This window comes from Muntiacus reevesi, chromosome 15 (assembly GCF_963930625.1).
Source record: "Muntiacus reevesi chromosome 15, mMunRee1.1, whole genome shotgun sequence".
In the NCBI taxonomy this organism is placed as follows: Eukaryota; Metazoa; Chordata; class Mammalia; order Artiodactyla; family Cervidae; genus Muntiacus; species Muntiacus reevesi.
Window position 1 is genome coordinate 19656126 of NC_089263.1, and position 144179 is coordinate 19800304.

At 43.6% G+C, this 144179-nt stretch overlaps 2 protein-coding genes and 1 pseudogene across 6 annotated transcripts; 1 reads left to right on the forward strand and 2 right to left on the reverse strand.

Moving 5' to 3' along the window:
- Positions 1–22005: 22005 nt before the first annotated feature.
- Positions 22006–66575, reverse strand: AP3S2 (adaptor related protein complex 3 subunit sigma 2). The gene is made up of 6 exons (XM_065906921.1): positions 66119–66575; positions 61719–61810; positions 61198–61309; positions 55261–55332; positions 28432–28539; positions 22006–26839 (listed from the first exon to the last, which is right to left on the reverse strand). Exons 1-6 carry the CDS (start codon positions 66431–66433, stop codon positions 26711–26713), a joined length of 828 nt encoding a protein of 275 aa, XP_065762993.1. The 5' UTR covers positions 66434–66575; the 3' UTR covers positions 22006–26710.
- A 3211-nt stretch (positions 66576–69786) lies between these two features.
- Positions 69787–78240, reverse strand: ARPIN (actin related protein 2/3 complex inhibitor). Of its 5 annotated transcripts, none has more exons than XM_065906923.1 (7): positions 78025–78163; positions 76703–76778; positions 75402–75552; positions 73187–73319; positions 71983–72189; positions 71398–71561; positions 69787–70573 (listed from the first exon to the last, which is right to left on the reverse strand). In XM_065906923.1, the coding sequence occupies exons 2-7, from the start codon at positions 76771–76773 to the stop codon at positions 70565–70567; spliced, it is 735 nt and encodes a 244-aa protein (XP_065762995.1). In that variant the 5' UTR covers positions 76774–76778; positions 78025–78163; the 3' UTR covers positions 69787–70564. The 5 variants fall into 5 exon arrangements, with proteins under 5 accessions (XP_065762995.1, XP_065762996.1, XP_065762997.1 ...); XM_065906924.1 differs by lacking the exon at positions 78025–78163 and adding an exon at positions 77485–77782; XM_065906925.1 differs by lacking the exon at positions 75402–75552 and having other exon boundaries at positions 78025–78240.
- A 50640-nt stretch (positions 78241–128880) lies between these two features.
- Positions 128881–129606, forward strand: LOC136147199 (selenoprotein H-like; annotated as a pseudogene).
- Positions 129607–144179: the final 14573 nt, after the last annotated feature.

Genomic DNA, 144179 nt, shown 5'->3' on the forward strand with positions numbered 1-144179 from the left:
AGCCCCACTCATTGAAAAAACAAACCGGGCATCCCCATAGAGATGGCCGTTCCAGATAACTGAATCTCTGCAGCACACAATTTAACTTTCCTGATACCTGAGTCTCATCATTAGGAAGGAAGAGAAGTTGCAGGATCTAGCAAAAAAGAAAAAAGCCAGACCAGAGTCAGGGTATGCTGCTTCCTTAGAGGCTGAGCTCCAGGGACAAGGCACTCCTCTTCCCTGGGCATCTTTTTACTGGGCAGTATCAGATGATATTTATACTTTTGCCTTGTGGCTGTTGTAATAATTTAACACAAATTTAAAACCATGCACTTATTATTTTAGTTTTGTAAGTGAAGTCCAAAATGGATCTCATCAGGCTATGTATTTTGTATATTCAAGGGTGTCCATAGGGCTTCCTTCTGGACGTTCTACAGAACCTCTTCTGGGTACCCGCATTCCTTGGCTTGTGGCCCCCTACCATTTTCAAAGTCAGCAGTGGCCCATCCAGTCTTTCTGTCATTGTATCACTCTGACATCAGTTCTTTTTTTCCCCTCCTGCATCCACTTTAGAGGCTCTTTGTGATTACATTTTGTCCACTCCGATAATCCAAGATTTCTCCCTATTTTAAGGTTAGTTGATTACCCCCATTTTAATTTCATCTTCGGTTTTAATTCCTCTTTGCCACGTAGCAAAGCATATTCAGAGAATACAGGAATTAGGACAAGGGCGTCTTTGTGGAGGGGGCAACCACAACATTCTGCCAACCACAACGTTCAAGACACCTTCCAGAATCTCAGGTTTAGAAGCAAATTTAGAGACCACCCAATCTAATCGACTTCCTCATCCATTACCGGAATCTGTGGGACAGTTTAGCCCTGCACCACATGGCCCAAAGTGGTTGCTTTTTGACTCACTTGCACTTGCTCTTCCTTTAGAAATGGCACAGTGGGCTAGGATGCTGTAAGTAGCAGCCTTGCTTCCCCTTTCTAATTTGTTTCTGTAGTCTTAAAACCGAATCACAGGTTTATTGGAGAATAGAATTTTATGTAAAATAAGAAAAAGTCTGCTCTGAGTAAGACAAAAAAAATAGCAGCTATTTTTTTTTTTTTTTTTGGCTGTACCACACCTTGGTTGCAGCATGGGATCAGATCTTTTGTGTATATATGTATATATATAATTATATATATATTTATATATAAATACATATTTATATATATTTATTTATCTTTAGTTTTGGCTGTGCTGGGTCTTCGTTGCTGCCTGGGCTTTTCTCCTGTTGCAGCAAGCTGGGGCTACTCTATAGTTGTGTTGCTTGGGCTTCTCACTGATGTGGCTTCTCTTTGTTGCAGAGCGACGGCTCTAGGGCATGCATGCTTCAGTAGTTGCAGTGCATGGGTTCAGTAGCTGTGGCTCCCAGGCTCTAGAGCACAGGCTCAGTAGTTGTGGTTACACGGGCTTAGTTGCTCCAAGGCTTGTGGGTTCTTCCTGGGCCAGGGATTGAACCCATGTCTCGCAGGCGGAATCTTTACCATTGAGCCATAGGGAAGCCAGAGAGATCAGATCTTTATAGTTGCAGCATGTGGGATCTAATTACCTGACCAGGGATGGAACTCTGGGCCCCGTACATTGGAAGCGTGGCGTCTTAGCCCCTGGATCACCAGGGAAGTCCTTCTTGCCCCTACTTTGGGATTTCCTCCCCTCCCTCCAGTCTATGCTGCCTGAGCTCCTCCTCTAGCATATTTGACATAATCTTCTCTATGGCTGACAAGCCAAAGAAAGGCTCACTGAGGCCATTTGGAGCACATCTTCCATCCTGGGTCCTTGCCTCTCTGACTGAAGGCTCTGAGAGCATTTTGAGAGTGGTACACAAGCCACGGTGGCAGAAGGGTAGCCTGACTTTTTGGAGGGCAGTTTGGGGATGGGAATGAAGGTCACTTTCAGGGATTTAGCCTAGTGTAATAGAATGTTTATGGAAAAGTATTTTACTGCAGTTTTATTTATAGTTCAGAAAAAATCAGAAATAGCCCAAATATTCAGCTATCGGTGATTGGTTGAGTAAATTATGGTCTTCCCATATAATGAAATACTATCCCATCATGAAAAATAAATCATATTTTATAACTACTGAATGAAACCATGGGAGAATTTTTTTTTTTAATCCCGGAGTAGGGAAGTCCTTTATATTATACAAAACCTGAAACCTCAAAAAAAAAGATTGATAAATTTGACTACCAAAAAAATTTTTTTTCTGCAAAAAACCACCACGAGCAAAGTCCAAGGAAAACTTTAAACCTGAGGGGAAAACTACAACTCATAACATAGGCAAAGGGCAGATTTCTCTAATATGTGAAGAGCCCCCACAAATAATTTTTTTAATGGTTAAAAAAATTTATTTAATGAATTTATCTGGCTGTGCTGGATCTTATGTGACATGTGGGATCTCTTAGTTGCTACATGCAAGATCTAATTCCCTGACCAGGGATGGAACCCGAGTCCCCTGCATTTGGAGCAAGGAGTCTTAGCCCCTGGACCACCACAAACCCACAAATCTTTTTTAAATGTACCACTAATGACTCAAATGGAGGAAAATAGGCAAAGAATATGAAGAAACAATTAATGGTAATGGAAAGGGGGAAATTTCAATGGGCCCTTAAAGATGTAAAGAGATGCTCAATAACTCATTAAAAAGAGTATCTCCAGGAGAATTCCCTGGTGGTCCAGTGGTTAGGGCTCCAGGGCTTCCACTGCAGGGAGCAAGGGTTCGATCCCTGGTCAGGGAACTAAGATCCCACATGCCTTGTGGCATGGTTAAAAAAAATAAATAACTAAATACAAAGTAAAGACTGTCTCCAAAGATACTATTCTTCACTTATCAGACCGGCAGGGATAAAGCTTGGAAACACCAGATATTGGCAAGAGTGGGACGAGAACAAGCACCCACACACATACACAGCCACGTCTCTGCACTGCCAGCTGGTGTGTAAACTGACTCAACTTGATAGAGGCAATTTGGTAATATTTATTCAACATCTAAACACAGGTCCCCTTTGACTCAGCACTTCCACTCCTGGAAACGAATCCTACGGATATACTCACACACAAGCAACATGGGGGCTGGATAAGGCTTTTCACTGCAACAGTGACTGTAGCTGGGAAGGACCTCAACTCCACCAGTAGAGACGGGCTAATTGAATTCTTCTTGTATGTCCATGCAATGGAATGTACTATTTAGCTATATGTAACGGAATGTAATACCTACCTATAAGACAGAACCAGGATGCTATCTACAGAACCAAATTCAAGGCATGTTGTTCAGAGCAACAGAAGTTTACTGTATAGCACAGGGAACTGTAGTCAATATCTTGTAATCACCTATAATGGAAAATAATCTCAAAAATAGTATACGTAAAAAAAAAAAAAATAGTATACGTGTGTGTATATAACTGAACTACCTTGCCCTGTACCTGAAACATTGTAAGTCAGCTATGAGTGTGTGAGTATTAGTGCTGAATCGTGTGCGGCTCTTTGTGACCCCATTAACTGTAGCCTGCTGGGCTCCTCTGTCCATGGAATTCTCTAGGCAAGAATACTAGAGCGTGTTGCCATTACTTTCTCCAGGGGATCTTCCTGACCCAGGGATTGAACCTGAGTCTCCTTCAAGGCAGGCAGCTTTTTTACTGTCTGAGCCATCAGGGAAGCAACTCAATAAAATATGCATATATATATATATATATATATATAAAGAAAAATAAATAAATGGGAAGGAGGGAAGAAATATGCTATATAATTGATTTTAAGAGTCTAGATTGTAAGACACATAATTATTTTATGTAACATTATTTTATGTCTCTCTTTTATGAAAGTAACAATGCTACCAATTAAATATGACATGCCATCTCTAAAAAGAAAACAAAAAGACATGTTGTTAACTAATAGAAGCTGGGTGCAAACTATTGTTCAAGTAGTTTATCAATTGTATCTTAAAAGGGGAAAAGCACATAATTCACTTTTACATAACGTATATAATGGCTCTTTAGATACATAAGAAACTGCAAACTGATTTTTTTGTAGGTGGGCACTGAGCACCTAGAGAACAGGGTGGGAAACAAATTTTGCAATATATCCTTTTGTCCTTTTCAATTTGAACCATATGAATAAGCTGACTACTCAAAATATAAATAAAATTAGAAGTATAAGACAGGAAGATCAGAGGATTAATAGATTTTATGATATAAAAATGTTTCAACTTTTATGTTTATGAATGAAATGATTTGATGTTTGGGGTTCGCTTTGAAATAATCCAGGTGAGGTGAGGCAAGTCAGGGCTGGTAGCTCAGTATAACATGATTTAAAACAGGGGTGGGACTTCCCTAGTGGTCTAGTGATTAAGAATCCACCTTCCAATGCAGGGTACTCTGGTTCCATCCCTGGTCTGGGAACTAGATTCCACATGCCTTGGGGCAGCTAAGCCTTCATGCCACAACTTGAGAGCCTGTGCGCAGCAACTTAAGACCTGAGGCAGCCAAAAATAAGCAAGTACAAATATTTTTTTTTAAATAGGGGCGGACCTCCCTGGCGGTCCAGTGGTTAAAACTGCACACTTCCACCACAGGGGGCGCAGGTTTAATTCTGGCCTGGGAAAGATTCCCCACCCCACCGACCCGGGAGAGGGGAGGTCAGAAAATAAGAAGAGGGGGAAGACAGAAATAAATTAATGTGTTCAGTAATTGAGGATTGGTTAAATAAATCATGGTTCTCCATGTGAAAAAAAAATACTATGCCATCTTTTACAAAATAATAAGTCATGTCTTAGAAGGACTAGAAGAATCTGTTTTATTAATAATTGTGGAGTAGGAAGACTTTTCTAAGTATATATTATATAAAGCTTAGAAACCACAAAAGGAAAGACAGAAATTTGACTCCACAGAAGCAAAAAATTCTGCAATGCAAAAACCACCACAAGCAATGTCAACAGGAAAACTTCATACTGGGGGAAAATGTATTACCCTTATCCAAATGGCAACCCACTCCAGTACTCTTGCCTGGAGAATCCCATGGATGGAGGAGCCAGGTAGGCTACAGTCCACAGGGTGGCAAAGAGTCGGACACGACTGAGCGACTTCACTTTCACTTTCACTTAATCACTCAGTTCAGTTCGGTGGCTCAGTTGTGTCCTACTCTTTGCGACCCCATGAATCGCAGCACGCCAGGCCTCCCTCTCCATCACCAACTCCTGGAGTTTACTCAAACCCATGTCCATCGAGTTGGTGATGCCATCCAGCCATCTCACCCTCTGTTGTCCCCTTCTCCTCCTGCCCCCAATCCCTCCCAGCATCAGGGTCTTTTCCAATGATTCAACTCTTCGCATGAGGTTAAAAGTAGCTACACTGAGAGTTCATTATATCATCATTATATCTTGTAATAGAGTTAAAAATCATTCAAGTATATACAGACTTGTATGGCAAAAGACAATTGCTACGCTGTAACATATACAATTGTTACAATTGTTACTTGCAACATATACAACAACAAAGAATTCATGTCAATAATGTTCAAAAAAGTTCCTACAAGTTGATCTTTAAAAACAAAGACATCACAATTGAAAACTGGCAAAACTCACAGAAGAGAAAATTAAAAAGGCCAACCGTCACATGAAAAGATGATCTTCCTTAGTTGTATCCAGGAAAAACAATTTTAAAACAATGAGATGTCATTTTTTGCCCTTGATACTGGCAAAGGTTTAGACTATTGATAGCAGCTAGAGTTGGCCAGGGTGTGGGGAACTCACATTTTCATATGCTTCTGGAGCTCCTGGGAAATGCTCTGGCCATCTGAGAAAGCAAATTGGCAAGACCTAGTCACAATTTGACCACCTGATGCAAAGAACCAACTCATTGGAAAACACCCTGATGCTGGGGAAGATTGACAGCAAAAGGAGAAATGGGTAGTTAAAGATGCTGCTGCTGCTGCTGCTAAGTCCTTCAGTCATGTCCGACTCTGTGCGACCCCATAGACGGTAGAAGATGAGATGGTTAGATAGCATCACTGACTCAACAGACATGAATTTGAGCAACCTCTGGGAGATAGTGAAGGACAGAGGAGCCTGGTGTGCTTCAGTCCATGGGGGTGGCAAAGAATCAGACATGACTTAGGGACTGAACAGCAACAAATTAACAATTTACAGGCATGTCCCCTTTGACCCAGTGACTCTGCTTTGGCAGAATTTATCCCAAACCCAGGGGAAACATAACCAGAACTCAAAAGATGTGGAGGAGGAGGTTTATTGCAGAATTCCTTGTTATGAAAAGAAAAAAAAGGCCAGAGTGTCCATAGAGTGCCATTTAAACAAAGTATTGGGTTGGCCAAAAAGTTCCTTTGGGTTTTTCCAACTATGGATAGGTTGGAGGCTGGGGTTGGGGGAGGCTGGGTTTTGGGGGTGAGAGGGGAGGGAACCAGAGTGTAGTTTGGGCTGGGGAGAATGGTGCTGGAGTCAGCACTTTCTGGAGCTGAGAATTTTTTTTTCTTTTATTATTTCTTGTTGCTGTTGTTTGCAAGAATTCAGTTTGGGTTTTACTATAAAATTGATCAAAAACACATTTTTTAGAAAAAAAAGACAAAGAGCAGCTTTTAGAGACCGGAAGTGGGAAAGAGCCTGTTGTTGTTGTGGAGCCCAGCGGGGTCCCAGGCGTGGAAGGGACAGGATGGACTGGGAACCTGGGGGAGGACAGAGGTCCCTGAGGGGGGTAAGAGGGAGGGACAGGCCAGGGAGGGCAGGGAGGCAGGCTCCCAGCCTAGGCTCCCTCTGCACCCCTGCCCTCCACGCCCTGGTCACAGGCTGGCCCCAGAAGCCCCCAAGTGGCAGGGCAGAGTGCTCGCAAGGAGGTCAGCTCCACAGGAAGGTACATGGCTTCCAGTCGGGGTCTGACATAAGCTGGGCAACTATCTTGCGTGTTTACTTAACCCTGGCCTTTACCTTCCTTGTCTGTAAAATGGGAAAAGCCTCTCGTAGAGCTGTTGTGAGAGCTACTCAAGAAAAGCTGTGTGTGGTGTTTACTGATGTCTGGCCCGCAGGAGGCCTCAGTAATGATTCCCCCCGTGGTGATGTCTGTGCAGGGCTTGTCTTTGGCCCACTTGGCGTGGCCCATGCCTACCCTGGCCATGCCTCTCCTTTGGGCGAGTCAGCCTCCTCCTCTAGAAACGCTCAGTTCCGGGGGGGTTTCCCCTTCCACCTTCTCGGCCAGCCCGCCCGCATCTCTTCCCAGGCCCTTCCATCTCCTGAAAGTGCTCTTTTCCTGAGTTCCCTCCTGGACCCTGGCTCTCCCATCCACTCTGAGAGCGCCAGCTTCTGCCCACATCCCACCCACAGTCTTTTCCATCCGTCCCCTTCTGCAGGCCTTCCTTCTGCGCCCCCAGCCTGCACCCACCGACTTCCACCTGCCGATCTGAGAGTCTCCTTTTCCCATGCAGTGGGTGTAACTGCCCGTTTTTCACCCCCAACTGATGGTTTCCTATGGTTTCTGTAACAAATCTCCACAAACTGGGTGACTGAAAACAACAGCAATGTATTACTCACAGATTCGGAGACTGACCAGTCTGAAATCGCAGTGTCAGCAGTGCTCCCTCCGAAGGCTCGGGAAGGGTGCTTCAGTGGCTTGTCCAGCCTCTGGTGCCTCCAGGTGGTCTTTGGCCTATGGTCGCCTCACTCCAGTTTCTGCCTGGGCTCACAAGGCCCTCAACTCTGTGTATCTCCTATAAGTACACTTGTCATTGGATTTAGGGCTCATCTGAATAATCCAAGATAATCTCATGTAGATAACTAATTTAATTACGTCGTGTGTACTAAGTCGCTTCAGTCAAGTTCTCCTCTTTTTGACCCTATGGAACGTAGCCCACCAGGCTCCTCTGTCCTCGGAATTCTCCAGGCAGGAATACTGAAGTGGATTGCCGTTTCCTACTCCAGGGGATCTTCCTGACCCAGGGATTAAACCTGTACTGCAGACAGATTCTTTACCATCTGAGCCATGAGGGAAGCACATATAATTATATCACATTCCCTTTTTTCCAAATAAGGTCACATTAACAGGTTCCAGAGATTACAGCTTGGACATATCTCTTGCAGGGACATCTTTGAACCCAGTGCACTCAGCAGTGTCCTGAGGCCTTCCTCAGCCCCGCCCCCAGTCTCTTCCAGGCCAGCCCCCGTCCTCTCCCCATGTGGCTCACCCCCCTCTCACCCCCTGCACCACAGCCTCCCCTCGCCCCTCCCACACACACCCAGCACCAGAGGGAAAGTTGCAGGCTTCCTCCCCACCCACAACCTCCATGGCCCCTGGGAGACCTGCTCCAACGTGTCTGGCCACCCAGGGCTTCCTCCTCTTGCTCTGGCAGCCTGAGACCGTCTCTTGAACTTCCTTCTCTGAAGCCCCAGACCCTGGACAGTCCATCCCTCCTCAGCCCCAGGGACCTTTCCAATCCCAAGCTTTCACTTTCCTCACACATGAAGAGGAGGATCTGAGAGGCCCCTCAGGCTTCAACATTCTACAATTTATCCTCTTCAGAGTCCTCAGGAGGCTGTGGGGCCTCCGTCACAACACCCCTTCCCACCCATCCCCGCCTCGAGGCCCAAGCTGTTTCAGAAAGAAGTCAACCTGACCTTGGCCTTAGTCATGGGAAACGAGTCTGTCCTCTCCCTGGTACTTCAGTTCAGTCGGTTCAGTCGCTCAGTCGTGTCCCACTCTTTGCGACCCCATGAATCGCAGCACGCCAGGCCTCCATGTCCATCACCAACTCCCGGAGTCTACTCAACCTCATGTCCATCGAGTCGGTGATGCCATCCAGCCATCTCATCCTCTGTCGTCCCCTTCTCCTCCTGCCCCCAATCCCTCCCAGCATCAGGGTCTTTTCCAATGAGTCAACTCTTCGAATGAGTTGGCCAAAGTATTGGAGTTTCAGCTTCAGCATCAGTCCTTCCAATGAACACTCAGGCCTGATCTCTTTAGGATGGACTGGTTGGATCTCCTTGGAGTCCAAGGGACTCTCAAGAGTCTTCTCCAACACTACAGTTCAAAAGCATCAATTTTTCAGCACTCAGCTTTCTTCACAGCCCAACTCTCACATCCATACATGACCACTGGAAAAACCATAGCCTTGACTAGATGGACCTTTGTTGGCAGAGTAATGTCTCTGCTTTTTAATATGCTATCTAGGTTGGTCATCACTTTCCTTCGAAGGAGTAAGCGCCTTTAATTTCATGGCTGCAATCACCATCTGCAGTGATTTTGGAGCCCAAAAAAATAAAGTCTGACACTGTTTGCACTGTTTCCCCGTCTATTTCCCATGAAGTGATGGGACCAGATGCCATGATCTTAGTTTTCTGAATGCTGAGTTTTAAGCCAACTTTTTCACACTCCTCTTTCACTTTCATTTCTCCTGGCAATCTTGATTCCAGTTTGTGCTTCTTCCAGCCCAGCATTTCTCATGATGTACTCTGCATATAAGTTAAATAAGCAGGGTGACAATATACAGCCTTGACATACTCCTTTTCCTATTTGGAACCAGTCTGTTGTTCCATGTACAGTTCTAACTGTTGCTTCCTGACCTGCACATAGGTTTCTCAAGAGGCAGGTCAGGTGGTCTGGTATTCCCATCTCTTTCAGAATTTTCCACAGTTTATTGTGATCCACACAGTCAAAGGCTTTGGCATAGTCAATAAAGCAGAAATAGATGTTTTTCTGGAACTCTCTTGGTTTTTTTATGATCCAGCGGATGTTGGCAATTTGATCTCTGGTTCCTCCGCCTTTTCTAAATCCAGCTTGAACATCTGGAAGTTCATGGTTCACGTATTGCTAAAGCCTGGCTTGGAGAATTTTGAGCATTACTTTACTAGCATGTGAGATGAGTGCAATTGTGCGGTAGTTTGAGCATTCTTTGGCATTGCCTTTCTTTGGGATTGGAATGAAAACTGACCTTTTCCAGTCCTGTGGCCACTGCTGAGTTTTCCCAAGTTGCCGGCATATTGAGTGCAGCACTTTCACAGCATCATCTTTTAGGATTTGAAATAGCTCAACTGGAATTCCATCACCTCCACTAGCTTTGTTTGTAGTGATGCTTTCTAAGGCCCACTTGACTTCACATTCCAGGATGTCTGGCTCTAGGTGAGTGACCACACCACCGTGATTATCTGGGTCGTGAAGATCTTTTTTGTACAGTTCTTCTGTGTATTCTTGCCACCTCTTCTTAATATCTTCTGCTTCTGTTAGGTCCATTATTATTAGGACCATTTCTGTCCTTTATTGAGCCCATCTTTGCATGAAATGTTCCCTTTGTATCTCTAATTTTCTTGAAGAGATCTCTAGTCTTTCTCATCCTGTTGTTTTCCTCTATTTCTTTGCATTGATCACTGAGGAAGGCTTTCTTATCTCTCCTTGCTATTCTTTGGAACTCTGCATTCAAATGGGTTTATCTTTCCTTTCCTCCTTTACTTTTCACTTCTCTCCTTTTCACAACTATTTGTAAGTCCTCCTCAGACAACCACTTTGCCTTTTTGCATTTCTTTCCCATGGGGATGGTCTTGATCCCTGTCTCCTGTACAATGTCACAAACCTCCATCCATAGTTCATCAGACTCTCTGTCTATCAGATCTAGTCCCTTAAATCTATTTCTCACTTCCACTGTATAGTCATAAGGGATTTGATTTAGGTCATACCTGAATAGTCTAGTGGTTTTCACTACTTTCTTCAATTTAAATCTGAATTTGGCAATAAGGAGTTCATGATCTGAGCCACAGTCAGTTCCCGGTCTTGTTTTTGCTTGTAGAGCTTCTCCATCTTCGACTGCAAAGAATATAATCAATCTGATTTCAGTGTTGACCATCTGGTGATGTCCATGTGTAGAGCCTTCTCTTGTGTGGTTGGAAGAGGATGTTTGCTGTGACAAGTGCATTCTCTTGGCAAAACTCTGTTAGCCTTTGCCCTGCTTAATTCCATACTCCAAGGCCAAATTTGCCTGTTACTCCAGGTGTTTCTTGACTTCCACCTTTTGCATCCCAGTCCCCTATAATGAAAAGGACATCTTTTTTGGGTGTTAGTTCTAAAAGGTCTTGTAGGTCTTCACAGAACTGTTCAACTTCAGCTTCTTCAGCGTTACTGGCTGGGGCATAGGCTTGGATTACCATGATATTGAATGGTGTGCCTTGGAAACAAACAGAGATCATTCTGTCATTTTTGAGATTGCATCCAAGTACTGCATTTCGGACTGTTTTGTTGACCATGATGGCTACTCCATTTCTTCTATGGGATTCCTGCCCGGAGTAGTAGATATAAAGGTCATCAGAGCTAAATTCACCCATTCCAGTCCATTTTAGTTTGCTGATTGCTAGAATGTCGACATTCACTCTTGCCATCTCCTGCTTGACCACTTTCAATTTGCCTTGATTCATGGGCCTAACATTCCAGGTTCCTATGCAATATTGCTCTTTATAGTGTTAGACCTTGCTTCTATCACCAGTCACATGCACAACTAGGTATTGTTTTGCTTTGGCTCCATCCCTTCATTCTTTCTGGAGTTATTTCTCCACTGATCTCCAGTAGCATATTGAGCACCTACTGACCTGGGGAGTTCCTCTTTCAGTATACTATCATTTTGCCCTTTCATACTGTTCATGGGGTTCTCAAGGCAAGAATACTGAAGTGGTTTGCCATTCCCTTCTCCAGTGGACCACATTCTGTCAGACCTCTCCATCATGACCCGTCCGTCTTGGGTGGCCCCACACAACATGGCTTAGTTTCAAGCCTGAGGTCAGGGGCAGAGGCCGAGACCAGCTACCCCACGCCCAAGGTCAGGGGCGGTGGCCGAGAGGAGATACCCCTCGTCCAAGGTAAGGAGCAGTGGCTGTGCTTTGCTGGAGCAGCCGTGAAGAGATACCCCACATCCAAGGTAAGAGAAACCCAAGTAAGAGGGTAGGTGTTGCGAGAGGGCATCAGAGGGCAGACACTCTGAAACCATAATCACAGAAAACTAGCCAATCACAGGACCACAGCCTTGTCTAACTCGATGAAACTAAGCCATGCTGTGTGGGGCCCTGGTACTTAGACTTGCACAAAACGTGGCCCCCAAGACAGGCTATCCACAGGAGAAGTGGGGCTATGGGCCTAGAGGTCACTGGAGACTACACCAGGCTCCTGTCTGCAACCGGCTGGAGGTTTCAGGAAAGGGTCAGCCCAGACCCTGTGTCCAACACTGATACTTGCAGGGGGTGCGCTGTGTGGACAGTGGCAGCTGAGGATCAGGCTTTGTAACTGGGCTGTGACACTTATTGTTGTTCTTTCACTCAATCATTTCTGACCCTTTGCGACCCCATGGACTGCAGCACACCAGGCTTCCCTGTCCTTCACTGTCTCCCAGAGTTTGCTTAAACTCATGTCCGTTGAGTTTATGATGCCATCCAACCATCTCATCCTCTGTTGTCCCCTTCTCCTCCTGCTCTCAATCTTTCCCAGCATCAGGGTCTTTTCCAATGACTCTGCTCTTTGCATCAGGTGGCCAAAGTATTGGAGTTTCAGCTTCAGCATCAATCCTTCCAATGAATATTCAGGACTACTTTCCTTTAGGATTGACTGGTTGGATCTCCTTGCAGTCCACGGGACTCTCAAGAGTTTTCTCCAGTACCATAGTTTGAAAGCATCAATTCTTCAGCGTTCAACTCTCTTTATGGTCTAACTCTCACATCCATACATGACTACTGGAAAAACCATAGTTTTGACTAGACATGACACTTATTAGCTGGGCAAGAAACTTCTCTGCAGGTAGTAATAGCACTTTACATCTTGGGGTTTTGGTGAGGATTAAGTGAGGAAATACATGAAAGGTCAGGTGGCTGGGCTCTAGGCACAATAATCATTTTATCACTGTCCTTACAAGCAGCCTGGGGCGTCCAGTCTCTGTCTCGGCTTGCCTCTCCCTTCAACCCCAGACCTGAGCCTCCTGCCCAAGACCCTAGGGCTCAGTGATGTGATGAATGTTTAACAATCCACAGGTGAGGGGGATGTGGGGAGCTTGAGGGGTTTGTGTTGATTTAGCTTCTTCCCATCTCTACAGAGCCCATGGAATTCTCCAGGCCAGAATACTGGAGTGGGTAGCCTTTTCCTTCTCCAGGGGATCTTCCCAACCCAGGGACTGAACCCAGGTCTCACGCATTGCAGGCAGATTCTTTACCAGCTGAGCCACAAGGTAAGCCCCTTCCCATCTCTAGGGTGTAAATAATCCCTCCGATCTGAATTCAAGCTTCCAAAGGAAGAGGAGTTGGGAAGAGACAGTGTCTACCTAATAGACATGATGGTGCGCAGAACTGAAGGACCATGAATACTGGTCAGAAGTGGGAACATAACAGAGAAGTGCTGAATAGAATGTAGCAAATCACACACGTGTGTGCTAAGTTGCTTCAGTTGTGTCTGATTCTTTGCAACTGCACGGACTATAGCCCGCCAGCCTCCTCTGTCCATGGAATTCTCCAGGCAAGAATGTTGGAGTGGGTTGCCATTCCCTTCTCCCGGGGATCTTCCTCACCCAGGGATCGAACACGCGTGTCTTACATCTCCCGCGTTGGCAGGTGAGTTCTTTACCACTAGCTCTTAACACACTGACATGAAATGATCGCCAAGGTAGATTCAGTGCAGGAGAACACCTCCATGCATGGCTTGCTACAATTTTGTGCCTTAAGGGAAAAAAGATTACAGATCTGTGTTTGCCCAATTACGCAGAGTATTTCTGGAAGGATTCACGAGGAACTCCTTCCCATGGGATATACTTCGCAATTCGAGCCATGCCAACTAATATAGTTTAAAAAGTCCAAGAAAGTACAGGCTGATATCCAAGTGGGGCCTCATCGGAGAGGAATGAGGAGGATGCCATTGATGGTGTTCAGCTGATCCAAGACGCCAGGCACGCTGGGGGCTGTGAACCGGGGGCACAGGCAGGGTGAGCCACCGCATAGCTAATCACACACAAAAGAAGTGGGAACACGGGCGGCGGGGGCAGCTAACACTGGCTTCCCATCGCTGCGGCTGTCAGGTCTAGGGACTCCAACCTGGGCAAGTATTCCATCTAGTCACTCCCTCTACAGCCATTTTTATAATTTCCATCTTTACTACAGGTTTCCAAACTTTGGGGGGAAAAGAAAGAAGTGGGAACATAATTAGGAGTATTATGACCTTTGTATTTTACATATTTGAGTTAATCATAAACATATATAATTTAATTTTTTATCATGGCTTTGTTTTCCTGCTATTTGGAAATACTGACTCTAAAGGATTCCTTTGGCTGTTTGGTTGCACAAACACTTCTTTGCTTTCCTTTAATTTACTTTAACTCTGTAGCAAACTTCCAATATTCCGTCTCTCTTCAGACTGTGGGAATTCTATGGCAGAATTCACATGTTGAATGGACTGAGGACCATTAGGTCACCAAAGTATCAAGTGGTCACTGGGAGCTGACATTTCTGCTGAAGCAGCCCTAACTTACTCTGGTTGTTCCGATGATAACCAGAGGGCATCAAACTGGAAATGATACAGGTCTATCTGAAGATACTCTTCTCTACTAGCCTTTCTTCTTCTTCTTTTTTTTTTTTTTTTTTGGTCCAGTAAGTGAGTAAGTCAGAAATTACTAAAATTCAGAGTTTTAAATTTTCTCTATTTTTCAATTCAACAAATATTTATTGAATACCTCCTGGGTGATAACTTTTAGCAGGGGAAAATTAAAACTTGTTTGGGGCTAGGCGGATTGTTCTGTATGTCTGGTTTATATTCTGATTTATGAGGAAAAAATAATGGCTATGCTTAGCAACTGGTTTTTGAAATTCCTGGAATTTTAAGTCAGCTCTCCCAAGTGGGTACCAGTCGGCTCCAGAACCCCGCCGCTGCCACGTTGTATGCCCACTCTCCCAGGAGATGTGGGGCCCGGCCTCTGCCTACCTCCCCGACGAGGGGGCTCTAGGAGAACACTGTGTTTATGCAGGGGCCGCCTCTGGGGTTCCATAAGTGGGCTGTATTCGGATCCGGGGGCTCTCACTCCTGGCCCCTTGGCCTGCCACTTAGACTCCTTCGGGATTAGAAGGCACAGGTTTTGAAATCGGGCACACCTGGTTCATTCAGACTCTGGATACAGCCTTTAAGAGCTGAGTGACCCTCAGCAAGTTATTTAATCCCAAAGAAGCTCATTTTCCTCATCTGTAAAATAAGGATAAGAATTTTATTAGAATTCTAGTCTAGCAGAATTGGACTTTCCTTAAAAACTGTTTATTGAGTTATACCTGACATGCAACAAACTATATATAAAGTCTGTAAGTTCTGGACTTCCCTGATGGTCCAGTGGTTAAGAGTCCAGTCTTCCAGTGCAGAGTGTGGATTTGATCCCTGGTCAGGGAACTAAGATCCCACATGCCACATGGCCCAGTCGATAATAATAATAACAACAGAAGTCCGTAAGTTCTGACACATGTATGTTCATGTACCCATCTCCACAATTAATATAATAAACATATCTGTCACCTCAAAAGTTTTCTCATGCCCTTTCATAGTCCCTCCCCCTTGCCCCGCTCTTTCCAATCAGGTCTCCTTTTTCATTCATTCATTCTCCTCACTGAAGCCGGAGCAAAACGGGACACATACACCTCCCCCATGCCCAACACACACACACACACAAAACACCTCTCCCTCCCGGGTTTCCTGCTGTCCTCAGGATGGCCTCCAACCTATCCCTGCCTCTGAGGCCCTAGCTGTCCGCCACCTTCCAGATCTCAGCCTCCACTCCTGTCCTCAGCTACCTGCAGGCCCTTGGTGTGCCCAGTTCTCACTCTCACTGGCCTCCCAGCCTCTGCACGAAGTGGCTGATTCCTTGATGAGTGACTGGGTGGCCCTGATTCAGGAGGTCTTTCCCCACCACCTACAAACAAGTTCAAAACCCCTAAACTTGCAGCACCAGCTCTGTCTACAGATGGATTTGAGAGTTTAAAACAGAAGGGTCTCTTCTAGTCTAAGAGGATGGTGTGGTAGGTGGGAGAAAGACCAACTGGACTAGGACGATGCTAACAACAATGACCTAACATTTATTCAGCTCACACCATGGGCACTATCCTCAGTGCTTCCTGTTCCTGGGGACAAATTCTTTTTTTTTTTTAACCCGTATGTTACTCTTCTTACTAATTTTATTTTTTGGTTGTGTTGGGTCTTTGTTGCAGTGTGGATTTTTTTTTCTCTAGTTTCAGGGGTTGGGGTCTACTTTAATTTCAGTGCACTGATTTCTCATTGGGGTGGCTTCTCTTCAAACCATGGGCTCTAGGGCGCTTGAGTTCAGTAGTTTACAGACCCCAGGCTCTAGAGCACTGCCTCGGTAGTTTCACATGGGTTTAGTTGCTCTTCAGCATGTGGAATCCTCCTGCATTGGGAACCTAAGCCATGTCTCCTGCTTTGGCACGTGGACTCTACCACTGAGCCAACAGGGAAGCCCTGTATGTTTGTTTTTTTTAATAGAAGTATATCAAGCCTAGAGAAAAATACAAAAAAAAACCAAATCATAAATGAGGAACTTCAGTGAAGCTTCGCAAAAAACACACTGTGAAAGCAGCACCCAGTTGAAGAAAACAAGCATTCTCAGCACCGGGAACCCCACCCCGGCCCCTTCTTCTCTGTCTTTCTAGGCCAACACCCACTGTCCCAGCTTCTGAAACCACACATCCATTTTGCCTGTGTTTGAAGTGGCAGTAAATGAACCCATACAACCTGCATGGTTTTCAGCCTGGCTTTCTATGCCTGGCGTTGTGTTTCTTAGACATCTCCATATTGTTATATGTAATTGTAGTTCTTGTGGTTTTGTAGTATTCCAGGGTACTTATTTATTCATGTATTCCCTTTTTTAAAGTGCCTTTTTTTTTTTTTTTAATATGGACCACTTTTTAAATCTCTATTGAATTTGTTGCAATATTGCTTCATTTTTTTTATGTTTTGGTTTTTTGGCCAGGAGGCATGTGGGATCTTAGTTCCTCGACCAGGGATGGAACTTGCACTCCCTGCGTTGAAGTGTGGAGTCTTAACCACTGAACCGCCGGGAAGGGCCCATGTATTCCCTTCTTGATGGGCATCTGGCTATACCCAGTTTTGGGTGATTACGCATAGCGCTGCTGTTAACGTTTTTTGTCCCCGCCTTCCAGAGGATGTGTACACTCCTTGGCATCAGTGAGTCACAGGATAAGCGTGCACTAACCCCAGTGGACTCCAGCAGCTTCCCACCAGCTGTGTACAGGGCTCTGGATTAACTGCTAATCCCGAGGACAGCCCTCTGCATGCAATGTACTGGGCGGCTGCGCCTCTTCCCCGCTAGCTCAGTGAGCTCCCCACCGTGCGATGCTGGGCCAGCCCCTCTACTTGCTGTCCTGGTCTCTGGACCTGAGCCCCACCGATCGGAGGTGCTGCTAGGAGCCTGTCTCTTCATGGAAGGCCAGCAGGGGCTGCGGCCCCAGGCCCAGTGCTGCCAGACTCCCGAGAATAGTCTTCCTTGTGACCCGGTCAGCTGTTTTAGGCTTTCCATCCTCCTGTGGAGCCTCCCCAGTAACCCTTTAGTAGGCGTCTGGGTCAGTTCTGTCGCTTGCAATCAAGAACTTTGACTGATTCAAGGAAGCTGTTTTAATCCTGTTTTACAGATGAGGAAACTAAAGCAGAGAGAGGTTAGGTATGTTGCCCAAGGCCACAGAGCTGGCAAGTGGTGAAGCCAGGATTCAAACCCAGTTTACCTCCCATTCAGAGCTCTCTTCACATCTCTATGATAAGTGTGTTCCCATACACTATTCTTACAGCTAGGAAGAAAGTGAGTCGCTCAAGTCGTGTCCAACTCTTTGGGACCCTGAATTCTCCAGGCCAGAATCCTGGAGTGGGTAGCCTTTCCCTTCTCCAGGGGATCTTCACAACCCAGGGATTGAACCCAGGTCTCCCGCATTGCAGGTGGATTCTTTACCAGTTGAGCCACAAGGGAAGTCCAAGAATACTGGAGTGGGTAGCCTATTCCTTCTCTGGTGGATCTTCCCGACTTAGGAATTGAACCGGGGTCTCCTGCATTGCAGGCAGATTCTTTACCAACTATCAGGGAAGAAAGAGGCACTAAATGGCACACTCAGGCTCACATGGGGAATCAAGAAGCCAGGCCCCAGGACCCCCTCCCACAGAGCCCTCAAGCCTGGAGTGGGTGTGGAGCTCCATGCACGTTGAGAGAGAAACAGCAGAGGTGTCCATTCATTCACTCACGAACAATCACTTAATTGGCAGGAAAAGTGGGTCAGGCGCTGTGGTAGGCACAGCAAAAACAGCAGCAAAAAATAGTTTAAAAAAAAAAGAAGAGTTTGATGTTACAAACATGATGATGTCAGTTTGACAAGCGCCATGAGAAACAGTGAAGGGCAGGGAAGGTCTGAGAGCAACATTTGTGGATACTCTCCTGAAGTGAGGGTGTGAGGAAGGCCTTTAAGACAGGCGGAGGGGATGGCCAGGGCCAAGGCCTGGCCCGGCCTGGAATCTGAGGCCTTTCTGGGACCACAGGAACCCAGAGCAGCTCAGCGGGGTGGGGCTGGGGCTGGAGTGGGTGGCTTGACAGGAGAGGATTGTCTCCATGAGACTGTGGCTCAGGGAGGGGCCTGACAGGCAGAGTCCGCTGCCCTGGGCTGCCAACCTGTGCCAAGTCACTTGCAACACCAGGTGGTATTACCATATCACTTGCCAGTTTGGCACAGACCTTGGACCCAGGATTCCTCCTAATCTTGCAATATCATCGCGCACTTTAAACAGCAGATGGGTTGGTTGACACTTCCTAGGGTCAAGGCAGGGAGCCAGTTGGTGGAAAAGAGGCAGGGAGAGGCTGGGGAAACTCAGTCAAAAAAAAGAGGAAATTTCAGCAGAAAACACCCAGAAGTGCCCAAGCCAGCATCTGAGTGGTAGCCACTTCCCGGTGGAGCAACTGTACCTGCTGGACACACAAAAGAAGTTCCAGAAAAGCTGGCTCAGCACTCAGCAGATCAAATCCTACCTTGCTTCAATTTAGATAAGCTCTTTCCTAGTAAGAAAGGCTTACCTCCCAGGCCACACTTGTTGCCATCTATGGCATGCAGCTACCCTCTGCCTGCCAGCCAGAGTGAGATCTGTGAGGTCTATGGCCAGCTGAGGAGCCACTTGGAGGCTCGGAGAGGGGGCCCAGTGTTGAGTGCTCGGGTCTGGGTGGCGAGAGGAAACCTTCACTCCCAGGTTGCTCAGGGCCAAGGCAGTGACCTTCTGCAATGGGTGCTCTGGCTTGTGGCTATCTCTTGACCTCCAGTTTCACTGCCAGTTCATAAGGGTCAAGGGATGGGGTATGAGAAGGTTCCTTGTCCCTCCCACCTCAGGACCCAAGCAGGAAGAGGCACGCTGAGTCACCAAGCCATAACTGCAACCAACCAGGCCCCACACAGGCCAGCGGAGGATGGAGCTGCAGTAGCTCCAGGTGTGGCAGCCTCCTGGGTTCTCCTCTCTGTTGCCACAGGAGAGGCAGGAGCATCATGAACAACCAGTAGCATCGCCAAGCCCCAGTCTAGTACCTCCACTCTTCAGTGCCTGAGTCAGGTCTAGTTGGTAGATATTTTGAATATCATCTGAGCGTGGGGAGTTCATGGACCCAGTCTTTGAGAAATTTACCTGGCTCCCTTTCTCAGCTGCCACTAAGGTGCTCAGTCCCTCGGAGGAAGCTCGGGTCGCGCTGCAGTGAGGTCCCTCACTTCACCCCGTGTCCAGCAGCTTGCCCAGCAGTGCCTGCTTCACGTTTGCTTGTATCACGGCCTCCATCTGGAAGCTCGCCTGCATCTAACTCACCCTGCACAACGGGGTGACGGTCACGGAGGAGCCAGGCCCTCATTAAGTGGCTGGTGTAAACGTTGACCCTTTCTGGCCAGGACGGTTTGCCAAGACTCTGGCCAGTGTCGACACTGTGAACCTCATGTGCAGGGCAGGGGCTGGTGGGCTTGCCCAGTGCCTGGGGCTCAGCTGCAGGAGTTCCAGGTGCCCCCACCAGCTGAGAAGACAGCTGAGAAAGAGGGGCCTGAGGAGTCTGATCATGACATGGGCTTTGGACTGAACCTCTTTTGTAACACGTTCGCTAAAGAGCTGAACTCTTAAAAAATAAAAAAAGAATAAAGTACAAATTGACCAGTACCTCCTGTCTATTATGTCAGTGAAGCAGCTCAGTCGTATCCAACTCTTTGTGACCCCCATGAACTGTAGCCTACCAGGCTCCTCCATCCATGGGATTTACCAGGCAAGAATACTGGAGTGGGTTGCCATTTCCTTCTCCAGATTATGTCAGCTGTGCCTTTATTCCCTCAATCTGTCAAAGGCATATTATCACCAATACAGGAGATAACCTTCAACCTACCCTCTCAGAGGTGTGGCCGGATCCTAGGTGGCAGGAGTTCTCAGGAGGCCAGGCTGATATCAGTATTGAAAAAAAACAGTCAGGTTAGCTCCTGAGAAAGCCCAAAACTCCCATGTCTCCCGGGAAGCATGAAGTCCCTCTAAGACCCCAACTCTCGGCCAGGCCCGCGTGGCCAGAAGTTCTCATCCCAGTCCTGGCCAAGTGCCGACTCCTGCCACTGTGCCTTCGGGGCCTCTCCATGGCCCTGATTCTGGGGGTCGTGAGTTCCAGGCTGTGTTCCCCGCACTTCTGGTCCCACCAATCACACATTCGTTCTCTGGTGCCTTCAAACCCCTCATTGTAAGGGAAGCTTCACTTTCCAGATTCCACTGCTTCCCCTACCCCTACTTTATCCAGTGGTGGCCCCTAGATGTACGCTTCCTTGGTGGCACAGACGGTCAAGAATCTGTCTGCAGTGCAGGAGACCTGGGTCCAATCCCTGGGTTGGGAAGATCCCTTGGTGAAGAGAAAGGCAACCCACTCCTGTATTCTTACCCTGAGAATCTTACGGACAGAGGAGCCTGGCGGGCTGCAGTCCATGGGGTGCATTGTGAGGGCGGGGGCGGGGGGGGGGGCGGGACAGGCCAGCAGGTCCTGTCCCCAGCAGTCATCTGCGGCCCCACTTTTGAGGCCTTCTGCCAGGACTCGAGCACCATGGAATTTGGTCTCTGCATCCCACCACCACCAAATCTCTCCTAGCTAACTGCATCTACTTCAGTTTCCATTGCCTCTGCAAAAGCCCCAGTGGTGATAGCAGCCTGTTTACGGACTCTTCCGTGGTCTTCATCAATCCTCAGTTAACCCTCAAACACTGGCACCCCTTTATGGATGCAGATGCTGACCTTCCAAAGAAGGCTCTGTATATCACAGAGCTGGACTGTGACCCACACTCTCACACGACCACCTTGTGGTCTAGACCCACCTCACCACTAGGCTAACCAGCCCTTCCAAGTTCCCTCATTCACTTCCTCCCTTAGGGAACCTGGTGGAGGCAATAGCAGGACCAAGAGAGGCCATCTCTTCTCAGCCTCCACTCCTTGGCCTTTCGCAGGGGCCCTTCCCACTGAGAGTCCTCCCTTGACTTGAAGCAGCTCCTATCTCGACTCTCCTCTCCCTTCCTCTAGGCACAGGCTGAGCCCTCAACTCTCTCCTGTCCTCCCCTGGCCACATGACTTGCCCCCAAGGCTTCAACCACCCTCTCTCTGGGATGGAGGTTCATGTCCTCTCTGCCCTCTCCCCAGTCCCCAGCTGGCTGACAAACATCTGCCCCAGATACTGTCAGGGAAGTCCAGTTTCACACACCCACTCCCAGACTCTGGTCTTCCTCCCTCCCAAACCTCCTCCCCTCGGGTAATGGTCACCTGGGCTCCACTGTCATCAGCTGTCCCTTCCTCCTCTCCCTCTCGCTCCACAGGCATCACCTGGCCCCTCTCTACCAGCGGTTCCCAAGGCCATTACCCAAAAAGCTGAGTGAGCATGGGGCCCCCAGAAGCAGAAGCTACAAATGACTGCTAGAATGATTTACCATTGGGCTCAACCGCTCACTCATTCCATAGTTATTTACTGATACATACCACGCACACCGTTCATAGCAGCTGGGACACAGAACTCAGCAGGAGAGACAAGGGCCCACCTTTGAGGGGCGTACATTCTAGCAGGGGAGGTGACAATGAACTAACACACAGGACATCAGAGTCCCACGGAAAACGGGGTGGTCTGGGGGGCCCTGCCTCCCTACAGAGGATGGCTGGGTGGAGGGCTGGGGTCAACCACCAAGGTCAAAGGGAACAGAATTCAGGAACATACACTCTGTTTTGGTAATAAAACTCCAGGGGCTTTTGTTTCCTAATCTTTTAAATTGGAAACACTTGTCGCTACCAGCGATTGGGGTGGGAGGTGCTCAGTGGTTTGGGGGAACTGAGTGGGAATTTGGCTCAACAGTGCTCCCCAGGCGGCATCAACTTAACCGCGAGGTCAGCCGTTCGTTAGCCTGTGGCACCAGGCTCACAGTGACCACAGTGAGATGGACACCCTTCTGGTGGCAGGGCAGGAGACTTGGGAAGCGGAAGACCAGGATGTTTGCTAGGAGCCAACATCCTCCTACCAAAGTCTTGCCCATCCCTCAGAGGCTCGCTCCTGATCTTTATCTGAGGTCACCAATCACTGCTGCATCCTATCTGGAAACCCACAGATCACACTAAGGACGTTCCCTATGAAACACTGGTCCACAAGATAGGATTTAGCCAGCAGCCTAGTTTCAGCCTCTCTGCTTTCTTCTCTCCCTGGGCTGGCTCCATGGAGGTAGAGGTGGTCGGGACGAAAGGCTGGCTCTGTAAGTGGCAGAGGCCTGAGTAACAAGGACTTGATTAGATTCAAGATATCCTAACAATCCTCAATGTGACAAGCACAGGGCCATGACCAGGCCTAGCAGAACAGGGGATCATTAGGTACAGTGTGTGGACTCAATGCTTGGTGGTGGTGTTCAGTTGCTGAGTCATGTCTGACTCTTTGTGACTCCATGGTCTGCAGCACACCAGGCTTCCCTGTCCTTCATCTCCTGGAGTTTGCTCAAATTCATTTCCATCGAGTTGGTGATGTCATCTATCTCACTGTGTCCTCCCCCAGATTCATATGCTGACATTCAGTTCCCTGTGTGAATGTATCTGGAGATGGGGCCTTTGAGAGGTGATTAGGTTTGGGTGACATCATGAGGGGGTGCCCCGACGGTGGGCATGGTGCCCTTATACAGGGATGGAGCCCAGGGCTCTCTCTTCAGCAGGTGAGGACAGAGCAAGGATATGGCCTTCTGTGAAACGAGAAGTTGGCCTACACTGGGCAGCAAATCTGCCGGCACCCTGCCCATGACCAGCCTGTGGAACTGTGAGACAGCGTTCCTTAAGCTACCTGGTCTATGGTATTTTTGAGATAGCAGCTTGAAGACAGGCTGTTTGGAGCATGGACAGCAGGGCACAGTGGGGTCAGCTGGGGTTGGGAGATGAGTTACTGTCTGTTAAATATTCCATGTAACACAGTCACTGACTCCAGTCTCCACAAATTCAGGCTGCCAGTCAGATGTAACCTGAGCACTAGACACTCAGTAGAGACAGCTGCAGGGGGCAGAACCTCTTTTCTCTCCATCTTTGGGGGCCTAGAACTGGGCCTGGCACTCACCAGGCACTTAGAAATTGAATGATTGAAGAATATGAGCTTTGTTAGTGGCGGTGAGCACTGAAAACCCATTGTTCTGTACCACTTTAGAAAATCCTCAGTGTGAGCCACGCAGGGCCAAGGACCCCCAAATTCAAACCTAGCCCCTCTTTTCACAACCGACGTCTCTCAGCAGCAGTATGTGTCCCTCTCTGAAAAAAGGCCAATGAGGATTTCTTTATTATTAAAGTTTATGCTTTGTTGATACCAGGTCAGAAAGGTTGATTTACAGGCAACCTCAGGTAGTTAATGAACAATTACTGTGGCTCATCCAAAGAGATCAAGTGTTCCAAACCACAGATCAAGATCAAGCTCTACGTCATTTTTTAGAGGCAGTGCAAGGGATGAGGCTGGAATTTCCACTGCTGGAGTCTCCAGGCCAGTCAATGGTTTGGGGGAAATCACTGGTTTCTGGCAGGCAAGACATTCAAAGAGTATCCCAGGAAACCCAGGACATGTGGCTGTGCCATAGCAATGCAATGGGCCATAAAGCAAACAAGAAAAACAACTTCGTGAGTATACACAGAGCTGATTCACTTTACTGTACATCTGAAACTAACACAACACTGTAAATCAACTATACTCCAATAAAAATTTTAAAAAGGAGGAGACTTGGTTCTAGCTTTGTGACCCTCAACATGACACCCTGGGCTTCGGTTTCCTCATTGGTTCACTGCAGGCATGGGGAGGACCTTCCAGTTCTTACACTCTTTCATACTCTCACTGGCTACTTTAGAAAACCGAAGCTGTTTTTAATCACAGCTTCTGAGAAGCTATCTAAAAATTTTGAGGTTTCCTTATCCATAAGAAAGAAAATAAAATTGGGAGAAGCCATCTCGAGCAGCGGGGAAAAAAAAAAGAACCGTGGATTTAGGCAGTCAGTCTCAACTCTTAGCCCTGTGTGACCTAAAGCAAGTTACTTGACCTCTCTGAGTCTTATTTTCTTGACCTGCAGAATGGGAGATAATAATGTCTGTTGTAAGGACTGCAGAAGGATCTTGCTCATGCCATCTTACAGAAAGTATAAAATAAATACCACATTCCTTCTTTGTTCCTATTTCACTTTAAGCAAATTATGAAAGAGGAATGTGAATAGGCTGAAATGTCTGTTAAAAAATTTTTTTAACTTTTTAAAAGAAATTGATGCTTTTGAACTATTGTGTTGGAGAAGACTATGAGAGTCCCTGGGACTGCAAGGAGATCCAACCAGTCCATCCTTAAAGGAGATCAGTCCTGGGTGTTCATTGGAAGGACTGATGCTGAAGCTCAAACTCCAATACTTTGCCCACCTCATGTGAAGAGTTGACTCACTGGAAAAGACCCTGATGCTGGGAGGGATTGGGGGCAGGAGGAGAAGGGGATGACAGAGGATGAGATGGCTGGGTGGCATCACCGACTCGATGGGCATGAGTTTGAGTAAACTCCGGGAGTTGGTGATGGACAGGGAGGCCTGGCATGCTGCGATTCATGGGGTCGCAAAGAGTCGGACACGATTGAGAGACTGAACTGAACTGAAAAGAACATCAGAGGCTTTGACCTTGGATAGATATATTTACCTACATTTCTCTCTTCCCACATAAGAGCATCTACCTTCTGAGCAACACTGCCCATCTCTGAGGTTATTGGAGAGGTTCTAAAAGACTGAAGTTAAGAGGCTACAGGGAATAAAGGACACCCACCACAGGAAGCACTGTTCCAAGCGGGAGAAGACGTGACCCGACACATGGTCTTGTTGGGCACATCTCAGACAGGCTCTGCGACATCAGGAGGCCTGAGGAAACAGTCTGGGCCACCAGACAGCAGGCACGAGAAGTCCCCAGGCTGGGAGACTTAACAGCGTGGTACAGCGAGCTCCCTAACCTCAGGTAGCTCAACAAGGCACCTGAGCCCTGGCCCAGAGGTAGTGCAGGGGTAAGAGGCACTGCTCCCAGGAGCAGCTCCAGCTCTAAAATAACCACAGGAACAAAGACCCTCACCACATGGAAAACATTTACAGGTTTCCACTGCGAGCTCAGGAAGGGACCCTGTGAACGTGGGGAAAAGATGCTGCGCTGTCGCAGGTCTCAGCCAGCACGCTGCCTGTGTACCCAGGTCCAGAACAGGGGGCCCCAGCTCAGGCTCTCATGCTCCACAAGCTGGTGTAGACTGCAGTGGGTTTCCTGTACAGAGAATACCCATCATTCAGAACACAGCAACTGACCCATCTGCTCCTTGGGAGGAGAATGTATTTTAAACCTGGAACAGTCACAATTCTGAGATGTTCCACATGTTGTCAGCTTTGCCTTCCACAGACATGGGGCCCCAGCCCTTTGACGGGGACTGCTCTGGCTATGGGGAGTACCCTCCCTATGGGCAGAAATGTGCAGGGAGACAAGCAACAGGCTTACAATTTGGACTGTGTCCTGTACACACACACAGCTGGGCAAGCAGAGCTGGGACTGTGGCTGTGGGGAATGTAGGTGGGGGTAACAAGGCTGGACTGTGCCAAAGGATTCTGGATGTGCCAACCCTGGGAGAGCCAGCAGGCCACTCTGGATCACCTTAAACTCCTGTCCTTGTTTGCCACGCACCATGTTCCCAGATCTAGAGGGTCAATCCGTTTTCAGCTATGGCACCTCGCCATCACAGCCAATGCTGCAGGATCTCAGGGAGCCTTCAACTCAAGGTTGAAGCCTCAAGTCAGCACACATCTTCGTGGTGGGGTTCTGGGATTGGGGTGGGGAGGGGGCTCTCACTACAGTCCCCAATCCCCTGGAGTGGCTGTACACGGGAGGAAAAGGGGGCATGTGACTTGGGCACCTGACCCCCACTGAGGAAGCCAAGGCCCCTCACACCTGCAGTGGCCGTGTGTCCAAGAGATGGGCAAGGCCGCACGCGTGAGAAGGGAGCACAGGCTGGCAGTGGACACAGGACTCTTTCCTGTTCCAGGACAGCAGGGGCCAGGGCCTGAGGCTCAATTCCTTGAGGGCGCAGAGCGGGTTGTGCTGCAGGGCTGGCTCGGCTCTGCATGCTCCAAGGACTCAGTTCAGCTGTCCTCCATTCTCAGACAAACTGGGACAGGTTGGGGACCTTGATGTTGAGATCGCCAATGTTGATGTTCCGGGGCATCTCTGGCAGGTTGATGTTCTTCACAGCGGACACTGCTCGGGCAGGTGCAGCTGAAAGGCCACCCTGCAGAGATATGAAGGTGGCTGTGTGATAAACTCTGTCATCTGCTTAATGCTTCCACAACAACAACAACAAAAAAAACAAGCGAAAGAGAGAGGGAAAATGTCCAAACCCAGTACATGTAACACAAGCTTTGATTTTTCCATCCTTATGCCTCAAAGGTGGCCAACACCACTCTTTAGGTCAGTGGGTTCTGCAGTAAAGGGGCCCACACTCTGCACCCCAGAAGATGTGCTGTGTCTTGTGCAGTTTCCTGGCCCCAGCGCCCACAGTGCCTGGCACACAGGGGCTGCTCAACAGATGCCCGCCAAAATAACCAGCATGGTTTAACCAAGTTGTCTTCAGTATCGGGGTCACTTTTCAGGTCACAAAACAAAAATACAACACTTTCCTCAAGAGACTGAAGACTCTTAACAGATGAGTGCAGTCACAAGGACATTCTTTACGGAAAAAGGAATGTCACAGCTTAGGACAACTGCTTGCCAACTAATAATGTGAGATGGAGAAGAGCTGGCTTTGGAAATGTCATGTGGCCACAAGATGGGGGGAAGGGCGCAGAGGAGGTGGAGCACACACAGACACGGAAGGGCTGGAAACGGCGTGGGGAGGAAAGGTGCCTGCAGTGAGCCCCAGCCCTCCAGCTCGGCCCAGGTATGCAGAGAAGGGGAGAAGTTGACGAGGACATTCTCAAAACCGCTTCCTCCTTCTCGACCACTTTCAGGATCCTGACTCCAATCCCACCCTTGCCCAGCAAGTCTCCGTTTCCTCTAGTTTCCAATCCCCTGGCCTCTGACTCACTTACTATTCCTGGAAGCTTCCCAGCCTGCATTTCTAAGAGAACTCTAGTTGCCACAATAGCTGCGGTTTGGAAAAGCTTCTTCAGCAGGACTTCCAGTCCTCACAGAAAGAATCCCCAGTTTCGCAAGATGATACACAAAGCGGTGAAGCTCTTTAAGACGCTCAGATAACTACAGAGGTAATCTGCTGTGCTTGCTCTCCTGTTTGTGAAGGTGTGTGCCGGTAACCTCTGCTCCCTGCTAAAGCTGATGAAGGTGATGGAGAGACCTCAGGGGAACAGGGTAGAATGTACTGGGAGCATCTGTATCAGACTCAGCACTATGAGGGGGTGGACTGGGAGGAAGCTATTTTCAAACTCAGCCCAAACTCTACTGTAGCTTTTTATCAGGCTAACTGGAAACTGGCCACTTTGGGGTTTGACAGACACCATGAGAAGTGGCTGCTGGGGGACAGACTCTCAGACACACAAGCTAGGAAACCACACTGGAATCTGAGAAGGTGATTCTGGGTCCCCCAGGGAACATGTGGTTATGAAAGGAGGAATTACAACCCACATATTCCCCCAAGCCAGAAGCTGTCTGCCTTCCTGTGCCACCTGGCTTTCCATTCACACTTTTAGCCTCATTCTCACCTGTTTAATCTTCGAACCAATGAGCGTCAATGGACTCAGGGAAAAAGAGGATGGAGCAGAAAACACTCCTAAGGTTCCACAATAACCCAACTCCACACAGCAGCCATTCCCCCCTCTTCCCAGGTCTTCTCTACCCAGTCAGGGCAAAATTCCAGCAGTGTCTCACCTCGGACTTCTCCAGCCTGTTCTGGGCTTCAATCTGAGCCACGATCTCATTCATGTTTGTTTCCAGGACCATCCCACCCATCACCACCTCCTGAAGGATGTAGTGTACCTACAGGGGAAGCAGAAGTGAGAAGGGTCAGAGCCCCTTGTAGTCATGAGGCTGTGGCCCCAGAGGAAACCCCATGGGCTCTCCTGCAGCAGCAGAAAGGCCAGACACGACACTGGCACCTGATACGCAATGAACGCCTCAGACCCGTGGATCACCCACCTTTCAGGTGAGGCCACGGGGGACTCCCCCCCCCATTTCAGCATGTCAAGACACAGACCTCCCCCAGGACCAGTGGCAGGAGGGCCTGGCTACACTCAAGGCAGGGTGGTGCTGTATGAAGTCAGACTGTGTATAAATTTCAGCTCTGCTGTTTGTGAGCTGAGTGACCTTGGGCAGATGATCCTTTCAGTGCTTCAGATTCCTTCCAGGACTGTGGTGAGGGCTGAATGAGATAACCTGTATAAAGCACCTGACTGGTGCCTGGCACACACTGGGCTCTAAATAAATAATGATGGCTTTCATTACAAGTGTGATCATCATAAATACCGACTGGTATTCAACTAGCCCAGCTATGACAGAACAATTCCTGTCTACACACATTTCCATGTGAAATACATTATCCTCCAGGTTTCACAAGCTAGGTCATAACAGGCCCATCCTCTGGCACCCTCCTCGTATGTTCTAGTTAAGCGAGGAAAGCAGGTTCAGCACAAACACCTCTCTGGTCACGGGGCTCCCACGTGGGCCTTCCACCCAGCTCACAGTTCTCAGACCGAGGTGATGGCCGAGTACTGTGCTGATTCAGCAACTCTACACTATGCATGCAGGAAAGCGTTCATGGAGCCCCAGGTGGGTCAGGTCAGAAGTGCCTACTGGGGTATGTACGGGTTGGTACGTCACATTTCACATCAAGTCATGTCAACATGGCCTTCAAGACACTTTAGTCAACTTGGAAAGAGACCACCCTGTATGGTCAACCAAGTGCCAAATCAGTGGGACAGTCCTACAGCAAGTCCAAGAGGGGAGAGAGTGGTGGTCAGAGAGGCCAGAGACAGTGAGGGACCTGAAGTTGGGTCTGACACCAGAGAAGCAGGGAGGAAGATTTCAGCTGGTGTATGGTCTGAGGCGCACCTGGGTCTGGCTAGAATGTCAGGTTTACATGCGAGAGAGGCTGAGAACAGAGCTGAGGAGGCAGTTTCAGTCTAAGGCAAGGTCTCTCAACCTGTCCTTTGGGGCCGGAGAGTTCCCTGTGGTGGGGGAGCTGCTCCGTGCACTGTGGCAGGTCTAGCAGCACTCCTGGTCTCTGTCCACTAGGTTCCAGAGCACCCCTTCAGCTGAGAAAACAAAAATGTCTCCAGGTATGGTCAAATGTCTGCAGGGGCAAGAACTGTCTTCAGTTGAGACCACCCTGGTCTAGATTAGACTAGACTACGGAGGATCTGAGGCCAATATACTCCACAGTGTGGAGAGTCTTGCTATGGAGAGTCAAGAAAAAAGACATTCTGTGTGTCTGTGTACTTCTGACCTATGAAGTCTACTGGCCCATCAGTTCTCCACGTTTTGTTCACAGTAAGTGGGGAAATACACTAACAGCTGTAACTAGAGTACTTCTGACCTCAAGGGAGTATACTAAAGCATACATTCAAATACAAATATGTTTCCCTACACTAATTAAGCCTTATTAACCCACTTTTCTGTCTACACTCACAAGAGGTGTTCTTATATTTTACACAATATGAATTATTTCATTATCTCTATGCAAAGGAAATTTAATAGTGAAACTCTCATATATAGACAGTTTATAAAATGTTAAACAAGACTGGTTTTAAAATTAGTCTCCGGGGAACTACACTGTTTATACTTCCCCATCAAGAAATAGGCTTCAGAAAACAGTATGATGTTTCCTTAAAAAATTAAACATAGAATTACCTTATTACTTCTGGGATTATCCTCAAAAGATTCAAAGAGAGATTTGTACACCTATCTTCACAGCAGCATTACTCACAATAGTCAAAAGTAGAAAGCAACCCAACCAATGAGTGAGCAGATAAATAAAATGTGGCATATACATGGCAATGGAATATTATTCAGCATTACAAGAAAATCTTGCAACATGCTACAACATAGATGAGTCTTGAGGACATCATGCTAAGTGAAATAAGCCAGACATAAAAGGACAAATTCAGTATGATTCCATTTATATAAGGTACCTAGTGGTTAAAATCACAGAGGCAGAAAGTAGAATGGTGACTGCCAGGAGCTGTGGGGAGGAGGGAATGGGGATGTTCTTCAGTGGGTACGCAGTTTCAGGTTTGCAAGAGAAAGAGCTCTAGAGATGGGCTGCACAAAAATGTGAACTCATTTAACACCACTGAACAGTACATTTAAAAATGAAGATAGTAAGCTTTATGTTATGAGAATGTTAACACAATTAACAAATAGGGGTCTCTATACCAATACTCCTAGTATTTATTCTTTTTAATGAATCCCTTTTTCATGGGGGGGAGTGGTACTTGTTGAGCATCTACTATGTGCTGAACACTTTATATGTAACTTATTTTAACTTTATAACATCCACCTGAGGTAAACTGGTATGTGGAAACTAATACAAGCAAAAGTCAGTAAACTGTCCCAACCTCACATATTTAGCAGCTGAACCGACCACTGAATCTAGATCTGACTCCAGAGCTCATGTTTCCACCATACCTCCTCAAAATCCCAAACTGAGTCTTTTACCTTCTTCATCTAAACAGAGAGGAGCACTCTACATGGAGTTGTTTCATGACTTGCCTTTGGTGTGTCAAAGATAAAGCAGGAATTCTTCCATGTTTTCTTACCAAGGCCTAGAACAATGTCCAGTGTGGAGTAGGCGTGTTGAATGAATAACAGGCTTTTCATAAATCTGAACAGAATCCTCCTTGGGCTTTAGTGCTTAGAAGACGGATGACAGTGTGGTGGAGAGGCTTTATGAGGAAGGTGTAGTAAAAGGCCTAACAGAGGATACAGGGGACCAGCGGTTGGTTAATAGAAAATATTAGTCTGATTTGAACACTGCATTGTGAAGTCATAATTTTTAAATGTTATTCAAAAAGGTATTCAATTGCAAGAAGGAGAAATAAACAAAAATGCAAACTCCATTTTCAACAAACTGAAGATAATCATAATCTCAGGCTCCCAATTAAAAGGCAGAGACATCACTTTGCCCACGAAGCTCTGTTTAGTCAAAGCTATGGTTTTTCCAGTAGTCATGTATGGATGTGAGAGTTGGACCATAAAGAAGGCTGAGTGCTAAAGAACTGATGCTTTTGAATTGTGGTGCTGGGAAAGACTCTAGAGAGTCCCTTGGACAGCAAGGAGATCCAGCCAGTCAATCCTAAAGGAAATAAACTCTGAATGTTCATTGGAAGGACTGATGTTAAAGCTCCAATACTTTGACCACCTGATGTGAAGAGCTGACTCATTGGAAAAGACCCTGATGCTGGGAAAGATTGAAGGCAGGAGGAGAAGGGTATGACAGAGGATGAGATGGTTGGATGGCATCACCAGCTCAATGGACATGAGTCTGAGCCAACTCTGGGAGATAGTGAAGGACAGGGAAGCCTGGCGTGCTGTAGTCCATGGGACTGCAAAGAGTTGGACATGACTGAATGACTAACGGGCCCCCAAATGGGTATAAAAGCTGTCAAAAACAGGGAGCCCAAGCAAGGGCTCCTTTCCTTTTGAAAAGAAAGGATGCTATAGAGAGGACATGGGAGCTGGAGAGCTCAGGAAGACCTGGAAAAACAAGCTTCTTGTAGGTGAAGGACACACCCTCTGTGACCCAATAGTTTCCTGATTTTTGGAAGATAGTCACCTCCTTGGACCTGAAGTTGGGGCTAAATGAGAAATCATCCAAATGAGCTCTATTTTGCCTCACAGAGCTGGTCTCTGTGGAGCAGAGAGGGCAGCCTTTGCATGGTAGAAAAATCTCATGGCTGGGTAAAAATAAACGTAAAGAAACTCACCTGGAACATGAAATCATGAGAACAACCACAGTCAGCCTGGAACACAGACTTGGTACTTCCCCTAAACAGCATCCTGCAAATAGCTGGTCCCTGAAAAACCCACCTATTTAAAGATGAGTTATAAAAATGAAATCTGCATGGGATCTATATAAAGATACAACCAGAAAAAAATTAGGAAAGAAACAGGAAAACCAAAGGGCAGACTAAGACTACACACCAGAAAAATGCTGTCATAGAGCAGATAAAATGCAACAAAATATTTTACAGAATTGAAAAAAGGAAACTATGAAGCAAGAGCTCAAAGCCAAAGTGTAAGAGCTTATATGGGAGAAACAGGGAGACAAGAAGAGAAGACATAAATGAAAGGAAAAAAAACATAGAGAAATGAAGAATCTGGAAGGAAGAAAAGGGAGAAGAGACTGCTAAAAACACAGGAAGGAACAAAAAGGAGAGAAATTTTTAAAAAGCAAATAAAATGAAACAGACGCAAAGAAGAGTTAACAGCAATAGGGAGAAAATGAGTTACAGAAGATAGCAAAGGAGATAAAACATATGTAAAAGAAAACTGTAACATGGAACAGAAGAGGTATGTAAAGACTCAGCTCATAAAGATGATGTAAAAATGTAATTCAAGATGTTCCCGAAAACGCACATTGTATCCCAAGGAAAAACTGACCCAGAACAGTCAGTGCCAAGACCTTGAAGGTAAGGTTTCTCAATTTCCACAAGCAGGTGAAATGTCAAATCATTTAAAAGAGGGACACAAGCTTGAAAATTCCCACAGTAAAATTCAATGTTGGCAGAAAAAAGAGGAGTATTTACAAAAATTCCCAAGGAAAGAAAAGGTAACTCAAGAATTTCACACCTAGGTGACCATCAATTAACAGAATAGAAGTTTCTCTGCTTTGAAGAAAACACTTCTGCCAACCAAGAGGTGACTGGAAAAACCGTGGCAGAAAGACTGGCAGTGAGCACTGAATTTCCTTACTGGTAGGACTAAGACAAATGGAGTTAAGAGTGACAAGAGAATGTCAATGCTATATGCTTTGACAATGCAGAAAAACAGCTAGCAGAATTAGGAAGATGGGGGGAAAGAGGGAGGCAGCAGATTAGTAACACTGATTTCTCTACCCCCAATGAAGAGCATTTAAAAGCAACAACTCATGTAATAAAGATAGTTATTTTGACTATGACTGAATTTTCAAAGTCCAAGTTTCTACTACAATCATCTACTACAGACACTACTCTGAGAGCCACCAAACTTCTGGTGTAGAGCCCACAGGATCTTTTCTACTAGTTAGACATCAATGGGGGCTTCTTCCCTGCTGGCTCAGCAGTAAAGAAGCCATCGACCAAGGCAGTGAACATGGGTTCAATCGCTGGGTTGGGAAGCTCCCGCTGGAGAAGGAAACGGCAACCCACTCCAGTATTCTTGCCTGGGAAATCCCATGGACAGAGGAGCCTCGTGGGCCACAGTCCACGGGGGTCGCAAAGAGTCTGACACGACCTGGCAACTAAACAACGTCTATGCAATTTCTCTTGTATAAAATTCACTCATAATGTATCACCTACAATTTCCAGTTTCTCTAAAGGAGAGGGAGGACTCAGATTCCTGCGAAACAGGAAGTATGGAATTTTTCTAGACTTTAGAAGTCCTCCTGCTCTTGTCTCCTTTAGTTATCCTGCCCAAACCAAATTCAACTTCATTTCCTCTTTTAAGTAACTTGCCTTTCCAAAGCAAGATAAGTTTTATAGAACAAATCTCTTTTCTCACGTATGGTTTATCTGTATATTATTAATTATGATAACTGACTTAACCACAATACCAATATAACTGGCATCAACCGGTCTGGAGCTATCACAACTGACCTTTGGTAACCACAGTGACTCATGATGAATGAACCGAGGATGAGCCACAAGGGATTAGCTTACCAGCTGCCCAGGTTAACCTGACAAGTTGGTGAAGACCTCCTTTCACTGAATCTGCAGCAAACCATGGAAGGTGGGTGAGCTTTCTTTGAGTGGAGATAGAGGAGCCTTGAGAAAGTTGGAGGTTGCCAAGCATGAGTGTGGGGAGAAGGCAGTGGAGAATCAGCACCAAACTCATGTACCTAAAAAACTAGGTATAACAGATCACAAAGAATGGTTCTGATAAATGACAAGAGCTGACTGATGGACTGAACTTGAGGATGCCAGCAGCAACGTAGGTAAATGCAAGTAAAACCTCAGAGAACACTGAGAGTTAAAGGATCAAACCAACAAAGGCAGGTGGAGGAAGAAGTCCAAAACCTGAATCACGGAGGGGGCACAAGCACAGAAGAAAGCAGAGGTGAAGGTCTTCAAGAGTTTCCTCAAAACGGTCAAAAAGTAGGAATGACTAAAAGTCAAGAGGTGTATAGTTCTGAAAAGCAATCTAACATGCTATCAAGACTATTTCCCTCCCCCCACCCCACATGTGGACATCTGTCTCCCATTCTTCTTTTCCAGGAAGCTGTCACATCACCCTCCCTCCAGAGGAGGTACCTGCTTCTGTAACTGGCCCCGCCGGGCATCCAGTGTGACCCCCTCTATTCTCTTCTGTCAGCATAAGCTAACTGTTTGAGGTCTTCCCCATCTCACTCCCCAGAGGCAAGATGAAGGTCCTGACCAGAATGGAGACCTGTAAGTTTGTACCCTGGGCTCCCTCAGAAGTTTTCCGGTGACCCAGTTTACTGATAGAGAAAATAAGAAGAATAAATCTGGTGCATGCTGAGCATTCACTAGTGCTTAGGTACAGCTTTGGGACTCCTGGAAGGTGTGATTCTTCTGTTCTGAAGGATCTGAATCAGAGGTTCTGTGCCAACAAAGGCTTGGTAAGCAGTTGCACTGTGAAAATGCACAGAAAGGGGAAAACAGCCCTGGGAGGTATCGAAGGAGAGTTAAATGACTGTCTAACCTGCTGGGACTTCCTGATGGAAAGAAAGCACTTCTCTAATTGGAACAAGGGCTTATGGTGCTGCCGACTCTGCTGAGAACTGCTAATCCTAACCCTCACTACCTTCCACTATTCTTCATGCTGATCTTCTTAAGCAGTTCTGTAAAAATCAGAGATTGCAAAAGGAGCCTTCCAAGATCTGATGTGATGGAACACCCAAGACCTGGATGAAGTAAATTCAAGAAAGATAACGACCCCTCCAGGCTGAGGTAATCACCTCTTCTCAGTGATACTGCTGAGTTCAGTATGCATTTCGCCCAAGGCACTCAGCTCAGCGCACTGTCATCTTTTTCACTTGTCTGTTCTTCTCCTTGAAGCGAGTCCTTCAGTTCAGTTCAGTTGCTCAGCTGTGTCCATTCTTTGCGACCCCATGGACTGCAGCACGCCAGGCCTCCCTGTCCATCACCAACTCCCAGAGGTCACTCAAACTCAAGTCCATTGAGTCAGTGATGCCATCCAACCATCTCATCCTCTGTCATACCCTTCTCCTCCTGCCTTCAATCTTTTCCAGCATCAGGTTCTTTTCCAATGAGTCAGTGCTTCACATCAGGGGGTCGAAGTATTGGAGCTTCAGCATCAGTCTTTCCAATGAATATTCAGGGTTGATTTCCTTTAAAACTGACTGGTTTGATCTCCTTGCAGGCCAAGGGACTCTCAAGAGTCTTCTCCAACACCACAGTTCAGAAGCATCAATTCTTCAGTGCTCAGCTTTATTTATGGTCCAACTCTCACAACCATACATGACTACTGAAAAAAACCATAGCTGTGACTAGACGGACCTTTGTTGGCAAAGTAATGTCTCTGCTTTTTAATGTGCTGTCTAGGTTAGTCATAGCTTTTCTTCCAAGGAGCAAGTGTCTTTTAATTTCATGGCTGTAGTCACCATCTGCAGCGATCCTGGAGCCCAAGAAAATAGTCTGTCACTGTTTCTTCTTTCCATTGTTTCTCCATCTATTTGCCATTAAGTGATGGGACTGGATACCATGATCTTAGTTTTCTGAATGTTGAGCTTTAAGCCAGTTTTTTCACTCTCCTCTTTTACTTTCATCAAGAGGGTCTTTATTTCCTCTTTGCTTTCTGCCGTAAGTGTCACAGATATGTCATCTGCATATCTGAGGTTATTGATATTTCTCCCAACAATCTTGATTCCAGCCTGTGTTTCATCCAGTCTGGTATTTCACATTATGTACTCTGCATGTATGTTAAATAAGAAAGGTGACAATATGTAGCCTTGACGTACTCCTTTCCCAATTTGGAATCAGTCTGTTGTTCCGTGTCCAGTTCTAACTGTTTCTTCTTGACCTGCATACAGGTTTTTCAAGAGGCAGGTCAGGTGGTCTGGTATTCCCATCTGTAAGAATTTTCCACACTTTGTTGTGATCCACACAGTCAAAGGCTTTAGCAAAATCAATGAAGCAGAAGTAGATGTTTTCCTGGAACTCTTTTGCTTTTTCTATGATTCAGCAGATGTTGGCAATTTGATCTCTGATTCCTCTGCCTTTTCTAAAGTCAGCTTGAACATCTGGAAGTTCACGGTAAAGCTAGTAAAGCATTACTTTACTACCATGTGAGATGAGTGCAATTGTGTGGTAGTTTGAGCAGTCTTTGGCTTTGCCTTCCTTAGGGATTGGAATGAAAACTGACCTTTTCCAGTCCTGTGGCCACTGCTGAGTTTTCCAAATTTGCTGGCATGTTGAGTACAGCACTTTCACAGCATCATCTTTCAGGATTTGAAATAGCTCAACTGGAATTCCATCACCCCCACTAGCTTTGTTCGTAGTGATGCTTCCTAAGGCCCACTTGACTTCACATTCCAAGATGTCTGGCTCTAGGTGAGTGATCACACCACCGTGATTATCTGGGTCATGAAGATCTTTTTTGTACAGTTCTTCTGTGTATTCTTGCCACCTCTTCTTAATATCTTCTGCTTCTGTTAGGTTCATACCATTTCTGTCCTTTATATTGAGCTGATCTTTGCATGAAATGTTCCCTTGGTATCTCTAATTTTCTTGAAGAGATCTCTACTCTTTCCCATTTTATTGCTTTCCTCTATTTCTTTGCACTGATCACTGAGGAAAGCTTTCTTGTCTCTCCTTGCTATTCTTTGGAGCTCTGCATTCAGATGGATATAGCTTTCCTTTTTTCCTTTGCCTTTCACTTCTCTTCTTTTCTCAACTATTTGTAAGGCCTCCTCAGACAGCCATTTTGCCTTTTTGCGTTTCTTTTCTTGGGGATGGTTTTGATCACCGCTTCCTATACAATTTTACGAACCTCTGTCCATAGTTCTCCAGGCACTGTCTATCAGATCTAATCCCTTGAATCTATTTGTCGTTTCCACTGTATAATCATAAGGGATTTGATTTAGATCATACCTGAATGGTCTAGTGGTTTTCCCTACTTCCTTCAATTTAAGTCTGAATTTTGCAATAAAGAGTTCATGATCTTGAGGGCAGAGTCTATGTCACATTCATCTCTGGGTTCGCACTGCCAAGCGCTGTGGTGGTTACAGCAGTACTTCACAAATCTGGCTGAATGGATGAAAAAGGCTTATATGGTTCACAAGTCCTGATTTTGAGGAGATACGGGCCTTTTGAGTTGGTCTGGCTTCCTACTCTGGCAATGAGAAGCACCCCCTACTGCCTGGGCATAGGAGTTAACCTCTACAAGTAAAAGTGGGTTAAAATGAGCTTGCTTGTTTCATGTCAGGATTGATGCAATCTAAGAGGGAAAATAAAAGTGTCACTTCAAGGATAGATGTGCTCCTTGGGGACACAGCTCTGGAACTCCAGGGAATGGAGGCAAGTTACTTTCAACAACCCTATCCAAGAACAGAGGATTCTAGGATATTCAAAAGTTCATCCTTGGTTATGTTTCTCACTGAAGTAAAAAACATTCTGAATCCAATCCCAGGTGAATAGAAGCCACCAATGTCTATGGCCGTTAGCATAACTGATGCCATTGTGGGCACACACAGTTCCTACTGTCCTTCTGCTGACCCTTCCCAAGAGTGTACTATGTGGTAATCACTTCTCTGTTGTTGGGGATTTGTATGTAATAGATAGTGTTTAATAATCATTAGAACCAGGTAGCCTCTATGTTCTGTTAGTCCCCAAACAATGATGAAGACCTTTGCTCACTTATACTTAGCACCCATGAGACTAGTAACCCATTCATAAGTCTTGATTTAGGAACGCATGACTGTTTCCAAGGGTACACCCCCTCCTGTACTAGGTAAGCTATGAGACTGTCTCAGTGGCCTCTCAGCTGTATGGACTGCAGCTACAAAAGCTTCCGGAACACTGTCTGCCCAACCCCACCCTGTGAGTAAGTTACCCTATAATAATAAACTGATCTGCTGATTATACAGAGCCACCTGCCTTGTCTTTCAGTCTCAAGATACCTTCTCAGTTCAGTGGACACTTTTCCTTCCCTCGGTCCTCCGGGAATCACTAAAAGCAAAGTGATCTGGAGCCTGGTAACAAACATTACTCTTTTTCCTCCAGTAAAAATATTGTCTCCAGGGATTGTGGGTCATATTCCAAACTTTTAAGTATTAAACTTAACGATGTATTTTTCTACAGATATAATAAACAAGGCTTTCATGTCAGAAGGACACAAAGGCTGACTCAGGACATGGTACCACAGAGCAGTCATGCAGTGACAACGAAGCACCATGAGTAACACTGTTCCTACAGTAAAATGCAGTTCTATATGGGGATGGCAGGAACTCTTCTGGAGGAACTCCACAGGCAGAAGGGGGAGGTAAGATCTTCCAGGACACTAGTGGCACGTTAACACATACCACGCTACAAGTTCACTCATATCCACAGAAACCTCTCAACTAGATTAATTCTCTTCAGGTATTTCACACTGGAGGATAGAAGCCTGCTGTGCACAAAAGACAAGGGTTCACATCCCCACTGGCTATCCATACTCTCATATCTTTTTTAAAACAATGATCACCACAGAGAAGACAGTAAGACACTAATCAGACAAGAGGGCACGGTCACAGAGCCTGCGCTGGAACAGGAGGGTGCCAATCCTGCAATACTCAAGTTCTGAAAGAGAACTGTTAGTCACTAATAAAATATCTAGTCTACTATATAAATGCTAAGTGCTGATAATATTTTCTACCCCAATTCACAAAGTCTGGCTGATTTCATCAATTCCTAGCAAACGCCTCCAGAGAGTAAGGAAGGAAGAGATTCTAGGTAAGATGAAGTGTGCATGCATCATCTCCTTGCCTGTGTTAGCGGGTGTAGTGGCTCTTAACAGGTCAATGGGTAGGAGGACCCTCACTGATAGAGGAAGGGAAAATCGTCTGAGAGTCATTTTGCCCAGAGCCAGTCTCTAGTTCCCGTATTATCCATTTTAAAAATAAATAAAAAAGGGGAAGAGGGCATAAAAACACCTTCCAGAAACGTGGCATCCTCTGCTAAAGTAAAGAAAACAGGCAAACAAAGCAACCTGTTTAATAAAGTTCTGTTTTTCCCTTTTCCTTGCTCTTAGTGTCTTCTGAACCCCTTATGAACCTCCTTGGTCTTTGGACTGGACTTCTCCCACAGTTTTCTTCAGATGCCTTGTCATGAAATTCCATAAGACTCAATACTTAGCCCCTGACTTCCTGTCTTTCATTCTCTTTTACTCACATGATCACACATATTTTCAATGAAAAAAACCAAGAAAATAGTGGAGTCTCATCTTATGTAAGGTTTAAATTCTAAGTAAGTAGAATGGAAACCATACATGGCCAAAAGTCCTTAAAATCACCTAAGGTCCAACCCAGATAGTCCTTCCTCCTGATTACTTTTTCTTTTCTTTTTTTCCAGTTAAGTACTAGATGAAGTGGTTGGTTCCTTAAAGGACTACACAGATTGAAAATCTGCACTGTATCTTTAAGCATTAAAATCACTCCAAAGACCATAAGATGCTCATGGGAGGCACATGACAGGCACATGAGGCAAAGATTCAAATCTTCCATCTCACACTCACTCCAGACACAGACAAAGGGAGGAGAACTGTGGGCAGAATTATCCTGTATTTACTATTTTTATTCTTTCTTTTTGCCAAATGGTTTAGAGATGAATTTGTATAAACTAAATATCTGTGAGTCCCCTGTATACACACACACAAGATAATGTATTAGATTCAAGTAGTCACTGGTTTTCACCAAAAGAATGTGATCTGTAACAATGTCTATTTTTAAATATGCTTAACATCACAGAATGTTAAGAGCCAGAAGGAAGAAACGAAGATAAGATTTGGACCCTGTCCTCAAAGGGCTTATAGTCAAGTAGGGGAGATAAAGCATGTATAGAAATAACTATAATAAAAGGAAAGACTGTGATCAGTACTATGACCCAAGTATAAAATGCTATGGAAGTCTGAATGAGGGTGGGCCTTTACTGGTAAATGAAAGAGAAGCTATCCAGGCAGGGGGAACAGAAAGCTACCCAGTAACTCATTAACTATCTGTGTGCTCTGCTAGCGATTCTTCTTCTTTAAAAAAGGATTACTCACTTTCTGCTTTTTCCCTTGGCCATGCTGTGCAGCAAGTGCAATCCTAGTTCCCGGAATAGGGGTGGCACCCACGGCCCTGTGGTGGAAGCATGCAGCCTAAGGCATCGGACTGCCAGGGAAGTCCCTCACGTGCAGGCTTTATATTTTGTGCCCTGACATGTATACCGTTGACTAGTAAATTATACTCATTGCATGTTATTCCTTCCTTAAAAAAAAAAAATCCTATTAGGAGTCAGAGTTCTCTCTAAAGTAATTTTTAAAAATGTTCTAGCAGGACATTTTCTTTATTGCCTACTGTTTCTTCCTCCCCCACTTCCTGCCTGTTTGTAACATTGGTCTCAAATGCTCTAAGTACAACACTGGGTAAAAAAAATGGTCCAGGACTGTTCTCCACAGTTTTATCCTCTCTCTGGCTCATTATCTACTAACAAAACATGAGCTTAGGGACTTCCTGGTCCAGTGGGTAAGACTCCACGTGTGCAATGCACAGGGCCCAGATTTGATCCCTGGTTGGGGAACTACATCCCACATGCTCCAACTAAGCTGCAATGAAATCAAATAAAAATAAAAAAAAACAAAGCAAAACATGAGCTTAATATATTTCTTACCACGTTGAGGATGCTAAATCAGGAGAGGACACTATAGGTAGCATAGCTGTGAGACTACAGGCTCTGAAACCACAGTCCAGGGTCTGAATTCTGCCTCTGCCACTTACTGAGTCATCTCAGCTCTAAAACTCAGTTTCTTCAACTGTAAAATGTGGAGAACTAGAATTCTTATTTGACATACCTACTCTAAAGATAAAATAAAATGATGCAGGAAATAAGTGAGACTCTCTATTTAAAATACTTAGCTATTATGTGCCTCACACTTAAGTAAAGACTTGATGGAAACTGGTACTGATGATAATTTAAGTCATCTTTTCCAGTCTCCTTTCCAACACAGGAATTTATTCTTTGGGTCTGAGACAGAACAGAGCCTTCACTGTGATGAAGAGTTCACTGCTGTTCCTAAACTGTCCCGTCTGCTGTGAACAGCGATACCTGCTAGAAAGTTCTTAACTACACTGAGCTACAATGTGCGTGGAACCATTTCCATCCCCTGACCCTACCTGTGCCCTCTGGAGTTGCAAAGAGTAAGTCCCTGCCTTCTCCCCTGGAGTACTATCACTCTCTCTAATCTGAACAAACGGCAGGCCGTCAGGAAAAGGAAGCACAATTTATTTGACCATCAAGAAAAAGTTCCAAATGCCATGCCTGGGTCCACAAACCTGTCTCTGAGGAGATGATCCCCATCCCCACAGTTCCTGTTCCTTCTAAAGCACTCCTCCTGGAACGGCCCTGGACCTTGCCCATCTTCTCTAGCCCTTTACATGCTGAGTCAAAAATTTACAAAGCTGTAACATCCCTAAAGGCAAGTTATATAAACAGTCAGTGTTGCTGGAACACGGAGTTCAGGGAGGAAATGGCAGGAGGTGAGGCTCAAGAGGCAGGCTGAAGAAGGTCTTGGAGATCTTTGTAGATGATGTTAAAGGGCCTCAGCTCAATCGTTGTGGCAGTGGTCCCCACCTCTTTTCCTACATTCACAAAAGTTCACCTGTAGAACACACTCCTCTCTAGCACCCAGTGTCATTCAGTATTCATAAGGGTTCTGAGGAAGGTGCGAGAAGGAATGAGGCACATACTTCTCCCGTTAAGAGTCACTGCTGTGGGGGGATAGAGAGCGACTGAATAATTCAAACAAGGGAGGCAGTCAGTCAAAAATACACTTGTAATACGTCATTAGGCAGGTGTGTAAAGGACGGATTTAAGGGGGTAATTCTGAAAGCAGAGAGAACAGCAGGAAAAATGTAAAAATAAAGACAGAAGTCATCATTTATTAAGCTAAGCAACTACTCACCAACTTCAATCCTCAAAATAACCATGAATGGTAAATATTAATGTATTTAATCAAAGCAAAGAGTCTTTGATTATAAATCATACCATTATTTTATGTACCACTAAAAAGGATAAGGTTGAAACGCTATTAAACTATGAAATGCCATTGCCTGTAAGGCAAATCTGGATTTGATATGCTAAACCTGTAAATATTACCCAAAAAAGGGAGTCTAAGAGTCAAGTAAAGATGGTGTCACCTCTGTTTTACAACCAAAAAACCTGAGGTACAAGGAAGTTTCAAGAGGGTTGCCTAAGTCACACAGAGTCTGTCAGAGCCAGAATCCATGAAGCCATTTCAGGCAGAATCCCACTCAAGGAAAACAGGGCTTCTCCTGAGTCCACCACATGTTACCTCCCAAGGGAGCAAAGGCAAAGTTAAGTGATACATTGATGTATGCCCTGAAACCAGTGGGCACACACAGGTCATAACCTTGAAAGTGGAGGTCTAATTAGAATCCAGTTTTTAAAAACAAGCCTTTAGCTGTGTGAATCAGACATTATATCTGAAAAGTGCTTTGAAAATTAAAAACCACACCAAACTTGGACAATCAATCAACCGTAATAATCAACCCATCAATTATATTTGAGTGCCCTGTCCTGTTCAGATGACCAACAAAGAATCACATATTGACATTATTCCAAGACTTTAAAACCTACTGGAAAGAATTACGAATACAAACTTTAAAGCAAGAGTAAGAAGAGAAATAGGTAGGAGACAATAGTGGAGTTCAAAGACTTCATCAAATGTAAAACTTTAGTTGGGTTCTGAAATCTCAAAAGCTTGTTGGGGGGGAAGATGAGGGTATTTCAGGGTGGCGACAAGGCATGGGTAAAGGCAGAAAGGTGAGAGTGAATCAAAGTACACACGGAAAGCAGGAAGATGTGTCCGATGGGCCTGAGGGGGTCTATGTTCTAAAGCAGAGGGAGCCCGAGGGGTGAAAGAATCAACAAGCCAGAGATCCTCTGAGGCCAGAGGGAAGAATGTAGACTGAAGGGAAAATGGAGAAACTGTTTCTATGAAAGATTAGACTGAGTGAAAACAGTTGGGAGAAAGACTGGCTTAGCTGCTGTAGTTACCTAGAGCTGATCTGTTAGTTATCTGGCAAGGAAAAGAAAAGCAAAGGAAAGGCAGAGGTGGGCCTGAAGCAAACACTGAAGGAAGAACCAGTATCATTTTGTCACCACTTGGAAACAGAAAGCAAAGCAGGCATCCCTGAGATTTCATACCTTGAAGAAAGACAGTATTGATACACTGGCGGAATGAGGAAAGTTAAGAAGGGAAGACAGTGGCTTAGTGGGTAAGTGGGTGGGGGGGGCAGGAAAGGAGATGAGGCGGAGAGGAGTAAGTGAGTGGACTTGTGGGTGAACACAAAGCTGGAAGTGGTGCCAGCTCATAAAGATGGAAAGGTGCTGAACACCCATGGAAACACAGGCCTTTAGCCTGGGTCAGAATGAGAGGTGGATCTGTTCCCTATCTGCATCAAAGCAGACGCGTGCCCAAGGGCGAAGGTATGAGGAGAAAGCCAGCAGGGTGCCAGGGACACACCTGTGCAGAATGTGCCCATTTCTCTCACTTTGTAAGTAGGATAAGAAGTAGCAGTTTTAAAGCCCAAGGAGTCGGGCACAGTTAGCAAGGAACTGTCCGCTCCTTTCCTGAGGTTTCTCTAATCAACATGAACATGATTCTTCTAGGGTAAATTCAGATATATGGATCCCGAAAATCCAAAAGGATGTACTTGTGTAGCAACTGGGCAAAAAACAGCAAGTGCTCAGCTCCAGGCTATGAGAGGGTGACCTCCCTTCAGGGCTGTCTGGAGTTAAACCTCAGGCGGATGGGCCTGGGCTTCCCTCTGCCCCTAAGCTACTTAAAATGTCTCGTGGTACAGACTTGGCTAACTTCAGAAACAGAGAGAGCAACTTGTTCTCTACACAATGTGGACTTTAATTTTTGAGGTCATACGCAGATAAGGCCACAAAGATTTATCAAGGACCAAGATGTAGTGTACTGTTTTCCCCAATCGGGAGCGATCTTCCAGACTCATAACTGTGTCCTGAGGTGTACTCCGGGCCATGACCACTGCTGTGCACAATCATTGGCCCTCCCCACTCGTCCTCTGGAGTTAATCACAGCTCCTAGGCTAGGGGAAAGGGGTCATCTGTAGACAACCTATCAACTTATCTGGCTTCAAGCTCAGACTTTGTCTCAGAGCAGCAGAGAGCAATCTAAACTGTTTACTGTCCTAGGCAATAAAGCCTGAATCGAGAGAGGATTGTTCTCTTCAGTGCACTGGGCCTAAAGCCCCAGGGTGATAAGCTGGCAATAAATGCACATGGCCCAACATTTTGGAAAAGTGAGCCCCCACACATACCCAGCTGTCCTCTCCAGAGGCAGGGACTCATGTCAATCTCTTCTGTAATGATGACCTACAATGACCTACCTGCCGCTCTTTTCCGATCCCTCCCTCATCTCCGGTTACTTTCCCCCTTTCTCACTTCCACTCAGTTATATCGGCCCCAAGGTCTCTGGACTGGATCCACTGACCTGGAATTCTCCAGGGAAGAACCCATCTCTGACTTCTCTTACTTTCTTCCAGTTTTTGCTCAAATGCCACTGTATCAGTGATGCCTTCCCTAAGCACCCTGTATAAAACATCAAGCCTTACCAACCCACACCTTATTTTCTTATTTTCTCCTCTGAACTTATTACCACTCATTTACTGTCTCTCCTCTAGTAGATAAAAGGTTCATGAGAAAATGAAAGCTTGATTAACTATTTCCCTGTTAGCAGATGGACAAATGAGGTCAACAATGAATAAGCAGTATGTGTCAAGTATTGTGCTATTATCTGGAAATACATGGGTGAACAAGACAGTCTGTCCTTACCTTAACAGTATCTTGAAGTGGGGATGGGCAACAAACAAAAGAATGAAATACTTACTATGTATAGGCCTTGTTCTAAGCACTTCTTGTATATTTAATGCTCCATATAAGCTAGCTGCTATCTACCATAAAAGCCAGGGGCTATCACAAGTTCCTGTCTACATATAAGTTCCAAAGGCACAAGCCATACAGTTCTTAAGTGGCAGAGCCAGGAATCAGGTCCCAGCACACAAACGGTGTGTGCTCTCAACCAGGCAAGTAAGCAAAAACAATACACTGTGTTAAACGTCACGGCAAAAGCAGTTGAGGGTGCTGGGGAAATGGCAGCACTAGTGTAAAGAACCCATCTGCCAATGCAGGAGACATAGAGACATGGGCTTGATCCCTGGGTCGGGAAATCCCCTGGGGGAGAGCATGGCAAACCCACTCCAATATTTCTGCCTGGAGAATACCATGGACAGAGGAGCCTTGTGGGCTACGAATCACAGGGTCACAGAGTCAGACACGACTGAAGCGACTGAGCACACACACACGCACACACCTATTTCAGTCTATGGGCAGGAAGGGGACTGCCAAAAAAGGTTTCCCTAAAAACCTTTCCAGAACTGTCAGTCTGGAAATGGAAGGGGCTAGAGATTCTGTTTTGGACATAACTGAGTGTGTAGTGAGTTCAGATGGTACTTTAGGAACTATCAGCAGACAGATAACTGAAATCATGGGACTGTGTGAGATGTCCTAAGAAGTGAATGTCTAAAAGAAAAGAGATCATTTAAGAGGTAAGAAGCTCAAAGTGCCAGATGAAACAGCCGGAAAGGTAGAAAAACATCAGGTGAATGGGTACCATGGAAACTAGAAACAAAGAACACCTTAAGAATGAGGAAATATCAAAAGTGCTTGACGAGAAGGACAGTGGGGAGTGTACACTGGACTCAGAAATGCATGAGTCAAGGCCCTCCACAATCTGATCATCAACTACTTCTTCAAACTTCTCTCTGACCAACTCCATACATAAACTCCATACTCTAACTCACTGCTCTTCATCTAGGACAGCATTGTTCCCATCCCAGAGGGCATCTGGAAATATATCAGGCAGAGGCCCCACTGGCATTCAGCAGAGGGGGTCAAAGAATATCAGCAATTCAGTGAGAAATTGCACTGCATCAAAACACCACTAATGCCTCTGCTGGCAGACCCTCTGACTAGCTGGAGTTGATGCAAAGTTCCCAGTCCAGTGGCCTTCACCCCCAATGTTCCCATGCCTCCTTATCCCCTGCCATACCTTTAACCTTTGTTCCTACCATTTGGCCTCCTGAAATTCTGGTTTTGGAAACAGAAATCAACAAATTCAATAAATTTTTACATATCATATCTTATAGTATTTGCAGATATGGAAGCAATTTATTCTATTAGGGAATTTTAATTTGGTAAGTCACCTGAAATTCATTTGAGAACTATAGAAGAGACAAATACCAAGTATTTCACCAGATAAAGTGAAAAACGGCTACACTAGATGCCTTTTACTAAGAGTTAATCATGTTTCTTTCTTACAAGTGTGTTCTTCTATTTTTCTGATACTAAAAATTTCTAAGTTTTCACTTATAAAGTGATACCGAAGCAAATGTCAGATTTATTTTTCCTCTAAGAAAATATATAAAGACAACAACAAAAAACCCTGTAGTAGTCATTAGTATATTCCAGACTATTTCAGGTTGTCCCGCATCTTGGGCACACGGGTAGGACTGCACTTCCCCAGGTTTCTAAGCATGGCCGTGTGACTTGCCTTTGGCCGATGAAATGTGAATGTGATGGATATGCCACTTTAAGAGCCAACACATCAAGTGCCCAGGTGGAAGTACATGTTGATGAAGATTTCCATCAGCCTGGACCCCAGGGTAACTACAGTGGCAGAGACCCCGCAATGACCACACAGCATGAGTGAGACGTGAACCTTTCTGCTATAAGCTATTGAAAATTTGAAGTCAGTGGCTCAGCAGCAAAGAAGTCACCTGCAACGCAGGAGCTCCAGAAGACATGGGTTCGATTCCTTGGTTGGGAAGATCCACTGGAGAAGGAAATGGTAACCCACTCCAGTATCCTTGCCTGAAGAATCCCATGGGCAGAGGAGCCTGGAGGGCTACAGTCCACGGGATCACAAAGAGTTGAACACAACTGAAGAAACAGCACACACAGCACACATGACCAAGTCTATCTAGACTGATACAAACATCAAGTCTGAAAAAGGGTTCTCAACTAGGGATCAAGAAATTCTGTCTTTTATCCCAGAGCAGGTCAATCCTCTTGTGTATCCTAAAGGATAACAGCAAGAAAAACACAACTAAATCTCTGTTCCAGACTTCTAGGGCACCTACACATTAGCTATCAAAGGGATATACAATTTGTTTTATCTGCAACACAACCAAGTAACATCATCGGTAATACGCTCTGCTCTAACTACAGTCTTGTCAAACACTGGTTTTTACTGAAAAGGCCGGATACAAACAGATAGCTCTAAAGGTCAAATTTGGCTGTTTTGTGTACACTGTCATCCTAATGCCCTTAACCGGCAATAAGGAACAATTAAACAAACCAAAAGGGTTCTCTGCAATTTCAAGTGGGAATCAATGACACTGCACGCTGAGGCAGGGCAAAGGTCAAGTAAGGAAGGTGATAGTGTGTACTGTAGCCAGTGTTAAGTGTAGCTTGGCGCAGTCTGAGCTTTTCTTTCCTTTTTTTTTAAACCAAATATAGCAATGTTAGAAATTTAAGAAATCATTATTGCTAATCTCTGAACTGTCCTGATGGAATGAGATAATAGCCTCTGAAAAATACTCTGCCATAAAATTCTCTCTCAAGCATCAGTAGAGAAGGGCCCAGGATGCAATGGGACAAAAGGCAGGCCTCAGCTCCCCTCCACTCTCTTGGGACCATTCAGAAAGAGAAACACAGGTAGCCAGATATGCCAACTACCACCTTTCCTAAGAACTGAAACCCAAACAGAATGTCTTGTCCTTTTGGGCCCAAACAAGCCCTCCTTCCTCACTGAAACCCAAACAGAATGTCTTGTCCTTTTGGGCCCAAACAGGCCCTCCTTCCTCACTGAAACCACACAAAAAGTGTGTCCTTTACTCTTCCTCCAGTTTTTGACACAGAAATCAGGATATCTCCTCAAATGTCACTGGTGTAGAGGGCATTAATGAGCTTTCTTATCACAGCCTCTGTTCTCAGAAGGGACATTTCAGGAGGACCATGCATTATTACTATCTACAAGCCTTTCATCTTAAGGCTCAACAGTTCATTTCAATTTTGAGCCATCAGCATTTTCCCATTTCAGCAGCCTATACTTAGCAGAGATTTTAAATTCTATACTACAAGATTTCTTAGGTTCAGACCTGCCCCAAAACATATGTTCCAAATCTCCTGAGATAGCCCTTTGCAAACTGAAATCTATAAAAACCAGATGCACTACCTTGACACAGCCACTAAATCATGACTCTGATGACCAAAACTGAAAGCACAGCTGAGTTCCAGCTTTGCTGCTGAGACACCAGTAGAACAGAATGTGAGACTAATCACATGACTTTCTTTGAACAAAACTCAATTCACCAATATCAACGCCAATTCCCACTTCAGCCAGGATGTACTTGGTGGGATTTCTGAAAGCAGAAGGGAACCAACTGCCCCAGGCAAGGGGAGCTCCAAATGGCACAGTCTAGAGAGCTGGGGACTGTGCCAGAGGCTATGAAAACAAACTTGACTCCAACCTGCAGCACTTTAAGTCATGAAGAAATTTGTGAGGCTAAGGCATGAGAACTCTTTATTGACACACACCTGGAGACACCTCCCACAGTGAAAGGGGCCATGCTAGATCTAGTGTGGGAGAAAAGGGCAAACACAAAGAAAAAAACAGTCTAATGAAGAAGGAAAAACATACAAACTTACATAAACTAAGGTACACAAATCAGAAATAGCACTACATATTGTTCACAGAGACAACAGGCCAGGGTAACCAGGACAATCTTTAGGGTGGTAGGACTTGAGCTGAGCTTAGAAGACAAGCTGGATTCAGTTGTTTAAGATGTTAAAAGGCAATTCAGGCAAAGGCTCTGGAGCAGGAATTACAAAGAGATGAAGACGGATTTAGTCTGGCTAGAGCAGAAGGCATCTGGCTAGAAGTAATGGTAAGTGAGGACAAGATAGAACAGGGACAAATTGTGGAGAGCCTTGCATGCCCGGCCATGGTGTCAAACCTTGATAATGGGGGACCAAAACAGGTTTGTGATCAAGGGAGCTCATTTAGAGGGTCTGGAAAATGAATCTAGGGAACTTCCTGTCGGTCCAATTGTTATGACTCCATGCTTTCCACTGCAGGGGGCACTGATTCAATCCCTCCTTAGGGAACTAAGACCCCACATGGCACAAAAAATAAATGAATGAATAAATAAAAATAAATGAACTGAAAACATCTAAGGAAAAAAAGAAAAGAAAGAAAATGAATCTAATTCCAGTGTGTAGGACCAACAATAAGAGAAAATAAGGTTAGAAAATCTGACAGACACAACTGAAATCAAGAGCTACCATAACTAAAGACAGTGCTTGACTCATAACTGAAACTAGGATCATAAAATATACATACATATAAAGGACATTACTGGGACAAATGTGGAAAATTAAACATAAACTATATATTGGATAACAGTATTTATTAATGTTAAATTTCCTGAGAGCTAATTATGTTGTGGTTAATAATTAATTATGCTGTAATTAAGTATGTTAGAGAATTATGCACAATGTATTATATAACATGCTGTCCTTGTCCTTAAGAGATGTGTGCTGAAGTACTTTGGGTTGAAAAGTTATAATGTCTGCAACTAACTCTCAAATGGTTCAGGAAAAAAAAGTAGATATATATAGAGAGATTAATACAAATGTAAGTGTGACAAATGTTAATTGGTGAATCTAAGAACAAGATATAAGAAGGACTCTATGGAAAGAAGCACAGGTTTTAGTGATTGACTGGCTGCTGGGGGCACAGAAGAAGAAGGAAATGCTTTGCATGTACATGACACAGAATGCTGGTACTGCCACCCAAAAAGGGAAGCTAAGAAAAAACAGTTTTCAGGAGACGCACGTTGAACCTGGCTACGGATAAGAAGTGGCAAGAAGAAACAACTCACTAGAATGAAATGAGAAAGAAATGTCTGAGCAACTGGGACCTAAGAGAGAAGCATGAGAGGGAAAAGAGTAAAGGAAGAGAGGACTGACATCATAATTTACTGGAAGAAGGTGGGAAGAGAGTAAGAGAAAAAGCAGGAGAGTTCTATGTGACAGAAACTAAGGCAGGAAAAGGATTAAGACAGTGCTCCATGGAATGATCAACAGCATCAAATGCGGCAGAAACATTAAAGGTGATGACTGGCAAATGCAATTAGGAAATAATCAGTGAATTTGGGGTACAAGTGAAAACCAGGCTATAGGCTCCAGAAAAAGAACAGATAAAGTAGAAATGCAAGACTGGGTATAAATCACTCACTCACTGAAGTTGTTTACCTTAAATGAAATGATGGAAATGAAATGACAGTTAAAAGGAGCAGCAAAAGCATGGGAAAGCTGTATTCTGTAAGAGATTGGGGCAAGCTGGGAAAATTTGTAGTTACAGAAGAAAGAGCAAATAAAGACATCTCAGAGGTGAGCTGAATAAGTGAGATTTATGATGCATAGTAGGGACAGGAAGAGAACTTAGTTCTAGAAATGGAATGGATTAAACTTTCTTTAATACAGGAAGAAAGGGTGAGAGAAGAGGTGAAGAGAGCTGCAGTAATAAAAACAGGACATTTATAAAAATAACTTAGAAGCTGAGAAAGAAATCTCAAGATTAGGAAGAAAAAAAAAAACAACTGCCAGGACAGTAGGAATTCAGTCATTTCTGGTCCTTACACAGGCCTCCTGCTCCAGCCACCACTGCATAGGGGAATGGGGCAGCTACCCATGATGACCCAATGCACAGTGTAACACCATCTGAGGGGAATCCTGACTTGAGGTGGAGAGACTTTCAATTAAGAAGGATGACTTTAGAGGTGACATTCTTATTGTCTTATGATAGATCCTTTACCTATCTGAGTAAAAAGACCACTTTCTTCTATCAACAGAAGATATGCCTGGATTAGCAGCTGCTCTACATTGAGGGCAAAGGTGAGCTTGAAATCCCACTGAAAGAAAGCCACCTGTTGGAAGATATCTGCTGACATTATACAGCAAGTAGAGTGAGATTCGGGTTCCTTGGATCATCACTTTTCAAAAACCTTAGGAGATATGGATAGCAATTTCCTGATGTCATAGAGCAACTAAAAATAAAAGTTTTACAACCTTTAAAAGAACTGTGCAGCCACAGCAAAACACTGTATAGAACTCATCTGAAGATAAGACATATGAGAAAGAACAACATTTTTATGGCCTTTTATTTCCTGCAAAAGTCATGTGCAATAAAATAGATGGGACTGAGATTACTTTACTGCCTTAGCAGGTATCCTCACAAATAATTAAAAAACAATATTAGAATAATCAGAAAAAAAAAGTGATTCCCTCAGGAGATGGAGAAAGAGCTCTCGATATATTTTAATAACTTTTTATGACTAAAAATTCTTAGCCACTAAAAAGAGAAGACACTCCCTTTAACTTAATAAAGAACATTTACCTCCAAATTTACTATACTTCAAACACTATATATACAGCAAATACTGACAAGAAGAGGACTTCCCTTTTAAATCAGGATCAAAATGAGATGAGCACTATCACCACTTCTATTCAACCTGACATTGTAGCTCCTAGTCAGTAGAGTAGAGCAAGAAGAAGATATGAAATGTACAGGATTGAAAGAAATGAGCAAAATGTTTACAGATAAAATATCAGAATTAGTAAGTGTCTAACATAATTCTGAATTGAACATCAACATGCAGAAATAAAGTGACTTCTATATGACAATAGTAGCAATAAAGGAAAAAATGAATATTTAAAACATCAGTACATAAAAAAACAGGTATCTAAGAACAAATTTAATAAAAGATATGTAAAATCTCTATGGGAAAAACTGTAAAAGTTCAGAGAAACCTCAAAGACCTAAAGAAACAGATATACCATAACATGGATAAAATGATATTATAAAAAGTAAACTCTCCTCAATGTTTTATAGATTTAATGCAATTCCAATCAAAATTCCAACAGGTGTGTATGTGTGTGCATGAGCACATGTGTAACTTAAAAACTGACCCTAAATTGTAAACTAAAACGCAAAGGACCCAAGCTCAACTTCCCACAGGACCCTCAACTGCCTCCTCCAGGTATATCATCCCATAGGCCCCCGAGTTTTCAGGTGTTAGGCAGCTGGCATTCTGAGACAGCGTCTACAGAAAACTGGCACCCAAACACAGATTGTCTAGTATCCAGGCAGTGTGTGTATCTTACTAGTAAGTTTGCTCCCTTAGCTGCCTGATAAAAAGAGAGGGCATTGTGGGGAAGGGGGAGGGTAAGGGAGGGAGGTGGGGGACACCACTCTAGCAGAGACAGGCCCTCCCCATGGGGACAACGGGAGGATGAAGACCAGTGCCTCCTCTTCTACTGCTTGAGAATTTCCTTTCCCTGGTAAAATCTATCCCTTAAATCATGATCTGAGATGTGGATCCAGCTTGGTAAGCAACAGGTGATGACTGAAAAGGAATCCACTTTGAAACCAGGTGGTAACCCAAAGATAACACCTTATTTCACAATTTTTTTTAAAATTGCTTTAAAATAATAGTAACAATAAGGCCTATGGAAAGCATTCCTCCATTCCCTCTATGTTCTCAAGTCTCTTTAATCTTAACCTTTTTCCCCACTGGTACAGAAGGAAAATGGATTTGAGCTATGCCTCTCCTTGACAGAAATTACCAGATAGCAGCATCTTTAGCAACTGGCAGTGAAAGTCACTCAGTCGTGTCTGACTCTGTAACCTCATGGCCTGGGGTCTGCCAGGCTCCTCTGTTCATGGAATTCTCCAGGCAAGAATCCTGGAGTGGGTAGCCGTTCACTTCTCCAGGCGATCCTCCCAACCCAGGAATCGAACTGTGGTCACCTGCATTGCAGGCGGATTCTTTACCAGCTGAGCTACCAGGGAAGCCCTGGTCTACAACAACTCTTATTAGCTGCAAGGAGGAGGGATAAGAGGTCTCTGAAGTTTCTAAGATCCTTTCATATGAGAAGAGAGACTGACCACTTCAAAAGAATTGGTGAGCCCTGGAAGCCTTGTGAGGCTATCAGGGAGCCCCAAGTCAAGTACCTATTAATCCAAAAGGAATGGGGTTCTGTGATTCTCCTGTACCAGGCTGCTCAGAGAGCCATGCAGCCAAGACTGAGAGAGAAAACGTTACTCCATTCCCACACCCACTGCACTGGCCCAGGAAGTGCCCCAGGAAAACCCTGGGAAAGTTAACTGAAACTGAAGATTCTACTGAGATGTCAAAGTCCTCAAGATGGCAATGATGGATCTAAAAATAACCTGCCTTGTCATGATGAAAACAGATTAATAAAGTATCATGGCTTAGCAATGAGGAATAGTCTCCTAAACATCTTTATCTCCCTCCAAGGGCCATGGATCATAGAAATGATAACTGGTGAGAGAAAGACCAGAGCCAAGCAAACCTAAGATGTATCCACCTCCACCAGTGAACAGCACTGGGTACAGCGTGTGCTGAGCTGGATAAAAGAAGCCCCTATCTATCCCCTTGCTGGCTATGTCCCACATATAATTTTGCACATGAGGATGTTAGCCATGTCACTGTTAGATGCTAGCAACTCCTAACTTCGGACATGTACTTAATTCTGCCTGGCAGGCTACAGAATATCAATCACCTGACCTCAAAATATGTTACCATTATCTCAGTCACTATATTACTCTTTAGGAAAAATGTAAATTTCACTAAGTCAAAAACCCTTGTGTCGGGGCTTCCCTGGCATTCTGGTGGTTAAGACTCTGTGCTTCCAGCATAGGGAGCGTGGGTTTGACCCCTGGTCGGGGAACTAAGATGCCCTGAGGAGTAGCCAAAAAAAAAAAACAACCCAAAACAGCTCCATGCAGTGTTTATTTCAAAGCTTCACTGTGACTGGACTATACCTAGGAAACTCATTTCAAAATCAACATAAACCTATTTATCTCACCATTGGCCTAGTAGCCATCATTGCCCTAAACCAACAAGTCTGTCTGTGAAAAATGAACCATAATATAGGCCCAGTAATAATCCTGTGTGTGTTAAAACTGGTAACAAATCTTAGCAAAGTACTCCCAAAACTATAAACTTAAGTTATTAAATAAAACAAGTTCTAAGACTATCTCCAAATTAAAAAAAAAAAAAAAATGAAAGAACATGAAAGTGTACAGATGGTTAGAGATGGTCAAAGTTCTTAGCTTCCCAGGAACCCTGGCTTGGGAGAGTAGTACCTTATCCATATGGAAGATCAAATCCAATTCACAAACATTTTCGAAACACTTGTCCAGAGTCTCCACGAAAACCTAGGAAACAAGTAGAAATAGATACACAATTCCTATCTTCATAAAATGTCACATGAGAAAGTAAAGGGGGCAGTCAAGATACTATTTGCCTTATGATAAATCTCAAAAACCAACAAAAAACCCCAGTGCACTCCAAACCTCCCAGCTGATCACCCTACTTATCCCAATCTGAAGGGGGAAACTGAGGACAGGATCACCTTGTTTTCAGTTTAAACACAGCCAGCAGAGACATGTAGCTTTCTTTCCCCTTTTATAAGATGCTAGTTTATTAATATACAAAAGAATAAAAAAATAACTACTTATATTATGTCCTTTCCCCAAGCCGCCACTTACACATGCAAAAAAATTTTTCATTATGATGGTGTTAACAGCTCTGTCCAGCTAATTTCAATGAATGTTAACTTTAAAATACTTTTCCATGAATCAACTTAATTAACATACTTAACAATTTTAATTTACCTTTAAATATAAGACTTAAACAGAAAAGTATACAAATGATAAGGGTACAGCTTAATGAGTTCAGAATGAACATACCATGTAAATGCCATCCTGATTCTGAAATGCAGCATTAGAGCTCCCTAGAAGCCCCCTCTCCAAAGGTAACCACCATCCTAACTCCTACCATCAATTTAGTTTTGCTAGCCCCTGAATCTACATAAAAGGTGGCAAATTAACCTTTCCTTACACTGCTACTTACACTCAAGTTTTTCCAAACTAGCAAAGTATCACATAGGGAATACATATCACATGATAAAACTATACAGAGAAGCAAAGCAATGATCAACTTAAAAGTCTGAAAAAGTGAATGAGAAGGATAGAATTGAGGAGGGACATATAGGATATTGCCCTAGCAATGTACTGTTTCTTAATCTGGGTGACAGTTTCTTCTTTAAATTGGTATTCTTCAAACTATATAGTCATGTTTTCCATATTTGTTATATATACAAGTTTCACAATAAAAATTACTTAAAAACAACAGTAATCTTATTGGAATTCTGACTGGGTTTTAGTAATTTATAAACTGGAAGTACAGTTGACCCTCGGGCAACACAGGTTTGAACAGTGCGGGTCCACTTACGCTCAGATTTTTTTCAATAGTAAGCACTGTAGTACTACACAATCTCTAGTTGGTTGAATCCGAAGATGAGGAACCATGGATATAGAGGAAATGTGTACACAGAAGAACTGTGTATACAGAGGAACTGGGTATACAGAAGGGTCCACCGTTAAGTTATATGCAGATTTTTAACAGCATGGAGAGTCAGCACCCCGGCCCCTGTGTTATTCAAGGGTCAACTGTACTGACATTTTAAAAGTAACTTATGTATGTATATGTATAATTTAATCATTTTCTCAAAGGCAAAGGGTATGCTTTATTAATTTATTTTGCTCTTTTATCATATTTTCAGCAGAATTTCAAAGTTTTCTCCATATAGATCTTACATTTTTACATTTATCCCTGGGTACCTGAAGGAAATTTTTGCTATCATGAGTGGGCCCCTTTTAAATTTTATGTTTTCTAAGTTATTATTGCTAAGGGAAAGCTACTAATTTTCATATATTAAACCTGTATCCAGTCCCTGAATTCTACTGATAGTTGTTTTCCAATTGTTTTGGATTTTCCAGGTGGATAAGAATTTCATCTGCAACCATTACATATTCTGAAGCCTAGTAAAGCCAATCACTCATCACTGCCCTTTTCTTCTCAAAACATATTTCTGCATTTCTTGGCCATTCATTTTTCCTGATAAACTTTCTCTTCACCAAGTTCAACAAGATCTCCTGGATTTACACTCGGTTTCCCATTTCATCTATTGATCACTACTATCATCTTTGCTCTCTTTATTCTCTTCCCAGTAAGGAGAACACTTGTAGCTCCACTTACTTCAAGAATTCCTTTATGGTCTTCCTTTAGGATTTTTCAGTTTTATTGGACTCAATGTCAAGTATTCCATACTAAGTTAATTTCCAAACATTAAATATCCTTTGTCACCACTGTAAGTGAAATTTTTTTAATTACGAATTTTCTAGCTGCTTTCACAAGAGGAAATTCAATTTTGATAAACTGGTCTCATATTTTGCCATTTTGCTCGTATCATTCATTACCTATTACAATCTCCGCTCACTTTTTTTCTTTTTTTAAGGTTTTCTAGGTACAATATCAGGCCATCTTACAGTGACAACTTACCTCTCTCCTCCTTAACTATGTTATTTACTCATTTCTTTTTTAATCACTCATTACAAATGTTTGCCCAAATTAGAGTGAACGGTAAGAGACACCCTTTAGATAAATGCCTGTAATTTCTCCCCTGAGAAAACTCTGGCTCTTGGTTTTAAAACTAAAATGGCTGTTTCTGGGTGACTGGGGGAGAGGAGAAGAAAGATGTTTTCACTATATACTCTTGGTATACCTTTTTACTTCCTATTCCAATTTAAGAGTACTTCAGAAAATAATTTGGGTAATTATTTCTCTGAGCATCTACTGGATGAAATTACATTAGTTTCTACTATCTTTCTTATTGCTGTAACAGAGATGCGGCTCAGATGGTGAAGAGTTCACCTGCAATGCAGGAGACTTGGGTTCGATTTCTGGGGTGGGAAGATCCCCTGGAGGAAGAAATGGCAACCCACTCCAGTATTCTTGCCTGGAGAATCCCCATGGACAGAGGAGCCTGGCGGGCTACAGTCCATGGGGTCACAAAGAGTTGGACATGACTGAGCGACTAAGCACACACACAAGAATATTTCATTGTTAAACTGACTTGTATCCTTGGAATAAAGACTATTAAGATATAATGAATAATTCTTTTAGAATGCAGTATTCCAGAGAGAAAAAAATTTAGTTAGAAAAGAACACCTTACTTATAAATCAAAACAAATGCTCATACACACAGAGCCAAAACATGAAACAAAAACCCTTACACCAACAAAACATGAATGATTTAAGATCATACTGCTTGTTAACGGGAGAATCCAAAACAAGAGACAGGTCTCATGACTCCTTGCTTCAACAAATAACTGGCTAAGATTGTATTTAATGATTTTGTTCAATAGTAATACGTAATATCTGACTAATATTTTCTTTTTGAGAGGCTTTTGGATCATAACCAATCTACTCTATAAAATAAGCAGTATGATTTTTTTTAGTCTGAGTTTAAAAAATAACTTACATAATAGAGGCTTTCTTGTACTTTAACATTTTAAAAAAATCTACTGAGTCTATTAGGGAGTCAGTTTTTCATTTAACCTTTCTTATTTCATTAGCATATTGGATTCAAGGTCTTTCTGTGGACCTACTTTAGATATTTATTTTTTGGAGTCAGTTATTTCAAATACATTGGCATTATAACTATGTATTTCAACCTCTAAAAACATTTTGATGGTTTCTTTTTCTGACTTTTATTTTCTTTTTATTAGGATAACTATTGATTTTATTGTCTTTTAAAAGATCAAACCTCTTATTCCTATTATTTTCACCCTTTATTTATCTATCTTCCCAAATCTAATACACCCTAAATATTTAATAAATGTCCATAGTATTATGAAGTTACGTTTCTCTTTGTCTTGGTAACATAGATATCTGAAGTACATCTCCTCCAAAAACTGGAGCTCAATTTGAAAGATATATTATCACTATATTTCATTTATTTTCTAATACATTTGTTACATGCACATTCCTATAGTATTCTATAGTGTAAAATACTTAATACATTGTCACAATTGAATTCTATGACATAGTATTTTAGATTTTTTTAGTTGAAATATAGTTGACGTATAATATGATGTTAGCTTCAGATATACTACATAGTGATTTGACTTTTGCATATATTATGATACAATCAACACAATTAAGACTAGTAACCATCTGTTTCCAAACACAGTTATTGAAATATTATGGGTCATATTCCTTAAGTTGTATATTACATCCCTGGCTCATCTGTTTTACATCCAGAGGTCTGTACTCTTAGTCCTCTCTATCTGTGCTGCCCTCCCTCTATTGTCCTTCCCTAACAACCATCCACTTGTTCTCTGCAAGTCTGTTTCCATTTTTACAACCTAAGATTTCTATATCAGATGGTGGATCCATGACTCAAACCCAGGTTTTCTGATTCTAGATCTTGAGCTCTTTCCATTATACCACATTGACTCTCAATATCCAATCTGACTCGGGTGTTAAGAAAGCATTTAAAATTACCATAGAGATGAGTCTTTTTGGCTGTTTCCAGTATTTATTTATACTTCTATACATGATAAGTGAATATGATATATGAAAATTTTAAACTAATACTAAATCATTTTCTCGATGTGAATGGGTAAAATATATAAATAAAATGAAAAGTTGCTATATCCAAGAATATAACTTTTTGGAAGAGAATAGTATATGTAAAATAAAAATACACACTCAAAATTTCCATTTCTTTATCCTAAAGTTTATTAAATTTAGCTTCTTTAATTTTTTCTTAACAAAACAAAATACAGTTGTAAATAAGTAAAGTTTATATTTTATAGCTAGAGTTTTCTATAACTGGTGTTATTAGGTTTTACACAAGCTCTTTTTGACTGCTTTCAACTTAAGTGAATTGTTGAAGTCACACAAAGTCTATCTAGAATATAATGTACCAAATAATGGAATTGTCCTAATTAATGGTTCCGAGTATAGGGTCCCACATACCTCAATTTCTATGAAAGTAATGAAAACAAATCAGTAAGCCATTTCCAAATTTCAAAAAGCCTAAAAAAATCATGTTTACCTATGTCAAAACTGTACATATTAGACAAAATATCAAGTTCCTTTGTTTCAGGCTAGACTTACAAGTGAAAATATAAAGTATGTATTCTAAAATATCATTTGGTTTGATACTTGAAAAAAAATTTCAAAACATGACATGATAGTATAATTTATAATGACAAGTATTTGGTATCCATCCTTGTTGCTGGCTCCTAAAAACCTTGGAATTTCCAAAGTGACGGGGTTGTCTTGTTCTGCTAATAAGGTTAACTTTTGGAAAGCACCAATGAATGGGGGCTGGTTGCCATGGGAACCAACTGTATGACTGGAAACTTTGAGTCCCACTTACTGATCTCTGGGAGGGGAGAGGGCATGCAGACTCAATCAATCATGTCTATGTAAAGAGGCCTCCATAAAACCCAAAAGGGACAGGTTTCAGAGAGCTTCTAGGTGAGTAAACGTGGAGATTTGAGGAGAGTGGCGTGCCAGGAGAGGGCACAGAAGCTCCATGCCCTTTTCCCCTACCTTGTACTATGCATCTCTTCCATCTGACTGTTCCTAAGTTATATCCTTTCACAGTAAGCTAGGAGAGAGTAAAATGTTTCTCTATAATAAAGTTCTGTGAGCCACTCTAGCAAATTAACTGAACCTGAGAAGGAAATCATGTGGGGAGGCAATCTTGGGCATATTCAATCTACAGGCTGTCAGTCAAATGCACAGGTGACAGACAACCCGGACCTGACATCGGTATCCACCTTCAGGTAGATAAGTGTCAGAATTGAGTAAATTTGTGGGACCCCTGGTGAGTGTCCATGGAGAGCTGAGTTACCTGCTTCAGGTGCGGGGTGGGGGGAGTATACATATAGGAATTGGTGTCAGACTCAAGAAAACCAAGGGCAGTGAGAGAGCTGGAGAAGCAAAGAACCTAAAAGCGCTAAGAATGGTTGAGGATTGCTAAGGAGCTTTCTCATAGCACCACCTGGTGGACATGCAGCAATGTTTACCAGTATCAATAAAGAGACTGACTAAAGGATCTACATACAGATCAAAAATTTTTAGCTACTACAGATTTTTAGCTACTAAAAATCCATACCAAACTCTCTGAAGTGGCTACTATCATTATGTGCTACACATACCTGGATAAGGTCCAAGATCCCAAGTTCACTCTCTGAGGAATCCACACAAAACACAAAGTAGAGGGTAGCATAATGCCGATAAATCAGTTTGTAGTCAGAGCCACCAATCAAACTGCAGAAGATGGGAAACATTTAAAAACTTGTATCTGAATTGAACATATCAAAGACAAACTCTGTGCCAAGGAATGAAAATGGGCCCAAATGAAAGAGGGAGGGTAGGCCAAACAATAGGCCATTTCCACCAGGTGAAGGGCAACCAAATTTGGCAGAGGTGCTTAAAGCCATTTTACTTCATTTTTTCTTCTACCCATCCTCCCAGGAACCAAACATTTAAATATCCGAAGCACAATCATTTAATAGCTTCCCAAACAGAGCTGAGTCTCTCCCTGAGCAGACTATGCTTAGCTCAGCTCAACTGCATCAGATACTCACCCAACACTTAAGCACTGCCTGAGGAAGCAACAATGGCATGATGACGGGCACCCAAAAGTGGATATATGGGGAGAAAACTGATGATTTACCTTCCACCCTCCAAGAAGTTACAGATGTTGTCATCCCGTTTGAGAACTAAATGAAAGGTCTCTCGAACAATCTGCTGCTGAATTTCTTCTGGCTATGGAATAAAAGAAATAGTGAGTCAGTGGAAAAACCTGAAAAACTATATCCCATCAAAGAGGACAGACAGGAAGCCAAGTGCTTCCAAATAGGAATGATCTGAACATTTGGTACCAGTCTCCTGAAAGGACAGAAATGATGAGTAGAGGAAAAAATAAAAGGAGAATCTATAGAAAATGGAAAAGGCTCTGTTACAGGAAATAAAATAGGGTATATTTACCTAGATATCTAGTCTCTAACCATTACTGTCCTGCTAGGTGAGCTGATATTTCTCATACAAGGTCAAAGAATTCACATAAAAGGTTAAAGAATACCTAGAAGGCACAGTCCTGAAATATTTTATATTACCCTAGAAAACATCTATGCCAGGACAAATAACATATGTCAATAAATCTACCACTGTAAGGAAGTCAAGATGTAATCATGTACATGTTTTAAAAACCTGCATTAGAGTCCCTTGGACTGCAAGGAGATCAGATCAGTCAATCCTGAAGGAAATCAGTCCTGAATATTCAGTGAAAGGACTGATGCTGAAGCTGAAACTCCAATACTTTGGCCACCTGATGTGAAGAACTGACTCACTGGAAAAGACCCTAATGCTGGGAAAGACTGAAGGCAGGAGGAGAAGGGGACGACAGAGGATGAGATGGCTGGATGGCGTCACCGACTTGATGGGCATGAATTTGAGCAAGCTCTGAGCTGGTGATGGGCAGGGAAGCCTGGCGTGCTGTAGTCCAAGGGGTTGCAGTCGGAAACAACTGAGTGACTGAACTGAACTGAGTACCAGTAATACAGACATTATATATAAGATGCTGTGTGACCAACAAAGTACTATTGAGAAAGCAGAAAATATTCTATTGAGAGATTTGAATCCTGAACAATTGCAGATCTATAAATACCTTTTTTCACTTACTATTCACTTACTACACACCAGAAAGTTCAAATGTGATGGGATCTCTTGATGACCCACATTTAATTTCTATTTATACATATGAGGTTCATATTAAGTATGTTTTAAAAAAAAAAAAGGATATGGAGAGGGAGAAATCAGTCTTTAAAACAAAAACAGGGACTTCCCTGGCAGTCTTGTGGTTAAGACTCTGCACGTCCACTGCTAGAGGTGTGAATTCAAATCCCTGGTTAGGGAACTAAGATCCCATATGTCCATCGGCCAAAAAGAAAAAATTAAAAGCCCTAGACCAGTGCTCTCAAATCTCAATGTATAATGGGATTTCCCCAGCGGTCCAATGGTTAGGACTCTGCGCTTTCACTGCTAAGGACACAGGTGAATCTGGTGGGAGCAGTAAGATACCTCAAGTGAGGTGTCTCAGCCAAAAAAAAGCAACAACAACAACAACAACTCAGTGAGTTTGAATAATGAATCACCTGGAAATACTGTTAAAATGCAGACTAATTTAGTAGGTCTGGGGTAGGTCCTGAGACTGCAGTTCTAACAAGTTTCCAGGTAATAAGAACGTTACTGATCTGAGAACCATTTTGAGCAGCAAAGCTTAAGAAAACCCTCAGATTGGACTTACCCTCAGAGTCAGAAAATAAACTCAAGTAACATTAACCTCTTTCCCTATATAGCACTGAATTTAGGCTAGAAGTGGTTATTTAAAAGAAACAGAAGAAAAAAGAGGAAAAACATCATTGTGGAGCAAGTACTTTTCATAACTTTAGACTTACACAGGTGCACAGTGGCATTCCATATTTAATGAATGGATAAATAAAAAAAACTTGCTAATAACTGGTCACTGTAAGTTTAAGGAAATCAATCACTATTTTCTGGTTTCCATTTAAAAGAACTCACAAAGTTTACAGATGCCAGGATGCTGTAAAGGCTTAACTCTGTGTACCCAGAAATACAAATCATGCTAAGCACTGGCATTTTTAAACCAAAAAAAAAAATCTTGAAAACTAAAGCCTTTTATCTGACTTTACCGGGAAGTGATGGTAGTCAGTGGGTAAACAGTATGAAATGGTGAGGCTACCTAATTTCTAATTCAACAAAATAGCGAATTACCAATTGCTTACATCTCTCAGTGATTTTCATAATCCCTCATATCTCTTAGTACTTTGCAGTTTCCAAGGTTATTTTCACTCAGGAGCTAATTTAGTTCTTAAAAATCCTACGCTCTCCAGGGAAGATATACAGATAGATGTCAGTAAGGGCACGAAAAAATCAGTCAGTAGGAAAAAAACAAAACCACAAGGAGAATCCACTTAACACCTACTAAAATATCTTTAATCAAAAAGATAATAGAAAATGTTGACAGAGAGGTAGAAAAATTAGAATTTAAAAAAATATTTATTTTTGGCTGCGTTGAGTCTTAGTCGCAGCACACAGGCTCAGTAGTTGCGGCATTGGCTTAGTTGCCCCAGGGCACATGGGATCTCAGATCCCCAATCAAGGATTCAACCTGAGTCCCCTGCATTGGAAGGTGGATTCTCAACCTCTCGACCATCAGGGAAGTTCCAAGCTGTATTTCTTATATATTGTTGATAGGGATGTAAAATGTCATAGCCACTTTAGAAACCAGTTTGGCAGTTCATCCAAATGACAACTACAAAGTCACTATGTGACTCAGCAATTCTACTCCGAGATACATACCCAAGAGAAATGAAAATACACACTCACACAAAAAGCTTATACAGGAATGTTTATAGCAGCATTATTCACAAGAGCCAGGGGTAGAAACAGCATCTGATGAATGGGTAATCAAAATGTGATAGATCCACTCAATGGAATATGTGCCAAGTCACTTTACTAGCGTCTGACTCATTACTACCCTGGGGACTGTAGCCCACTAGGTTCCTCTGTCCATGGGATTCTCCAGGCAAGAATACTGGAGTGGGTTGCCATTTCCTCCTCCAGGGGATCTGCCCCACCCAGTCACTGAACCCAGGTCTTTTTTGTCTCCTGAATCGGCAGGCAGGTTCTTTATCACCAGCACCACCTGGGAAACCTATCTAAGGAATGTAACTTGGCAATAAAAAGGAATATAGAACTGGTAACACTACAACATGGATGAACCTTGAAAACGCTATACTAAAAGAAAGAAGTCAGTAATAAAAGACCACATATTGTATGACTCCATTTTACATGAAATGTCCAGAACAGACAAATTTACAGAGAAAATGGATCATTGGTTGTCTAAGACTAGGGGAACTGAGGAGGAAATACAGAATAATTGCTAATGGGTAGGGATTCCTTTTGGGGATAATAAAAATATTCTGAAATTGTGGTGGTTGCATAACTTTTAAAGTACTAAAAACCATTCCACTGTATATTTTTAGAAGGTGAACTGTACGGTATGTAACATATCACAATACCACTTTTAAAAACCTGAGAAAAATTCACACACAAATGCAAACTGAATAGTGTCACTGAATGTTAATATAAATCGATATGATTTAATAAAATGTAACCAAGCTAAAAATTCTATTTAAAAGGTACCCCCAGAAATTTCTTTCATTTCTATTCATTCTATTTAACACGAGGCAATAAAGTCTGAAAGAGATTTATTAACATAAGGGTTAAAAAAAAAAAAAAAAGGTTGTTGCTGAGGCCTGAACGTAAGTTTTCTGACACTTTCCCCTTTATGGTTTTCTCAGTCCACCAATTATGTATGTAACATTTTGAAACCTAGCCACGAAGAAATAAAACGTCGGGGTGCAGGAGGCAAATAATGATGCTTATTTTTTCAGAGGAACGTCTTTGTAAAATTCGAACTTGCATTATCACTCACTGAGCCCTCACGCGGCAGGATTTATAATTTCTCAATATTTCCCACTTTGAAACTTTCTTCAATTATACAGAATGAAAGACGTCTAGTCCCTGGGCACTCCTAGCCTACACTGAAGTAAAACAATTCCAAGAAAGCATTTTTCAAATCCTCTGGCTAAAGCAAAACCATTAAAAAGCTGTATATTCTTCCTCCTCGGGAAACAGGTCGTTTAGCGACCAACAAGATTAGTAAGACTTCGTTCAAGCTGCCAAGGAGGCACACCCCCACCACCATTTAAAGTGCCCGGAGACTCTGGGAGAAGTGTCCCAGAATGGCAGAGAAATGCCGGGGTCCAGGAAGAGGGAGGAAAGAGCCAGTCAAGAGTCGCGTGGGACCCAAGGCCTGAGACTGGAGGAGTCCTTCCGGGACTTCCCGCCTTCGGAAGGCTGAGTCTGGGGTCACTCATGCTGCCGGACCCCGAGGTCTGCGGGCGCTGCCAGCGGGCGCCGTGCGGCCCAAAGAAAGCGAACGGGGCGCAGGCGCCCTGAAAAGACGTGACGAAGCTGCGCACTCACGAAACGCTGGTAGAAGCGGACCAGCCGCGGCTTCCCGTGGTTATTGAAAACCAGAATCGCCTGAATCATCTTTGCCTGCCACGCTCCTTTCACCACCGTCTGCTTCCAGAGAGCCTCCTTCCGCCACAACAAGGACGCTTCCGGCTGGTGCGCAGCTGCGAGTGGTCCCCGGAAACATGTCCTGGCGCCCAGAGGCCTGACCACGAAGAGTCCGGCTTCCCGGCAAGCCTTGGAGGAAAGCTCTGTCGGGTGGGTGGGTGGCTTGCTGGCGGGGGAAAGGCTGCTGCGGACACTGAGGTTGGGGAAGGCCGTCATCTCGGCTGGCGTTGGTTGCCCACTCAGGGCCTGGCCAGGACACGAACCCGGCTGTCTGCCCTTTGTCTAGAACGACTGCTTTCCGCAGAATCCCGGCCCCGCGCAAAGCCGAGTCCGTCGGAAAAGGATGGGATGAAGAAGCAGAAACCGCAAAAGCAGCCGCGCTCCCAGGTGAAGACCCGCCTTTATCGTGGTCTGCGTTAATACACACGGTCATGCCTTTCGGTTGACACTGCAGAACGTTCCGAAAATTAGGGAACATCTTTACTTCTTAGTATTACAAACAGTGCCGTAGTGAATTATATATGTGCCTCCTCGTGCAAAAGGACTGTCTCTCCATGGTAGATAGCGAATGGTGGAATTAAGGGATCTAGGGATCTTTAATGCAATTCCTTTTAAAAGGTACCTGCGACCCCAAATTGGTAGGGTTTGTATTTTAATACCTTAGTGGGGGGTGAGTGGAGCACGTCCTTATGTTGCAGATAGAGCTGCAAATGGGAATTACCTGCCCAAAGGACAGTTGACGGTATGTATAAAAAAACCTTTAAAATATATTGAACATTAGACCCAGCATTTGCAGCTTAGAATTTATAATAAAACGACTGTGGATGTGTGAAAAGATTTAGCCTCAGGAACGTGCATCTCAGCAGTCTTATTTCTGGGGAAATGGGAAGCAACAACTCATTATTCAAATGAGAAATTGGTTAAATGCGTTGATCCACGTGCATATGAGAAATATTAAAGTTATAAAAAATCATGTTGTGAAAGGTTTATGGTCTAGGGAAATGTTCATGTTATAGCTGTAAGTGGAAAGATTACACGAAGTATATAAGGGACACCGTACTTTTTGTAAAAGACTGTAAGTATATACCCCAAAGGGCTTGCCTGGTGGCTAGAGGTTAAGAATCCACCTGCCAAGCAGGAGAGGCAGGTTTGATCCCTGGGTGGGGAAGATGCCCCCGGGGCTAAAAATGGCAATCCACTCCAATATTCTTGCCTGGGAAATTCCATGGACAGAGGAGCCTGGCGGACTACAGTCCATGAGGTCGAAGAGAGTTGGACATGACTTAGCAACTAAACAGCAGCATCAGCATAGCTATTAACATATAAAATTTTTATGTTTGTAAATCAATTTTTAATAGAAAAGTTTTTAAAATATGGAAAATGGTTATATTTAAAATATAACTGACCAACCCAAAAGACCTTCCCCCTCAGTAATAAATGGGCAAAGGGACTGAATAACAAACAAGGATATACATCTAGGAAACAAAGATGAAAAATATATTTAAGCTCACTATTCATGGGGGAAAAGGCTAATTAAAATTAAAGTATTAACTTTAAAATTAAAGTATTATTTTCACCTTGTCAATATCAATTGTTAAAATATTATCACATCCAAATCTGCCAAGAGTAGCATGAAAATAGTCCTTTTCTGCCTTGCTGGTGAGATAATTTAGTAAAGCAATCTGGCAATATGACAAGATCTTTACAAAGAATTCCTAGATTTCCAGTAATCTAACTCCTGGGAATCCATCCCTAAGGAAATAACTCCCAAAATATAGTCAGGGGGGAGGGGTAGACAGGTGAGAGAACTATGTAGCTTAAAATAGTTTTTGACACAGCTCCAAATAGGGATCAGTTAATTACCCAAATTTTGGAAAATGACAGAACTATTAAGGCTGCTTCTGCTATTTAGTTGCTTCAGTCCTGTCCAGGCTCCTCTGTCCATAAGATTCTCCAGGCAAGAATACTGGAGTGGGTTGCCATGACCTCCTCCAGGGGCTCTTCATTAAGGCAATCAATCTTAAAAACAATGGTATGAAGACTATGTAACAATATAGACAATGGTTATATAACATCAGTTGAAAAAGGATTATCAAATTTTATGTGTTGGTATAATAGTGCAGTAACCATGTACAGAGATTGTATATTCCAAGGTCAGGCCACTCCCCTATCTCCATGGCTTTGTAGGTCCTTTTCTCTTGCTGCAAAGTCCCTTTCCACCTGCCTGCCTAAATATCTTCCCATCTCCCCTGCTGCTGCTATAGACCAGATCACTCTAGGCTCTCACCCCCGCCACGGCAGCAATCTCCTATCTGGGCTCATTCCCTTCAGTTCCTCTGCAGTCAAGCAATCTTTGAAATACACAAATCAGATCATATTACTCTCCCTGGGATCACTGGCTTCCAAGATATTAAGGATAAAGTCCCAAAACATCAACACTTAACATGCTGAAGATGCCATGCCTGACCTCCAGCCTCTCCTCCAACGCAGTTCCACTCCCATCACTCTCAGAGCTCCAGCCATGATGGCCTTTTCCTTCCAGGAGCCTGTCCCCAGCCTGCTGAGACCCCGGAGCCTAGCTGTTGCCCCCGGCTTCCCTGATTGACCCACTGTGCCTGCTTATTTAGGATGGTGGCCCGCCCACAGAAGTTTGCCCTACCCTTTGGGCAGCAGGATGCCCTCCCTGGGTGCCTCTCCCCAAGTCAGTGTCCCCAGTCCTCCTCCTGTTCAAGCCCTCCCTGGCCACTGCATGCTTGAGGTCTCAGCATGCTCAACGGTGAGGCAGCCCCATTCAGGCACAGGACACTAGGGAAGCGGCTTCTACAGTAGCCGGAATGAGAGAACAAGATGTGAACTGAGACAAGGGCAGCAAGAACAGAAGAGACCCAGGAACGCTCCAGCCACCTGTAACTTCAGTCAGTCTAAATGAAGTGTTAATCCCAAACCTCACAGCCATATTGTTGAGCCCAGGCTCAGATATACAGGAAGGCAAATGACAGGTTGAACCATGATAATACATGCTGGGACCTCAACCATGAAAACCATATGAAAAAAAATGGAGATAATAATCACTTGTGCCTCTTGGGATGGTTGTAACAAGTAAGACAAGTGCTTGGCACAAGTACTAGAACCAAGAGGCCCTCTGCAGTCAGTGACTATAATTATCATTACGGAAAGCATCTAGTGTTGTGTTTGATCCATTAGGGGACTGCGTTAGTTTACCACCACCCCCTTTTCCCTAAGGCAAGCAGGATCTACATTCTAAGTCCCTACCCATTCTTAGGATATGTAGATTTCAACACCTGATCTCTTCATCTATGTGGATGTGGGCACATTACCCCACAAGATAATGTTCATGATCAAAAGCATATGGCTTTTAGAACTGCTCTGATGGTCCAGTGGTTAAGATTCTGAGCTTCCAATGTAGAGGATGTTAGTTCGATCCCTGGTCGGGGCACTAAGATCCCACATGCTGCGTGGTATGGCCAAAAAAAAAAAAGATATGGCTGTCTTTTTATAGGGAGGTTGCTCAGTTTATACCTAATAATAAAACAGTCAGTGTAGAGGAATCCTTTCCTAAAATTTTACTCATTCATAAAAAATTCTCAAGGTACAAAACAAGAAAAAAAGGTGTTATCCAAAATGTGGCCTGTGGCCTGGTGGAGGGAGTCAGAGAGAAGGAGACCAGCTGGCCATACCTATGAACGAGCTCAGCCTCTGTAAAAAGATCATCCCCAGGAAAACAGCCAAGGGAGGTCGGGAGACAGGAACCTCCAAGGTAGCAGAGAACCAGAGGAAGAAAAAGAACTGGCAGTTCTGGGGGCCGAGAAGGGCACGAGGGAAAAGGAGGCTTGAGCAGGAGGGCAGAGGCCCCCAACACAGAGGACCAGGGAGGAGGGCAGCTGCAGGAGGAAAGCAGGAAATAGGACAGAAGGAGGCGGCCCCGCTAACTTCTCGGAGCCATTCTGCGTACAGATGAGGGATTCCCCCCAGTTCTGCAGCAAGTCCAGATCTTCTGATTGCCCCAGGGGCGCTCGCCCCCTGCCTGCCTCCACAAACAAGGCTGCCGCTCAGGGCAAGAGCCACCATGAAAATGTCTGGGGAAGGCTAGACTCACATCCAGGGAGGGACCCTCCACGAGCCACAGCCTCGCACCCCACGGCTAACATCGGGGCCTTAGATTTGATTTTAGCAGAGCTTGTTTGAAGAGTATATTCCACTGCGGCTGTAGGGAAGAACCAGGTAAGGCTTGGTGGACCTGGTCCCCTGAGCTCCAGAGTGAAAGCTGATGGAAGAAATGCTCAATGGTGCCAGTGGGTCCTGGAGGTACCCCATCTCTCCTTGACCTCAGTCATCCTAGAGGTAAAGAGAGATGAACAGTATATTTCATAAACGTCTTCTATTGTCATCAAACAAGTGTTCGATCGAGTGGTACTGGTCAAGCCCTCGGCTACCTGCCTTGGCCTCATCTCATTAGCGTTGGCCCAGGGAGCCAGCTTGGCAATTCCCATTATTTGATAGTCTAAGACTCGCTTTATTAAGACAAAAGGGAATTCATTTTCTCTATCTGCTCCTGTTTTCTCTGGCGAATGTCTTCACTTTATCAGCTAGATAGCCCGTTTTTCTGAGACTTGGTTTTAAATGTTCAATTTGGGAGTCTTTTGACACCAATTCAAATCTTTGGGTGAAATACAGCTCAAAAACCAAATCAACTGTGAATCAGTTGAGGATCAACTAGGGGGCTGACCTTTGAGCCAAAAAAGCTGTTAAGGTCCAAGTCAGCCATCTTCCAGCCACTCTGGGCAGGAAGCCCAGAACAGAGTTGGGGGGAAATGTTCATTCAGCGGCTCAACACGGCTAATGTATTCACTTGAAGTGGAAATATTTGGAGCCTTCCTGGCATTAAGTCTCCTTGATTCCCCTCTGCGCTCCCTTTTTCTGTCCCTTACTTTTATAAATCTGTGGGGCTCTCTTGTCGATTGGCACAGTTCAGGCCCACCAGGAAGAAAGGTCCCTTCATACCTTGAGGGGCTCTTCATCAGGAATTCCACCAAAGCTGGGAGTATAGTTAAGTTGCTGTCTCTTTCTCCTACCACCCAGTCACAACTAGTCCATACAAAACTCCTGCCAAGAGATAAACCACACCAACGCCTGGTCCATGGTATTCTCCCTGGACCTACCCACTCTTCATCCTCTGCGCCATCCCCCTGCTCTCGGGTCTCGCTTGCAGCCCCCCCCGAAGATTTTTGGGCCATGATGTTGTCCGTCCAGGATGCTCCCGTCTTCCCATCTCCAGCGAAATTACACTTGGTCACTGTTCCAGCCTCGAGTTTGGCTAATGAATCTGAAAGCAGAAATTCAGAGTTCCCTCATACTCTCCTCCTTTCCCTCAGAACTCCCTCATTCTGTCTTGCCTCTCTCCATGTGGTGGAAACCTAGCGGGGCCCGGCCCTTCTGCTGGGGTCCTCTAGGCTTGAGGGTGCTCAGGGAGCCCGTGGAGGGGACCTCAGATAGGAGAGGTCACCCACAGGAACCAGAGGAGTGAGCAGCACCCCAGGATCCAGAATGTCCAGGCTGTTGCCCCCCAGGCCACTTGTCCAGGGAACTGAGGAATCAATCTCAAGAAGTCAGGTCTGCAGGGAGGCCAGACCTGACCTGCTCCGTGAGCCCTAAGCAGGAGGGGTGGGGGACCCTCAGGCAGGAAGCCAGGAGCCCCCACAGGCCATACAGGGGCATCAGGCCACAGCGAGGGCTGCACTGCTCACCCAGGAAGGGGCTGTCGCCTCGAGTTTTCAGTCGTACCCCAGCCCCGAGTTCGAGCTCCATGGCCTCCATCTCTGACTCGGGCATCCAAAAGGCCACTGTCTCAGCGGGGGTGAGGCTGTCTGTCAGCGCAAGCAGCTCCGGCTTATTCACCAGCCCCTTCAGCGCCTCGAGCGTCAGTCTGTCTGAGTCACCCTTGGCTTCCACCTCTGCAGTGTAAATGTGAATGTGCAATAAATGCTCTCTGCCAGCTGTCCCCCTGGGCTTCCACCAGCACGAGGTGGTCATCACCACTTAACAGCGAGCACTCTGGGAGGGCTCTTTAGAAGGCAGCTGAGGGCGGACTGTTGTTACCTGCTCAAAAACACCCGCACTCCCGCCCTGCCCCTGCTCATTAAGGAGCGCATGCAGAGGATTCTGGGTAAGGGCTCTGGAGCCAGGCTGCCTGGCGCACATCTGCTTTACAAGCTGTGTGACCACAGGCAAGCTACTTACCCTCTCTGCGCCTGACAAATAGGGTGAAACATGGTACCTACCCGATGGGACTGACACGAGGTATAAAAGAAAGATCTAGTGTATATAAAATGCTTAGCATGAGGCCCAGCACACTGCGAACCCTCAGCAGGCATCAGTGTTTTTACTGTCCCCATTTACAAATGAGAAAACTAGGGCTTAGAGAGGTTAAGTAATTTGCCCAAGGTTACACAGCTAGTCAGCGGACGAGGCAGGATTCAAGCCCTTCACACAATTCTGCCGTCCCAGGGACCAGGCAGAGGTCTCCCCTGGCTGGGATGGGGTCTGCTGGAACCAGCAGCAAATTTGGATGGTCCTCGGATTCTCTACTGGCCTGCTTATCCTGGCCTGGGCAGAGCGCAGGGGCTCAGCCAGGGTTCCAACAGCCTCTCACTGCCTACCCTGGAAGTCCCAAATCTGCTGATCTCAGCTTGGGGGTGGGGAGAATGATCCCACCAGACTGCAGGAGACGGGAGACGCTGGGAAGGCACCAGGCCCTCAGCACTGAGGTGGGGCAATGGGGACCCTCTGAGTGAACGGAGGGCAGGGAGAGTCCAGCCAGATGGCACTCAGACCAGACGCCGACTTCAGTCATGCTGAGAAGACACTTTCTGGTGCCTAAAAAACATCTGGAGGCAAAGGAAGGCCACAGTGAAGGACGGCCCCTGGGGAGGAAGGGCAGGGGGTACCTACTGTAAGAGGACATGAGGAAGCCCGTGTTCACCTTCCTGGTGGCGCTGAAGTTGGGCTCAATTTCGTTTCCCTTGGGGTCGAACTTACGGCGATGGATGCGACTCGGCCGGATATACAGCACGTAGTAGCGCTCCTGGGGCCAAGCAGAGAGAGTGAGGGGCTGTTCACTCCCTTCACCCCACAACGCACACACTCCCCACGTGCTCCGGCTGCAACCCCCCAGCCTCACTCTCTACCCTAGAATCCCACCTTGGCTCCAAAAGATATTCAAGCTGGCCAGGGCCCCCACTCCCAATATTCATTCATTCATTCATTCATTCACATGTTTAGTAGAGCATGTGCCACACGTGATGAACCATGGCTACACGTCCATGAGAGGGCAGGTTCAGAGCCCAACCCCACAGCCTCCACACGGTCAGAGCCAGAAAGAATAGAAAACCATAACCCATGGACCCCAAATACCACGAAGCAGGAGTAGTAGCAGCCAAGATGCCACAAAAAGGGCACTGAAATGGAGTTCTAAGTGAGGACTGCCACTGTTACCCTTCCAACAAATGTGGGTTCTGCAGCAGCATGTGACGCTTAGCCTCAGTTTCCCCTGTTGCCTGGAGACAATGCAAGGTCTACTTTCAGACATGTTGTAAGGATTCAAGACAGAACAGAGGAGCAAGCACAGTGTAAACGTGAAGTGTGCGATACATGCTGTCTGCCAACTGTCCTAATCAAAACAGGAGACGACAACGTTGTAAGTCAAATATACATCAAGAAAATTTTAAATAAATACTATAATCCAAAACAAAAACCAGAGATTGAAGAAGAGGAACCCACCACCTGGGACAAACAGGGAGCAAGTTCTCATGGTGTGGAGAAACCTGCAACTGTGCGAGGAAGGGTGTAGGAAGGATTTTAAAGGCCTGGACAGGTACAGAAAACAAAAGTCAAGGTTCCACGTGGACGTCTGAACAACGGAGGGGCCTTGGAAGCCTCATGGGAGTCTGAGCTGCGGAAGCACGTGGGGGATGATGTAAGACAGGCCTTGAGTTGGCATCTGGAATTTGGGTTTTACATGGCGGACCAGAGGGAATCCTGAAAGGTTTCTGAACAGCACCTAGACTATGACAGATGTCTTTCAGCAGACTAGTAGGGGATGGGTGCCGGGTGCAGCCAGAAGGCAAGAGAGGGGGCGCAAGGTTTAATCAGGACAGGCTGAGTTCCAAGGGCCCATGTGGGGACATGGAAGGCAGGGTGTGACATGGTCAAGGTAGGAAACCGGTAGGACCAAACATTACTCACTTGGGGGAGGGGTGGAGGAGACTGGAGGCTTGCAGGCTGGTGGTAGGGGGCATGTAATGATTGTCATTAGGAACAAGGAATGAGGTGGAAGGTTTGGAGAGGGACTGGAGAACACCCTGCCTGCAGAGGACAGCTGGGGCAGTCCAGCCCCACATCAGCTCCTGCTGGGCTCTGCTGGGAAGGCTGGCTGGGGTTATAGCCTGGGGTGCTCATTCTGCTGACCCACATGCTAAGGAAGGGAGGGCGAAGCAAAGCATCTCCTGGCCTGAAACTAATGCTGAGATGGAAGCTGAGGGTTCACGAGGGGTGTGGGTGAGAAACTGGCTCCAGGTAGCTGCAGGCCTCTGGAACTTGCTGAGCTCAGGTCTAGAGATCAAGGAGATAAATCTGTCAGTACATCTGGGGTGGGGGAGGTTATTTGGAAGGTGGGAAGGATACAGATTCAGAACTTGTTGTTCAGTTGCTAAGTTGTGTCTGACTCTTTGTAACCCCATGGACTGCAGCACACCAGGCTTCCCTTCCTTCACCATCTCCCAGAGTTTGCTCAAACTCATGTCCATTGAGTTGGTGATACTATCTAACCATCTCACACTGTCACCCCCTTCTACTCCTACCCTCAATATTTCCCAGCATCAGGGTCTTTTCCAGTGAGTAGGGTCTTTTCCAGTGAGTTGGCCCTTTGCATCAGGTAGCCAAAGTTATGGAGCTTCAGCTTGAACATCAGTCCTTCCAGTGAACATTCAGGGTTGATTTCCTTTAGGATTGACTGGTTTGATCTCCTTGCAGTTCAAGGGACTCTGAAGAGTCTTCTTCAGCACCACAGTTTGAAAGCCTCAGTTCTTCAGCACTCAGCCTTCTTTAAGATCCAACTCCCACATCCATATACGACTACTGGAAAAACCATAGCTTTGACAATACGAACCTTTGTCAGCATAGTGATGTCTTTGCTTTTTAATACGTTGTCTACGTTTGTCATAGCTTTTCTTCCAAAGAGCTTTTCAGAACTAGTGCTCAGGAAAGAAACCCTTGCTAGTAGGGAACGGTGAATGCCAGCCAGGTGTGTCCATGGATACCTGAGATGGGGGATGATAAAGGGCGTGACACCAGGAGGCTGACAGGACAAGAAGAGCAGGGCATGGATGTGGGACTGAAGCCCCAGGTGGTATCAGCAAGGCAGACTTCACATTTGAGCTGGAAATAGAGGCCCAGAATACAGCAACCCTCCTCCCACCTCAGGGCTCCACACTCATGCACACGCGAATGTCCAGGTCCACACCGGTGACCTGCTTTATAAAAATCCAACATTTCAGAACACCCAGCCACACAGGGACATTAAAAGGTGAGCAAGGGAATTCCCTGGCGGCACAGTGGTTAGGACTCCGTGCTTCCACTGCAGGGAACCCGGGTTTGATCCCTGGTCGGGGAACTAAGATCCCTGCAAAATAAGCTATACGTGGACCAAAAAAAAAAAAAAAAAAAGGATGCGAAAGCCCTGCTAAGATATTCACCACCCTGCAAATGGAGTTGCTTCCGGGCTCCTTCTGAAAGCAAACTCCAACAGTACATTTAAAGTAATTCAACTCCAAACAACTCAAGGTACACATGATTTCCCAGCCACACAGCTGGTACCCCAAAGGAGAAGGTCACTGTTGACCTCGCACGTATATAGGCAGGTAACTTTGCTCTGACCTTGTTCATCAGGTCTGGAAGCAGTGGGAACCACCAGACCAGAGCAGAGGGGCCAGGCCCTCAGCCCAGAGCCACTCATCCTGCCTACCCAGAGAAGTTCCCAGCATTCTAGTTCTGTTCCATCAGGAGACAGGACCTCTTCAGACGGCCTTCCAGCCCACTCAGAACCCACAGCTTGAGTCCTGAACCACTGACCTCACCCCGTCCTGCTCTCAGCCCTCCCAGTCCCGCCCCAAACACACCCTTTGGTTTAGGGCCTGGTCTGTCTTCTCATCAAGAACCCAGTCCCCACCCCCCACCCCCAACCCTGGTCTGTCTGCCACCCAGCACAGTCCTACTGATCCCTTCCATCCGTGGCCCCTTTTGGTTGCCAATCTCCCAGTCAACCCTCTACCTGTCCTGTGAGCCCCACAAGGAAAGAGCTGGACCCCAAGTCTTGGCACTGGCAGAGCCAAGCAGAGGGAGGTACCCTAGTGGGTGGGAACCCTGAAGCCAGTGAGTGCCCTGAGGGCGCCCCCTGGGAAACATCCTTACCTTCCTGCCATGGGCATCCGAGATGCTGTGCCGGGATACATCGAGCAATTCTCCCTCCAACAGGACGCCATCTCCCCTGAGGATGAGAGAGAATGAGGGCTTCACTGGTTCTGTCGTCCCCAGGAAAGAACCACAAGTGCAACGGCCCCACCTGCAGGGCATTACTGTAACCAGAGCCTCAGTCTTCAAATCCGCCAAAGAGTAACAACCACCTCACTCGCTTCTATGAGGGTGACAGACGACTACACACGTGAAGGTGCCTTGTAAACTATTAAGCGTTTACAAAATATAAAGAACTTTACTTTTTTACTTAAGCAAATTTGGGGGTGGGGTTGTAAGGTCTAAGCTGCTATAAAGTATCTTCCCTTTACACCCGTTTTAAAGCACTTCCATATTTCTGTTCTTCTTATCCATTTTTAGAATGGAGAAGCCCAGACTCAGAAGTTTCCTGAGAAGCCCAAGGTCACAGGGTCCCTCATTGAGAGGAACTGGACCCTCCCTTCCCAATTCCAGTTTTCATAAAAGCAGAACCTAGGGACTTCCGCCTTTGGAACCATGGAAATGGGAGAGGGGTGGGGGCAACTGAAGGGATGGGAATGAAATGAAACCTCCCTGGACCTTACCTGTCCCTACCCACCCCCCTTAAGCCCTTCATTCTTTGGTGGTGGTTGTTGGTTGTTCAGTGGCTAAAGTCGTGTCCAACCTTTGGCGACCCCATGGACTGCAGCACGCCAGGCTTCCCTGTCCTTCACCATCTCCCCGAGTTTGCCCAAACTCCTTACTTTAGGTTTGGTCACTGCAAATGGAATGGTCCATTCGTTCTCATAACCTCCGCGTCCATGATGGCAGGGCTGGGCCCTCCCGATACAACACGCCTCCGGGCAGGCCTCGCGCTCCCCCAACCCTTCCAGGCCGGCTCCCACCCGCTGTCCCCGTCCCCGAGGACACTGTCCTGCTGGAGCTGGCGGGCAGCCCGTGCAAAGGCCTGAAGACAAGGCAAGGGCCAGTGGTGGCGCGTGGAGTCAGCGGGGCGGGGCGGAGACAAAGGTGGAGGTGAGTAAGCACCGCCTTTTGAGACCCGTTTGGGAGTCGAGACCGACCGTCCGTGAGCGTCACGCCGATCTCTGTCTCCCAGGTGCGTTCCGAGGGGAGCACTGTGAGAGACGATCCCGAGGCCCTCGAGGTCTTCGGCGAGCCCCGCCTTTCCTCCCACCCCCACCCCAACCCCCGCGCGCAATCAGGGAGCCGGGATTCAAAGCAGATGCTCGCGAGCCGACGGAGGCCGGGCCGGGAGGCGGTGGAGAGACGCGGGCGGAGCCTACCGCTGGTGGGCGGCGGGGTCCCAGGCCCCGGGCAGCCGCGCGCTCCGCACCGCCTTGTTGCGGAGGGCGCTGTCGTGGTAGATGCGGCTCATCCTCCCCACGGCCGCGGCGCGCTCGAGGGCTGGCGAACCGAGCGGGCACGCGGGGCTGGGGCAGCGCGAGGGGAAGCTTCCGGAGGACGCGCGGAGGCCGGCAATTCCCGGCGGCCGATCCCGGGCTGCGCGGCCCGGCCCCGGGCGTTCCCGCGCGGGATTTAAAGGGGCCGAGCCCCCATTCCTGTCCGCAGGACCTTGCTTGGTGGGAAGTGGGCTTCCTGGAGGACCGGGCTGGGGCCTTAGCCCGGAGGTAGGGGTGGGATGAGGGAGAGAGCCACTCTCTTCTCTTTTCTTTCCCTTGTCCTTGTTACTAGTGGGAGGCCTCTACTCCCTACATGCACAAATCGAGGCTCAGAGAGCCCATAGGATCAGCTCTGATAGGATGCGTTTCCAGAGAGCAGAAATAGGAAAAAGGGAACGGCCCCTGAGGCGGCTCGGTGAAGAGTGCCTTCCTGCTCTTTTTGCCCAGGTGAGGTCTATAATGGCCGAGGGAAGGGTTCTTGGGATCTGTCACGAAGGAGCCTAGGCTTGGGTGTCAGATCAGCTGACCTAACAAGGCTGGAATCCGTGCTGTGTGAGCTTGGGCAAGTGCCTCAACCTCTCTGAGCTTCTTACTCTGTAAAACGGGGTCAAATCAGAGGCGTTGTAAGGGTTTAATGACTTCCCTGGTGGCTCAGTGGTAAAGAACCCTGCCTGCTAATGCGGGACACGGAGATTCGATCCCTGAATTGGGACGATCCCTGAATTGGGACGATCCCCTGGAGAAGGAAATTGCAACACACTCCAGTATTCTGGCCTGGAGAATTCCATGGACTGAGGAGCCTGGCGGGTCCTACAGTGCACAAGGTCGCAAAGTGTCTGACACTACTGAGCGACTAAGCATGCACGCTGTGCACTGCTATATATAAAATAGATAACTAGCGAGGACCTACTGTAGAGTAGAGGGAACTCTAGGCAATACTCTAATGACCGGCATAGAAAAAGAATCTCAAAAAGAGTGGCTATATGTGTATGTGAACTGATTCACTTTGCCGTACACCTGAAACTAACACAACATTGTAAATCAACTATACTCTAATAAAAATTTTTTAAAAAATAAAATTTGTCACTAAACCAAAATCACATAGCTGGTAAATAAAATCAGTTTTCAAACCGAAAAAACAAAAACTCCCCAGGTTGATGTAAGGAACTCACATAACTCAATAGAAAAGTCGAGGGAAAGGATTTTTAAAAATAGGTCAATGAACTAAGTAGATATTTCTCCAAAGAAGACACACAGATGGACAAAAGGTGTATGAAAAGCAGCTCAGTATCACTAATGATCAGAGAAATGCAAACCAAAACCACAATAAGGTATCACCTCACACCTGTTAGAATGGCTATTATAAAAAAAACAAAAGGTAAGTCTTAGCAAGGATATGAAGAAAAGGGAACCCTTGTATGGCATTGATGGGAATGTAAATTGGTACAGCCACTATGGAAGACATTTATGGAAGTTTCTCATGAAATTAAAAAGAAAACCACCAAATGATCCAGCAATCTCACTTCTGGGTATATGCACAAGGAAACTGAAATCAAGACATCAAAGGAATGTCCACATGCCCATGTTTCTTTCACAATAGCCAAAAAGTAGAATCAACCTAAATGTCCATCAGTGGATGAATGGAAAAGGAAAATGCGGTATATGCATACTATGGAATATTATTTGGGTTGGAAAAAAGAAGGAAAGCCTGCCATTTGCCGCAAAATGGATGAACCTGGGAATGAAAAAAGCCAGGCACAAAAAGACAAGTAGTGCATGATCTCATTTACATGGGAAATCTAAAATAATCAGACTCATAGAAGCAGAGAGTGGAGAGGCTGTCAGGGTCTGAAAGGGGGAGGGAGAAACAGGCAGGTAGTAGTCAAAGGGCACAGTGTTTTAGGTGTACAAGATGAATAATACCTGGAGATCTATAACTACAAGATGCCTGTAGTTAACAATATTGTATTATATACTTAAACATTAACTGAGGGTAGATCTTACATAGAATGTTCTTACACACTCACAAACACACACACACTACAAAATAATAAGAAGACTTGAGGAAACTTGGAGATGACAATGTTTACAGCATAGCTTGTAGTGATGGTTTCATGACTGTGTACTTATCTCCAAGCTCATGAGGTGTATACCTTAAATATGTACAACTTTTTGTATGTCAGTCATACCTGGGGACTTCCTGGTGCTCCAGTGGTTAGGACCCTGTGCTTCCAATGCAGGGGACTCAGATTCTGGTCAGGGAATTAAGATACCACATGCTGCACCAAGAGGCAACAAACAAACCTGAATAAAATGATTTAAAAAACAAACCAACCAAAATATTCTCAGGTTGGTCACAGCCCCATGGCCAGAATACCGCCCCCCCCCCCCCCCACCTCCTTCCCCTTTCTGTATCATCTTTTTCCTTAAATGGCTCCAAATCTTCACGGCCTTTTATGGCAGCCACTAGCTATATGTGGCTATTTAAATTTAAATTTTAGTTCAGTGCAGTCGTTCAGTCGTGTCTGACTCTTTGCAACCTCATGGACTGTAGCACGCCAGGCTTCCCTGTCCATGACCAATTCCCGGAGCCTGCTCAAATTCATGTCCATCTAATCAGTGATGCCATCCAACCATCTCATCCTTTGTTGTCCCTTTCTCCTCCTGCTCTCAATCTTTCCCAGAATCAGGGTCTTTTCAAATGAGTCAGTTCTTTGCATTAGGTGGCCAAAGTATTGGAGTTTCAGCTTCAACATCCGTCCTTCCAATGAATATTCAGGACTGATTTCCTTTAGGATGGACTGGTTGGATCTCCTTGCAGTCCAAGGGACTCTCAAGAGTCTTCTCCAACACCACAGTTCAAAAGCATCAATTTTTCGGCGCTCAGCTTTCTGAGCATACTCTGAGCATACTTTCTGAGCAACTCTCACATCCATACATGGCTACTGGAAAAAACCATACATAACTTTGACTAGATGGACCTTTGTTGGCAAAGTAATGTCTCTGCCTTTTAATATGCTGTCTAAGTTGGTCATGACTTTTCTTCCAAGGAGTAAGCATCTTTTAATTTCATGGCTGCAGTCACCATCTACAATGATTTTGGAGCCCCCCCAAAATAAAGTCTCTCACTGTTTTCATTGTTTCCCCATCTTATTGCCGTGAAGTGATGGGACCGGATGCCATGATCTTAGTTTTTTGAATGTTGAGTTTTAAACCAGCTTTTTCACTCTCCTTTTTCACTTTCATCAAGAGGCTCTTTAGGTCTTTTTCACTTTCTGCCATAAGGGTGGTATCATTTGCATATCTGAGGTTACTGATATTTCTCCTAGCAATCTTGATTCCAGCTTGTACTTCATCCAGTCTGGCATTTCGCATTATGTACTCTGCATATAAATTAAAAAAGCAAGGTGACAACATACCGCCTTGACACACTCCTTTCCCAATTTGGAACCAGTCTGTTGTTCCATGTCCAGTTCTAACTGTTGCTTCTTGATCTGCATACAGATTTCTGAGGAGGCAGGTAAGGTCTTGTATTCCTATCTCTTTAAGTATTTTCCACAGTTTGTTGTGATCTACACAGTCAAAGGCTTTGGTGTAGTCAATAAAGCAGAAGTAGATGTTTTTCTGGAATTCTGTTGGTTTTTCTGTGTTCTAAGGGATGTTCGTAATTTGATCTCTGGTTCCTCTGCCTCTTCTAAATCCAGCTTGAACATCTGAATTTTTTAGTTAATTAAACCTAAATAAAATGCAAAGTTCCATTTCTTCAGTCTCACTAGCCACATTTCAAGGGCTTAAAAGCTAGCAACATGTGATCAATGACTACCATGTAGGACAGTTCTGATAAGAACCTTTCCATCATTGCAGAAAGTCCTATTAGACTGCACTGCTGGAAATCCTTTCTTAGGAAGGGTAATCTGCTTATTGAGCTCTGTGACTTCATCCCATCAGCAGTCAGCTGACCAGGCACCAGCAAGACGGGGAACCAAAAAGAACAAGAAAAAAAGAATGTTTTTTAAGTTCCAATATTTGTTTCCTAAAAAAGCATCAGTTATCATGGGGGAAAAAAAGAACTTCGTTGAACTTTCTTACAACTATGTGGGTTATCAGTGACTCTATATTAAATTATAAACCATGAGGTACAGCATAAGGATTCCGAGGTGGCTCAGTGGTAAGGAATGCACCTGCCAATTCAGGAGACTCATGTTCAATCCCTGGGTTGGAAAGATCCCCTGGAGGAGGAAATGGCAACCCACTCCAGTATTCTTGCCTGGATAATTCCGTGGACAGAGGCACTGGCAGGCTACAGTCCATGGGGTCGGAAGCAGTCGGACACAACTGTGCACGCACAAGGTACAACATGGAGCTAGTTTAAGCTTCCTCAGTTCCATGGTCTCTTTTAAGGAGGGTTTGAAGTTCCCTAACAAGGTGTTCACGTGGGTATCTGCTTTTGTTCTCATAGGTAAGAAGGCAATTTTGGTGTAGTCAATTAAGAACACTACCTCCTTTTGCCCAAATTTTTATTTGCCTTATGTCAGATAATGGAGTGAAAGCTGACATGAGATACATCTAGTTTGGGTTTTGTAGAATAAATTTATGTGGTCTGTAGTCCTTCCCACCTATAATTCAGTTTTCGACAGCTATCCTGGTGTAGGAGTGCCCTGCCGCCCTCTGTGATGATGCATCTGGTATAGAGCATAAAGTGGGTGACGCCGGGGAGAAGGTCAAGGGGTCCCATCACAGGGAAACATGCTCCGACTGTGGGGAGTGTCAGGGAACAAAGTGGAAAACTAAGGAGCCAGAAGCTGCTGCGAAGAGAATTCTTCCACTTAGCAGACAGGTAAAATTGTAAGCAAAGGATTTAGTTCTCATTTACCCTAATCAAGGGAATTCCCTGGTGGTCCAGTGGTTAGGATTCCATGCTCTCTCTGCCGTGCGCCTGGTGGGTTCAGTTCAGTTCCTGGTTGAGGAACTAAGATCCCACAAGCTGTGCAGAGTGGCCAGAAAAAAAAAAGGAAAACAACAACAACAACAAAAAAAACCCTACTCAAAATGGAAGCACTTTGGGGAGTGTTCTCACTAAAGCTGTACATGTAATCATAAACACACCAAATTTCTTTTTATCCTTTGCTGGAAAGCAAAAATAGAATTTATCAGGATTTCCATTGGGCACAAATATGTAACAGTAAAACAAACCAGGAGGCAGAGTGTGTGTGGATTCTTGGCTTTTATGCCTCAGATCACATTTTAGAATATCTGACACATCTTGTCCTGACAAAGTCTGGGGGTTCCAGAAGAAATAGTATGCTAAATTACCACCAATGCAGTGGAATAGCCTGACGAAAACACACATACACACCACCACAGAGCAAAAGATGCAAAACAAAGGGAGCACTCAAGAGAGGAAAGCGTAACGTAAAACAGGATGCCAGAATGAGAACTAAACCTATCCATCACATCGAATCAATACATGCAAATGGGTAAACCTAGTTTGGAAAGAAAATCTATGCTGAGCCTTTGTAGCAGACATCTCTCAATGCCATATCAGAGCCTCGCAGCCTCCAGTGTCTTTGACCTGTCCTGTCCTAGCCCCTCCATGGTGATCCAGCTCCACCTGGGCTCCAACTGACTTCATGCAGAAACAATGCCCCATACGTCACCTCAAGGCCACACTGCACCCCTTGCCCCCAAAGACAGTTGGTCCCAAGGGTGATCCTGAAAAGAAGACTTTCAGGATAGGACTATGGGGACTTTCCTGGTTGTCTGTAGTTAAGGCTCCGTGCTGCCAGTGAGGGTTCAGTTCCTGGTTAGGGAACTAAGATCCCACAAAAGGATAGGGTTGTGACACTGGATTTCCTATTGTTCTGACGGCAGTAGGGACAATATTGATCACGGTAAGTGGGTGGTGGTAATAACCCTTGGCATGCAGTGGCATCAGAATGACTGAGGTTTTCGTCTGGGGTTAATTGGGGGTGGGGTGCAAGTGAAAGGTGAGATTGAGCTGGAGAACAGAACACAGTATTTGATGGTATGTCGGCAATGATAATTATAAGAAATGTAGAATAGGCTGGCTTTTAGTAAGAGCATAAGAAACCTTGAAAAAAAACCCAATAGGCTTCGAGTAGCTCACAGCCAACTTAAGATTGTGTAAAAGCCACTAGAGTATTATGGCAGTTTTTAAGGAGACTCTCATCTCCTGCAGCTTCAGGGCCAACTGCTAAAAGTCAGGCTCAGCAGCTGATTTTAAGGGTGCCCACGCTGCCAAAGGAGGCTGAATGGGTAGCTTTGACAAATCTCCTGTCAAAATCAGGCTCCGCTCAGAAAAGCATGGGACTCTGGGGTGGGGGTGCTGGGTGGATGAAAATGGAAACCTTGATCCCACAGATTCCCAGGAGTGTTCCTGACCAGCAGAAGCAGCCCCCTGTCACCGGAATCTGGAGACAGTGTGCAGACCTCACTGGAAGCAGATGCCTCGCAAGATGTCATTTGCTTTTCTTGCGATCTGCCTCCATCACCACTCACTGTCTCCAGGCCCATAATGAGAATCAGGACTCACCACAACCTGAGCAAGAGGTTACACAGCCCCTCCTCCTAGAGGCTCAGCTGACTCACCGAGGAATCACAGGACCTGGTCCACATGTGCCCTCTGGAGCAAAGGGAATCTGTGTGGCAGTGGATCCAGGCGATCGACCAGGGGGAGTAAAACATACGGCTAGCTTGGAGAGGACGTGTGTATTTTTGGCTGTGCCATGCAGCATGCAGGATCTTAGTTCCCAGGAACCAAATCCATGCCCCTTGCATTGGAAGTGTGGAGTCCTAACCACTGGACTACCAGGGAAGTCCTGAGAGAATGTATTGCCATGTGGTATTTGCTTGCGAGATGGCCTTTAATATTATAGTGAAGATGCCTGGCTGCTGCTGCTGCTAAGTCACTTCAGTTGTGTCTGACTCTGTGCGACCCCATAGACGGCAGCCCACCAGGCTCCCCCGTCCCTGGGATTCTCCAGGCAAGAACACTGGAGTGGGTTACCATTGCTTTCTCCAATGCGTGAAAGTGAAAAGTGACGTGAGGTCACTCAGTCGTGTCCGATTCTTCGCGACCCCATGGACTGCAGCCCACCAGACTCCTCCGTCCATGGGATTTTCCAGGCAAGAGTACTGGAGTGGGGTGCCATTGCCTTCTCCAGAAGATACCTGAAGCTGGTCTTTTTTTTTTTTAATAACTTATTTGTTTGTTTTTGACTGTACCAGGACTTGGTTGCTGCGTGGGCTTTTCTCTAGTTGTGGCGAGCAGGGGCTACTCTCTAGTTGCGGTGTGCAGGCCTCTCATTGTGGTGGCTTCTCTTGTTGTGGAGCATGGGCTTCAGTTGTTGGGCATGTGGGCTCCAGAGCACAGGCTTAGTTGCTCCCTGGCATATGAGATCTTCCCGACCCAGAGATTGAACTCATGTCTCCTGCATTGGCAGACAGGTTCTTTACCACTGAGCCACTAGGGAAGCCCTGGAGCTGGTCTTAATTGTATGTGAAGATGGCTACAAAACTTGTACATAGCAATGAGGTGGAGATGCCAGAACCTTCTTGACACACACCTTGACAATGTGATTACAAGGCTCAGGGAGAGAATGTCAGAAGGCATTCACTATGTAAGACTGAGCACCCACCATCTGACTAGGCCCAGGAAGGTCCAGGGACACTGAGGAAGAACACGGCTACCAGTCAGTATCTTTCAGAGGTCCCATGGGGTTGATGGGAGTAGATACATGGGTACCACCAGGAAACTAGACTCCGAAGTAAAAGTCTTTTCAGGGAACTGAGGCTGGCCACCACCTTGAAGGCAACTCTAAGACTAAGGAATCTTTTCTCATGTCTGGAACTTTCCTGGGCAGTTCCACTGCAGGGAGCATGGGTTTGATCCCTGGTCGGGAAACTAAGATCCACATGCCATGTGGTTTGGCCAAAAGAAAAACAGAAATGGAGACCCCATGTTGCAGTATGGCAGTCAAGGTGGGTGGGGGGCAGCCCAAGCAGATCTGAGTGTCCATGCTAAGGTTGGACCTTCCGCCCCACTGGTCTCTGGGGGCTTTGGCCTCTTGTTCTGTTCCAGCTGTTGCTATAGCAACAAACCACGAGTGCTTCAACTCACTTCATGTGGGTACAGCCCAACAGAGCCTCAGATGCTCCTGCGTCACTTGTCCCCACTCTTATCCTGGGGCGTCTTTGTTGAGGCTGAAGCACGAGGCAGCGGGGCCCTCTGGGCACCAGGGCTTGTATAACCCTTAAGTGCAGAGGAGCGAACACTGCGGAGAGAATCTTTGACCAGTGGGGAACAGCAGCTAGCAGACAAATTCTTCCTCCTTTCTCTCCCTGTTCAGATTGTGATGAAACATAGTTGAAAGCGCTTCTTGGCCTCTTTCAGTTGTGACATCTAGTTCCCCAATCAGGGATCGAATGCAGGCCTCCTATATTGAGAGTACAGAATCCTAGCCATTGGACCACCAGGGAAGTCCCTCTCATTGGCTTATAGAAAGGAGAATATGGTTGTACATAAATGCATTTCTTCTTACATGTGTGCTTGCTTATGTACATTATATTTTGGGAAGGAGAAACAAGAAACTGGTCTTAGTGGCTGCTCAGCAAGGGGATTGCAGTCCAAGGTGGGAAGGGAGACTTATGTTTCACAGCGTATCTTTTTATGCTGTTCGATATTTTTACCATGTACATGAATTACTTTTTCAATTAAAAACTAGTTAATTTTTAAGCTATGAAAACATCTTAATATTCAATGTCAGTTGTAATCAGGGAATTGCAAATTAAAACTTCAGGGAAATAAGACTTTTTAGGAAGGATTTAAAAACTCATAAAGCTCAGAGCTGATGAGGATATGAGAAAATGGACTTGTGTATTGTTTGTTTATTTTATTGGTGGGAATGAGTCTTGGTAAACCTTTCTGAAGGATCATGGAACTTTTTTTGATATCAAAGTCCTTAAATTTTTTCCTGTATCTTTGCCTCAGCTATTTAATGTCTATGAATTTCCCCAGAGGAGAGAGTTAAGAACAGGTCCAAAGAGAATTCTGTCAGTCCAGTAATCAGGAACTCAGCACTTTCACTGCAGTGGCCTGGGCTCAGTCCCTGGCTGGGGAAGTAAAATGCCCCAAGCCAGTTGGCATGGCTAAAAAGAAAAGAAAAAAGATCCAAAAAAAATATGAAAAAATAGGTACAAAGATTAACTACCAGGATATTAAATCCAGCCTGTTACTAATAGGGAAATTTTAAGAGCGATTTAAATTCTAACAATATTAATTTATTTAAATAGACTATGGTATATCCATACAATGGAATTTTATGACTATATTTAAAATACTCTTAAAATGTTTAATGACTTGCAAATATGTTATCAACTTATCATTAGGTGAAAAATAAAAGTACAAAAGAGAGTGTTCCATTTTCTAGTGTTAGCACAAATATATGTATGTATATACACACACACATATAGAAGGGCTGCAAAAATATTCCAATAGTAAATAGGGAGTGATTTACAGTCTCTTCTTTTTGCTTGAAGTGCATTTTAAAGATGATTTTTATTTTTTGGACCTCAAATGCATGTATTTAGATTTTAATTCTTAGATAAGAACACACTATCATTGCTTAGTCCATGCATGATCATTTTCATTTTATTTACTTTGATTTGTTTATGTAGGCATTTCTGTAATGAACTCCCACGAATCCACCACGTAGCTAGAATATTACCTATAACTAGTTGACTCCTCACCTTTCCCATCTTCATCCAGACCAAAAGTACACACCATCCTGAATTTCAAGCTTACAATTGCTTTGCTTTTTTCCATTTTAAAAAAATTGTGGTAAAATACACATCACATAAAATTTAATGTGTTAACCATTTAAAAAATATTTATTTCTTTACTATTTATTTGGCTGTGCCAAGGTCTTAGTTGCAGCATGAGGGATCTAGTTCCCTGACCAGGGATTGAATCCAGGCCCCAGCAGTGAAAGCATGGAGTCCTAACCACTAACCTAATTAGAGACCTCCAGGCAATTCCCATTTGCCCATGTTTTATTGGGTAGGTTTTTGTTGTTGTCATTGAGTTGTAGAGGTTCTTCATCTAGTCTTCATATTAATCCTTTATTAAATAAATGCTTTGCAAAATTTTTCTCCTAATCTATGGGTTACGTTTTCACTCTGTTGAGTGTGTCCTTTGATGAACAAAAGTTTTTCATTTTGATGTAGTTCAACTAATTTTTTTATCTGTGCTTCTGGTTTCATATCTGTACAGCCCTTGCTTTTTTAAAATGGTTTATCACATATATGGGTGCCTACTTGTGGCTCAGTTGATAAAGAATCTGCCTGCTTGCTGGAGACCTGGGTTTAATCCCTGAGTTGGGAAGATCCCTTGGAGAAGGGAAAGGCTACCCACTCCAGTATTCTGGCCTGGAGAATTCCATGGACTATATAGTCCATGGGGTTGCAAAGAATCGGACATGACTGAATGATTCTCACTTTCAAACAATGTATTGTTTTCTTTGCTTTAAAGTCTTATAAAATGTATATTGCATTCTATATGGTCATCTGATAAGTACTTTTCCCCCCTCATCATTATGCTGTCCAGCTTCATACCTATTGTCTAACACCTAGAACTATAGTTCATTTATTTTCAGAGCTGTATAATAGTCTATAGTGTAAATATACCAAAGTTTATTCATTCATTCTTCTACCAATATGCATTGCATCAATTCTAGTTTTTTACTACACTGCACAATACATGTGTGAACACTTCCTATATGTCTCTTGGTGCGTGTGTATAAGAGTCCTCTCAGCTATCCACCTAGGAGTCACTGGGCCCTAGGATTTAAGAATGCTCAAATGTACACAATAATTCCAAATTATTTCAAAGTAGTTAAATCAATTTACACACTCACCAGCAATATTTATGCGGTCATATTAATCCATATCTTCTTAACACTGGGTATAGTCAGATTTCTTAATTTTTGCCATGGATGTTAAATGTTATCTCATTGTGGTCTTGATTTGCATTTCCCTGATTAATATGGAAATTAATATACTTATTGACCATATGTATTTTCTTTTTTGTGAAATGTCTGTTTGTGTCTTTTGCCCATATTCTGATAAAGTTGTTTATTTTTTTCTTGATAGATTTGAAGACATTCTTTATGCATTCTTGGCAGCAATTCTTTGTTTGGATACATATGTTGTAAATATTTTCTCCCTTTTTTCCTCTCTTTTACAGTGTCTGCTGATGAATAAGTGCTCTTAATTTAAATGCAACATACAAATCTTTTCTTTCAGAGTTAGAATTTTTTGGCATCTTGTCTAAGAAATCTTTCCCTATTCTAAAATTTGAAAGATATTCCCTATATTTTTAAAAAATGTTTTTAAGTTTTACTCCAGGCATTCAGGTCTATAAAACTGAGTTGATTTTTTGGTATTGATTTGAGGGAGGGATGCAATTTATTACTTTTTTCCCCATATAGATAATTCATTTGTCCAGTTCCATTTATCAGAGTATCAGAGGCAGAATGTTGTTATTCAGTCGGTAAGTAGCGTCCAACTCTTTGCAACCCAATGGACTGCAGCACAGCAGGCTCCTCTGTCCTCCACCATCTCCCAGAGTTTCTCAAATTCATGTCCATTGAGTCAGTGATGCCAACCAACCATCTCATCCTCTGTCATCCCCTTCTCCTCCTGCCCTCAATCTTCCCCAGCATCAGGGTCTTTTTCAATGAGTTGCCTCTTCGCATCAGGTGGCCAAAATATTGGAGCTTCAGCTTCAGCATCAGTCCTTCCAATGAATATTCAGGGTTGATTTTCTTTAGAATTGACTGTTTGATCTCCTTCCTGTCAAAGGGACTCTCAAGAGTCTTCTCAGCAAAATGTGAGAAACAGACAATTCAGTAATTGGAGATGGGCATGGGAAAAAGCCCTTGAGCCTCAGGGAAATCTGCTGAGGTTTCTCCCTTAACAGTAATTGACAAGTGAGGGGAGACTGCTTTCTTGCATATTGTCATATAAGGATTTGATGCTAGGGGCTGCTGCAGCCACTGTGTCCCCAGAGGGGAACATTGTTGATGCACAGAAGATGGACCACTGGAAATCTGTGAAGGACTAAAGTCTCTGATGATATTCACAGAACAACTGGACCAACTCTAGAAGCAAGGATCTGGCACATATTAGGCCCTTGACAAGTGTCTTGGAATAAGTAAATGAATGAATACATGACCACACAGGACCACTTCCTGCACCTCGTAGAACCGAGTTCTTTTCTGTCTCTGTGCCTTTGCATTTTCTGTTCCTCCTACGTGGAACACCATCTCCTCACCATCTCCATCTCCTAAAATGTGGCTCATCCTCCAAGACTCATCTGGAATGCCACCTTTCCCCTGAAACTTATTCTAACCTCCTTTGAATATTCATAGCACTTTGTACTTATCACATCTGCCTTTTTGAACTTTTGACTTTATCCTTGGCCAAACCCCTTGCATGTGGGATCTCAGTTTTCCAACCAGAGATGGAACCTGTGCCTCCTGCAGTGGAAGCATGGAGTCCTAACCATTGTACCAGAATGTACAATGTACAATGTAACCAAGGAATTCCCCTAAATTTTTTATTTTAATTTATTTTTAATTGGAGAGTGATTGCTTTACAATGTTGCCCCTAAACTTCTGACTTTTAATTAGTTATGCCTACACAAGTCTTGTTCTTTAATATAAAAGATTTGGAAGTGCTTATAAGAATATAAAAATAAAGAATACAAAAATATAACTAAAATTTTAAAAATTGAGCCCCCAAATCTTTAAACTAGAACATAAGACCAAAGCAGGTAGGGTCTTGGGAAGCATCTATGTAAGCCATGGAGTCCACAGTGATTAAATATGAGCTCACAGTGATTAAATATGAGCTAATTCTTGTGAATCTATAATAGCTCCTCCCGGTTCAGAACTAAATACATCCCTGAGAGGTTATTTGAAATACCATCTTTGTCATATCATTTTTCTTTTTGTAATGTGGAAGCTATGTGTAAATAGTTCTTGGCTTTTTTATTCTGGTCCGCTGATCTGTCTGTGTAGTACCAATACTGTTTTAATTTTTGTTGTCCTATGAAATATTCCAAAAACAAGTAGGGTAAGTTCCCTTTTGTAACTCTTCTCAGGCTATCTGCTTGGGGATCTGGTCACAGTTTGATTGTATTTAAATATTTGTCTTAGATACCCCATGGTGATGGTGGTGGTTTAGTCACTAAGATATGTCTGACTCTTGTGACCCCATGACTGTAGCCCGCCAGGTTCCTCTGTCTGTGGGATTTTCCAGGCAAGAATACTGGAGTGGGTTGCCATTTCCTTCTGCAGGTGATCTTCCCAACCCAGGGATCGAACCCAGGTCTCCTGGATTGCAGGCGGATTCTTTATCGACTGAGCCACCAGAGAAGCAGATACCCCAGGTAGAAGTAAATTACTTCTGAGGGTCAGAATGCCAGAATCGGGGGTTTTCCTAGACCTGCCAGAATGCATGCCGATCTGACTGGAAAATTCCTCACTAATTTGTTCATAAAGAAATGGATGGTGTTAAACATCAATGTGTGACAATGATCTTCCAGAAACATTATATTTCTGCTTTGAGGGATGGTGTTACAGAAATATCCTGTTGCCTTTTCCTTGCAAACTGTTCTACTTGGACTAGATACTGGGAAACAGGGAAGAGTGACCATTTTCCACAGCTATGTCACCCACATCCTGTTGCAGTTGGGGTTTGTTGATTTGAGAAGAGCAAGGGGCTTTAGAAATCCACTTGTAACACTGCTCTGTAAGATTTTGTTTTAAATTTGTATCATTATCTTTTCAGACCTGCACAGTCATTATAGAAAATGTACTTCTTCTTTCAAAATAACTATTGTTGGGACTTCCCTGATGGTCCTGTGGCTAATCCTCTGTGCTCCCAATGCAGAGGGGCTGGGTTCTATCCCTGAACTAGATCCCACATGCCACAACTAAGACTTCACATGTTGCAGCTAAAAAGATTTCACAAATAAATATTTTTAAAAATAAAATAACTAGGGATTTCTCTGGTGGTCCGGTGGCTAAGCCTCTGTGCTCCCAATGCAGGGGGCCCAGGTTTGATCCCTGGCCAGGGAACTAGATCCCACATACTGCAACTAAGACCCAGTGCAGCCAAATAAAAATAGTTAAAAATAAAATAAAATAACTATTGATAACATTTTCATGACTTTCCTCAAGTCTGTTTTTTTATATATAACTGAGATCTTTCAGTATATACACATTGATTCTGTAACATCAACTTATTATATAATTAAAATAATACATAAATATAATTTTCATAACCATGTAAAGTGGTTATGAAATAACTTATTAAACCATTCTCCTATTGCAGTATATTTCAGTTCCAAGCTTTCATTTTTATAAATGTATCAGGGTCTTGACTTAACTGATATGTGAAGAAAAAATACAGCTCTTTCATTTTTCCCTGTCTTCCTAAGTCCTATTTTCTGGCTGGTGTGAATCTCCCAGCCTCTAAGGAAAAAAAAAAAGTTTCCTTTACATGCAAGGCTCAAGCTTTCTAAGAAAAATGGTCTGTGTTCCACTCCTGTGCAAGATGGTGACTGAGGAGCAGAAGGGGACGGGGTGTGGCTTCTGGGACCCCAGGACAGGGATGGAAGGGAGACTCAGGGGCCCTCGCCATCATTGGCTCAGGTCCTTTCTGAATGTGGGGGATGTCACGTCACAGTGATCCTCTCCGGCAACTTCACCAGGCACTCTCAAATCAAAGCAAGATGGCAAAGTAGAAGGACATGTGCCTATCTCCTCCTGTGAGAGCGCTGAAATCACCACTAGCTGTTGAACGACCATTGACAAGAGGGTGCTGGAACCCACCAGGCACTCTCGGCTAGGTCAGGATCCCATCCTCCCAGGTGTGTGCGCAGTACCCCCGGGAGCTTTAATGGCCGGGCCCCTTCACCTGCCAAACTACGCATTAATTTGATGTGACTGTGCCTCATGTTGACATAGGACTTTCTTTTTTTCTATTTGATGTGGACCATTTTTTAAAAGTTTTTATTGAATTTGTTTCCATTATATGTTTTGGTTTTGGGGCCGTGAAGCATGTGGGATCTTAGGTCCCCCACCAGAGATCGAACCCACACTCCCTGAATTGGAAGGGAGAGTCTTAACCCCTGGACCACCAGGGAAGTCCCATAGGGCTTTCTTTGAGGAAGCTGCCCCCAGGAGCTCCAAGCAAGAAGAGAGGCATAGCCCCCTTCATCATGGGTGTCACTGTGTTACTGACTTACCAAGCTTGGGTCTCATTTCTGCCTGTCTTGCTCTCCTCCTCTCCCCCTTCATGGCTTTCATCGCTTAGCTTCCCCAGGGCCTGAGACAGCTGACATTCCGCCCTGCTCTGCCTCACCTCCCTCCAGGGTAGGGCAGCAAGACACCTGGCCTGCCTTCCAGGGCCAGAAAGATTATCTTCTCTTAGAGAGAGAGGACCCCACAGGTTGAAACCTCTGGGTGTGGCTGTTGAAATGCTTAAAGGATAATGTGCCTAGTATCAAAAGAAAAGAATTTAGATCTTCTCTTAAGACAAACACTCATTTTGCAAGGCTAATATCATGCTGCATAATTTTATTTTGAATGTCAGAAGCTGGATATTAATTCCTTCTCTGTTCAGTCTTTCCACGATTTTGCATTTCACTGAAATGAATGACATCAGTTGTAAAATGCACTGTTATTTTAGGTACTCCTAAGGAAGAAAAACAAGCTGCTAATTGTGTTATGCACAATGCTTTCTTATCATTTAGAATGTTGGCTTATATTTATCAAAAAAGCTCTTTTTAGACTTATTTAGACATACGTTTTTATAATGAATCACTCTTGTGCATAGGTAAAAAGGAAAATATAAGCAAAGTAAATTGGAAAGTATTACTATAACTTCTTTACAGAAGAAGCTGATGCAGAGAATGTTTCTTCTGAATCCCTTTCAACTCAGAGTTAGTGATGATCATGTCTTTCCCCACAGTATTGTTGTCTGTGCATCAAGAGTGTTGTTGACACAGGATCTCTTAACCCAGGTCTAAGAGATCTGCTACGGCTTCTGGGATTTACTTATAAATTGATGACACCGATCCTGCAAGTTTTTATGCTACTCCTCCCCAATATTTAAAAAGGTTTATAGTGTCAGTCACTCAGTTGTGTGAGGCTCAGTTCTTTGTGTCACTCAGTTCTTTGCACCCTCATGGACTGTAGCCCACCAAGCTCCGCTGTCCATGGGATTTCCCAGGCAAGAATACTGGAGTTTGCCATTTCTTTCTCCAGGGAATCTTCTTGACCCAGGGATCAAACTGCAGTCTCCTGCATTGCAGGCAGATTCTTTACTGTCTGAGCCACCAGGGAAGCTCTCCCCAAAAAGGCTTGTAGAAGATATCGATAGGTTGCCAGATCAAGTTTGGGTATGTGCAGATAATGACAATCATATTATGGCTGTTGCCTAGCCAACAACTGTTGTCAGTCAACACTGATTGTAGAACACACCCAAATTTCAAAGAAAGAAATGTCCTTCCCCCTCCTCCCCCCCCTGCACTGTGAGGCATGTGGGATCTTAGTTCCACCAGCAGTTATCAAGCCTATGCCCCTTGAAGTGGAAGTACAGTCTTAACCACTAACTGCCAGGGAAATCCCGAAATGTAAGTCTTAGAAATTATGAATTACAATGAAATTTACTAGTTCTGTTTCTCCTTTTCACACCTCCTCTACCACCTCTAGGCAGCTGAATGCTTCAAGCCAAACAGAAAGAAAGGCATGTACTTGGAAAGATGATTTGATACTTTCTCAGGTATTAATTCTATTACATAAGTACTGATACAAAGGAAATCTTTGAAATAAAACTAACTACTATTCTGTTGTTTCTTCAGATAAAGTCCTAGAATAGTTTTAGATACTTAAAAATAAGACTGATTATTCTTTTCATGAGGGCTTCTCAGGTGGCTCAGTGGGTAAAGAATTCACCTATAATGCGGGAGACATAGGCTCAATCCCTGGGTTGGGAAGATCCCCTGGAGCGGGACATGGAAACCCACTCCAGTATTCTTGCCTGGGGGATCCCATGAACAGAGGAGCCTGCAGGTTACAGTCCATGGGGTTGCAAAGAGTCCGACATGACTGAAGCGACTGAGCAGGCATGCATTCTTTTCATAAGTATACATCACAGTTATTGATCCGACAAGAGATAGGCAGACACGCACACATGTGTGCATGCGCCCATGTGTGCATATATGTGTACACACAGGAACACTATGCAACACTGGAAAACAAGGAGTGTTCTGGACTTGATGGGGAACTACTTGAAAGAAGGAGAATGAGGCTAGACTGAAGCAGGAAACCACAACACCAACCACATGCAAAAGAAGACTGCTGTAGAGGCTCTAAGCTGGAATGTTAGGCACGGGAAAGAGAAGAAAGCTCTGGGGGTGCTTGAAGATGATCTGTTGAGGCATCGCAGTAGGAATAGGAGATGAATTCTTAGGTTCTTCCCTTGTTTGTGGCAAAGAGGACAGCAGAGGCAGCTGCCTACAGTCAGGAGTAGTGAGATGGACACTTGAGCTAAAAAATCAGGACAGGGACTTCCCTGGCAGTCTGGTGGTTAAAACTCTGCTCCTATTGCAGGGGGCCCAGGTTCAATCCCTGGTCAGGGAACTTGATCCCACATGCCACAACTAAAGATGCTGCATGCCACAGCTAAGACTCAGTGAAGCCAAAAGAAAACAAAAAACCTTACATAAAATGCCCCTAAAAACATAAAGACACACAAATGTTAAAGGTAAAAGAATGGATAAAGATGTATCAGGCAAATATAAACTAAAAGAAAGATGGGTGTAATCATATTATTAGATGAAATGGTCTTTAAGACAAAGAATGTTATTTAGAGGGAGACGTTCACCATATGATGACACATAATTTTCTAAGAAGTTATAGCAACTTTAAACTTGTATGCAAGTAATAAAGTATATAAGACAAAATGGATAAAGATATAGGGGGGAATTCTTTTTTTTTATTTGGCCATGCTCTATAACTGGCGAGATCTCAGTTCCCTGACCAGGGATTGAACCCTGGCCACAGAAGTGAAAGCACCAAATTCTAACCACTAGCCCACCAGGGAACTTCTGGAATTCATAAATATATCATCAAAGTGGGAGATTTCAGCATATCTCTCTTGAATATTGATGGATCAAGCAGAAGAATATTTATCAAAGATATAAAAAATGTGAACATGATTAACAAATTTGATATAATAATAAATATGGGGCCTGTATCTAACAGTGAGAGAAAGCAATTTCTTTTTTTCAATCACCCAAACACTTAACAAAAATTGATAAAACCTCAACACATTTTTCAATGCATTGGTGTTATGTAGAGTCTAATCTCTGGGTAAAACTTCATTAAGTTAGAAGTTAATTACAAAAAAGTAAGTTAAAAATCCCTACTTATTTGGAAATCTTTAAACATACTACTAAACAGCATGTATAAAATTAGTTATCTGGGCTTCCCTGCTGGTTCAGTGGTAAAGAATTTGCCTGCAATGCAGGAGACCTGGGTTCATTCCCTCTGTCAGGAAGATCCCCTGAAGAAGGGAATGGCTACCCACTCCAGTATTCTTGTCCAGAGAATTCCATGGAGAAAGGAGCCTGGCGGACTACAGTCCATGGAGTCACACAGAGTTGGACAACTGAGAAACTTGCACACACACACACACACACACGCACACGCACATTAGTCATCGTGGAAATTTAAAATAACCTAAACAGAATGATAGAAAATATTGTACTCAAATTGCATGAGGTACAGCAAATCTTTCTACAGCTCCAAGTTGTTTAAATATTTACACTGGAGTAGAGGAACGGTTTAAAATTACTGAGCTAAGTGGTCACGTTAAGAAACTAGAAATAGAACAACAAAATAAAACAAAAAAGATAACAAAAGCAGAAATCAATAAAAGATTTACAAAAATGATTCAACAGAGTTGATCAAAAAGTGAATATTGGGTCTTTGAAAAAGAATAAAATTAGATTTCCCTGGTGGCTCAGTGGTAAAGAATCCACCTGCAAATGCAGGAGACACAGGTTCGATCTGTGGTCCGGAAAGATCCCACATGCCCCAGAATAACTAAGCCCATGTGCCACAGCTGTTGAGTCTGTGCTCTGGAGCCCCGTGCAGCAACTACGGAAGCCTGTGCACCCTAGAGCCTGTGCTCCACAACAAGAGAAGCCCTTGCACGGCGACTGGAGAGCAGCACCCGTTCACCACAAGTAGAGAAAAGCACACACAGCAACGAAGACCCAGCACAGGCAAAATAAAGAAATAACAAAAAAAAAAAAGAAGAAAAAAATTGACAGGACTTCCCTGGCAGCCCAGGGGTTAAGACTCCGCACTTCCATGCAAAGGGTCCAGATTTGCTCCCTGGAAGGGAAGGAACGAAGATCCCAAATGTTGAACCAACGTGACAAAATAAATAAATAAAAGAATTTTTTAAAAAGAATAAAATTGACAAGCTTCTAGCAATATTGATCACGACAAAAGATACAGATAAGATGCAAACAAGTACTGTGAATGTAAATAGAGACATAAGCACAGATAAAGTATAGGTTAAAAGGGCAAGAGGCTGTTTAACAACTATTCACCAACAATTTTCAGAACTTGGACAAAATATTCAGATTTTCCAAAAAATATATTTAATCATAACTGACTCAAGAAGAAATGAAAAATTAGAGTAGTCTTATTGAGGTAGGAAATAGAGGGCTGGACATCTGGTGTTTGTCAAATGGAGTAAAACTGAAGCTCAGTTCTTACCCAGACACTCCAAGGACAAAGACAGTGGCAGAAGCTGAACTCTGTTAAAGCAGAGATAGGTTACCACTCCTGAGGTCAAGGAAGACTTCCCTTCTGCACATATGCAGGAAGACCCCTTGGGGGTCAAAAAGGAATGGGGCAGCACCCCATAAGAGTGGACATGCACCCACAGCCCTCTGTGGTGGGATCTATCTTAGCAAAAAGATGCACACACATGTTGGGGAGTATCCTAGGACCATTGAGGTGTGAAGAAAGAAAAAAGGTAGTTGGTCAAAGGTAAACAAGACCCTGAAGGACTGTCCTGTATAAGTGATTTACATCACCTCTTTACTGTGCTCCTGCTCATTAGAGAGGATGCCCTATCTCTGGGGTGTTAGCTCAGCCCTGCTTCTGTCTTAAATAAACAAACTGGTTCTCTGTGTGCCTTGTGCTTTGTCTCTGAAGATAAACTTTGTACCTGTTTTGATACTTCTTGCCTCCTTGAAACATTCTTGTTTCCAGCAGGGGGCAAGAGCCAGAGGAACTTTGCTATTTATCCAGAGACAAAATCTCCTGGCTAGCCCTTGGTGGTCTAGTGGCAAGGTATCCAGGTTCAATTCCTGGGCAGGGAACTAAGATCTCTCTCCTGGACCACTCATTACTATCTTTCTAAGATCATTATAACTTTTTAAAATTAATCAGTGGTTGAAATCGTTTCGTTCAGTAAATCCCAGGCACAAAGTTTTGGTTTTCTCTTTTTTTTAAGCCCAAAGTTTTTTAAGGAAAGGTCTATCAAAAAAAAAGAAAAGGTCTATCAAACTTTCAAAGAACAGATCAACCCAAATTAATACAAACTCTTTCACACTCACTTTACAGGGCCAACATAATTTTGATGCTAAGGAGATTATGAGAAAGGACAAAAATATAAATATAGATGTAAGAATTCTAAATAAAACATTATCAAATCAAACCCAAATTGTATAAGAAATATAATACACAATGACCAAGGTGCATTTATCCAAAGAATGAAAGAATGATTAGAAAATCTACAAATGTAATTTACTAAGTTAAAAGATTCAGAAATCCTTGTAAATACTTAATAGATACAGAAAAAGTATTTGATAAAATTCAATATTCACACATTATTTTTTAACTCATAGTAAATTAGAAACAGAAACTTTCTAAATCTGCTTAAATATGTCTATTTTTAAAAAATGGAAAAAAAAATGGGACTTTCCTGGTGGTCCAGTGGCTAAGACTCTGCACACCCAATGCAGGGTCCCTGGTTCAATTCCTGATCCGGAACTAGATCCCATGTACTGCAACTAAGCGTTCACACATTGCAACTAAAGATCCCACATGCCAAAACTAAGACCCAGCACAGCCAAATAAATAAATATTAAAAAAAATAATAGCAGAGCAAATGTGATTCTAAGGGGATACTTTAAAAGTATTCCCTTTAAACTCAGAAACGAGATAAGAATGCCCACTATCATTATTTTTAATCAATATTGTATGTGAGGTTTTAGTCAATGTAATAATGTGAGAAAAATAAATTAAAGGCATATGATTGGGAAAAAAAGAAATAAAGCTTTTATTATTTGTAAATAATAATATAGAAACCCCCAAAGTATCTACAGATAAATCATTAGAAACAATAGGAGAGCTTAACAAAATGGAAATATATAAGACTAATATACGAAAGGTTAGTTGCATTTTTATACCCCAGCAGTAAACAGCTAGAAAATGTAATTAAAGAGAAAATATTAAAAGACTTCTAAGACAAAATAATAAATCTCTATTGGAACATACTTTAAAAGACCTAAATAAGTAGAGAGAATATCACACTTGTAGATAGCTTGTATTATTCTAAAATGTCAGTCTTCCCCAAATTGATCTATAGTTGATGCAGTTTCAATCAATATCTCAATATGGTTTTCCATAGAATTTGTTAAGATTATCCCAAAATGTACACGGAAAAGTAAAAGTCTAAAGATAGCCAGGACATTCCTAAAGACAGAATGAATTGTTTTATGTGATAGGTAAGTGGAAAAGGAGCTAAAAAATGGATATCTATGTAGGGAAAAATTGAACCCCTGCTCATATGATGTGTAGAACTCAATTACAAAAAATCAAGACTTCAGGGACTTCCCTGGTTATCCATTGGTTAAGACCCTGAGCTTCCAATGAAGGGGACATGGGTTGTATTCCTGGTTGGGGAAGTAAGATCCCCCATGCCCCGTGGTGTGGCCAAACAAAAAAGGAAATTAAAAAAAAAAAAAAGAAAAATTTAAGAATTTAGATTCCAAAGCAAAATGGGAAAATTTTTAGCCGAGAGCTTAAAGACCCATCCTTTACAACATGGAGGAGGGAAAATTTTCTCAAACAAGTTATGAAAAACATTGACAATAAAATATAAGATTGACAATTTGACTACATTAAGCTTTAGAATTCTTTCTTCCAAAGGAAAACTTAAGAAAATAAAAGGCACACATTGACAAAGAATTCAGCTCAAAAATGGATAAAAAACTTTAATTAGTTAATATGAAAGGGACAAAAAGTCTGATAGAAAAGTAGGCAAAGGATATGAGAACAACATATATCAGCAAAATATGAAGAGAGATTTTAAAAATGATCCGATAAATGCAAATGAAGACCACAAGGAGATACTCTTTTACAAACATTTGATTGGCAAAAGCAAAAAGGTTGATGCAATCAAGCATCAGAAAGGATCTAAACCCATAACATCTCCTAAACGTTGCAGATGGGAATGTAAGTTCAGGCAACCACCTCAGAAAACAATAAGATTATTGTGACTCAGCAAGTCTACTCTTAGATATATACCTACACTGTTAGACACGCACATCCAGAGACATGTAAGAATGTCCATAACAGCATTACTAAAAATATAAAAAATGTGGAAGTAGTTATTATAGGGGCTGTAGACTGAAAAAAATAAAAAGGGTCAAGTTGGAAAAATCACCCAAGTGTTAGAAAATTTTCTGAACAACAACAAAAAAAGATTCACATACTGTCACATCCTGAAAAAGTTTTCAAATTCCAAGGAAATGCCAAAACTGTAAAACAAACAAAACCTAGAAATAAATGCCCACCAATAGGGAAATGGATGAATTAACTATGGTAAATTCATACACTCAAATATATACAGCAGTCAAAAATCAATGAACTAGGGGCTTCCCTGGTGGCCCAGTGTCTAAGATTTGCACGCCCAACACAGAGGGCCCGAGTTCAATCCCTGGTCAGGGAACTAGATCCCGAGTACCACAACCAACAACTGGCTCAGCCAAATAAACAGATAAATTTTTTTAAAAATGAGTAAACTATAGTGAAACACACAATATAGATGAATCTTAGAAATAAAATACAAACATAAAAAGTAAGGCCCAAAAGGTTACATACATCTGTGTCTTTTTTGTAAAGCTGAAAAACAACTAAAAAATATGTACTTTTTTCATATACATGTAAATGCAATAAAATTATACAAAAGAAAGCAAGGAAATGATGAACATAGGATTCAGGATGCTTTTCTTTTTTTTTCAGAGTAGTGATTTTCATCTTTATTAACTTTTTTTATTACATTTCACTTTTTTTTTAATTTATTTGTTTAGGCTGCACCAGGTATTAGTTGCGGCTTGTGGAATCCAGATCCCTAACCAGGGATCAAACCTGGGCCCTCTGTATTGGGAGTGAAGAGTCTTACCCACTGGACTGCCAGGAAAGTCCCTAAATTATTTTTTTAACTGAAGTATAGTTGATTTATATTTCAGGTGTACAGCAAAGTGATTCAGTTACAAATATATTATAAATGTATAATATATATATCTGTTCTTTTTCAGATTCTTTTCCATTAAATGTTATAACAAGATGCTGTAAATAGTTCCCTGTGCTGTGCAGTAGGACCTTGTTGTGTATCTATTTTACATATATATTCTATATATAGTCGTGTGTATCTGTTAATTCCAAATTCCGAATTTATCCCTCCAGCCCCAGGATATCTTGGTAGATATCTGGAAGGAGCGAGATGAGGGGGAGGGGTATATGTCAGATATAAATTATTGCCATGATTCTTACTTTTGTTTAGGTGATAGGTTAATGACATCTGTGTGCTGTGCTTAATCGCTCAGTCGTGTCTGACTCTGTGAGGGGTGTCTCCAAGAGGGGGTCAATGCACGGGCCAGGGTAAGAAGGGCGTCCCCACCGAGGGACATCAGAGTCTGAGCAGGGCTGAGAGGGCCGTGGGGCAGAGGTTCAGCGTGGCATGAGATAAGGAGTGAGATGGAGTTCTTGTGAGAGAGGTGATCCTTCAGGGGGTGACGGAGCCCAGGGGGAGTGGATGCCTGGGGGGATCGGGAGGGGTGGCAGTAGCAATAAGAGGCTAGCCACATACAAGGGGATTTGTCATAAAATTTATCATATCAAAGACAGTGGGAATCAAGTTTCTCACTGTCAGAGAAAGAACTTAAAAATATGGAAGGGGAGAACACTTAAAAATAGAGAAAGGATACCTTGCGGAATGGGATTGGAATTGGAGGTACTGTGTGAACTTACGGTTTTCAATATAGATACATAAAGAAATAGACACAGATATAAGAATGTACACAGAGGTGGAGAAGGAAATGGCAACCCACTCCAGTATTCTTGCCTGGAAAAATCCATGGACAGAGCAGTCTGGCAGGCTGAAGTCCTTGGGATTACATGACTGAGCATGTGTGCATGAGGGTGGAGGGAGATAGGTTGGTAGCAATAAAGTGGTAGAACTAAAAAAAAAAAGAATGTACACAGAGGGACTTCCTCAGTGGTCCAGTGGTTAGGACTTTGCTTCCAGTGCAGGGTGTGCAGGTTCGATCCCTGGTTGGGGAGCTAAGAGTCCACATGCCTCATGGCCAAAAGACCAAAACATAAAACAGTAGCAACATTCAATAAAGACTTTAAAAATGGTCCACATCAAAAAAAAAAAATCTTTAAAAGAAATACACTAACCGATTCCTTAGCTCTCTCCACTCAGAAAGCCTGGGAGAAGTAACACCCTTAAAGCTATGCACACACCTAGAGTCCTTTTTTGCAGAGCAGCGAAAGAGCAACCATGAGAAGTTGTAAGCTGAACAATTCCCACAGCTCACTCAGGTCTCAGAGATGGTTGGGTTCCAGCCAACCTGGGTAGAGGAGCTGCACCGAACACCCAGGTTGTCCCTTGAAAAGCCACTGAAAACCACAAATGACTGAAACTGATATAAGAAGAAAATAGCAATCTGAATATTCTTGTATCTAGTAAAGACTTTGGGTTTTATCATTTAAAAACAAAATCTTTGCAAACACACACACATAGGCAACATTCTTAAAGGCAAATTTACAGCTGTGTAAATTTTTATATTATAGAGGAAAAAATGTCTAAAATCAAGCTTCCACCTTAAGGAACTAGAAAAAGAAGAGCAAATTAAACTCAACATAAGTAGAGGGAAAGAAATAAGAGTGGAAATCAATAAAATAGGAGACAGGCAAACATTAGAGAAAATCAATGAGGCCAAAAGCTGGTTCTCTGAGACAATCAATAAAATTGATCAACTTCTAGATAGACTGATCAAGAAAAAAGAAAAGAAGACACAAATTGCCAACACATTTTGATTTAAGAGTGCTTTACTCTTATGTTAAACATCCACAAGTCTAAAGTCAAATCTACAAAACAAGGTATATTCAGACAAGTATAGCTTCTCCCCTAGTCTCTTCCACCCTGTTCCCTTCCTCTCCTATAGGTAATCAGTTTATTTATATTCTAGCTTATCCATACCATATTTTGGTGTAAAAAAAATACATGGCAAAGGAAAAATATATAAATATAGTGAATATATTTATAGTATTGTTCTGAGGAATGTTGTGTTTCACAGAGAGGCACATCTCAAGGAGTGGTTTAAGATTCTTGTGAATATAGTCGTGTTCAAATATAATCAATACATCTGAACAAAAACCTTCAGTGTGTTCAAAAATACAGGCAAGTGTGTGTTCAATAGATCAATGAATATGATTGCATTAGATAAATATCCGTAGACAATAGACAAGGGCTTTGCCCTGACTCTGCAGAGGGAGAGATCTATCTTTTTGTTGACTGTCGAGTGATAAAGTATCTGACCATGTGAATTAGATTTTTGTGCAAAATTTGTTCAGTTTATTTTCTAAAATCCTGTCTTATATTCCAAAGTTTCCACTAATTCCAAGTAATGAAGATTCCCTTTATAATCTTGCTAGTAATATTCATGGCCCTATACCATCTGTGGACAAGTGCATCCCAGCTGGGGAATGGGGTGTTTCAAAAGTCTTTTGTCAATGTTTAAATGTGTTGCTCTTTTCGTTTTATAGATTGATGAGCCTTCACTAAAAATCTTGACTCAAGCTATAATTGTTCATTTTCTCCTGAGATAAAATGTAATACCAGCACTGATAATATAACTCCCGAATTGTTCTCAGTGGCCATATGGTGAACAGACTTACCAGGTTGATAGGTACCAGTAATAATTCCTGATTCTGCTATGCTTGTATAAACACTTGCATAACTTGATCCAGTTGTTTGCATTTATTTTCAAATTAGAGGTGATAGTGTTCTAGTAACTTATCATTACTCTGAACTTATAGTTTATATCTGGTAGAGACTTTCTGCTACTTATCCTTTTTTGGCAGATGTATTTAGTTGCTAACCTGAAGAGAAATCTTATTTAGGAGATGGGTGGAAAACGGGAGACATCAGGTACAAGAGTTCAGATCAGCCTCTCTCTGGTTCAACGCTCGTTACGTGTACAGAGATACCCTTAGGGACATATTAGGGAGAATACCGATTTGTTGGTAGAGTTTTACATGTATAATAAAGGTTGGAATATAGAGAAAAACACTTTGAGTTAGAGACAGAATTCTCCTTTTGTGTTTTAGGTTGTATAGCCAGATACAGACTCATTTTTAAATTTTAACATATACATATAATTATTTTTGTCCAAAATCTCTAAAGCATGAGTGTCAAAAAATAAAATCAAGTGAGTATTAAAATATAATGTATTGCTGTTATTGCCTATAATAATTACAGAACTATTATACTTTGATAATATTACCCAGAAAGTATAAGTAGAAAATTCAATAGATCTATAAATTTACAATACTATTTGCGTTTCATAAGGACCAGTTTATTAAAGGCATGGTTGGCTTATAACACAACCTAATTTTCATTTTATTTCATTAAAATTTTAAATACAATTTAAACCCCTGTTTATTGATAATCTTCGTATGTTCCAAATTTTATATTCTGCTGTAAGAGAACAATGATCTCACCTTTTAAATAATCATGTTAAAAAAATTCAATACATAGCATTGAATTCACCATCTAAACATTACAGGTGTAGAATTCCATGGGATTATGTACATTCATTTTGTTGTGCAACCGTCACCACCATCCATCCCCAGAACTCCTTTTATCTTACAAAACTGAAACTCTTAACCCAATAAACAATAGTTCCCAGCTCTTCCTTCCTCCAGCCCCTGGCAACCATCATTCTACTTTCTGTGTCCATGGATTTGATGATTCTAGGTACCTTATCTAAGTGGAATTGTACAATATTTGTCTTTTTGAGACTGGCTTATTTCCCTAAACATAGTGGCCTGAAGATTCATCGAAGCAGGAGCATGTGACAGAACTTCCTTCCTTTCTAAGACCATAATTTTCCATTGTGTTGATACACCACTGTTTTGTTTTCTACTCACCTACTGATTGGAAGGACTGATGCTGAAGCTGAAACTCCAATACTTTGGCCACCTGATGCAAAGAGCTCACTCATTTGAAAAGACCCTGATGCTGGGAGGGATTGGGGGCAGGAGGAGAAGGGGACGACAGAGGATGAGATGGTTGGATGGCATCACCAACTCAATAGACATGAGTTTGGGTGGACTTCGGGAGTTGGTGATGGACAGGGAGGCCTGGCATGCTGCAGTCCATGGGGTCACAAAGAGTCAGACACGACTGAGCAACTGATCTGAACTGACTGATGGACACTGAGTTGCTTCCACCTTTTGGCTATTGTAAATAATACTGCTATGAATGTGGGTGTACAAATATCTCTTTGACACTCTGATTTCAATTATTTTGAATAAAATACCCAGGAATGGAATTGCTGGATCATATGGAAATTCTGTTTTTAATTTCTTTTTTAAAAATATTTATTTATTTATTTGATTTGCGCCAGGTCTCAGTTGCAGCATGTGGGATTTTCAATGCAGTATGCAGGAGGATCTTTAGTTGTAGTGAGCAAGCTGCTAGTTGCAGCAGTTGGGATCTAATTCCCTGGACAGGGATGGAATCTGGGTTCCCTGCATCGGGAGTGCAGAGTCTTAGCCACTGGACCTCTAGGGAAGTCTCCTGTTTTTAATTTCTTGAGGGACCACCATATTATTACACCATTTTATATTCCCAACAAGGATTCCAATTTTTCCACGTCCTCACTAACATTTATTTTCTGTTTTTTTTTTTTTCTTCATGGTAGCCATCCTAGTGGACATGAGATGATATCTCATTGTGGTTGTTTTTGGTTTTTTTAATTTTTTTTTATTTGATTGCATCATGTTGGATCATTCACTGTGGTGCCCAGACTCTCTAGTTGTGGTGTGCAGTCCTAGCCACTCCATGAATGTGGGATCCTACTTCCCCCATCAGGGATAGAAACCGTTGTATTGCAAGGTGGATTCTTAACCATTGGACCAGCAAGGAAGTCCCCTCTTTTTGTGGTTTTGATTTAATTTTCTTGATGGTTAGTGATGAACATCTTTTCATGTGTCTGTGGGCCATCTGTATGTCTTCTTTGGAAAAATGTCTATTCAGATCCTCTGCCCATCTTTTTAACTGGGTTTTTTTTGATGCTGAGTTGTATGAGTTCTTTATGTATTAGGGATATTAACCCCTTATTGGATATATCATTTGCAAATATCTTATTCCATTCAGTAGATTACCTTTTTGTTTTGTTGATAGTTTCCTTCATTGTGCAAAAGCTTTTTAGTTTGGTGTGATCTCATTTGTTTATTTTTGCATTTGTTGCCCTCATCTGAGGAAACATATCTAAAAATATGGCTAACACCAATGTCAAGGAGCAGACTGCTTATGATTTCTTCTAGGAGTTCTATGGTTTCAGGTCTTACATTTAAGTCTTTAACCCACTTTGATTTTATTTTTGTATATGGTGTGAGAAAGTAGCCCAGTTTGATTCATTTGTATGTAGCAGTCCAGTTTTCCCAGCATCATTTATTGCAGAAGCTTTCTTTTCCCCACTGTATATTCTTGCCTCTTTAGTCATAAATTAATTGACCATATAAATGTGGGTTTGTTTCTAGGCTCTCTATTCTATGATCTAGGTGTCTTCTTTTATGCCATACTGTTTTGACTACTATAGTTTCGTGAACTTTTCTGTTGTGGCGGGGCTGACTACTGTGGGCATGCTGGTAGGCAGAATTAGCTCCTGGCCTGTTGGCTGCCAGGTCCTGCCTCATACTGCACAGTCTGAAAGGTCCCAGGGCTGGTGCCAGCCAAGTGGTGGGTGGATAATGTCCTTGTGATAATAAGCTAAAGAGAAGACTCCAACATGGCACTTGCCGACACCAGCATCCCCATGATAGAACACATCCCCCCACATTGCTGCCACCAGCACCTATATCTCCAAGGGGACTTCTAGTTGCCTCCTGCCTCCTGCCACTCTGGGGAGTTCTCCAAGGTCAGCAAGTGTGTCTGATCCAGGCTTCCTTCAAATTACTGCCTCTGAGCTGAGACTTGGAGCATGTAGATTTTGTATGGGCCCTTTAAGCATGAAATGTCTGTTTTCTACAGCCCTCAGACTTTCCTATATGCAAGCCCTGCTGGCCTTCAAAGCCAACTGTTATGGGGTCTTGTCTTCCCAGTGTAGGAACCCCAGGCCCGAGAGCTCAGTTAGGGCTCAGAGCTCTCACTCTCAGGGGAGAACCTCCACAATTGTGATTATTCTTCTGTTTGTGGGTCACCTCCCTAGGGATATGGGTTTTGACTATGCTGCATTTATGCATTTCTTACCTGTCTCATTGTGGTTCCTTCTTTCTTTATTTGCAGAAATTTTTTTCTGCTAGTCTTCATGTTGTCCTTATAAATAGTTGTTCTGTAAATAGTTCTAATTTTGGTGTGCCCCTGGGAGGAGATAAGTTCAGGGTCTTCTTGGCAGTGTTGGCCACACCTGCTCAATTTTTTTTTTTTTTTTAATGCTTTGGGACATCCATTCTGGAGACCATCATCATTCGTTCATTTCAGAATTATTTACTGAGTGTTCTCACGTGACAAAACTGTTCTAGGTTCTGGGGTTACAGCATGGAACAGAATAGACAAGTAGGCTTTACTGAGCTTCCATTCAGGTGGAAAATAGGGAAGACAGGCAGCAAGCACGTAATGAATAATTATGTTGGGAGATGCAGTGCCATATGAAAGAGAGCAGAGTAAGGGAGATAGATGATGCTCGGAGAGGAGTCTTATATAGAATGATCAAGAAGGGCCTTTCTAAAGAGGAGACTTGAGGGACTTCTCTGGTGGTCTAGTAGTTGAGAATCCACCTTCCAATGCATAGGGCACAGATTCAACCGCTGATCAGGGAACTAAGATCTCATATGCCTCAGGGCAGCTAAGCCTGCGTGGCACAACTGATTAGCCCTAGTGCCACAACTAGAGAAAACCCATGTGTCATAATGAAGCCCCAACACAGTCAAAAGAAATTTTTTTGATTAGAAAAAAAGTGAGAGAGATGAGATTTGAGCAAGGCCTTAAACTAAATAGTGGAGTAAGCCATTCACTCTCTGGTGGAAGAGCATTCCTCATGGAAGGAATAGTCAGTAAGGATGTTGAGAAATGTGGTCACACATTAAAAGTGAGACTTTTCAGCATGATCATGAATTTTCAGCAGTCAGTTCATGTACAACTACAGAGATAGAAGAAAGTTGGAAACAACCTGGGTTGGAGTTTTGCCAGAGGAGTTGAGAGTTCAGGGAAGAGGTTAGTTAGCCTGATGTGATACCTGGAGGCTAAACTGTGTAATGAGGGTCGCTGGTGGAAGGGGGCTGGAGACCAGATGGCAGAGGCACATGGAGAAAGTGGTGTCAGTGCATCGCAGGTTCCTACAGGGATGAGATATTGATGAAGCAAGAAATATGGGAGGAAGTGGTCAGAGAGTACAGTGCTTAAGAACTGAAATTTTGGGGGTAAAAGACGATAAAGGTGGGACTTCCCTGGTGGTCCAGTGGCTAAGACCCTGAGCTCCCAATGCAGGGGGCCTGAATTCAATCCCTGGTCATGGAACTAGATCCTTCATGCCCCAATGGAAAGATCCCACGTGCCACAAAGAAGACCCAGTCCAGTGAAATAAATAAATATTAAAAAAAAAAAAAAAAAAGATGGCAAGGGCTACAGTAAGACCACACTTTGCCCAGGAATGTGCCTTGCATGACCGTGCCAGGCAAGAGGGCCACCAGGGAAAAATCCTATCCACACTCCCTTCACTACTCGGGTGCCTGGGCCTCTGTTACCCAGAGGTGATGCCTTTTTCTAATTTATTCCAGTGTGCTCTAGAGTCTAATCAGTAGCCTTGGGTTCAGCAGCATTCCTGGGGAGAGCTAGGATTCATTTAGAGCAAGAAGGCAAAGGCTAAGGGAACATTCATAGGAAAGGTTCGTGATGTCAGGGAGTTGGCTGATGAGATACTTTCAGTCCCAGAGGTCTGGTGGCAGGTTCAGGGGTAAAAACTATCAGAAGGGAAAAAAAGAAGAAAAGCTTTATAAGCTTGGGGAGGGCAGGAACTCTTAAACAAGATTTTTAAAATTATAAAGGAAAAAAAAAAAAATCAAGGGATTTGACCATTTAGAGATTTGTGTCCATACAGTGCCCCAGAAACAAAGTGAGCAGACTAATGATAGTCTGGGAAAAATCTGTGCAAAGCCAAGAGCAGAGTCATACCTAGAACATTCAAGAACTGTAGATCAGCAAGAAAAAGACAGGAAACTCGATTTTTAAAGTGGGCAAAGGGTTTGCTAGATAATGCACTGAAGGGGAAACACACCAGTCTAGTGAACACAGGAAGGGATATTCCATCTCACCAGTAACGAGAAAGATGCAAATCAAAACAACTGACACTGCTTTACAAAAGGAAGAAGTTAGATGTTATCAAGTTCTGGAGAATATGGGGGAATGAAGAGCCCTCGTGTCTTGCTGGTATGACATAAAGTGGTTCTACTGTCTGGAAAGTAGTCTGACAGCACTTAGTAAAATTAAGAATGCACACTCCCAATATTGCCCTAGGGGGCCAGTGGTTAAGATGGCTGTGCTCCCGCTGCAGGGGGAGTGGGTTCGATCCCTGGTCGGGGAACTAAGAGCCCGCATGTTGCATGGCATGGTCGGAAAAAAAAGGATGAAAGAAAAAAGGAATACACACTTCTGGGGGAAGGGATAGTTAAGGAGTTTGGGATTGACACGGTACCTTTCAATATGTATGCTGTTTTTAAAATGGATGACCAACAAGGACCTCTTGTATAGCACAGGGAACTCTGCTCAATATTATGTAACAACAACATTATGTAAATGGGAAAAGAATTTGAAAGAGAATAGACATATGTATATGTATAACTGAATCACTTTGCTGTTCACTAGAAATAATAATAGTGTTAATCAACTATACTCCAATATAAAATTAAAAGTTTTTGAAAATGTGTTTGAACCACTGGGTGAAAAAATACACACTCCCTATGCTGTGCTGTACTCAGATGAGTCCAGGTCTTTGCGACCCCATGGATATATACATACATGTATGCTCTTCTTCAGGCTCTTTTCCCTTATAGGTTATTATATTTATATACTTAAAAAATTTTTTTTCAGGGTATATAACTAAGTCTTTGACTGTATGGATCACAACAAATTGTGGAAAATTCTTAAAGAGATGGAAATACCAGACCACCTTATCTGCCTCCTGAGAAATCTGTATGCAGGTCAAGAAGCAACAGTTAGAACTGGACACGGAACAACAGACTGGTTCCAAATCTGGAAAGGAATATGTCGAGGTTGTATATTGTCACCCTGGTTATTTAACATATGCAGAGTGTATCATTTGAAATGCCAGGCTGGATGAAGCACAAGTTGGAATCAAGACTGCCGGGAGAAATATCGATAACCTCAGAAATGCAGATGATACCACTCTTATGGCAGAAAGCGAAGAAGAACTAAAGAGCTTCTTGTTGAAAGTGAAAGAAGAGAGTGAGAAAGTTGACTTAAAGCTCAACATTCAGAAAACTAAGATCATGGCATCCGGTCCCATCACTTCATGCAAATAGATGGGGAAACAGTGGAAACAGTGACAGACTTCATTTTCTTGGGCTCCAAAATAACTGTAGATGATGACTGCAGCCATGAACTTAAAAGACGCTTGCTCCTTGGAAGAAAGGCTATGACCAACCTAGACAGCACATTAAAAAACAGACACATTACTTTACCACCAAAGGTCCGTCTGGTCAAGGCTACGATTTTTCCAGTGGTCATGTATGGATGTGAGAGTTGGACTATAAAGAAAGCTGAACGCCGAAGAATTGATGCTTTTGAACTCTGGTGTTGGAGAAGACTCTTGAGAGTCCCTTGGACTGCAAGGAGATTCAACCAGTCCATCCTAAAGGAGATCAGTCCTGACTGTTCATTGGAAGGACTGATGCTGAAGCTGAAACTCCAATACCTTGGTCACCTGATGCAAAGAACTGAGTCATTTGAAAAGACCCTGATGCTGGGAAAGATTGAGAGCAAGAGGAGAAGGGGACAACAGAGGATGAGATGGTTGGATGGCATCACCGATTCGATGGACATGAGTTTGGGTGGACTTCGGGAGTTGGTGATGGACAGGGAAGCTTGACGTGCTGCAGTCCATGGGGTCGCAGAGAGTTGGACACGACTGAGCGACTGAACTGATAACTGATTTACAATGTAGCGTCAGTTTCAGGTGTACGTGTACATACTTTTAAAGTTACATAATTGATGTTTTATTTTAAGTGATGTCCTGTTTTTTACATTTTTACTCTCAACTTGTAAATTTCTGAGATCTTACCATGTTGCTTCATGGAATCTAGGTCTTTTTCCCTGACATCCTTCCATCTAAAACCTAGCCCCTGTTCTTCCTCCTTTCTGCTATTGTTGGATCTAGCTGGCTTCCAGGTCCTTTTTATGACACACGAGCTTGTTGTAATCCTTAGAAACCTTTGCAAGACAGTTTTGGGGGAGGTGAGGTGGGGAGAGGGTATACTCAAGAAAGAGATTGCTGTGTTGGGCATCCCAGGTGGTGCTAGTGGTGAAGAATCAGTATTCTTGCCTGGAAAATTCCATGGACAGAGGAGTCAGGTGAGCTACAGTCCATGGGGTCGTAAAGAGTCAGACACGACTGAGCTACTGAACATGCACTATTTTATATATATATATATATATGTATACACACACACACACACATATATATACACACACATATATATGGGCTTCCCTGGTAGCTCAGCTGGTAAAGAATCTACCTACCAGGAGACCTTAGCTCGGTTCCTGGGTCGGGAAGACCCCCTGGAGAAGGGATAGGTACCCACTCCGGTATTCTTGGGTTCCATGGTGGCTCAGACAGTAAAGAATCTGTCTGCAATGTGGGAGACCTGGGTTCGATCCTGGGTTGGGAAGATCCCCTGGAGAAGGGCAGGCAACCCACTCCAGTATTCTTGACTGGAGAATCCCCACGGACAGGTAGCCTGCCGAGCAAAGAGGTGGACATGACTGAGCAACTGCAGCACAGCACATATATTTATAAAACTGAATCACTGTGCTATGCACCTGAAACTAACACAGTATTGTAAATCAACTATACTTCAATAAAAATAAATAAAAGTATGTACAAAAAATAAAATATCATATATTTTCAAGACCAGACATGTATCTTTTTTTTTTTTCCAGACAAGTATCTTAATAAATGTAGTTGGTAGATTTGGAAGGTTATAGCATAGGTGCCTATAAGAACAGCAAAATAAGAGGAAAAATAATAAAATAAGAGACTTTGTACAAATCAACTGAGGAAGAAAATCTAAATGTTATGTATCTGAAATAAACTAAAAAATGGAATGAAGGTATTTGACATTAATATTATTTTAACTAGCTATTGTTGCAAAACAAACTGCCGTGAAACTTAATGACTTAAAGAATAAAAGCCTTGAAATAGATCTTACAATATTTGGGTCAAGAATGTGACCACGGCCCAGGTTCAATCCTTGGTCAGGAAACTAAAGTCTTTCAAGCCTCATAGTGCAGCCAAAAGAAAAAAGAATTTGGGCAAGGCTGATTCTTCAGCTTCCACATGGCATTGACAAGGGTCACTAGGGGATATTCAGGTGGCAGCTGGGCTAGGCTGGAAGGTCCAAGAAGTTTTCGTTCTCATGCCTCGTGCCTTCGGAGGAATAGCTGAAAACCGAATTGGGCTCAGTTGGGTTTTTCTATTTCTCTAGGTAGTCCCCAGGTTCCCTCACATTGTCTTCCCAGGTGGGCAGTCAGATTTTATACAGTCAGATTTAATGGTGTCTAAGGGCTTCAGTAGAGAGTGTTTTAGAGAACAAGGCAGAAACTGCAGAGCTTCTTCTGACTCATCCTGGGAAACCCCACAGCTTCCCGGTTGCCTCAGTATATTGGTTACAAGGCTCAGTAAGAATTTCTGCACCCTGGCGGGATCAGGTAGTGTCTTAGTCTGCGCAGACTATTGTAACAGAGTACCCTGGACTGATGGTTCAGTCACCAAGTCGTGTCCGACTCTGTGCCCCCATGGATTGCAGCCTGCCCGGCTCCTCTGTCCATGGGATTTTCCAGGCAAGGTGGGTTGCCATTTCCTTCTCCAACTCTGGACTGGGTGGCTTACAAACAACAGAAATGTATTTCTCACCTTCCTGGAGGCTGGGGAGTCCAAGATCCAGTTGCCAGGAGGTTTAGTGTCTGCTGAGAACCCACTTCCTGGTTCACAGACAGCTGTCTTCTCAGCGTGTCCTCATGGTAGAAAGAGTAGGGGAGCTCTCTGGAGTCTCTTTTTATAAGGACACTAGTCCCATTCCTGAGGGTTCCACCCACATGATCCAATCACGTCCAAATACCATCACTCGGGGAGTTAGATTCCAACATACGCTGGGACACAGACATTCCCCAGTGGCTCAGACTGTAAAGAATCTGCCCACAATGTCAGAGACCAGGGTTTGATCCATGGGTAGGGAAGCTCCTCTGGAGAACAGAAAGGCTACCCACTCCAGTATTCTTGCTTGGAGAATTTCATGGACATAGGAGCCTAGCAGGCCACAGTCCATGCGGGGGTGGGGGTGGGGGTCACAAAGAGTCAGACACAACTTTGCAATTTTCTCTCACTAAACAGTTAGTCTGTAGGTAGCACTGAAGATCTGATTAAAGTTCATTATAATGCAATTGATAAGGAGATTTTATTTGTTTCCAATGGTATAATTTATTAATTGCTGTAAGTTATAAGTAACTTGTGAAAAAAGAAAAAAATCCCTTATATCAAGAAAATAAAACATTAAAGAACTGTTGTTGTTTTTGTTTTAGTCACTCAGTAGTGCCTGATTCTTTGTGACCCCACAGACTGTAGCCCACCAGGCCACTCTGTCCATGGAATTTCCCAGGCAAGAATAGTGAAGTGGGTTGCCATTTCCTTCTCCCAAAGATCTTCCTGACCCAGGGATCAAAGCTGCATCTCCTGCATTGACGGTGGATTCTTTACCACTGAACCACCTGGGAAAAACTAACAAAGTTTTAGACAAAAAGCCCATAACAATTTTATAGTCATCCTCATCAGTTTTTTCAGTCCTATATAGTTAATTTGTGTTCTGCTTTATCTTGAGTTAACCAGCTTTATGAATCTGTTTCTTTACTAGAGTTCTGGAAATTCTTACCCAATCCAGTGACAAGATCTCAGAGTTATCAGAAACTTGTACTCCAGAGTATTTGTCAGAGTCTTTTCCATGAATCTCTTTGAGGATTAAGTACTTTTGGATTGCTCAGTTCAGTTCAGTCGCTCAGTAGTGTCCGACTCTGCGACCCCATGGACTGCAGCACACCAGGCCTCCCTGTCCATCACCAACTCCCGGAACCTACCCAAACTCATGCCCATTGAGTCGGTGATACCATCCAACCATCTCATCTTCTGTCATCCCCTTTCCCTCCCACCTTCAATCTTTCACAGCTTCAGGGTCTTTTCAAATGACTCAGTTCTTTGCATCATGTGGCCAAAGTATTGGAGTTTCAGCTTCAACATCAGTCCTTCCAATGAACACTAAGGATTGATCTCCTTTAGGACGGACTGGTTGGATCTTCTTGCAATCCAAGGGACTCTCAAAAGTCTTCTCCAATACCACAGTTCAAAAGCATCAATTCTTTGGTGCCCAGCTTTCTTTATAGTCCAACTCTCACATCCATACATGACTACTGGAAAAACCATAGCCTTGACTAGGTGGACCTTTGGTAGCAAAGTGATGTCTCTGCTTTTAATATGCTGTCTAGGTTGGTCATAACTTGCCTTCCAAGAAGTCAACATCTTTTAATTTCAAGCCTTCAGTCATCATCTGCAGTGATTTTGGAACCCAAAAAAATAAAGTCTGACACTGTTTCCACTGTCTCCCCATCTATTTCCCATGAGGTGATGGGACCAGATGCCATGATCTTAGTTTTCTGAATGTTGAGCTTTAAGCCAACTTTTTCATTCTCCTCTTTCATGTTCATCAAGAGGCTCTTTAGTTCTTCTTCACTTTCTGCTATGAGTGGTGTCATCTGCATATCTGAGGTTATTGATATTTCTCCTGGCAATTTTGATTCCAGCTTGTGCTTCATCCAGCCCAGCATTTCTCATGAGGTACTCTGCATATGTTAAACAAGCAGGGTGACAATATACAGCCTTGATGTACTCCTTTTCCTATTTGGAACCAGTCTGTTGTTCCATGTTCAGTTCTAACTGTTGCTTCCTGACCTGCATATAGGTTTCTGAAGAGGCAGGTCAGGTGGTCTGGTATTCCCATCTCTTTCAGAATTTTCCATAGATAGTAAGGACATTAATAAATTTCTAGGAGTTTTACACAACTGCTGAAACACTTAAATATAGTTGAGAATATTTATTCATTTATTTATTTGGCTGTGTTGGGTCTTAGTTGCAGCAGGCAGGATCTCCAATGCATCATGCAGGATCTTTCATTGAGGTGCACCGACTCTCTAGCACACTCTACTGAGCACACAGACTCAGTAGTTGCAGCTCGGGGGCTTAGCTGCTCCAAGGTATGTGGGATCTTAATTCCCCGACCAGGGATAGAACCCGAGGCCCCTGAATTTCAAGGTGGTTTCTTAACCATTGGACAACCAGAGGAGTCCCCAAAACATTTGTATTAATAACATAAATGCATACAAATATAATCTAAAGAAGGTTAAACATCTTTTTTTTTTAAACAATGCTGCCCATGCAATTTGACATAAAAAATAAATCTAATCAATTTAACATCTCTCTTTCTACCAGGTGAGAAAACAAATCCTTTGAGATTTTCCAGGAGCCTTCCGGGAAATCTCAAAGTTACTCTAAAGTCAAAAAGAGTTTATTTAGAATTTTATTTTATAAAGTTTGTCAAAATGCCAAAAGGTTTGAACACTTGATTAAATAGGATCATAGATATCTAAGAAGCAATAGTTACATATTCATTTACCAAAGTGACAATAAAAGATATCAAAGGCAAATATAGGAAGTAAAATACTTGAGACAAAAAAAAAAGACACCTTAGCTTTTTTAACATTGAGAAGATTTGGTTTTATAACTAATCAAAGACCTAATGAAGTCAACAAGAAGCACAGGAAATTATATTTTGATAAGCCATCAAATCTGTATTTCCTAGGAAAATTATTCATCATACTTAAAAATACAAAAACAACACCCTTTTTACAATCTCTCATTAAGAGAAGACCAATAATCCAAGAAAATTGTATCCTTGTAACAGAAAGAAAACAAAAATCTACTTTTGCATTTGAATACTATTGATATTAAAGTTCATTTAATCCTTACAATAAAACTATTCAGTTTAGCTGGCTTGACCACCATGAGATTTCTTCATCTCCCTCTCCTTCCCTCCTTCCCTCCCTCCCTCTCTCTTTTGGCCACCAGTTAGGTATAAACATAGAAAACATATGTTTCACTAATTTTTATTAGTTGATTCTCATCCTTGCCTTATTTTTTTCCCCTTAATCTGAATTATGTTTCCAGCAAGTGGAACAGTTCAAATTACCTGCTCATGAGGGCTAAAGCTTTTACCAATATTCCTGGAGAATTCTAAGAATTTTTATTTGCCCTGATATATACTATTACGGAGAATGTGAACTAAATTTAGGGCCAGCAACTCTATAGAAAAAGCAAGTATCAGTTTGTTTCCAAAGAGCCTCTTTTCCCCTTTTATTCCTTTTAGTCTCAGAAGACTCTGTTAGCTGAGAGTTATCTCCTTGGCTGTTTCTATTTCAAAGATTCAGTAAGATGTATATCTCAAGGAGACAGAGAGAAGATGTAGATTTCCTCTAAAGAGGAATTCAAGGGGCCTATTTGCCTATTATCAGAAATCTAGGGCAATCACTATTAAATTCCCCCTCCTTTTCTTCTTAATTATTGGACAATCATTTTCCCAATGTCCTGGCTTTTTACAGAATCTGAAAGTATCCTGAGGTAAATAAAAATGATTCTGTGGTTGGCGAAGACACTGAGTCATTAAAACAAAAATTTATGGACTTTATTCTTGGGGCAGTTTTAGATTCACAGCAAAATGCAGTGGAAAGTACAGAGGTTTCCAGCATACGCCCTGTACACACACAGGCATAGCTTCCTCCACTATCAACGCCCCCACGTGAGTGATGCATCTGTTATAATTAATGAACCTACACATCATTGTCATCCAGCGTCCATGGTTTGCATTCAAATTCACTTTGGTGTTGTACATTCTGTGCGTGGGGACACATGTATAATGACATGTATCCACCACTACATCAGAATAGATTCTCTGCCCCCCAAAATCCTTTGTGTTCTACCCATTCATCCCTCCTTCCAAATCCCTGGCAACCACTGATCTTTTTTCTGTCTCCATAGTTTTGCCTTTTCCAGAATGGTATATAGTTGGAATCATTCAGTCTATAGCTTTTTCAGATTGGCTTCTTTCATTTAGAAGTACATATTTGTTGGGGAATAAAAGGTACTCCTCAACCCTCTTAGGGTCCCTGGCTGGATTTGAAAATTAAACTGACAAAGACAGATTAACAAGGGGACTTCCCTCATGGTCCAGTGATTAAGACTCCAAGCTGCCAATGCAGGGGGCCCAGGTTTGATCCCTGGTAGGGCTTCCCTGATGGCTCAGATGGTAAAGAATCTACCTGTAATGCAGGAGACCTGGATTTAATCCCTGGGTCAGGAAGAGCCCCTGGAGAAGGGAATGACTGCCCACTTCAGTATTCTTGCCTGGAGAATCCCATGGACAGAGGAGCCTACAGTCCATGGACTTGAAAAGAGTTGGACGCAAATGAGTGACTAACCCTTCCACTTTGCTTTTTCAGCCGTTATTTCTTTAAATAAGCTTTCTGCTCTTTTCTCTCTTTCTTCTCCCCTGGAGCTTCCACAGTGTGTATGTTATCTCATTTGATGGTATCCTGGTAAGTCCCGAATGTATTCTTCACTTTTTGCATTCTTTAGTTTCCTTTTGTTTTGTCATGATTAACTGATTTTTTTGTGAATCTTGTAGACTTACACTGGTGTCTGTGCATTTGAAGGAACAGATACCTCTCCTAGTCTCTGCAGACTGGTTCTGGCAGGGCTTTCTCCTGGTTTTCTCCTGCTGGGTCCATGGACAATGAGACTGCCACCAGGGTGGTGGTAAAGCCAGGCTGGAGCTGGGTCATGGACTTGTTACTGGATCTGCAATTGGGTCTGGTTAGGGGGCTTACTGGTCTTCCCCCAGTGGTTCAGAGGTAAAGGAGCCCGCCTGCAATGCAGGAGACACAGGAGGCTCATGTTCCATCCCTAGGTCAGGAAGATTCCCTGGAGGAGGGCGTGTCAACCCACCCCAGTATTCTTGCCTGGATAATCCCATGGACAGAGGAGCCTGGTGGGCTATAGTCCATGAGGTCACAAAGAGTTGCAACCTCTGGACTGTGGTAGAATGGGGCCAGAGCTGGGTCATGGGGCTGCCCACAGTCAAGTCTGCAGTCGACATACCTGTTACTAGAGGTGCCAATTGGCATGGCTCACCCAGGGCCCCTGGGTGATCAGGACTGCCTCTGATCAGGACTATGGGTTAGCAAAGTGGAAGGGCCTGCTTCCAGGTATTCAGTTAGCTCTCCAGTCTGTGGGTCATTCCAGCGGCACGACAAGTGTGACACTCTCTAGTTTCCCTGCGGAGGCCATGATCATAGATAAGCAGGCCTGGAGCCGAGTCCACAGGGGTAGAGGGCTCTCCCAGGCCCGCCGCTGCGGCCATGGTCCATGGCCCAGCCACCATGCAGGGTCTGCCTTTCCTAAGAGGCGCTCCTCAGTCCTGGGCTCAACGAGGGGTTCACAAACTCCTACCTGGATCCCAAAGCTCCCACAAAGGCACTGTTATCTGTGATGGCCACAAAATCATTGGTTTGGGGCTTTTTTTGTTTTTTAGCTTTTTATTTATTCGGCTGTACTGGGTCTTTGTGGCTGCTCAGGCTTTCCTCTAGTTGCAGTGAGGGGGGGCTCCTCTCCAGTTGCGGTGCCTGGACTTATTGCAGCGGCTTCTCTTGTTGCGGAGCACAGGCTCTTGAGTGTTTGGGCTTCAGCAGCTGTAGCTCCCTGGTTGCAGAGTGCAGGTTCAGTAGTTGTGGCACACGGGCTTAGTTGTCTGGTCAGAATCTTCCCAGACCAGGGATGGAAAGGGGTCTCCTGCATTGGTAGGTGGCTTCTTTACCACTGAGCCACCAGGTAAACCCCAAATCACTGTTTTTGTGGGAGGACGAGGGCTGGTAACTTCCTATTCTGCCGGCTTGCTGACATTATCTTCTAGAGGATTCTACTGAGAGATCCTCAAGCTTACAGATTGCTTCATCAGCTGTATCTAGTCTACTAAGTCCATCAAGAGCATTCTTCATTTCTATCGCAGTGTTTCGAATCTCTAGCATTTCTTCTGATTCTTCCTTAGAATTTCCATCTCTCTACTCATATTATTCATCTGTTCTTGCATGCTGTCTACTCTATCCATTAGAGCCCTTAGCCTGTTAATCATAGTGGTCTTAAATTCCCAGTCTGATCACTTCAACATCCCTGTCATATCTGAGCCTGGGTCTGAAGTTTGCCCTCTCTCTTTTCCAACTGTGTTTTTTGCTTTTTTTCTTGTGATATTTTTCTTGGTAGCTGGGCAAGATGTGTTAGTTAAAAATAACTGCTGTAAATAGGCCTTAAGTAATGTGGTTTAAATCCTGGGGGGAGGAGAAGCATTCTATAGTCTCATGATTAAGTCTGAGTGTTTTAGTGAGCCAGCGCGTCTGAACTATAAACTTCATCCCTAAGTGCTTCTTCATCTCCACACCAGCCTTACCTGGGACAGGATGGCTAGAGTGCGCAGGAGTTAGGGATTTCACTTCTCCCAGGTGGAAGGCTAGAGCCTGCTAGATTTGGGTATTTCCCTTCTCCTAGGTTAATTAGGCATGATAAAGGACTTTCCTGGTGGTCTAGTGGCTAAGATTCTGTATTCCCAATGCAGGAAGCCCGGGTTCATTCCCTGGTCAGGGAACTAGATATCTCATATTCCACAACTTAGAGTTCACAGCCGCTGAAAGATTCCACATGCCACAACTAAGACCCAGTTTAGCCAAATAAATATTTTTAAAAGTTGATGACTCAGCGCATAGTTCATCCAAACAGAGGACAGTCCAGTGAAAATTAAATTCACCTGTTTTTGAGGCCAGCTCAGGTGGTAGGCTTAAAGGACCTATGTTTATGTTTTATCTTATGATTCTTTTCATTATGACAAATAACACCAAAAATAAAGACAGAAACAAATTATATCCTCCCCTGGGAGAGAATTGGATTGATAATAAATAATCAAAGCTGCCCAAACCCAAAAAAGTGGTCTACACAAGTGTTTTCTCCTATTAATCTACATTTGGAGAAAAAGCGGACAAAGAAAAATTCTTGCCTTCCTTTCCCTCTCTCTCTTTTTTTTTTTTTTTTTTTAGTCCTGTCTTCCTTTCTTAACCAGACACTACAGATAGAACTGCAGAAGGCTGGAATGAAAAGAATTCTTACCTTTTTGCCAGCTTTTACCTGTTGTCCCAGGATCTCATTAGTAGTTTCCAGAATGAGTAGGGTATCCCAAATTTTTCTGTTCTTTCATGGTCATCAAAACATTAGGGGATGAAAAAAATATTTTTCCTCTTCCCACATTATAGAATGTGAGGTGATGGATAGGTTAATTAGCTTGACTGTGATGATCATTTCATGATGTAAACATATTAAAACATCAAATTGTATACCTTAAATATATATACTTTGGGTTAATTATACCTTAATAAAGCTGAAAATTTTTTAATTAAAAAACCTTAAAGTCATAAAACCACTAAAATTCTCAGCTGATGGGAAGTACAATCATTTGAAAAACTGTTTCAGAATGTATGAAAGCTGAACATAAGTAACCCTGATGACTAGTTGTCCCACTCCCAGGTGTACAACCAACAGAAAAATGTACACATATACACCAAAAGATATATAACACAAAAAATGATTGTAGCTCTGTTTGTAGTAGTTCAAAACTTGGAATGGTCCAAATTTGCATAGAAAGTAGAATTTATAAATAAATTGTCTTATGGTTGTATAGTGGAATATTATACATCTGTAAAGATGAATGAACTACTGCTACAACATGGAGGGCTGCTACAAAAATAACACTGAGGGAAAGAAGCCAGTCACAAATGAGCTCATAGATTGCATAATTCCATTTCTATAGAGTTCAGAAATGAACTAAGACTAAACTATATATTGGAGAATTCTCCAGCAGTCCAGGGGTTAGGGCTTTGAGTTTCCACTGCAGGCAGCACAGGTTCAATCCCTGGTCAGGGAACTAAGAGCCCACAAACCATGCAGCTAAAAACAAACAAAAACAAAACAAAACTATATTGTTTGGTAATTAAAGTTCACATGGTGAAGTTCTGGGGTGGGGGGGGGGGGAGGCAATGAGGTTAGAAGTTATCTTTGTGAGGAAGGAAGCAGTGATCAAAAGCAAACAAGATGGGCTTCCAGGGTGCTGACATGTGTTTTTTAACTTGAGTAGCAGTTATGTGAGTGTTTATTTCATGATAAATCATTGAGCTAAAAATATTCACTTTGTGTACTCTTTGTACAAATGTTATATTTTACAGAAAAAAAAGTTTTAAAAAGGGACTTCCCTGATGGTCCAGTGGCTAAGACTCCAGGCTCCTGGGGTGAGAGGGAGGCTCAAGAGAAGGAGGTATACACACACACACACATATACACACAAACACACACACACATATACACACACACACATACACACACACACACATATATATATACACACAACACACACACATATATACACACACACATACACACACACACATATATATACACACAACACACACGCATATATACACACACACAAACACACACATATACACACACACATATATATACACACACATATATACACACACACACATACACACACACACACATATATACACACAAACACACACACATATACACACACATACACACACACACATATATACACACATACACACACACATATATATATACTTACAGCTAATTCACATTGTATACACACACACATATATATATACTTACAGCTAATTCACATTGTATACACACACACACACATATATGTATACTTACAGCTAATTCACATTGTATACACACACACACACACATATATACTTACAGCTAATTCACACTGTATACACACACACACACACACATATATACTTACAGCTAATTCACATTGTATATACACACACATATATACACACATACACACACACATATATACACACACATACACACACATATTTATACACACACACACACACACACACACACACACATATACTTACAGCTAATTCACATTGTTGTACAGCAGAAACCAACACAATGTTGTAAAACAATTATCCACTAGGTAAAAAAAACACAAACTCCATACTCCCAATACAGGGGCCTGGGTTCAACTCCTGGTCACAGAACTAGATACCTTATGCCACAGCTAAATATCCTGCATGCTGTAATTAAGAGCTGGAGTAGACAAATAAATAAATGAATATATATATTTTTAAGTTTAAAAAAGAAGAGTACTTGCTGGCAAAGGAACATTCCTGGAGCATCATAAAGTGAAAAAGTTTACAAAACTATGTATATGACATGGTCTTAATTTTACTTTATGAATATATATTTATATATGTTTATATAAATTAAATGCTTTTGAATGATAAACACCAAATAAAATGGTAGTTCCCTGGATACTGTCACAGATGTTTTTTTGTTTCTTTGTGTCTGTGTATTTTCTGATCTTTCTGTAATAAGCCTTTATTGCTTTTCTAATAAGAAATAAAGTCATTTTGTAGTATTGGTTGGGGAATAGCAGATCAATAGAACAGAAGAGAAAACTGAAAAAGAGATTCAATAGATATAAGAACTGCACGTGTGATAAATGTGGAATTTCAAATCAATGGGGGAAAGATGGGTAATTCAATACAGTACATTGGTTCAACCGGCTAACCGTTTGGAATCTAAAGTTGAGCTCTACCTCACACCAGATGCTAAATAAACCCTTACATGATTTAAATGTGAACAAAAAACTTTTGATCATACTAAGTAAAAGCATAATGGTTTGAAAGAAAATATAAGCAAACAGTTCCATAATCTTGGAGTGGAGAAGGTTTTTCTAAGACTAGTATCAAAGTAGGTAAGCACAAAGGAACAGGTTGACAGATTTGACAAGATAAAAACATAAAACTGTAAGAACTATATTTTTAAACACCATGGGCTCACAATGATAACAGCTGTAAAATACCCAGGAATAAATTTAACAGGAAATGTGGAGTGCCTAATAATTTTATTGGAAGACACGAAAGACAGCCTGGGAAATGGAGAGGTTGGTGAGGGAGAGGAATTTAGGCATTGCATCTTTATCTTTGGAAGAACACAGAAAGAGAGAGAGAACCTAGATGTTCATAAATTACTCCTTCTGTTTACATGATGTGCCATGGTTTAAAAGAATGTGCTTTCAGAAATTATCAAAAATGACATGTAATTTCTAAAAACAATAATAAAATGAGAATTCATTAGTTTACCACACAAATCAAGAAAGTATATTACTGATATTCACTGGAAGTTCCTTCTAATTCTCTCACTCACCACAATTATTTTCATTTCATGCTTTCCTAATGATTTTACAACAAATCTTTTATCAAGATAAATATGCTTTTTATCATAACTTATATTGAATTTTGGATATAGTATCATATTGCATCATGTTTTTTCAGCTTAATATTAATTATCTGAGATTCAGCAACATTAATATGTTGAAAGGTATTAATATGTAAAAGGTAGCTTTTGTTCCTTGCTATAAAATATTCCATTGTTTCTCTCCTCACTTCTTACTCATCATCTCTTTTCCATTTTTCATTGCTTTTATAACTAACATGTCACATTAAGAATATATTAATTAACGTTTAGCTTTTAAATTTTGTGTCTTCTACCAGAATGTGTTCCAGTAAATCTAGCACTTTTGTTTTGTTGAATGATGTATTTGAGACATCTAGAATTTTGCTTGATATAGAGTTTGAGCTAAATGAGTGTATTTTGAATGAATTAAAAAATAGATTAATTAGATAGATAAAAGAATAGTTGATCTTCTTCAGATCCCCTTACACTTCAGATTCCCTTACTTTCCCTTTCAGATATCTGCTGCCGAGTCCTGAGAGACACAGTGACAAGCATGGCCAGACCTGCTAGTTCCAACTGTGCTCGGTCTCCTGCCCAGAAGGCAAATGAGAGGCATGCTCACATGGTTCCAGTGTGGCTGCGACAGACAACATCCACACTCAGCTGCTGCTGCTCAGTCATGTCCGACTCTCTGTGACCCCATGGACTGTAGTCTGCCAGGCTCCTATGTCCTTGGGATTCTCCAGGCAAGAGTACTGGAGTGGGTTGCCATTTCCTCCTCCAGGGCATCTTCCCGACCTTGGGATGAAACCCAAGTCTCCTGCCTTGGCAGGCGGATTCTTTACCACTAGTGCCGCCTGGGATGCCCAAGCCATGTTTAGTCATCACTTTATAATCAGAGGACACTAGCAATATGGTGTCCTGCTGAAAGAAGTGATCCCGTGAACCCAGATGCTAGATCTGGATGACGTAAACAACTAGAAAGTGAAGTGAAAGTGTTAGCCCCTCAGTCGTGTCCGAATCTTTGTGACCCCATGGACTGTAGCCTGCCAGGCTCCTCTGTCCATGGGGTTTTCCAGACAAGAATACTAGAAAGTGAAAGGGAAAGTCGCTCAGTCATGTCCGAGACTCTTTTTGACCCCACAGACTATACAATCCATGGAATTCTCCAGGCCAGAATACTGGAGTGATTAGCCATCCCCTTCTACAGGGGATCTTCCCAACCCAGGGATCAAACCCAGGTCTCCTGCGTTGCAGGCAGACTCCTTTCCCGTCTGAGCCACCAGGGAAGTCTCAAACAACCAGAAGCCACAAGGAACTAGTAGGTGAGGTAGAGTAGCATATTAGTTAAGAACACAGGTTTTAGACTGCCTGCCTTCAAATCCAGGTTCGACATCTAGCTATCCCTGTGACCTTCGACAAAGTTAGTTAACCACTCTGTGACTCTGTTTTCTCCTCTGTAAAATATTATTATCCAAAAATAGTTCCTTGGACAGCAAGGAGATCAAAGCAGTCAATCCAAAAGGAAATTAACCCTGAATACTCGTTGGAAGGACTGATGCTGAAGCCAGAGCTCCAATAGTTTGGCCACCTGATGTGAAGAGCCGATTCATTGGAAAAGACCCTGATGCTGGGAAACATTGAGGGCAGGAGAAGAGGGCGACAGAGGATGAATGATTGGATGGCATCGCCGAGTCAATGGATATCAGTCTGAGCAAACTCAGGGGAGATAGTGAAGGAAGCCTGGTGTGCTGCAGTACATGGGGTCACTAACAGTTGGACATGACTTAGAATGCATGAAGAATAACCAAGTTTAGTATATGTAAAGCATACTTAGAACTCTGTTGGATGTTATTATCATTACAGTGGAATCCAAGAGATACAGAAAACTTCTGCTCAGGCAGGCAGAGCCCCACCCTCAACAGCTGCCTGCACAAGTACCTCTCCTGAAGAGGAACCAGGAGACAGGGGAAGCCACCTTCTCACACCCCCAGCCCATTGAAACCTAGTCATGCTGGCTGAAAGTCACCTGCCATGTGCTAACTGCAGTACAAAAAAATTGCTACACAAGACAGAAGCATCAGGCCACACATTTTGTGCAGGTTCTCAGACCCAGCCCTCTCTGGTGTCAGGCATTTGCTCAGCTAACAATGAAATGAATGGTACTTTGATCCTCATTTGGCTGCTGGTTCTTGTATGCAAACTACTTTGGAACCTTTCAAGTGATTGGCAAGTACAGCCTTCCAGGGTCTCCAGGCTGTGGTCCCTTCAAAACTCCACCTCCACACTGCTCAGAGCTGATGTTGAAAGATGCCCTTCAAGTGCGGTTGAGTGGAAAAGCAAAAGGTGGAACAGTATCTCTAGTACAAATATTGCACACAAGGGGCTTACCTGATGGTCGAGGGGTTAGGCCTCCGTGCTTTCACTGCAGTGGGCACAGGTTCAATCCTTGGTAAGAGAACTAAGCTCCCATATGCCATAGTTGTTGGTTAGTCACTCAGTTGTGTCCAGCTCTTTGCCATCACATGGTGGCAGGTGGGGGTGGCAGGTGCCACCCCAGCCTGCTAGGCTCCTCTGTCCATGGGATTTCCCAGGCGAGAATACTGGAGTGAGTTAACATTTCCTCCTCCAGGGGGTCTTCCTGACCCAGAGATGGAAGCCTCAGTCTCCTGTTCGGTGTGCAGATTCTTTACCACTGAGCCACCAGGGAAGCCCGCATATGCTGTACAGCTTAGCAAAAAAAGAAAGAAAGAAAGAAAGAAAAATACCTGAACGTAAAAATGCATTTCCACAGTCTAGAAGGATGACTGCCTAACAGTTTCTTGGTGGTTGTCTCAGGCTGGTTTCCCAGAGATGGGGGGAGGAGGGTACTGCATTTTTGCTGTAGACCTATAAGTATTGTCTGATATTTTCACATCAAACATATGCCACTTTTACTGTTTAAAAAAATGAAGACTTTTTTTCAACAAACATCATATAATGAAAAATATTTACAACACATATTGGAGACAAAGGGTTAAAGCAATATCTATGTGTTTATGAACAGAAAAAGTAGTTGAAGAGAATAAAATAAAACAACAACAGTGGTTATCCCTAGAGAAGAGCTTAATGGGATATTTTAATTTTCTTCTTTATACCCTGTCCTATATTTCCCCAACATTTAGCAATAAAAATGCATGATGCTTTTTGAGTCAGAAAAATATGATTTTTTAAATTGAAGGGAAATATAACAATAAACACAGATAATTAAAGAGATCTGAAAAGAAACCAGAAAGCATAAAAGGTTTGAAAGGATGGAAGTTACAAGGAGATAATTTAGAAAGGAAAAATAATGGGGAATAATACCAACCAAACAATAAATTATATACACTAAAGAATAAAAGAATTAAAATATATTACACTAAAATAAGACAAAAGAACAAGCTAATATACTAAAAATCAATATTGGAGAACTCTACTGGTGGTGCAGTGACTAAGACTCCGAGTTCCCAACGCAGGGGACCTAGGTTTGATCCCTGGTCAGGTGGCACAGTGATAAAGAATCCTCCTGCCAATGTAGACCTGGGTTAGATCCCTGGGTCAGGAAGATCTCCTGGAGAAGGAAATGGCAACCCACTCCAGTATTCTTGCCTGGAGAATTCCATGGACAGAGGAGCCTGGTGGGCTACAGTCCATGGAGCCACAGAGTTGGACATGATTAAGCATGCACACAGGGAACTAGATCCCACATGCCACAACTGAGATTTCACATGCCACAACTAAAGATCCTTCATGCTGCCACTAAGACCTGATGCAGCCAAATAAATAAATAAAAGATTAAAAGTGTGTAAAAATCAATAGCCAGAAACGTTGAAAAGAAGCCACTATAACACAGATCAGGGGTAAGTCCTTACAGAGGTCTTGCAGGCCAGAGACTCTGGCTGAAGCTGAGGAGCATCCTTCCAAGGGAAAAGCTTCCCTACTGGGAGATGACACAACCTTTGCCAACTTCGTGGTCACCCAGCAGCCAGGTGAGCTTTCCAGATCTTCCACCTTATCTCAGAGTCACGTGGGCATTTGTCTAACACTCCCAGGACTGCCAACTCCACGAGGGCAAGTGTTGAACGCCCACTGGCTTCAGTCCCTGCTAGATTCATCACAACCCTGTCCCTTGCTCCACATCACCCTGAGGGCTTCCAGGCCCTGGACCTTGGCATTCTCAGGTCAGGAGTGCAGGGCAGCCCTCTGTGAAGCATAGGGAAGTCATCTCACCCATCTGAGCCTCAGCTCCCAGCCCACGTAATAAAACATTGTGACACAGGTTAATCACACTTTAAAAAAAGACTATGACCACGCTTCCCGCCGCTAGAGAGGTTTCGCGCCGGAGCCGAGTTCCTGGACTGCGGCTCGGCGCTCGGAGCCGGCCTGGCCTGTACCCGGCCTGGACGCGGCTGCGTCCTGTCCCCAGCCGGGCCCCAGGCGCCATGGCGTCCCGAGGGAGGAAGCGGAAGGCCGAGGCGGCGCTGGCCGCAGCGGCCGAGAAGCGGGAGAAGCCGGTCGGCGGCCAGGATGGGGGAGTGGAGGGGCCGAGCGTCGTCATCGAGCACTGCACGAGCTGACGCGTCTATGGGCGCAACGCCGCGGCTCTGAGCCAGGCGCTGCGCCTGCAGGCCCCGGAGCTGGCGGTGAAGGTGAACCCCGCCAGGCCGCGAAGGGGCAGCTTTGAGGTGACGCTGCTGCGCGCCGACGGCAGCAGCGCGGAGCTCTGGACGGGTCTTAAGAAGGGGCCCCCACGCAAACTCAAGTTTCCGGAGCCTCACGTGGTGCTGGAGGAGCTGAAGAAGTACCTTTCGTAGGGAGGTGGGGCAGAAGGTGTCTCGCTGAGCCTCTGTCCCTGGTGATGCTGGAGCATTTATGACGGGACATGGTCAAACTTCAGTCATGTCCCCGAAGCTGTGGTTTCCTTCCCTCCAGAAACAATGGTTCAGTTGTGAGGCAATCCTCTAGTAAGACACTGAAAAGTTCTTGGATTTGGTTTAATAAAAATTAAAAGGATTTGAGTTGAAAAAAAATAAATAAATAAATAAATAAAAATAAAAAAAGACTATGTATAAGGGAATCACCTGGGATTTTGTGAAAATGCAAATTCTGAATTGGTAGCCCTGGAGTGGGGCCTGAGATTCACATTTCTAACAAGTTCCGGGCTGATGCTGCCAGTCCAGGAATCTCAGGATGAGTGGCAGCTGCTAGCCAGGCCCTCATGCCCATGAAATCATTAAACTTGGAAGAGACTCCAGAGACCATGATTTCCTGCTTCCTATTAAAGCTAGAAATCCTCCCTGCAGCATTTCTGATAGCAGGACAGTGTCTGGCATGTACTAGATGCTAAATAGACCTTAGTTGTCCTAAAAGAAAATTATTTCCAGGAACAGGAAACTCTTCTGGTGGAGGCAGCTCTCTCATGGGTAGAGAGCTCCTTCTGTTGAGCCCATCCCGGGTCCTGAAACTATCAGTCACCGGCCTTGGCATGCCCCACACTATGCACCTACAAGATCCTGTGGCACAGAGTTGAGGCCCAGTCAAATGTTTGCAACCTAAAACATGAACAACAAGCAAATGAAAAGGATGGACTCCAAAATCTAAAAATGGTACAGTCACGAATGATAAATGTTTAACTGTCTACAAAATGTAATAGTTGTCAAGCAGACTACTGCAATGCAATTTGTATAGAGGGGTTATTAGACAAAAATTATATTTAATTATGGATACAGATGCATTTTAAAATGCTTCATGTGACGTGGGATGGAGCCTCCCGAAGTAAACCTGTCTCTGGTCCTCAAAGATCTTACACTCCTTGTACCATCTTCCTCAGATGGCTCTTCTCCCATCAGAAGTTGGTAATTATGGCCTCCCTATGTCAGGCTTCTGCTAAGATAAATTAGTCCCACAGATCTCCAGGCTTTACCCCAGGAAACACACCTCAAAACAGTTCAGGATGCTCCCAATTTTTTTTTTTTTTCTGTCAAAAGTAACAGTGGAATCAACATGTTTTTCTGCATAAAGGCTTCTCTCTCTCCCCACACCACCTTTTATTTTTTTTAAAGGATAATGGGAAGTGCTATGGGGAGGGTTGTGATTTTATTTTATTCTACTGTTATTTTGGTTGTGCTGGGCCTTCATTAGGGGCTTGCCTGGTGGCGCTAGTGGTAAAGAATCTGCCTGCCAAAGCAGAAGATACAAGAGACTTGGGTTCCATCCCTGGGTCTGGAAGGAGGAGGAAATAGCAATCTGCTCCAGTATTCCTGCCTGGAAAATCCCATAAACAGAGGAGCCTGGCAGACTACAGTCCATGGGGTCACAAAGAGTCAGATATGACTGAGCACATACGCACGCACAGGCTCTTGTTGCAATGCACAGCTCTTCATACAGGTTCTTGCTACAAAGCATGGGCTTATTTGCCCTGCAGCAGGTGGCATCTTAGTTCTCCAACCAGGGATTGAACCCAGGTCCCTTGCATTGCAAAGTGAATTTTTAACCCCTGGACCACCGGGGAAGTCTCTGTATAGAGGTTTTTTAATAGGGATTGTTTCACTAGCATACAGACTGAAAAATATACTAAGATGTCTCTCTTTCACTTTTTCATCAAACTAGTTACCAAGTTTCTAATGTCTCCTCTTTCATTTCTGATTTCAGTTTTTTTGAGTCTTCTCTCTCTTTTTTTCTTGAGAATCTAGCTAAGGGTTTGTTGATCTTTTCAAAAACCAACTCTTAATTATGTTGATCCTTTGCTTTGTTTTTCTTTTTTAAATTTCTTTTAATTATTTATTTTTATTTTGGCTGCACTGGGTCTTTGTTGCAGCATGTGGGCTTTCTGCAGTTCCAGGGGCTCTGGAACATAGCTCTAGAACCCGCAGACTCAGTAGAAATAAAAATGATTATAAGAGAATATTTTTTTTGCCCTGCCTCAATAGAATATTATGAACAGTTGTACATCAACAATTAGATAACCTAGGAAAAAAACAGATAAATTCCTAGAAATATACACTTGAGTCATGAAGAAATAGGAAATCTGAACAGTCATATAACTAGTGTAAGGAGATCGAATTAGTAAACAAAACCTCCCAAGAAAAGCCCAGGACCAGATGGCTTCACTGGAGAATTCCATCAGATATTTAGAGAACTAGAACTAATCCTCATCAAACCCTTTGATACCATGCAGAGCCCTGTGGGGCTCCTAGGCACAAGGCCTTTCTGTGTCCCCCATTTCTTTGACTATAGGAAACATCATTCATTCATCCTCCATGACCCTTCCTGGGTTCCAATGGGCAGATTCAAGCAATTGTTAGTTAAGGAAGGGAGGGGATGTGAGACCAGGGAGAAACAGTCAAGAGCAGCTTGGGGCAAGGTCCTGTTGCCCCATCAACAGATACACACAACAATGTCTTTGAGCTATTTTGCAGACACTGAACTGTCTCCAGGTGGGAGAAGTAACAATAAATTATAATAGGCCGTAATATGTAGACGCCAGACCAGTTGGATCTGACAGCTGATGATGTGGGCTCCCACTTATACCACCAATCCATCAGAAGAATGTCCATGAGCTGATCATGCCCTCTTTGAACAATTACTATAAAACTTGTCACTGTCTTCCCCAAGCTGGGATATTTGGTTTTGAGGGCCTTAGCCCACTATGATCCCCTTTGCCTGGCAAAGCTATAAAGCTACTCTTTTCTACTTCATCCAAAATTTTGTCTCCAAGATTTGATTTGGCACCAGTGTACAGAGAAGTTGAGCTTTAGGCATCATCTTTCAATAGGATGTGAAGAGGAAGAAACACCCCCAAACTCATTCTATGAGGCCAGTATTACCCTCATATTAAAGCCAAAGACACTGCAATAAAAGAAAACCATAGATCAATACCCCCAAATGAAGGCTGATGCAAAAATCCTCAACAAAATATCAGCAGACCAAATTCAACAGCACATTAAAAAGATTATGTACCAGACTTCCCTGGTAGTGCAGTGGATAAGAATCTGCCTGCCAAAGCAGGGGACATGGGTTCGATCCCCGATCCACTAAACCTGTGTGCCCCAACTACTGGGCCCATCCTCTAGAGGCCATGCTCCACAAGAGAAGCCACCATGTAGAGAAGCCTGAGGACTGCAGTGGAGAGTAGCCTCAGCTCACCACAACTAGAGAAAGCTCTCTTAAAGCAATGATGACCCAGTGCAGCCAAAAAAAAATGATTATGTATCATGACCAAGTACAGTTCGTTCCTGGGATGAAAGGATGATCCAACATACAAAGATCACACATTAACAGAATGAAGGGTAAAAACCCCGTGACCATCCCAATTGATGCAGAGAAAGCTTGAGACAAAATTTAACAAAATTTTATGATAAAAACATTCAACAAACTGGAACTAGCAGAAACAGCCTCAACGTAACAAAGGCCATATATGTCAAGCCCACAGCTAACATCATGCTCAATGGTGAAAGACTGGAAACTTTTCCTCTAAGGTCAGGAACAAGACAAGAATGCCCACACTCACGACTTCTATTCAACACAGTACTGTAAGTTCTAGCTAGAGCAATGATATAAGAAATAAAGAAATAAAATGGGTCCAAATTGGAAAGGAAGAAGTAAAATTATCTCTGTTCAGAGATGACATAATCTTATATGTAGAAAACCCTAAAGACTTCAAACACCAAAAAGTGTTAGAATAAACAAATTCAGCAAAGTTGAAGGATACAAAATCAGCACATAAAAATCAGTTGTATTTCTATACACTAACAAAGAACAATCAAAAAAACAAAAGACTTGTACAATGAAAACTACAAAACACTGCTGAAAGAAATTAAAGAAGACACAAATAAATGGAAATACATGCCATGTTAATGAACTAAAAGACTTAATATTGTTAGGATGTCATTATTACCCAAAGTGATCTACAAATTCAATACAATTTCTATCAAAATTCCAATGACTTTTTTGCAGAAATTAAGAAAAAAAATTTATCCTAAAATTCACATGGAACCTCAAAGGAAGCTGAACTGAAAAAAAAAAGTCTTGAAAAAGAAGAAGAAAGTTGGAAGTCTCACACATCTCAATTTCTATACATTTTACAAAGGTACAGTAATCAAAATGTTGGGGTACTATAGACACAAACCAGTGGAATTGGGAGCCCAGAAATCAACCTTCACACATATAATCAAATGATTTTCAACATGGGTGCCAAGACCACTCCATGAGGAAAGAACTGTTCTTTAACAAATGCTGCTGGGAAAATTGGATATCCACATGCAAAATAATAAAATTGGACCCTCACTTTATAGCATATGCAAAAATTAATTCAAAATGGATTCAGACCTAAACATAAAGCCCCAAACTTGAAGAAAACATAGAAGAAATGCTCCATGACACTGGATTTTGCAATAAATCCTTGGATGTGACACCAGAAGCACAGGCGTGCATCCTCAGTTGCATCCGAATCTTTCTGTGACCCCATGGACTGTAGTCCACCAGGCTCCTCTGTCCATGGATTTCCCAGGCAAGAATACTGGAGTGGGTTGCCACTTCCCTAAGAGTTCGAATGCTACTAACTAAACATCCCACATGCGAGAACTAAGTCCCAGTGCAGCCAAATAAATAAGTAAATTTTTAAAAACCCACAATTATCGTCATCACAAACATTTATGCTAAGTATCTATCATGTGCCAGGTCTGTGATTCACATGTGTTCTCTCACTTAATCCTCACAACAGCAACTAGGAAGTGGGCCCTGCCTGTGCCATTTCGCAAAAGGGAAAGTGGATGGCAGTTTGGGGCAGCCGGCCCAGGGACCAGTCTGCCTGAAGCAAACAGCGTCGGTAGAGATGAGGCAGACTGGAAGACAGGAGGCAGATAGTCAAAGGCCTTGACAACGGGCAGACATTCACAGATACCATGGAATGGGGAGCTATTACAGGATATATCCCAGCGGCGCTTCCAGCAGGTGAGGAAGCAGTGTGTGGGGAGGTGCTGGCTGAGCCCCTATGCTCTGCGCCAGGGTGAAAAGCCTGTTCAGTATGAAAGTGAAAGTGAAGTCGCTCAGTCGTGTCCAACTCTTTGCAACCCCATGGACTGTAGCCTACCAGGCTCCTCCCTCCATGGGATTCTCCAGGCAAGAGTACTGGAGTGGGTTGCCATTGCTTTCTCCAGAGGATCTTCCCAACTCAGGCATCAAACCTGGGTCTCCGGCATTTCAGGCAGACGCTTTAACCTCTGAGCCATCAGGGAGGCCCTATCGGTGATAAATTGATGTGCAGTTTGGAGGTCAAAGGAAATCAACCCTGATGCGTGTTTTCCATCTCCGCCTCCCCCGACTCTCCAAGGCCTCCTCTCTGAATGACTCATATCCCCTGGGGCCTCGGGTCTCCTGGTACCTGCCTGCTCTGGCTGAGCAGAGTTAGGTGGGGCAGGGCTCCATTCTGCAGTTTGGGGGTTGGCATGAGGACACCTCAGTCCCTGTGAACGCCCTCTACTGGAAGCTTCTGGGCTGGCAATGGTTGCACGCTTTGGGGGCTGGGCCCAGCAGCTTTCATTTTTAATTAGAAAGATAGGATGTCTTTTCGGAGCCTCGATGGTATTAATTACAGCCTTTGTATAACAACATGAGGTTTCATAGAGAACAGAATTCTCTGTTCCAGAGGCACCTGGCCTCCAGGACCACACCTCCCCCCAAAAGAATTGACTTCTCCAGAATTCTGGACTCCCTCTTTCTTCTCCTCAACATGAGGCTTCAGCCCTCCAGCCTTTCCTCAGAAGGACCAATCAGGCAGAACCCTGGGGGCTCCTAGTGGGTTATGCTGGAAGCTGCTCCTTAACAATAGAGAATTCTAGAACTCTGATCTAAAAGCTGGACACAGGGAATTCCCTGGCCGGCCAGTGGTTAGAACTCCATGCTTTCACTGCTCAGATTGCTGTTCAGTTGCTAAGTCGTGTCTGACTCCTTACGACCCTTTGCAGCACGCCAGGCTTCCCTGTCACCGCCAAGGGTGTGAGTTCACTTCCTTGTCGGGGAACTGAATCTCTGTCAGATGTGTGGCACAGACAAATAAATAAATAAAAATAAAATCTGGATACAGATGACCATGCCAGGACAGTCAGTTCTCCAGTAAAGACAGAGTGAATTCTGCTGAAATATAATTACTCCTCAGCCTTACACAAGAACATCATAATGGATCCAGGCACTGGGCTATGCGGTTTTCAAACTTCTTTTAACAGCCAAGTCCTGGAACCCTGCCTGCTGGGCCTTCCTGGCTCTGAGGCAGCTCTGCAGAGCCCAGGATTCCTGGGGCCACAGCTATTACGCCCTGACTAATATCCCTTCCAACCATAAAAGTCCACACTTCACCATTCTAAGTCAATCAAATAGTATTAAATGAAGGAAGCCAGGTATATTTGAAAGTCCCAGACTCACCTTGAAACAGAAGGGGGGAGGGGATGGCACAACCCTTAAGGAATGATATAGTCCCTGAGGATGCAACAGAAATTGGTTAGAAATGATTAGCCCAAGAGGGCAGAAGATTCGACTTCCAGTAGACTGTGAGCCTCATTATACACTCATTGTGATACATTAGCCTATGCAAAACGATAGGCCCACAGGCACTATGGCAGTTCCAACTCTGACCAAAAACCACCAAAAACTGGGTGGGTGAAGCAGTTCCTGGAAACGCCTGCCCCTTTTCCAAGAGTGTTGGACTAATCCTCCTACTTGTTAGCCTATGAAATTACCCAGTCTAGGGCTTCCCTGGTGGTTCAGTGGTAAAGAAACCACCAGCCAATGCAGGGGACATGGGTTCGATCCCTGGCCTGAGAAGATCCCACATACTGCAGAGCAACTAAGCCCATGTGCCACAACTACTGAGTCTACAGCCTAGAGCCTGTGTTCCACAACGAGAGCCCCCCACAAGGAGAAACTCATGCTCCACAACCAGAGAAAAGCCGTAGGAGCTACACAGACTCAGCACAGTCAAAAATAAATGAATAAATAAATGTTTAAAAAAAAAAAAGAAATTACCCGGTCTATAAAAACGAACCACTCTGTATTTTGGGTCTGCTCTAACTTTCTGAAATGGACCACATTCTGCCTATGGAATGTGTGTCTCTCTGAATAAACCTACTTTCTCACTTAGTTCCGCAGGCAGAGCCCTCCTCGATTGCCTACTCATATTCCTCAGAAGCGTCCTATATTAATAAATCTACTTCTTACCTATCACTTTGCCTCCTGATGAATTCTTTCTGTGCTAAGATGTAAAGAACCTGATTGTCAGTAAGTCGAGCGGGTTTAAGTCCCAGCCCATGGGTTCAGGTTCCAGTCTGAATTTTAGCTGGGCTCAAATGCCATCTGACGTGCAGTTGGGTTCCAGTCCCAATCTGTGTGTGTGGTTTCAACCCTGGGAGGGTTTGTTTCTGAATTAATGGAGACTAAAAAACTGGTGTGCTGCAGTCCATGGGGTTACAAAGAGTCCCTGGTAGCTCAGACAGTAAAGAATCCACTCACAATGTGGGAGACCTGTGTTTGATCCCTGAGTTGGGAAGATCCCCTGAAGGAGGGCATGGCAACCCACTCCAGTATTCTTGCCTGGAGAATCCCCATGGACAGAGGAACCTGGTGGGCTACAGTCCATGGGGTTGCAAAGAGTCAGACACAACTGAGTGACTAAGCCCGAAAACTGTGGTGTTGAGAGTCCCTTGGGCTGCAAGGAGATCAAACCAGTCAATCCTAAAGAAAATCAACACTGAATTTTCATTGGAAGGACTGATGCTTAAGCTGAAGCTACAGTATTTTGGCCACCCGATGTGAAGAGCCAACTCATTGGAAAAGACCCTGATGCTGGGAAAGATTGAAGGTGGGAGGAGAAGGGGACTGCAGAGGATGAAATGGTTGGATGGCATCACTGACTCAATGGACATGAGTTTGAGTAAACTCTGGGAGATAGTGAAGGACAGGGAAGCCTGGCATGCTGCAGTTCATGGGGTGACAAAGAGTCAGACACGACTGAGTGACTGAACAACGACAACAAAAACAAAAACAAGCAAAGGATCATACTAAGTGCTTCAAACATGTTTGTCTATTAGTCCTCACAATAGCTCTCTCATCCCCATGAATAAAGGGAAGCTGGAAAGTTCATAAGTAATCTGCCCAAGGTCTCCAGCTGGGGCCAAGATTCAGATTCAGGTCTGTCTGACACCTAAGTGGATTAGCCTGTCTCCATTCCACCCCTTCAGCCCCTGCCCTCTTTAACAGCCCCACCCTAACCACCTCCTCCATCAGGGAGCCCACATTCTTTGTTGCTGCCCCACCCAGGTCCCCACTGTGCCCATCCTCCAAGGCATGAAAGAGATATAGAAAAAGCATGAGTTTTTTTGTACTTTGCTTTTTTGGCTGCTGCCACATGGCATGCAGGATCCTTAATTCCCAAACCTGTGACCCTTGCTGTGGAAGCAGTCTTAACCACTGGATGGCCAAGGAAGTCCCCAAAAGTTGTGTTTTTACAATGTGCAACATACACTGGAAAATGGCAGAACCTAAACCATAGAATATGAGGACCACTGGGGGCAATAAGAGGATTCTGGAGAGTTTTCAAAGTGTTTCTACGTTTCATTCAATGCCCACAGTCATCCTGTGAAAGAGACCAGTGTTCACGGCCCCATCTTATCGATAAGACGAGAGGCTCAGAGAGGCTGTGACCCTCCAAGGTCACACGGTTAAGGAAGGCGCCTCGACCAGGACTGAAGGGGTCTGAGTATCTGGTTGGAGAGGCATTGGCTAGAACCCAGGTCTCAGGAAACCTGGATCAGCGCTCCTGCCATCAGCTCCAGGAACAGCAGTCTGCATAATGGTCTCATGACAACGTCTCTCCACCAAGCTCTTCATCCTGAGCACAGACTGTTCTCTCCTCTTCTTTTTTCTTCTCTTCCTCTTCTCTCATCATAAATCACAGCCCTTGTCTGAGGAATAATTAATGCTGCTTGAATAAAGTAACAGCAGCTTCACTCCTCTGTTCATGTAAATAAGGATCATCGCTTGCACAGCCTGCCCATAGACACAGCTGAGGTATACCCACCATTACAGAGGTTTGAACAATGTGCCAAACAGGTGCTCATTACATCCTCACCACATGTTTCTGAAGTAGGTTTTCATTTGCCCATTTTACAGATGAAGCAGTGGAGGCTCAGAATGGTCACTCATGACTTGTTCAAGGTCACACAGCTGTATGTGACAGAACCCGACTTGGACGTAGGTCTACCGAAGCTAAAGTCCATCTTCTTCATCCCATGGTTCCTATTGAGAGGTAACCAAACTGTAGCCAGATTTGGCCTTTCCTATATTTTTAAATCTTTTTTAAAAATTATTTATTTGGCTATACTAGATCTTAGTTGCAGCACCAAATCTTCAGTCTTCATTGTGGCATGCGGGATCTAGTTCCCTGACCAGGGATTGAACCCAGGCACCCTGCATTGGCAGCTTGGAGTCTTAGCCATTGGACCACCAGGGAAGTCTCTTTTTCTGTCCAGTTAACAGAATGTTTTAGCATGCTTAGAGGTTAGACCAAGCTTGGAGATGAAAATAATAACTATTTTTTCCCATATAGTGGGTATTGCCTTCAGGCTTTGTTTTTTATAGTCATTCAGTTCCCATCAATACTTTTGAGGTGGATACTGTTTTTGTTGCTGTTGTAGTTTAGTCGTTAAGTGTCCGACTCTTTGTGACCCCATGGACTGCAGCCTGCCAGGCTCCAATGTCCATGGAATTCTCCAAGCAAGAATACTGGAGTGAATTACCATTTCTTTCTCCAAGGGGTCTTTCTGACCCAGAGATTGAACCCGTGTATCCGTATCCTGCTTGGCAGGCAGATTCTTTACCAGTGAGCCACCTAGGAAGCCCTAGGATACTGCTATTCCTATTTTACAGATGAGAAGACTGAGGCTCAGTGGCTCAGGTCCTTGCCACTGGCACATAGCTCGTGTGTCCTAAGATGAGGACTTGGACCCAGACCAGGCTGATGCCTAAGCCCTTGCCTTTAACCACCTCTCCTTACCTTGCCCACCAGATTGACAGTTCTTCCAAACACGGCATGAATTCACTCTGCCTCTAGAGATGGGCCAGGAGAGGTAAACCTGGTCAGTAGCCCATAAGGAGACTCAGAGAGCCCTGAGTTCCCTGTCACCTTATTTCTGCCTGAGGCTGGCTGCCTCTCCCTGCAGGAAAACTGCTCTGGGTTTCAGGACCGCCGCCAGATATCAACCAGAGTGTCTGCTGGGGCCCTAGGAACATATGTGACTCGCCTATTTGGAGGTACGGAGGAGACTGGAGCTCACACTGTTTAGAAACTATTCCTGTTCTTTCAGCAAGACATGTACGCAGTGCTGAGCCTACAAAGACAGGGAGAGGAGTGTGGTGTTTGAATCAACAGTGCAGGATCCCAGAGTCTGCCTTGGGTTCACTAATGCAGAAGCAAACGGGTATTAGAGAGAGGACTCTTGGTTCCCGAGTGACAGAAGACCCTACCCGAACTGAATTAAGCAAAGTGTATTTATTGATGCATAGGACTAAAACCTCAGTGTAGGTGGAGCTTCAGGTGCAGCTGGATCAGAGAATCAAAGGACAATTAATTCCAAGTCCTGTTTCTCAGCTCTGCTCTCCTTCATGTTGGCCTCACTTTCCTGAAACAGCAAGATGGCAGCCATGGCATCCAACCTTAACAGTCTCTCAGGAAAATGGAAAAGGAAACCCAATAACTCAAATAAGTAGTTGAGTTTCACTGACTCTAGCAAGCCTGACTTGGCTCAACACCACGCACAGAAATGGGATGTGTTGATTGGCTGGGCCTTTGGGGGTGCAGTTAACACCCACCTAATAGAACCGACTTAGAGTGCCTTGGGGGTCGATCGAGACCTCGAAGCCATATTGGAATACATTTTAAGAAGCAGGAGAGGCGGGTGTTAGATGTCAGAAAGATTGAGAAGGAATAAGGTGAAAGCCCACCTGGGGTGACCAAATGCACAAGCAAATACACAATTATATGGTTAGGGAAAAGTGCCTAAGAGCTCCCAGACAGGTTATGCTGGAAAAGGTCTTTTGTAAATCAGTTTCACACTCCACAACAGACACATTTTTACTCAGGTGAAGAAAGGAGAGGAGAGATTTGTAATTGTCAAGTTCCCAGGCTAGCCTGAAATTTTTTATTTAATCCATTATATACAGGAAGTGCTTGGATATTTGCAGTAAAAATTAGAAAGCAAACTTACAACCGCGGATGACATATAAAAAAGATTTTGGATCTGAAACCTGGACTTGATTTATTAGGAGAGCTGGTGCTTGAGAAAAAGCAAGCTTAATTAATGAGAATCATCTAGCAGATGGAGACTCCAGTGGGGAACTGAAGGGGCTTCTGAGCGTTTCCAAGGGCTCAGGGGGTTGACAGCAGGGCTTCCTGCTAGGCTGAATGTCTCTTCATATATTACGGGGTTTTTTTTTTTCTTGATAGAGGTGTGTCAAGGAGAACGTTCTTAACATCTGATTTTTACAGGTGTACGAGGAAGACTGACGTGCGTCTGCAGCTCCATCATGAGTTAGGCCATTTTGGACTCACACATGGAATCCAAGGGAGGAGAGGAGAGCAGGAGATGGTCCCACTGCAGCTGAGCAGGAAGTGTCCAGGGGTGGGGGCGGGAGGGCCTGAGAGGCTGGACAGTGGACGTGAGAGGCCCGGGCCTGCAGAGGAAGTCTGTAGAGGAGAAAGCCGCCAGGTTCCCCTTATTTATCACAGACACCAGATGCCTTGAAACCCATCTCTCTCTAGCACTCAGCATTTCCCCTGTCAGACCCTCTAGATGTATGGAGACAGCAACCAAGCCAAGCCTAAGCCCAATGCTCCCTGTGTGGGTGGGTGAAGTCAATTCTCTGGCAGGCATGTGAGTCTCTGTTTTCATGAAGCTGGTGGATTGTATATTTGCCTTCTTCTCCTTTTCCCTGTGCTTCTTCCCCCCAACTGGCAACTGGACCACAGAATTTCTTGGCCTAAAACATAAATCTGGGGATTTCCCAGTGGTTGTGACTAAGACTCTGCGCTCCCAATGCCAGGGACCTGGGTTCACCCTAATTAGGGAACTAGATCCCACATGTCATAGCCAAAACAATCCCATGAGCCGCAGCTAAGGCCCAGCACAGCCAATTGAGAAATTAATTATTTAAGAAATAAAAAACCATAAATCTGACCACATTGCTTTATACCCCTCAAAACCTTTCAGGGTTGACAATGCCTACAGCAATACTTCTCCAAGTATCTTCCTTAGAACCTTCATTCTTTGATCAAATAAGTTTAAGAAATTCTCTATAGCATACCCATGTTAGAGAATCCAAACACAAAATGACAAATTAAGGGCTCCAAGTAGTCTTTCGGTAAAGACTTTCATTTTTTTACCCTGCTTTTTTCTTTTTAGTTGGAAATGGTTGTTTGTTGTTGTTGTTCTATTTTGTTCTTTTGGTGGTGCCGCACACAGCCTATGGGATCCTAGCTCTTTGACCAGGGATAAATTCTGGGCTCAGTGAAAGCACAGAATCCTAACCAGTGGACCACTAGGGAATTCCTTATTGATGTATAGTTGATGTACAATATTATGTGTTACAAGTGTATGGTAGAGTGATTCCCAGTTCCTAAAGGTTATACTCCATTTATACTTATTATAAAATATTGACCATATTCCCTGTGCTATACAATATATCCTTGTAGCTTATTTTATACTTCATAGTTTGTACCTCTTAATCCTCTAACCCTATGTCACAGTCCCCTTTCCCTCTCCCCACTGGGACCACTAGTTTGTTCTCTATATCTGTGAGTCTGCTTTGCTTTTTTTTTTTTTTTTTTTAACATTTATTACTTTGTTGTATTTTTTATTCCACATACAGTAAGTCACCTATATATGAACCTTCAAGTTTCTTTGAACTTTCAAAGATTTGAATGTGCCATGTCTGATCACATAAGATAGTTCACATGTCTAATAGTTCAAGTATCTGGCATACATTGTCACGTGCCTGCATCCTTTATAAGTGCCTGTGCTTTTCTGCACTTTACTCTACACTACTATATAGCATATAGTAGTACAACATCATTATTTCAAGCCCAGGATGTCCAAAAAGAGCGGTAGTGGTACTGATGTAGCTGGTACTCTACTGTACTTTCAAGGTCACTTACTTGTACTGTAAGTTACTTACTATACTGTAAGATTAAAAATGTTTTCTTGAACTTCTCTGGTGGTCCAGTGGTTAAGAGCCTGCCTGCTGATGCAGGGGACTCCGGTTCAGTCTCTGGTCTAGGAAGATCCCATGAGTCTCGGGGCAACTAAGCCTGTGCACCACAACTGATTCTGAGCTCTAGAGCCTGTGCTCCACAACAAAAGAAGCCACTACCATGAAAAGCCTGGTTGCTGCAACTAGAGAAAGCCTGCCCACCGCAGTGAAGACTGGTGCAGACAAAAATAAGCATTTTTTAAAAATAAAAAACAAACAAAAATGTTTTCTTTATCTTTTGAGTTTGTTTTCTATGTACTCTTGTTCAGTCACTTAACTGTGTCCAACTCTTTGTACCTCCATGGACTGCAGCATGCCAGGCTTCCCTGTCCTTCACTATATCCCAGAGTTTGCTCAAACTCATGTCCGTTGAGTCGGCGATGCCATTCAGCCATCTCATCCTCTGCCGACCCCTTCTCTTCCTGCCTTCAATCTTTCCCAGCATCAGGGTCTTTTCCAGTGAGTCAGATCTTCTCATCAGGTAGCCAAAGTATTGGAGCTTCAGCTTCAACTTCAGTCCTTCCAATGAATATTCAGGGTTGATTTCCTTTAGGATTGATCAGTTTGATCTCCTTGCAGTCCAAGGGACTCTCAACAGTCTTCTTCAGCACCACAGTTAGAAAGCATCAATTCTTCAGTGCTCAGCCTTCTTTATAGTCCAGTTCTCACATCCATACAGGATTACCGGAAAAACCATAGCTTTGATTAGACAGACCTTTGTCGGCAAAGTAATGTCTCTGCTTTTTAATATGTGTGAAAATTGTTCCGTTCAGTACAGTCGCTCAGTCATGTCTGACGAGTTGCGACCTCATGGACTGCAGCACGCCAGGTCTCCCTGTCCATCACCAACTCCTGGAGTTTACTCAAACTCATGTCCATTGAGTCGGTGATATCATCCAACCATCTCAATCCTCTATCATTCCCTTCTCCCGCCTTCAATCTTTCCCAGCATCAGGGTCTTTTCAGATGAGTCAGTTCTTAGCATCAGGTGGCCAAAGTATTGGAGTTTCAGCTTCAGCATCAGTCCTTCCAAAGAACACCCAGGACTGATCTCAGTTAGGATGGACTGGTTGGATCTTCTTGCAGTTCAAGGGACCCTCAAGAGTCTTCTCCAAAACCACAGTTCAAAAGCATCAATTCTTTGGCACTCAGTTTTCTTTATAGTCCAATTCTCACATCCATACATGACCACTGGAAAAACCATAGCCTTGACTAGATGGACCTTTGTTGGCAAAGTAATGTCTCTGCTTTTTAATATGTTGTCTGGGTTGGTCATAACTTTTCCTCCAAGGAGCAAGCGTTTTTTAATGCTTGCTGT

What these genes read in the sequence shown, in the direction of transcription:
- AP3S2 (XM_065906921.1), bottom strand. Translation starts at nt 66,433, where the DNA reads ATGACGGCCTTCCCCAACCTCAGTGTCCGCAGCAGCCTTTCCCCCGCC. An exon ending in AACTTCTTGGAGGGTGGAAG is followed by an intron (nt 61,310 to 61,718) that starts GTAAATCATCAG and finishes CATCTTCTGCAG; the next exon opens with TTTGATTGGTGGCTCTGACT. An exon ending in TGATCTTCCATATGGATAAG is followed by an intron (nt 28,540 to 55,260) that starts GTACTACTCTCC and finishes CTTCCCCTGTAG; the next exon opens with GTACACTACATCCTTCAGGA.
- ARPIN (XM_065906923.1), bottom strand. Translation starts at nt 76,773, where the DNA reads ATGGCGTCCTGTTGGAGGGAGAATTGCTCGATGTATCCCGGCACAGCA. An exon ending in CTTCCTCATGTCCTCTTACA is followed by an intron (nt 72,190 to 73,186) that starts GTAGGTACCCCC and finishes TTTACACTGCAG; the next exon opens with AGGTGGAAGCCAAGGGTGAC. An exon ending in AGGCGACAGCCCCTTCCTGG is followed by an intron (nt 71,562 to 71,982) that starts GTGAGCAGTGCA and finishes TTCTGCTTTCAG; the next exon opens with ATTCATTAGCCAAACTCGAG.